General features: G+C 48.9%; 9 protein-coding genes across 13 annotated transcripts in view; 2 read left to right on the top strand and 7 right to left on the bottom strand.

The window, feature by feature from the left end:
- Positions 1-8055: 8055 nt before the first annotated feature.
- GIMAP8 (GTPase, IMAP family member 8) lies at positions 8056-22494 on the bottom strand. Its single transcript, XM_049769409.1, has 5 exons — positions 22374-22494; positions 19007-19631; positions 15290-15335; positions 11838-12446; positions 8056-8924 (listed from the first exon to the last, which is right to left on the bottom strand). Exons 1-5 carry the CDS (start codon positions 22439-22441, stop codon positions 8173-8175), a joined length of 2100 nt encoding a protein of 699 aa, XP_049625366.1. The 5' UTR covers positions 22442-22494; the 3' UTR covers positions 8056-8172.
- Positions 22495-36799: 14305 nt separating this feature from the next.
- On the bottom strand, positions 36800-37500 carry LOC126003218 (zinc finger protein with KRAB and SCAN domains 1). Its single transcript, XM_049769428.1, has one exon. It carries the CDS (start codon positions 37476-37478, stop codon positions 36867-36869), a length of 612 nt encoding a protein of 203 aa, XP_049625385.1. The 5' UTR covers positions 37479-37500; the 3' UTR covers positions 36800-36866.
- A 9174-nt stretch (positions 37501-46674) lies between these two features.
- Positions 46675-52765, bottom strand: ZNF775 (zinc finger protein 775). Its single transcript, XM_049769421.1, has 3 exons — positions 52712-52765; positions 49334-49407; positions 46675-48373 (listed from the first exon to the last, which is right to left on the bottom strand). The coding sequence occupies exons 2-3, from the start codon at positions 49362-49364 to the stop codon at positions 46833-46835; spliced, it is 1572 nt and encodes a 523-aa protein (XP_049625378.1). The 5' UTR covers positions 49365-49407; positions 52712-52765; the 3' UTR covers positions 46675-46832.
- Positions 52766-56478: 3713 nt separating this feature from the next.
- REPIN1 (replication initiator 1) lies at positions 56479-61063 on the bottom strand. Of its 3 annotated transcripts, XM_049769415.1 has the most exons (3): positions 60936-61063; positions 60108-60305; positions 56479-59098 (listed from the first exon to the last, which is right to left on the bottom strand). In XM_049769415.1, the coding sequence occupies exons 2-3, from the start codon at positions 60262-60264 to the stop codon at positions 57381-57383; spliced, it is 1875 nt and encodes a 624-aa protein (XP_049625372.1). In that variant the 5' UTR covers positions 60265-60305; positions 60936-61063; the 3' UTR covers positions 56479-57380. The 3 variants fall into 3 exon arrangements, with proteins under 3 accessions (XP_049625372.1, XP_049625374.1, XP_049625373.1); XM_049769417.1 differs by lacking the exon at positions 60108-60305 and having other exon boundaries at positions 60936-61057; XM_049769416.1 differs by lacking the exon at positions 60936-61063 and having other exon boundaries at positions 60030-60244.
- Positions 61064-68691: 7628 nt separating this feature from the next.
- RARRES2 (retinoic acid receptor responder 2) lies at positions 68692-71820 on the top strand. Its single transcript, XM_049779256.1, has 5 exons — positions 68692-68807; positions 69476-69712; positions 69815-69919; positions 71272-71367; positions 71704-71820. Exons 2-5 carry the CDS (start codon positions 69539-69541, stop codon positions 71818-71820), a joined length of 492 nt encoding a protein of 163 aa, XP_049635213.1. The 5' UTR covers positions 68692-68807; positions 69476-69538.
- Positions 71821-72223: 403 nt separating this feature from the next.
- LRRC61 (leucine rich repeat containing 61) lies at positions 72224-78746 on the bottom strand. 2 transcript variants are annotated; one of them, XM_049769424.1, is made up of 2 exons: positions 78648-78746; positions 72224-73361 (listed from the first exon to the last, which is right to left on the bottom strand). In XM_049769424.1, the coding sequence occupies exon 2, from the start codon at positions 73268-73270 to the stop codon at positions 72485-72487; it is 786 nt and encodes a 261-aa protein (XP_049625381.1). In that variant the 5' UTR covers positions 73271-73361; positions 78648-78746; the 3' UTR covers positions 72224-72484. The 2 variants fall into 2 exon arrangements, with proteins under 2 accessions (XP_049625381.1, XP_049625382.1); XM_049769425.1 differs by having other exon boundaries at positions 78644-78732.
- A 7665-nt stretch (positions 78747-86411) lies between these two features.
- ATP6V0E2 (ATPase H+ transporting V0 subunit e2) lies at positions 86412-89728 on the bottom strand. Its single transcript, XM_049769430.1, has 4 exons — positions 89590-89728; positions 88474-88521; positions 87319-87429; positions 86412-87004 (listed from the first exon to the last, which is right to left on the bottom strand). Exons 1-3 carry the CDS (start codon positions 89691-89693, stop codon positions 87336-87338), a joined length of 246 nt encoding a protein of 81 aa, XP_049625387.1. The 5' UTR covers positions 89694-89728; the 3' UTR covers positions 86412-87004; positions 87319-87335.
- A 22755-nt stretch (positions 89729-112483) lies between these two features.
- Positions 112484-119579, top strand: ZNF467 (zinc finger protein 467). 2 transcript variants are annotated; one of them, XM_049769418.1, is made up of 5 exons: positions 112484-112612; positions 113008-113079; positions 113432-113551; positions 114039-114152; positions 117994-119579. In XM_049769418.1, exons 2-5 carry the CDS (start codon positions 113046-113048, stop codon positions 119481-119483), a joined length of 1758 nt encoding a protein of 585 aa, XP_049625375.1. In that variant the 5' UTR covers positions 112484-112612; positions 113008-113045; the 3' UTR covers positions 119484-119579. The 2 variants fall into 2 exon arrangements, with proteins under 2 accessions (XP_049625375.1, XP_049625376.1); XM_049769419.1 differs by lacking the exon at positions 112484-112612 and having other exon boundaries at positions 112991-113079.
- Positions 119580-127348: 7769 nt separating this feature from the next.
- KRBA1 (KRAB-A domain containing 1) overlaps positions 127349-139293 on the bottom strand; it is a 13723-nt gene continuing 1778 nt past the window's right edge. Inside the window, exons 2-16 of the mRNA XM_049780407.1 lie at positions 136328-136454; positions 136080-136184; positions 135589-135705; positions 134512-134634; positions 134260-134427; positions 133174-133479; positions 132638-132811; positions 132279-132449; positions 131879-132046; positions 130661-130813; positions 130238-130417; positions 129412-129804; positions 128969-129142; positions 128495-128656; positions 127349-128407 (exon numbers count right to left, since the gene is read on the bottom strand). Coding sequence (XP_049636364.1) covers positions 127566-128407; positions 128495-128656; positions 128969-129142; positions 129412-129804; positions 130238-130417; positions 130661-130813; positions 131879-132046; positions 132279-132449; positions 132638-132811; positions 133174-133479; positions 134260-134427; positions 134512-134634; positions 135589-135705; positions 136080-136184; positions 136328-136454 — 3363 coding nt within the window. The 3' untranslated portion in view covers positions 127349-127565. The remainder of the gene's footprint in view (positions 128408-128494; positions 128657-128968; positions 129143-129411; positions 129805-130237; positions 130418-130660; positions 130814-131878; positions 132047-132278; positions 132450-132637; positions 132812-133173; positions 133480-134259; positions 134428-134511; positions 134635-135588; positions 135706-136079; positions 136185-136327; positions 136455-139293) is intronic.

A 139293-nucleotide genomic window follows, 5' to 3' on the forward strand; every position in this document is an offset into this window, starting at 1 on the left:
ACACCCCAAGACTCATCTTAGTCACAATAATGAAAACCACAGATAGAAATAGAATACTATAAGCAGCAAGATCTAAAAGTAGAGTTTCTTAAACATATAAATGAATATATGACATAAAATTTGGCAGATTCTAAAACCCCACTGGCACTACGGTACATGTACTTTTTTGGCACTAGTGGAATTTAGGTGCTTACAAAACATCTGAAAGACATGGGAATCAGGAAAAAGATGGATATTAAAAGAAATTAAATAGAGCAAGCTCTTCAGTGTCAATGGATGGTATTTCAGGCCAAAATGTGCAGTGAATTAGACCTGTACAACTCAACCCTTTTATAAGCTGCTCTCTGGGAGAACAACAGATCAAAGACCACATCAAAGGAAACTCCTACCAAGCCTGGTACTGAGGACTTAGATCTTAATTCTCCACATGAAATGCTGAGGTCTCTTTTTCACTCACTGACAGTCACCTCAGTCTCTCCATGTGTCTCTTTCTGAGACACTATCCTGAGAGAAACCTTTCTCATAGATAAGAACCATCACTCTGATAGAGCAGCTGCCAGGTGCTGGAAGGGTAGTGGGTGTTCGGGGCTTCAGATCAGAGAGCACAGTCCTCTGGGATGGACTCTGCTTCCTCGATGTGTCTTGTGTTTTCTCTGTGTCTTGTGGTTTCTGATCACAGATGAGAAAATTATTTTACGTGATTGGAGAAAACACCAGAACCATGGTATTCAAAGGGTACTATTGGCCTCATAACAAAGTGAAAATGAAAGAATGTCAGGCAGGATATGGGTGGGGAGGAAGTAAAATGGCTAAGCTGTACTTATTAAGAGGAGAGTGCAGGAAACAGAATAAGGAGCAGTTTCTTCCTGTGGAACAAACAGGATGAGGTTTTCATGAGTGAGGGAAGAAAAGCTGCCATCAAAGGTCACACAGAGACCCCTCTAAAGCTCACTTTTTTGTCTCAGTTTTTGTTTGGGGCCACACCTCACCATGCTCAAGACTTACCCCTGTATCTGTACTCAGGGACTCTCCTGGCAGTGCTCAGGGGGGCATACATGGTGCTAGGGAGGCAACAATTAGGACAGTTGCCTTAAATCCTGTACTGTCTGTCCAGTCCTCCAACTCACTTGATTTCCACTGTTCTGTTTTGAGCTCTGAAGAGGTAGAGAGTGATGAGTCAGTTAATCGGAAAACCATCCAAGAAGACCTCAGTAAAGATACCCACATACTCATTGAATCACTGAAAGCCTGATCATTAAAAGCATGATTATGGGCTTCAGAATTCATTATTGGGTTGTGCTTTGCTCCTTTCAAGTCCATGAAAATGTGGAAGTCATAAAAAAAGAATAAAAGAAATAAAAGAAAATGTAGAAGTCAGCAGGCATAAGGCATTGATTGCTCTACCCTTCTCAGTTCATTTTACACTGGGGCCAACTCAGCAGCCCTGCTGACTATCTCTGACCTCTCTCCCCCTCCACCAAATTTCCTTAAGGCAGCTCTAATCAATAGCAATAACACTCTGGGTAGGGCATTTGCATTGCATGTGACCAACCTAGATTCTTTTTTTTTAATTTTTTTATTTTTAATTATGAGAACAAAGATGCAAAGAAAGAGGACAAGTGGAAGGACAAGTGGAGGACAGTGGAAGGACAATCATTCATAACATAATTCTCAGAAGTCCCCTTGCTGATATCTTAACTTTGAAATTTCAGCCAAAGAACATTAAGATAAATAAGACAGAATCCATGTACAATTACTTTGTCCCTCAAGTCCCCAGATTGTAACACATTATAATATTTCTTAACAGCACACAAGGCAATCTAAAGCCATAAAACTTACGTAACTCCTTAAACATTAGAGGCATAGTATTTTTTTACATTTCCATGTACGTGCATATTAGCTTAAGTTAACCTCAAATTTTAAGTGGGTTCTTTTTAAGGATTAGAGTCAAAGGAGCACAGTAAAAATGGTGTTAGAGTGGCAATTGTTGTTTGCATAGGCCCACCAAAATATGAGGGACATGGAAAGGAATAACCTTGGCCTAAATACAAAGAGATCCGACCCCTGAAGTTTCCTGACACAAGACCAACTCTAGGCTCCAGGCAAGCTAGATCGTCCATTCCAAGACATTGTCTGTAGTGCCAACACACTTTTATTTTTCACACAGTCTGTTGTTGGTATCATGTTTCTGTATTAAAGATCCTGGAATCTGCATATCCTACATTGAAGTCAGGATGTTGAGCGTCCTCTCATTTCACCTCACAATCAAAGGGCAATGCAGGGAGCCCTGTCCTGTAAGCAGGTCGTTGTTGTTGTTAAGTTTTCTCGGTGTTAAGGGAAGTCTCTTTTGAGCAGGTCGATGTCTGAGCAGTGTAGGCTCTTCCGAGGTAGAGGATTGCTTCCAGGTGATGTTATAGACAAGCCTGGACGTTTCATGGATGGCTTCAGTGGTGAATGGAAAAAATGCCCTTTCTTCAGAGGCAACCTAGATTCTAACCCTGGCATCCCAGATGATCCTGCCAGGAATAATTTCTGAGCTCAGAGTCAGGAACAACCTCTGAGAGCCACTTGGGTGTTGCCTCCCCCCCAAAAAAAAACCCATAAACATTTTAAATGATCATATGGTATATATGTTACAGAAATCTGACCAAGAAACAGGCAACACCTAGACTTATAAGGGAAGCAACCCAGTATTATTACACATATGTACTGGACACTGACTATAATGGCCAAGTCACAATAGCAATTTACAACAACATATATTATATGAGTTATATTCAGGATTTGTGGATATGATTTTTATCCAATATAAATAAAAGTTGCTAATTTAATAAATGCATAGTACAATAAGTGATTGATGGGCCAGTACAGACGATGCCATGCGGCACCTGCCCTATTTCTGCCTTGGCCAGGTGGTGTGGGGATTCAGCTAGGGCTCCAAGCTTCCATACGATCCAGCTATACCACTCCTAGGAATATACCTGAGGAACACAAAAATACAATACAAAAATCCCTTCCTTACACCTATATTCATTGCAGCACTATTTACAATAGCCAGACTCTGGAAACAACCAAGTCACTAGTTTGAGATGAAAACTGTTCTCATGGTAAATTACTAGAATGTATGTATCTGGATAACATGTTATTGAATAGAGAAGACATATGAAAGTAAATTAATAGATAATAGTTTATTATAAATCTAAGAGGAATAATTGAAAACTGCACTTTTGATGTTTTGGCATTAACATATTATTACAAACCTGAAGAATAATAATTTTCTTAAAAAAAGAGAATATTGAGTAAAAGTTGCCAATAAATAAAATGACTAATTTTAGCAGCCAGTGGGAACCAAGTTATTCAATATTTGCTTTTTCATAATTGTGTTGTGGTAAAAATAGGGATGATGTGAAATATTTATTACTTAAATATTTTAGAGTGGGGCTGGAGAGATAGCATGGAGGTATGACATTTGCCTTGCATGCAGAAGGTTGGTGATTCGAATCCTAGCATCCCATATGGTCCCCTGAGCCTGCCAGGAGTGATTTCTGAGCATAGAGCCAGGAGTAACTCCAGAGCACGGTCGGGTGTGACCCAAAAAACAAAAATAAATAAATAAATAGTTTAGGGTACAGTATAATATTATTAACTATAAAGAAATCTTCCAAATTTTTCACCTTGTGGAAGAAAACTCTACTCATCAAAAAGCAACATTACCCACTTCCTCTCCTGGGATCCATCATTTCACTATTTCTATTATTTCACTACTGTATATGATGATGTATTTGAAATCCTACAGTTTTTGTCTTGCAATGATTGTCTTGATTCACTTAGCATAGTCTTCAAAGTTCACAATATAGGGGCCGGAGAGATAACATGGAGGTAAGGCATTTGCCTTTCATGCAGAAGGTCATTGGTTCAAATCCCAGTATCCCATATGGTCCCCCATGCCTGCCAGAAGTGATTTCTGAGTGTGGAGCCAGGAGTAACCCCTGAGCACTGCCGGGTGTGACACAAAAACAAACAAACAAAAGAGTTCACAATATAGTGTGGTGTATGAATCACGATTTACTTCCTTAATAGCCAAATAAGATTCAAATATTACTAAGTATATTAATTATATTAAATAATATTTGTATATAATATATGCATTTGCGTTATCCACTCATCTGTGAATACTCTTTTAAGTTTCTACCTCTTGGTCATTGTAATCAATATGAAACAAGAAATACAAGAGAGCAAATATTTCTCTGAGATTTTGATTTTGGTTCCCATTTTGATTTTCATGATGACTACATAGAAAAGCACTCATCTACTCCTATATATCCCTTCAACAACAGTGTCTTTCCATGTACAAAAGTAGCTTGGCAGGGGGCTGGAGCAGTGGCACAGTAATAGGGCGCTTGCCTTGCAAGCAGCTAACCTATGATGGACCGTGGTTCAATCCTCCTGGCTTCCCATATGGCCCCCCAAGCCAGGAATGATTTCTGAGCACATAGCCAGGAGTAACCCCTGAGCATCACCAGGTGTGGCCCCACCAAAAAAGTGTCTTAGGATTCTTGTGGGATCCAAGAAAGAAACTGTGAAAACCCAATGTACTTCAAAATTGAGGGAATCAAATCGAAATGTCAGATTCACACCCAGGAAGGTGATTTGAAAACTGTGCTCTTGCTACAGATTCAAAAACTTCTCAGTATCCCTGAGCTTAGTGGCAGACCCAAATAATAGAATCAAATACAAAGATATCTGGGATGTTTCTCACTCACTTCTTTGTTGGGGAGTAAGCATACAAACTTTGCATCAATCTACAGTTCCAAAAGACCCCTGAAGTGTTCTATACACTAGTTCCAGTCCCTTTTGGCCATAGTCTAAAGCATCTGGGAAATACTAACTTTAAAAATTCATTCAAGGAGCTTTCCTTGCATGCAGCAGACCCTGATTCAATCTCTGGCACCCCATATGGTCCCTCAGGAGTGATCCCTGAGCTCAGAGTTAGAGTAAAAATGAGCACAGTCAGGTGTGACCCAAAACAAAATTAACAATATCATATCACTTATCTGTAATACCTAAATAAATCTAACTCAGCAGAACATAGAAAAATTATTGTCATGGGTTGGAAAGTGGGGAAAAAAAGAAATAAAAGTCAAAGGTTACAAACACCTAGTTATTAAAAAGAAAAAAAAAAACTTCTGAGGATTGAGTGGAAAATAATCACATAATGGGAAGGCACTTGCTTTGCATTTAGATAACTAACCAGGATTTGTTCTCTGACATTGCAATGGTTCCTAAACACTAACAGGAGTGATTCTTAGGCATAGAGCCAGGGGTAAATCATGATTTAGCTGGAGAAGGAAAGAAAAAAAAAGAGGGAAGGAAGGAAGGAAGGAAGGAAGGAAGGAAGGAAGGAAGGAAGGAAGGAAGGAAGGAAGGAAGGAAGGAAGGAAGGAAGGAAGGAAGGAAGGAAGGAAGGAAGGAAGGAAGGAAGGAAGGAAGGAAGGAAGGAAGGAAGGAAGGAAGGAAGGAAGGAAGGAAACTGAGCACAGCAGACCTACCTTCTGCCTAATGAGGGGCTTCACTATTGGAGTCTTGGCTCCAAACTCCCTTTTGGATTTGTACATGCTTCACATCTGAGGGTCTCCCTACCCAACCCCTCTTTCCATTTGCATCATTATGTCAGCATCACAGTTTGGATTTTTCCTGAACAAATCTACTTCTCTCTTTTGTCCTAAATAGGCTTTATTTCCCCCCCTCACTAGTTCCACCCATTCCTTAAGCCTCTTACATTCTTTCTCTGCATATACTTTGTTTGTTTGTTTGTTTGTTTGTTTTCTTTTGCTGAACCATACACACAGCAATATGCAGGACTTACTCCTCTCTCTAAACTCAGGGACCATAGGGGGTTACAGAAATCAAACACAGGTCAGTCACATGCAAGGCAATTGTCCAATTGTACTATTGCTCCAACCCCCTACATATACTTCTTTTAGATTATCTTCTAGAAGAATGTATGGATGTTAAGTCTTATCTAGGAGAAGATGCCACATTGTTTAGATCATTTCTCCCCCAACCTCACACAGCTTCCATTGTTCCCCTGAAATTTGTTTCTGTCTCAAACAAGAAATCAAAATGTGTTCTTGTCAAAACCACTGGGGTTTGCTCCTATTTTAAACATGAGGGAATATCTAATAAGAGACACATAATGTGTATCCCCTTAGTCTTCTCATGTGTCCGCTTTAACACTCTAACTTTTATCAGTCCTTGCTGTAGTGAAATGCTCAGAGTGGAAGATTCCTGACCTGGCTTAATCCTAGTCAAGTCAAGGCTGACAACTAAGAAACAAGACCCCTCACCTGAATCAAGGTGTCTAAAAAACTCCATTGTCTTCCTATGGAGACATACTCTTCCCCCAAATCAAAACTAAATTAGGAAGCAGGAAGACATGAACTCATAGCACCATTCCTCTTTATTTTTTTCATTCAACTAAATTTGTACATACACTCCATAAGTTATTATATGAAAGGTTTACAAAAGGACTAATATAACAATACGTATTCTTATAAATGGGTTAACCATGAAGGAAATGTGACACTTTCCCTAGAAAGAAGTAGCTGGCATAAGTCCTGTTCTTAAATCGCATGTAAAGTGTTCACATGGAAAATACCTTCCACTACTTTTTGGGAGAAGATTCCAAGAGTCTATCTTCCATATCCCCACCTTGAGCAGCTCTAGGTACAATCTGCTCAGCCAAGGGCAGAACACCAATATCTGGGTTTCATATGAAGGCTGCTCACCAATGAAGCTGTGGCAGAGACACAGGATGGAACACTAGTGCCAACCAAACCTTAACAACCTAGTCCTGGGCATCTTTACATGAGACACAATAAGCTCTTAATGAGATAAAGCATTATTATTCGAGTTCTCAGACTCTTAATCTAGCTTCTGATTCTCAGGGATTAAAAAAAAAAAAAAAGATAACAGCTCAAAAAAGATTTAATTTACTTTTTCCCAGTAGGCATCTAGACTAACATTTAGAATTTTTTGCATATAGATATCTAATCTTGACAAGTTTTACCATATTCTGATTTTTTTTCTAGTCTGTTTCACTGTGGCAATGAGCAATAAAAATCTTCTGAGTTTTTACAGCTTTCTTTTTTTTTTTCTTTTTTTTTTTTTGGTTTTTGGTTTTTGGTCCACACCCAGCGTTGCTCGGGGGTTACTCCTGGCTGTCTGCTCAGAAATAGCTCCTGGCAGGCACGGGGGACCATATGGGACACCGGGATTCGAACCAATCACCTTTGGTCCTTGGTCCTGGATCGGCTGCTTGCAAAGCAAACGCCGCTGTGCTATCTCTCCAGCCCGATTTCTTTTTTCTTAACAACAACAAAAAAAGAGCTAACTGGAGCCCACTTTCCACTCAGGCTTGAAATGAGAGCAGCCAGCTCAGAACCAGGTCTGCCCAAGACCAGTGGACTGGCTAATTGCCCTCAGCAACAGGATGCCTACATGAGTTTAACTTCTTCAAGCTATCATTCTGAGGAGTTAGAAGAACATGGGCCAAATCTCAACTATCTGGTTCCCCTAGTTCTATTTCTTGTCCTCTGACCCATGCTGACTTCTGCTAGGCCATGATGTCTCCTGACTTCAATCTGTCCACATAGCTGTTGTGATTCTTGTAGTGCTCCTCATGACAAACTCTTGATCTTTGTTTATGAAACTATGATTGAGATGTAGTGGAGTAAGGGGGGGGGGGGAACGAGAGTATAAATATCATAAGGACAGTGGTGGAAGGTCTTGGGCACTTTGGTATTGGTGAGATGCAATAGTTGTATACAGCAAAACCATAACTATTAACACTACTATAACTATGTTACATAAACTATAGTAAAAATTAAAAGTTAGCTCTAAATGATTTCTAAAAACTCAAGAGAAAAATCCATTTCTCACTAATCCTAAAGTTTATCATTTCAGGCAAGACTCTATGTATCAAATACTGAAAAGTAAAAAACAATTAAAAATTTATCACTTAAAAAAATTAAAAGTTCAAGCCAGAGAGATAGTACAGGGAATAAGACACTTGCCTTGCATGCAGGCAATTGAGCTGGTTTGGTTCCCAGTACCACTTATGATTCCCTGAGTAATTCCTAGTGCTCAATGGACCATACGTGATGCATGAGATCAAACTTGTTTGGTCTTTTGCAAGCCAGATTTAATCCCTGTTCTCTGTTTCTGGCACTTCTCTGATGGGGAACTTATAAAATTGTTTAGCATCTGTTTGTATTTGGACTTTTCCTGGGCATGTTGTTTCATTATTTGTCTGACCTCATTGAAAGTTTTGGGATATCCATGCCCTCCTTGTTCTTTTATCAGTTTATTGGCCTTTTCCAAAAGAGATTTCACCTGCGTTTTCCCAGCCGGGCCTGATTCTCTATTATTGAATGCACAAACTCGATATCCACACTCTTTAACTGTCATCTTAAGAGCTTTGTTGTCTGTGAGTTGGATATAATTTTCAATATTCTCCTCCTCTAGGTCTTCCTTCCGAGTAAATAGCACAATTGTGTATCTCTTAACTTCCTTTCCAAAGATGGTCTCTAATTGCACCAAAACATTTTGCTCCTTTTGAGTGAACCTTCCCAGCTGAAACACCAGGACAAATACAATCCTGTTCCCTTCACAGCAGGACAAACAGCGTTGAACTTCTATCTCTAGCTGAAATGGATTCTCTAATTCGCTAGGTACCGTGAGGAAAGAGGGTGTGTCCACAACCACCACGTCCTGCTCCCCCAACTTCTCCTTGCTGCTCTGGCACATCTTAGTAACTGACTGAGCACTGAGCTGTGAAATGAATTCTGGCCTCCCAAGAATAGTGTTCCCAGTTGCGCTCTTTCCAGCACCACTGCTCCCCACAAGAACAAGGCTCAGGGTATCTGTGGAAAGGAAAGAGGGGAAAATTAATGACCTTGGATTGACCTGAGTACCATCTCCACAGGTTTTTCACAAAACATAGCACAAATATAGATACAGATATAGATATAAATATAACAATGTTTATTAACTCAAAGCAGGACTTGGTACCCAGTCCCTATCCAATGGTAATTCTGACAGGGCATTGAATCTGTTATGCTCCAATTCTTTTTTTGTTTGTTTGTTTTTTGTTTTGTTTTTTGGGTCATAGCTGGCAGCATTCAGGAGTTACTCCTGGCTCTGTGCTCAGAAGTCGATCCAGGCAGACTTGGGGGACCATATGGGATGCTGGGATTCAAACCGGGGTCTGTCCCGTGTTGGCCGTGTGCAAGGCAAATGCCTTACCTCTGTGCTATCCCTCCGGCCCCTATGCTCCAATTCTTGAATCTTCTCTGACTTCTAGCACTCTGTGAGTGCACAGGCATTGCCATTTTTCTCCTACTCAGCCAAGCCTAGTCTATATATTTCACCTCTGTCTTCTGTTCCTCTTATGACTTTGTCTTCCTATATAGCCAACTAAAGCAAAATCACCTTGTTGTATTTGAAAAAAAAATATTCCTTTACTTTTCATGAAAAAAGCAATTAAATTACATACACTGTCAATGGATTGTCACTTCCTTCAGCATATTCATACTAGCATGCATTTCTTGCTGAAACCCAGTTTAGAGTCCAGGAGGTAACACAGGAGTGAGAGGATGCACCTGACAATGGTCTGATTCCCGGCACAACATGACCCCTAAGCATCCAGCATCACCAGATGCACCCTGAGTACTGCCAGAGTGGATGTGATATTCCTTAGCACAGCAAGAACTGAGCAACATCATATCCTTAGGTTTTACACTGAACTTCAGACATGGTTGGCCAAGAATATCTAAGAGTGGCACCTCTTGAAAACCACTTGGAAGGCAAGAAAGCACTTTAAATTTAATTGTGTTTTCATAGTGAGTAAAAAGCTATTTTGTGAGCTTTATAAATGATATCCACTAACTCAGTTCTGTATGGTATTCCTGGAGAATAAATGTTTCTGTAAATTAAATTTTAGATGTAGAGATCTTGTATACATAACATGTATAATGGGAGTGGGATCACTTATGCCTTCATGTTTGTTTCGTGATCTGTCTCCTCCATTAGATTTTCCTATGTATCTCCTCAGTTACAAATCCTTTGCCAAGTTACTAATATCCACTTCAATGCAAAAAGGAGGAAAGTCCACCCTGTGTTTTCCCTTTCAGGGGAAATTTCTAAATATCTTATACTAAAACCTATAATTTTAGTTATTCTTACAGGGAAATATGGAGACTGGTCCTCTGACATCTTCACATTTTTTGTGTGCTTCAGTCTCTGCTTCCAAACCTTCAGAAACATGATTCTCAAGTACCTCTGTCATGTGACCTCAACTCCTATTGCCATTATCTAGAACCCTCCTTCTCCATGTCAGGGGTCTCAAACTTGAGGCCTGCAGGTCATTTGCAACCCTCCATACAATATTTTGTGGCCCTGCCCTAGAGGAATCTTTTTTTGTTTTGTTTTGTTTTAGTTGTTTGGGTCACACCCCCCAATGTTCAAGGCTTACTACTGACTTTGCACTCAAGGATCACCCGACTTTGCCTCCTGTGGTCCCCAGGTAATGAGTTTGAGACCCCTGTAAGATTATTCCTTTTGTTTCCTACAAATGGTGTAATCCTACTACTTTGATTCAAATTGCTACTGTACTCTCTAGAATATCTTCCAACTTTCTGCATAGACATTCGTACCCTACCCATACTCCAGACACCACTGCAAGTTGGGTTTTCTACACAAAGGCTTTACTCACTTTCCCACGTGTCTATTTTTAAAAGGCACTTTGTGTAGAACATAACAAGTCATGTTGACAATATGTTAAAGTGTCTCAGACCCAAGAAACCAAGAGAAATCCCTTTCTCATCTGCTTCTAACATTCTCATGTGACTAAGGGAAAGGGATGAGCAATTCTGATTTGAACAAGCCTCAGACTGAGTGGACAGAACATATAACAAGGAATATGCAAGGAATCCTGCTTAAGCAGTAGATAAGGTTGATAGTGTGACTGAGATTCCAAAACCCATCTAGTACCAGGTAGGCTCCACTCATCATGAGTATTCAAGATATCTGTATTTATTAAATCAAAGTGCCCCCACTCTTCAGCATAAAAAAAGAATATAAAGCATACAAAGAGTAATAAAAAGGGATAGAGAAAGGGGGAGAAGGAAAGAGAATAAGAACTAGAGATTGAGGTCAATTCCTTCTCTCAAGAACTTTATACCCAGCTTTGAGCTTTGGTGGGATAAGAGATTCTTTTGTTTGTTGGTCAGTTGGTTTTGTTTTATTTTGATTTAGTTTAGTTTTTGGTTTGTGGGTCACACCCAAAAATGCTCAGGCTTTAATCCTGGCTCTGTGCTCAGGACTGATTCCTGGCAATGCTTGGGAAACCATATGGGGTGCTGGAGATTAAATCCCAATTGACCATATGTAGGGCAAACACCCTAACCACTGTACCTCTGACCTCTGGGATAGGGTTCTTGAAAGGATTAAAGACCAAGTCAGGGGCCAGAGCAGTGTACAATATGTAGGGTGCTTGCCTTTCATGTGCCAGCCCAGGTTTGAACTCCAGCATTCCATATGGCTCCATGAATACTGTCAGGAGTGATTCCTGAGGGCAAAGCCAGGAGTAACCCTTGAGCATTACGAGGTGTGGCTTCAAAATAAAAAAAATAATAATAATAAAAAATAAGTCAGGTCGCTGTGTGCAGTGCAGACATAAAACTTAAGCAAAATCTGAGACTAAGCACATTTTCTGTGACTCTTATTATAATCTGCTTTTTAAAGAACATAGAAAAGATTTTCTGTATATCTTTTACCTTTCTTTACTAGGGTACACAGCTTATTCCCATTCTTCTTTGTCAAGATCACAATATTTTGCAGGACTTGATCCACCTGACTTTTCTCCTCCTCTCCTACTGCTTTGAAGTTAGAGAGACTGTGTCGATTTTTACACTTTGTGAAGAGACTATTGGGGTTATTTTCAATTTCTAATATTTCTCTATTTAGGCGTCTATCTTCTTCCCTGGTAAAGAGAATGAGCATGTGCTCAAAAAAATTGTTTCCAAAATTTCTTTGAATAATGTTTAGCACCTCTTCGTCTCTTTCAGAGAATGAGCCCTGGGGAATCACCATCAGGAAGACATGGAGGCCTGGAGAGGTGTAATCTTGAAGCTCTGAATGAAAGTTCTCAGAAGGTGAGATGTGTGGAGTATCAATGAACATAAGTATTCTCCTTCTCCAGACTCTACTTTTAGTCATGAATGTCTTAGTCACAGGCTTTTCACTGAATCCAGTTTCAAAACCCCACTTCCCCAGAAGGCGATTTCCAACTGTACTTTTTCCAACTCCATGCTTTCCCACCAGCAGGATCCTCAGTTCTGACATTTCCTCACTTTTGGTGGACTGCAGCTGCATATTCTCTGGTCCTATGGAACAAAAAAGGACAGATTCAAGTCTCTACTTTGAGTTGAATATGGAGATGAGGACAGGAGTTGGTCCTCATTTTTGTCCACTTTTATAGACAATTGGTAACAAGACCGAATCCATAAGCTCTGTCCTGATTAGAAGCTACCAGCAAGTGTAAACCAAGGGAGGGTCACAGACAAATGCAGAAGTGCATAAAAAGTGTGCAATTTCCCAGAAAAGTGACCATATTAAAGTTGGAGAGAAGCATGTAGCCAACCATGATTTGATACCTGGCACTTCCTATGATGCCTCAAACACAGCTAAGAGTGATCCATCCACATAGAACCAGGAGTATGCTCTGAACACAATTGGATGTGGTAAACAGAAAAAAAACAACAACAACAACTATAAATCCACCTCCTGTTCTAATCACTTCACCCAGGAACCATGGTCAATACCAGATCAATGAGTTAAACAAATAATGAAGATAACAGCTCAGGGCATTTTCCCTGAGTCTGGGCTCTGTGATGAGGGTTTTTGTCTCAAGGTCTAAACAACAAGGCTAGGGGAGGAAATGGACATACGTTTAAAGTATTTAAATATTATAAAAATCAGTTCATATAAGCCCACATCCTACAAAAATGTCACCCTCACTCTGAGGCACACAAAGGTTCTCCAAGGTACTCTATTGCCTCCTTGCCAGTAGCCAACAAATCCAATTCTACTCAATAACAACTTTGTATATGGAAGGTGTGACTGAAGGGAATTGACAGAACTTTATGCATTGCATACTGACAGAATGTGAGAGTGCTCATATTTCTAATTATTCATCTGTAAAATGAGAATAATTGGTAATACCAACTTCCTTATCAGGGTTATTGTGAAGACTGGTTTTTGTTGGGTTTTTGGTTGTTTTGTTGGTTTTTTGTTTGTTTGTTTGTTTATTTTGGGACCACACCTGGCTATTCTCAGGAGTTACTCCTGGATCTGTGCTCAGAAATTGCTCTTGGCAGGCTTAGGGGACCAAATGGAATGCCAGGAATCAAACCCAGGTCAGTCACATGCAAGGCAAACACCGCTGTACTGTCACTTCAGTCCCACAACTGGGGTGATTTCTGCATAAGAAATAAAGATATTTCTGCTTTAGTGTGAGTAAGGTAATTCCATGAACTTAAATGCCAAAGAAAGAGAACAAGCAAAAATTCATCATGGGCTATTTGGATCAAAGTAAGACTTCTTATAATGGATGAAGACTGTATTTTATATATTCTAAATATTATATGACATCATTATATGATAACCTATTGATTTATATATTTAATTTCTCAACACCTAATGTCAGCTTATTGTTATCATTATTATCATTAAGATTATAAATTTGGGGCCAGTGCGGTGGCGCTAGAGGTAAGATGTCTGCCTTGCCAGCGCTAGCCTAGGCGTCCCATATGGTCCCCCAAGCCAGGAGTGACTTCTGAGCGCATAGCCAGGAGTAACCCCTGAGTGTCACCGGGTGTGGCCCAAAAACAAACAAAAAAAAGATTATAACTTTATTAAAAGTTAAAATTATGGGGCTGGAGAGATAGCATGGAGGTAAGGCGTTTGCCTTTCATGCAGAAGATTCATGGTTCAAATCCCGGCGTCCCATATGGTCCCCCGTGCCTGCCAGGAGCGATTTCTGAGTATAGAGCCAGGAGTAACCCCTGAGCACTGCCGGGTGTGACCCAAAAACCAAAAAAAAAAAAAAAAAAGTTAAAATTATGACTTTTATTCATAAGCTCAGAGACTTTGTCTATTGTATTCACTGTTGAATATTTAGTTCTTACATAGGACCAATCCTATAAATTACCTAAGAGTTTATCAGTGATGGGATAGTCATATTAGTTGTGTGTGCCCATATTTGGACCCAACTCCATCTATGAAACAAAATGAGATAGACACATGCATAGTTCACTGCACAGAAAGTGCCATTTATGGTTATCATTATATGAGTATTGGGTTCTACAAGCCAGAGTTACCCATAAAGAAATTATTTATGTTGTTTTTTTTTTCAGCAATAGTCAAAAAGTAGATCATGATTAATCAAGAGCCAGGAAGAAGAGGTTGAGGAGGTCCAAGTCCATAACAAGTCACAGAAAGTCCAGGATTACCACACTACATCCTTTGGTGGAGCTGTATGTTAAAAGTTTCTTGGGACCAGAAGCTTCAGCAGCCACAGCCAAGTCCCACAGCCACCACCATGTCAGTTCATCATCCCAGCTTCACAGATCCTGGAATTCCTGAACACCTCCAAAGTTTTCAATATTGACATCCCAATAGGAACTCACCAAATTAGATGTGAAAGTAGCTTGGGGCCACCAATGCGTCAATAAACAAAACCAATAACAGAGAATTCTCAACTAGCAACAGACAGCTTAGTAAATCTCCAGACAATGACTCAATGACCTCATTGTGAGCTATAACAATTTTCACAAATTTTCTCTTAATGAAGTCTATTCAGTAATTCCATTACCATTTAGTTGTAAGAAACAATATAAATTATTCCCAAGGAGGCAGACTTGAGGGAGTGTGGAAAACTGAGGACAATAGTAGAGGGAATATTGCATTGGTGGTGTGATTGGAGTTGAAACATCAAATGCAAAATAAATAAAAATGAAATCTTCATTATAAGTAACTTTGTAAACCACAGTGTTTAAATAAAAATTTTTTTTATTTTAAAAGTCTCCTGGGGAACAGTCTCTGAGCCTGATCTGAGCTAGGTCTTCAGAGAACATTTCTGTCTTGACTAATCCACACTATTTTCCACTTTGTTGCATAATCCATTCAAATAAACACAAATTGAGCTCAAAATATTTAAATATCTTACCATGTGAACCATCACTCCTTTGCGATGTCACTTCATTAACAATATCCTATAACATAAGGAGAGAAATTACACACAGATCTAAATTTTCATCTTTATGCTAAGCAAATAAGTTGATATAGTGAAGTGGAGCATATCATTCACAGCAATTTGATGATCAGAACATAGTCCGTTCATTGCCCTAACATGTTCCTAATTGATCTTTCTAGCCCTACCAAGAACAACAGTCAAGGCTAAAATCAACCACTATCTAGAGTCTACTGTCTAGATTATACCATAGGAGACTCTATTCCAGGGGTCCTCAGACTACAGCTCACCAAAAGTAGGCCTATAATTCCCATTGAAATACCAGGTAGGTTTGTTGATTTAACTTTACTTGTTCTTTATTTTAAATACTGTATTACATAAAATAAATCCCAATGTTGTGAAATTAACCCACATGCCTTATTTCCACCTTCAGATGGACGAGTCCGAAGAAGTAGGGTAGCTGTGAAGAATTAATAAACCAAGCCAGGGGCTGGAGTGATAGCACAGTGGGAGGGCATTTGCCTTGCACACAGTAGACCCAGGACGGACCCAGATTCATTCCCCAGCATCCCATATGGTCCCCCAAGCCTGCCAGCAGTAATTTCTGAGAGCAGATCCAGGAGTAACCCCTGAGCAATGCCGGGTGTGGCAAAATAAAATAAAATAAAATAAAAAATTAAACCAAGCCAAAAGGAGAGAATCATGGAGTCAGTGGCTTCTTCTTCATGATCTCTCTGAATGTCAAGCCAAACTGACTTTTCTTTATTCTCCCAGTAAAATTCCACCAGTCAGGGGAAGGTAGAGTGAGATTCAGGTGGGCTTTTACATATGAAAGGAAATCAGGAAGTTGGGGAACTGCCTTTGTTCTGGATTAATAGCTGGGTGTCATCTTAGAGTATCTGTTCCCATTTTGTTTTTACACTTCAAAATAAGATATGTGTAGTGTGCATAGAAAATTTTTTTAAACTACAGTCCAGCTCTCCAACAGTCTGAGGGACAGTGAACTGGCCCCTGCTTAAAAAATTTGAGGACCCCTGCTTTAGTCCCTCTAGTTGCTCACCAGTACTGGGCTGTAAAACCTGTTCCCCACATGCTATTCTCTGGGGGTGGGGGAAGCTTCTCTGTTCTGCACCTGGCTGAGCTCTGGGGAGCAACTCCCTTCCTCCTCAAAAGTTTTGAGATCCCAAAGCATTTCATGTAATAGTCTCTATTTCTTTGTCGTGGCTTCTATTTCTTCTCATGGCTCTTTTTGTTGGAAATGGAGAGACAAGGAGGGGCTCTCAGCTCATTCATCTTTCTCCAGATATAATATGTAGCTCTACCTCTTCCACAAAGGACAAGTATAAGACACAATGGGGAATGAAAGACACACATTTTCTATCCTCAGGGAGGTTTGGATGGACACAGTGTTCCACCATCCCAGTATCCTGATGTGACACGATCAGGTTGTGGAGCATGTGGGAAGGAAGCTCATTCCAGGATACACCAAGGAAGGACTCCCTGAAAATGTTTTCAAATGATCAGCAGGCAGATAAATAAAAGCAGATTTGGGACAAGTTGGATTAGAAGAAGGGAAAGTGGAGGATAAAAACCGTGCAAGTTTCAAACTCTAGCATGACAGTGATATGAATCCAAGGACTAAAGGTAAGAAAGAGCAAGGAAACCATCACCGAGAGAACAAGATAGAAGGTGAGCAATCAGGCAAGTTAGTCAGCAGACTGAACCTGAGCTACAAGTCATTGACACATTTTAATCAAGAGGATGTCAAGCTTTTGGTCACTATAGGAAACTCACTCTCTGACCCTCCTTATTCCTCCCCACTGACATCCTTGTTCATGGACTTCAAGGAAAAACACTGATCATAACAAAGAGACACCTCGGTTCTCAGAGATAAATAAGAGCAGAGAAAAGTTCTCAGGAATAGGATAGTAGGATCTCTTTTTTTGCATGTAACCAAATCAGGTTAGATTCCTAACATTGCATATGGTCTCCAAGCACCACCAGAATTTGATTCCTGAGTGCAAAGCCAGAAGTAACCCCTAAGCATCACCAAGTGCTGCCCGCCCCCCCCAAAAAAAAAGTAACACAGTCTTAAGCTTCTGTGTCAACATCTGCGTCTCAGAACCAAGAGTTGTGAAGACTTGTATAGTTATGGTTGTGCCTGGAACTTTTTTTTTTTTTTTTTTTTTTTTTTTTTTTTGGTTTTTGGGCCATACCTGATGACGCTCAGGGGTTACTCCTGGCTATGCGCTCAGAAGTCACTCCTGGCTTGGGGGACCATATGGGACACCGGGGGATCGAACTGCGGTCCGTCCGAGGCTACCGCAGGCAAGGCAGGCACCTTACCTTTAGCGCCACCGCCCGGCCCCTAGTGCCTGGAACTTAATAGATGCTTCATAAACACTGATTTTCCTCTTCCTTTTGGGCATCAGATTAATTCATTCTAAGAAGTCTCACTTCGATAAAAGCAGCCCATGATGAATTTTTACTTATTTCTCTTTTTTTGGCATTTAAGTTCATAGAATTTCCTATACCAACGTTCACACTAAAGCAGAAATATCTTTATTTCTCTTGCATAAATCACCCCAATTGTGGGACTGGAGTAATAGCATAGCACTTTACATGCAGCCAACCTGAGTTTGATCCCTGGCATGCCATATGGTCCCCTAAGCCTGTCAGAAGCAATTTCTGAGCACAGAGCCAGGAGTAACCCCTGAGCACCACTAGGTGTGGCAAACACACACACACACACACACACACACACACACACACACACACACACCAGAAATCACCTCCAACTGAAAAGTAAGCTCCTCAAAAAGTCTGCATTTGTGCTTAGCTGTAACTGCCTTTTCCATTCCACTTAAACACTGAATTAACTAACCAGTCAAAAGGACAAGTGAAGGAGGAGTGATTAGAAGGTTGCTGGTAAAATAGAAAGGACAAGAAAAGAACCTGGCAGGACCAGATGGTGACAGTAAAAAAAAAAAGAAAAGTGCCAGGCACATTGATCATATGAGACTTGACTTTGTGGCTATTGGAGGTGAGCAGACAGTGATTCTAAAGCTGACATATTGGTTTAGGTTGGAAGAAAATGAATAGCACAACCCTTTCCTGAGCTGAGAGGAAAAGTCAAGTCTTACAGATTCAAGACAAATGATCAAAAGTTTTGAATGTCAAGTTTGAGCTCCCCTAAGAGAATCAATTGGAGATGCCCAGTAAACTTGTTTAAAGAGTCAGAACTAAAGGAGAAACCTGGACTGGAGTCACTAATACATAGGGGTTTTGCCGATAGATGAGCCTCAAAATGGGCTCCCTAAGGGGAGAGAAGTGAGGAAGATTGGGATCCAACCTAAAGATGCCAACTTTCAGAGTCAATTAGAAGAAGATTCAGGAATTTCTAGGGTCTCAGAAATAGAAGTCAGAGGACAAGAACAGATCATTTAATTGAAGCTAAGGGAAAATAGAGCTGATGAGCTAGCCATAAATAGATTATACCTTGCCAATTAAGTCCAAAGGGAGAATATTTAGAGGAAGCAACTTACCGTGCTTCATCTTTCCAGATGGGTAAGTCTCCCCTAAACAAAACCTATGTCCCATTATACAAGGCAAGATTTCATTTATTTGTGCCTCTATTGTCCCAGCAGCTCTAGCATCATAGTGATACTTGGAGACATTAGCATGAGTTCTTACCTGACCTCTCCTGTATTCATTTTTGAAATGCAAACAATAGGGTCCCCCATTCTCATCTACCAACTGCTGTATCTTGCAGAGTAGTTCTGCCACCTGATTGTCGCGCTCTTCTTCAGATGCCTTGTTGTCGAAAGTACAATATCGTCCTCCAAAGTTCTGAACCAATTCCTTTAGACACTGATTGCTTTCAATGTAATCTTGCAGAGAGTCTTCCCCCAAGTCATCCTTCCGAGTGAAGACAATAATGCTATGCCTCCTAGTTTCCTGTCCAAATATCTCCTCAATGCCTTTGATGGTTTCTTTGTCCTCGTCCTTGAAATGGCCAATGGGGATGATCAGAAGGAAGGCATGGAGACCGGGAGCAGAGAGTGCTACACAGCATTCAAGGTGGTGACGCTTGTCCTCAGCACCAATTCTTGAGGAGTAAAGGTCAGGGGTGTCAATGACCACAACCTCAGTCCCCTTCACAGTTCCACTCTTTCTCTGGCACTCTTTCGTGGTCATCTGCTCCTCACTCAGTTTGGACTCAAACACCCTTTCACCAAGAATGGTGTTTCCAGTGGCACTTTTTCCTGCACCATGTTTACCAAGAAGTAGAAGCCTTAGTTCCAGTCCCTGGTTGCTTCTGGTGGGGAGGGAAAGGGGGCAACACATCAATATTCCATTCACATGCAGAGTAAAGAGAGGAGCAGCAGGCAAGTAACTTTTCTGTGACTCCAATTTTCCTTAGGGGTGTGGGTTCCTGAAGTACTGAGTGCCATACAGACTGGGAACTCTTATGCGCTCTTGCTCTGAAATAAACTCATAGGTTCTCTGGTTCTTTAAAGATTTTGTTTCATCATTAGCAACCACAAAAAGTTGTAGATCAGTGTTTTTCACACTTTTCCCAACTCTGGCCCCCTTGATTCAACCTTGTTTCCTATCAGTAATGGCCCATCCTATCAATTTTCTGTTGTGGTTCCCCATTTATAAGACTTTTTTTAACCTGTGACCATCTTTGAATATCCTAGAGTCCCCTAAGGGGGTGGCCAGGTCATATAGTCCCTGACTGAGAAATGTGTTTTGGACAGTAAAAACCATGGCAAACAGTAGGAAAAGTGACTAAGTTGAAGGAAATACATTTAATCGTAAGGTCAAATGTTAAAAATACAGATTCCTGGCATACAACCTAGACCTACCAGATCAAAATTACATATAGTCCCCAAGCATTGCCAGAAATGGGCTCTGAATACCATCCAGTGTGGCCCCCCCAAAAAAAAGTATAAATATTTTCAGATTGGTTTTTTTCTACACAGGATTCCCCTCACTATTACAAAACTAATTTCTTTTCTCCCCTCCAAGTAGCCAAAACTTATTTTGGCTAAAATTCTATGAACTTAAAGAAATATAATCTACAATCAGTCATAGGTCTTGGCAAAAACCTTAGCAAACCTATCCCCCACATTCTACCCTTTAACCAAAGACCCTGGGGGGGGCACATTGATTATATCTACATATCACACTTGTTATAGTTATGAATTGAAAATGCCATATAAAGGCTACTTGGAATTAATTTGCAGTGTCCTGTAACCATGAGCCTCGCCCCAAGGAAACCTCACTGAGTTCTGCACCTCCCTATCTTCATACTCTCTTCACACAACTGTCCTCTGGCTTTGTTCATGTGTCTATTCTTCATTTCACTCTGCACCCTAGAGATCACACACACACACACACACACACAGTTTCATGTTCTTAGATTCTAATCCTGTGCCTGGCATATCACAGATACCAAGTGAGTGGTGATTAATAAATAGCTCTTAGGGGAGTTGTGCAAGAGGGAAGAAAGCATCTCTTAGACTTGGAGAGAGAAACTCGAGTGGCCCTAAATGAAGAGTGAAACAGGGGGGAAAATTGCCTTCATAAAGTATGCTAAGCCAATGAAGTAGGAGTGTAAGACTGCTAGATAAGAAAATGAAAGAAAACAGAAATTCTAGCAGATCTAAAAAGAATTTATTTTCCAAGCAAAGCAACATTGATTTACATCTTTCCTCTCATAGTGGGAAATCAATGAATGAGTCTGCTCACAACCCAGAAAAGCAGAAAACACACTGGATCATTCTCTGTCTCCTCTCTGTGTGTGTCTCTGTCTCCATCTGTTTCTATCTCTGTCTCTGTCTCTCTCTGTCTCTCCTGTTAGACACTGTGGTTTGCAACACTATTACTAAATGGTTATCATGCATATGACTTTACTTCCTTTACACCCAGTTCTTGTCCAGCATGATCGTTTCTGACTGTTACTGTCACAAAGGTTCCTTCTCTGCGTTCAACCCCGGGCACCCTATCTCCGAAGCCTGCCAAGAGCCAGGAATAAGAACTGAGAACTTCCAGGTGTGATCAAACTCACCCCAAAAACAAAACAAAAGAACATATGGGGACCAGAAAGATAGTACAGTGGGCAGTGCGCTAGCCTTGCAAACAGCAGACATGGGTTTGTTTGATCTTCAACACCCCATTTTGACCCCAAAGCACTGTCAGAAGTGATTGCTGCACACAGAGCAGGAGTAAGCCCTGAGCACTGCCAGGTGTGCCCCCCCCCAAAAAAAAAAACAAACAAAACCAAAGCCCTGTGAAAATACTTGCAGGAGGTATTTTGGGTTTTATTTTCCTTCCTTAAATAGCTCCTCTCTCTCTCTCTCTCTCTCTCTCTCTCTCTCTCTCTCTCTCTCTCTCTCTCTCTCTCTCTCTCTTCTCTCTGTCTCTCTTTGTCTCTGTCTCTCAGTGTCTTTATAGGGGGAGAGAGGGAGAGAGGGAGAGAGGGAGGGAGGGAGAGAGAGAGAGAGAGGAGAGAGAGAGAGAGAGAGAGAGAGAGAGAGAGAGAGAGAGAGAGAGAGAGAGAGAGAGAGAGAGAGAGAAACGGATTGTCTCCATAGTATAGGCAGCAAAAGTTTCTGAGAATATTATATCACCAGAGCTTCAGAATGTGAAAATTGCTCCCACCCCAGGGCCAGCTCAGATCGCAGTAAAAAAAAAAGGGGGGGGGGTCAGGGAAGCTCCGGGGCAAGTCTGGGGGACTGGGGGGGGGTGCGGAAATGGGGGGATGGGGGCAAGTCTGGGGGACGAAAGGGGGGGGAAGGAATGGGGTGGAGATGGGGGTGTGGGTGGAGACTCACCCAGTGCACACAGGGTACCAAAGGAACAGGACCCCCCCCCCACCTCCAGCTCTCCACTGACCCAAGACCTCAGCCCTGGGGATCTAAGCACCCACAGGACAGGAAACAAGTAAGCAGGTTTCCCCTGCTCCCTCCCCGCATTCCTGCTTTCTCAGAGCCTCACAATCCAGAGCTGGGTTTGAAGCCCCTGAAATCCAGCCCTTAGCAAATCCCCCTACCTGGATGTTGCGCCCTGGCCCTTGGCAACATCCGGATCCCCGCAAGGGCCCAGCTTTCCCCTCTTCATCGCAGCTGCGCCCTGGTCAGTTAGTTCCGAGCTGCAGCTATAGGGCAGGGCGAGTCTGGAGCTTCCTCAAAGAGCTTCGGAGTCTCCCTGCGGTTCCTGAAACGGCAGCAGCCTCACGCATTCGTTCTGAGAGGTGCTGGTCGTAGGGCAGGACATGAACCCTTTGGGGTTCAGCAAACTACTATGCTCTCACCTTCTCTCCAGCTGCAGTAAGAGGAAAAGTGGGTTTCTAATATTGAAACTCTCCAAAAAGAAGGGCACTTCTCTCCAAGAAGCAATTGAAAGAGAAATGGAACGGGGAAGTAGAGAGGCTGTTGGGAACATTAGGATTCAGAATTGGGGTGGGGGATGTTAGGACTCAGAACTTTGGAGGTTGGGGACTGACTTCAAAACGGCAGGGCAGCTGGATTTCACCCCCACGAGAATATCTCAAAAGACTTAATGGGGAAGCCTGTATTTCCTTTATATGTTTAATACCTCAATAACAATCCCTCCTTGTCTGTATATTCCCAAATTTTTTTTGGGGGGGTCACACCTGGCAGTGCTCAGGGGTTACTTCTGGCTGTCTGCTCAGAAATAGCTCCTGGCAGGCACGGGGACCATATGGGACACCGGGATTCGAACCAACCACCTTTGGTCCTGGATCAGCTGCTTGCAAGGCAAACGCCGCTGTGCTATCTCTCCGGGCCCATATATTCCCAAATTTAAGGTAGCCCTTTAAACACCTTTTTTCTTTTATTCCTTTTTTTTATTCCTTTTTATTTATTTCTTTTATTATATATTCATAGATTGTTTTTCTTTCTCTTTAACTTCTCTTTCACCTGTTTTGGTTCTGCTTGGTACAAAAACATACAAGAAAAAGTCTTGCCTGGAATGAAAGCTCAGGTCAAAACCAGGGCAAAAAGATTCTTTAGCCTGACAGGTACACCAGAATCTGTCACCAGCAATATATGCACCAGCAATATAATATGGCATCATTCCTTTTTTGCAAAGGCATACTAAAAAGGGGGAGGGGATTTTATGTATAGAAACAAGCTCTTATCTACTAGAGATAAGAACCCATATATCTTATAATACAAGAGCGCCTCCCAATCTGAACATGTGTCATGTGGACCCAACTTAGACTCCATGTGACCTGGCAGTGACCGTCCAATCCTGTGACCTAGACCTCAGACATAGACCTGACACAGTTCTCTGCAATAGCACCAGGAACTAAACTCCCCCTGGGAAATTCCTAATACCTCTCTAGCACTAACTCGTGCCAGTTTTGATATGACATCCTGACAAAAAGGAAACGGCAATAACTTGATCTAAAAGCAGAACGTCCTAACAGTAAGATGAAATCAGAAAACACGTCACCCTTTGACCTATGCAAAAACCAAGAATACCAACTATTGAAGACTGGCATTGACAGCCAAGACTGGGCAGTACTTACCCTGGGACCAATATAAAAGACCTTAGCCTAGGCTTCAGCCTAGGATCTGTACAAAAACCAAGATCTCCAGTCCCAGACTGTGACAACTGCAATGGAATATAACTTCTGGAATCATAGGATCTGTGCAAAAACCAAGACCACCAATTATAAAAGACTGATTACAACAACAGTGATGAAACAGAACTTTAAAGAAAGACTATTGCTAGGCTTTGTCCTATGACCTGTGTAAATTCCAAGATCTCGAGTTAGAGAGGCCTGATTATAGCATCCACAACTGAGCTGAAAGATGCCTGGCACCATAAAAAGACCTTGCGTGTGAAAAAGAGTGTGTACTGAGCCTGCAGTGGTTCTCATGACAGTATACTTCAAGGGCAGAGAAACCCTTAGGTTTCTCTTAGGCCATGGGAATTCCCTTTCTAAATTCCCCAATACTTACTATGCCTTTGCAAAGAAGAAACAGAAGAAGGAGTAGAAGGAGGAGAAGGAGAAGGAGAGGAGAAGGATATGAAGGAGGAGGAGGAGGAGGAGGAGGAGGAGGAGAAGAAGAAGAAGAAGAAGAAGAAGAAGAAGAAGAAGAAGAAGAAGAAGAAGAAGAAGAAGAAGAAGAAGAAGAAGAAGAAGAAGAAGAAGAAGAAGAAGAAGAAGAAGAAGAGCACAAATCTTTTTATGTAGTTGCTGGTTGGGGTTTTTTGACTGTTTTTTCTTGTTGTTTTTGGGTTTTTTGGGGGGGTCTGTTTTTCATAGTTGCTGGCTTTGGTTTTTTTTTTGTTTGTCCTTTTTGGGGGGTTGTTTGTTTTTCTTTTTGATTTTTGTATTTTTGTTGTTATTGCTTTGTTATTTTTGGTTTTTTGTTTTGTTTGTTTTGTTACCTTTTCCTTCTTTTTTCCCTTTCCTCTTCTAAATTGATAGTTATAACACTTAGAGGTACTCCTCCTAGTGTTTTTTTTTTCTTTTCCTTTTTCTTTTCCTATATCTCCAACAGAACCACATTACTTGAATCATCTTGTTCAGCCTCATAAATTGAAGGGGGGAAATGGATGATACCAGGTCCAGACACTTGTATGAACATTTAGTAGAAATAAAAAATGATCAGAGCTGAACATCAAACCCAAAGTTAATGACAACAGAATCTATACCCAATCTACAGCAAGCTGTACTAGTGGGAACCAGTTACACTAGTATTCTTTGGGGTAAAGGAGGGACATATGAGATGCATGCTGGGAACAGGGATGGAGGGAGGACAACACTGGTGGGGGATGCCCCTGATTCATTGTCACTATGTACCTTAAATATTACTGTGAAAGATTTGAAATTCATTTCGGCCACAATAAAAATGAATCAAAACTGGAGCAGGAGAGATAGCATGGAGATAAGGCATTTGCCTTTCATGCAGAAGGAGGGTAGTTCGAATCCCGGCATCCATATGGTCCCCTGTGCCCACCGGGGGCGATTTCTGAGCATTGAGCCAGGAGTAACCCCTGAGCACTGCTGGGTGTGACCCAAAAACAAAACAAAAAAAATAATAATCAAAACAAAACCTGCAAGGCAGGGTTTGCTTTCTTCAAACAGACACATCCCCCCAGAAGTATTTTCCTAAAATTCAAACCTGAGCAACTCCTCCACCCCAATGTTTCTCCCCACTTGAGCCAAGGGCATGCTTCACTTTGAGGCTTCCAAATAGCTCAAAAAATGAACTTCCTTTTGGAAAGATAATCGTGTCCATTATTTCAGCCACAGGAGGAAGATCAGCACCAGGCAAGTCTTTTATATTATCCTCTTCCTGGGTGAATAAAGCCTCGGTACATGGATGTGGCCTTTTCCTCCATTCCTATATGTCTCCTCTACATATCTCCAATTTGTAAGTGCCTAATTCAGCATAGTCAAGTGCATCTACTTGGTGGTACAGGAGTTCCAGATCTTTCCATCCTGCAAACCAGAGGCCTTTTAGCCCTTCCTGCCTTTTCCCTTCCCCCGACATCTATTTCCTGTTTTCTTTCTCACTGTGGTGACTTCCGTTGCTTCTTCTGGAGCCAGATCATGGTGGTCACCATGTCACAGTCTGTTTTCATTGGCCTGGTGTCCTGGCATTCCCTCTGTGTGAGGACACTTCTCCTCTGAGTACTGAGACGTCCATTCCATGAACTAGGGCTCACTGTATTATGCAAGCAGTAGGGTGGTCCTTGAAATGTCTGGAGTTGTACTGAGCTTTCTCAAGGCCCCTATGGGGATGGGTGAGCTAAGGGACACCCTAAGAGGATTCTAAGTACATCTCTGTCCCGATGAACCTACTCTGCTCTGGGCCTATCTGCCAGCCTAGATTTGGACCCAGGGTGCAAGGTTTCCCCTGGGGAACAGGCAAGTGACCAAGGGGAAATGTCCAGCCCTCACCCTTCAAAGAGCAAGTCACAGAGCAAGTGAAGCTGAGCAGAAAGAACCCCCATCAAGGTCAGTATAATCCCCACCCCCCCACGAACACACACACACACACCTACACCCTCAGAGTGAAGATCAGGTCAAGGAAGTAATAGGACCCACAGGGAATTATTTTCCCAGACTGTTAAAACTTTAAATTGAGTTAGAAAAAGCTCCTGGTTCTTCAACCGAAAATGTATTTATTATAGAGAACAAAATCTGGAAGTTAAACCAAAGTTTCAAATAAATCCTCGAGATCTCGGCTGGCTGATGTTTCCCAGAATTGACCGTTTTGCAAAATGATCTCTACGCTTTTGCAGAATCATGTCTATGTAGATCTGGAAGTGCTCCTTGGTCCCCACACATTTCATGGGACTTTTCTGCCCCCTTGTGACAGAAGCTTATGACAAAAGGCTGCCAAACTACTAGTTCTGCAGCTGCCTCTCTGGGGACCCAGAGGCCCAGAGACCTAGAGTGGAGTGAATAGGCGGCAATGAACAGTGAAGCTGGTTGGGGGTCAGAGCTCGGGGAGCAAAGCCCCTGTGCTTTGTCCAACTCCTGCAAAGTCAGCCGGGTGGGGTAGGTACAAAGAGCAATGAAATCATGAAATTTGCAGGAACTTGGTTAGAACTGGAAGATACCGTGCTGGGTAGAAAAAGGACACACTGAGTGACTTCACTTCTCTGTGATATAAAAAATAATAATAATAATTGCATTAGGAAATAATGTAGCAAGGAGAGAATGCCTAGGTCTTAACCCCAGAGCCTAGGGAGGAAAAAGACAGAGACGGTAAGAAATCAAGGCAGGGGGCTGGAGAGATAGCATGGAGGTAAGGCGTTTGCCTTTCATGCAGGAGGTCATCGGTTCGAATCCCGGCGTCCCATATGGTCCTCCCATGCCTGCCAGGAGCAATTTCTGAGCCTGGAGCCAGGAATAACCCCTGAGCACTACCAGGTGTGACCCAAAAACCACAAAAAAAAAAAAAAAAAAAAGAAATCAAGGCAGGAAAGAAAAAGGTGAGAAAAGGAAGTAAGGAAACAGGGGTCTGGGCATCGGTTATGCTGGGGAGGAGGGAGAGTGGTATAGCTATCAATCCAACACAGAGACTCAATAACACTGAAAATATGAGATCTATGCTGAAACCACCAAAGGGGCAGGTTCCTTGGAAGGTAGGAGATGAGAGAGTATGGAAACACCTGTGATGGGAGTTGACACTGGTGGTGGGATTGGTGTTGAAATATTACATGCCTAAAACTCAATTATCAATAAGTTTTGTAAACCACAGTTCTTTCATTGAATTTTAGAAGATTTTTAAACAGACAAGGGTGCAAACAGGAACTGACCCTAAACAGGCCCTTCTCAAAAAACAGGACAAGGCATTTATAAGGTCATGTGCAGGAAAAGGCTGCACCCCAAGGTTTATGCCTGCAATAAAAGCACCCCCAGAGACTGAAGTCCACAGCTATATATAGATTGTGGGGAGCAGCTTGTACTTGTGAGGTCAGGCTGGAGCAGGAGGTGGTGAAATGGGCTCATCAGATAGCCAGAAATAAAGAGAAGAACTTTGAGGACCCTGACTTGGAAACAGAGAACAGATCTGGAAAGTACTGGGGAGAGGTGAGAGCAATTAGGGCCCATGAAGACCTGCCCAGGCTTCCACTAACCCCTACTCAAGAAGAGAGTGTTTCTGATTCCCAACGAGTTTAGTGTTTCCCTTAAGAAATGGAAAATGTGGGGTTGGAGCAGTGGCACAAGTGGTAGGGCGTTTGTCTTGCACATGCTAGCCTAGGAAGAACTGTGGTTCAATACCCCGGCATCTCATATGGTCCCCCCAAGCCAGGAGCGATTTCTGTTCGCATAGCCAGGAGTAACCCCTGAGTGTCATGGGTGTGGCCCAAAAAGCAAAAAGAGAGAAAGAAAGGAAGGAAGGAAGGAAGGAAGGAAGGAAGGAAGGAAGGAAGGAAGGAAGGAAGAAAGAAAGAAAGAAAGAAAGAAAGAAAGAAAGAAAGAAAGAAAGAAAGAAAGAAAGAAAGAAAGAAAGAAAAGAAAGAAAGAAAGAAAGAAAGAAGAAAGAAAGAAAGAAAGAAAGAAAGAAAGAAAGAAAGAAAGAAAGAAAGAAAGAAAGAAAGAAAGAAAGAAAGAAAGAAAGAAAGAAAGAAAGAAAGAAAGAAAGAAAGAAAGAAAGGAGGGAGGGAGGAAGGAGAGAAAGAGAGAAGGAAGGAAGGAAGGAAGGAAGGAAGGAAGGAAGGAAGGAAGGAAGGAAGGAGGGAAAGAGAGATGGAAGGAAGGAAGGAGAGAAAGAGAGAAGGAAGGAAAAAAGGAAGGAAGGAAGGAAGGAAGGAAGGAAGGAAGGAAGGAAGGAAGGAAGGAAGGAAGGAAGGAAGGAAGGAAGGAAGGAAGGAAGGAAGGAAGGAAGGAAGGAAGATGGAAAATGTATTGGGGCCCGAGCGCTAGTACAGCAGGCGAGATGCTTGCCTTGCACAGAGCTGGCCTGGGGTCAATCTCTGGCACCCCATGTGGTCCCCAAATCACCACCAAGAACCTAGAGTAAAGCCCTGAGTATCAAAGAAAGTGGACCAAAGCATCAGCAACAACAACAAAAAGGAAATGTGTTGGGCCAGAGAAATAGCACAGCGGTGTTTGCCTTGTAAGCAACCAACCCAGGACCTAAGGTGGTTGGTTCGAATCCCGGTGTCCCATATGGTCCCCCGTGCCTGCCTGGAGCTATTTCTGAGCAGATAGCCAGGAGTAACCCCTGAGCACAGCTGGGTGTGACCCAAAAAAAAAAAAAAAAAGGAAATGTGTCTGTTATTACCTGGGCAGATGGTGGTAACATCTCTTTGGAAAATTCTCTTTGGAAAAACACTGTTTCCTTTTAATTTCCTCTTTAAACTCAAGCAAGAGCGCACAACATATTTCACTATTAAATGCTCTTGGTATGCATTTCCGAAAGGGACAATTCACTTTACAACTTTGTTTTGTTCACTCACTCCAATAGAGAACTCTGAAAAAGCCTCCTGGTCCCTACTCATACTTAAACAATTATCCTCTAATTACAAAGACCAGATCTGACTTGCACATTCTCTTCTCAATCTGGCCAGCCAGAAACATGACTCCTTTCAAGCACAATTCATTCCGCGTCAGTCCACTAAATGTGCAGCAGAGGGCGCGTCGCTCCCACAGCATAAGACACGAAAGTGACTCTCAGCAAGCAGCTTCAGGGAACCAAAGACACCTAAAAGCATTGCATTCACAGAATGCAAACACACAGAGGGAAAGAGCGAACTTTTACAATGCCCCCAAAAGATCTCAAAAGATCTATTTCTCTCTTTGATGCTACAAGCAGAATGCCTAGGGCTCATGCTTTTACACACTAGGAAAATGTCAAAGTCTATTTCTATTCAAAAATAACTAAAGAACACTGAAATATGAAATGAAGTAAAGTTAAGTTGATGTCTACAAAAAGCCACATACCAAATTAGCTAACTGTTCAATATGATCTAAAAAATATTTTATCATCATTGAAAGAAATAATAGGGCCCGGAGAGATAGCACAGCGGCGTTTGCCTTGCAAGCAGCCGATCCAGGACCAAAGGTGGTTGGTTCGAATCCCGGTGTCCCATATGGTCCCCCAGGCCTGCCAGGAGCTATTTCTGAGCAGACAGCCTGGAGTAACCCCTGAGCATCGCCGGGTGTGACCCAAAAAAAAAAAAAAGAAAAAAAAAGAAAGAAATAATAGATTATACTTCCTCTCTTGAAAATGTTCCTGAATATACTCCAATTAATGGGAATTTTGAAGACAGGACCTGCTTATGCAGCAAACATTTACTCAGCAGCTAAAGTGAATTGGGAAATCTTCTGGCCAGTAATAGAGTGGCCTGCCTGGAAGCTTACTTTAAACAGGGAGATGGATGATAAACAAGAGAACAATGAATAAAGAGCACTGCAGAGCAAGAAACTGAAGTGGAGAACTGATTGAAAGAGAGAGGAGACATTTGGAGAAGGACTCTGCCTGGGAGGACAGTGACCTTGGTGAGAAAAAGCTCTGGAAAATGTCCTGGATATTCCAGGCAGCAGGAACATAGCCAAGAATGTGGATTTTAGGGGAGAGCTTGTCTTACATGCAGCTGCAGCTGTCTTGGGTTCGATCTGGGGTGTAACCCTTTCCCCAACTTTCTGTTTCCCTAACGTCTTCTTTTGATATGTAAAAGTCCACCTGGATTACAGGGCCTTCCCCCACCTTGATGGGTGGGTTTCTGGATAGAAAAGAAAAAGTGGGCTGGAGAAAAACAAAATTACCTGGTAAATAGGCAGCATTGGAGTAGGAGATATTGAGTACAGCAGATAGGCAGCACATGGCAGAACAAGGCCATGAAGAATAAAGCAAGCTGACGCTGGTGAATATCTTTTCTGACTGCTTGGTATAATATTTCTCAGCCACTACCCTGTTTCATCAGACACGTTGGCTAAGGGGTTATAAACACAGTACCTGGAGTAGCCTCTCCCAACTCGTGAACTTTATATTTTATATGTATTTTCTACCTTTGGGCACCTCATCTGGTCCCCAAAGCCCCCCAGTGATCCCTGAGCACAATCCAGGAGTATAAGCCCTGACTGAGCACAGTTGGGTATGTATATCTCTTCCTCCCACAAAGTATGAGTTTTAGGGAATGTGAAGGAAGAGGATGTTGCATGGTTTTTGTTTTTTGAGTTTGATTTGGAGGATTACTTACGTTGTGAGAACACAGCACTGTGCTTAGGACTTATTCTTTACTCCTGTCCTGAGATCATTCCTGGGGTGCTGAGGAGACCTTATGCAGTGTCCTGGATTGAACTTGAGTTAGCCATGTTGCAAGGCAAGTGCCTTACCAGGAATATTAACTCTTCAGTCCAAGGTTTGGACTTTGAATCACAAATAGTTTGAATTTTAGTAAATGTTTTGACCTATAGAGATGATTTTTCTTATTGGTCAGTTGCAGTGATCTGTTTTCATCACAGATTTTTTTTTTGATGTTGAGACATCCTGATTGTTACGCAGTGAAATCTTTCTGGCCCTGCATACTGAAGCCTACTTATGCAGTTCATTTGCTAAAGCTATTTTGGATGTTTGCAATTATATTTTAAAATATAGTCTGTTGACTATTTTCCTCCTTTATGCCATCGTGGCCTGATTTTGGTTTTTATTTTTCTGGCCTCAGTCAATGAATGTGGAGGTGCTTCCCCCACTTTCTATCTGAAGCTTATGTGTACCTTAAAGTTTTGCTCTCCAATCATGTTTGACAAACCTTCCTCAGGAAAGGTTATCTGTACTTCCTGTTTTCATTAGTTTGATTATATTTGATTCTGTTTGTCTTTCAGTAGTTTGTGTTTGCCTGGAAATTTACCCACTTCATATAAATGAAAACCACAGTAAATCATATTCTTTTCTTTACCCAAAATCTGTCTATAACCTTTTAGCCTTTTGTTTATTTCTAACTTTATTTATATGGGACCTCTCTGTTTTTATCAAAGATTTTTCCATTTCATTTATTTATTTGTTGGGGGTTTTTTGTTTGTTTTTTGGGGGGGGGCCACACCAGGTGGTGCTCAGGGGTCACTCTGGCTATGCACTCAGAAATCGCTCCTGGCTTGGGGGACCATGTGGGACGCTGGGGGATCGATCCGTGGTCCGTCCTATATTAGTGTGTGCAAAGCAAACGCCCTACTGCTTGTTGAGATTTTTTTGTTTTTGTTTTTGTTTTGTTTTGTTTTTTTGAGGAGTCACACACAGCAGTGCTCAGGGCTTACCTCTGACTCTTCACTCAGGGACCACTTTTGTGAAGTTTAGGGCACTATTTATGGTGCTGAGGATCAAATCCAAGTCAGCCAATATGTAAAGAAAATGCCTTATCCATTTTCCTATCTCTTCAGCCCTATTTTATTCATCTTTAAACAAAAAGATTTTGATTTTACTAAATCCCTCTAACATAATTTTGCTTTCTATTTGTGCATGCAATGTTCCAGCCTCTACCAGAATGTCCATTGCCCCCACCATTGTCTCACAGTCCCCTCTTCACCCCCATCAACAACCAATACCCTCTTAGCCTTGGATACTCATTAATTTTTCTCTTCATTTTTTCCTCCTTTTGAAATGTTATGTTAGCCCTTTCCCTATTTTATGTCCGTTTGTTTGTTTGTTTGTTTGGGAGGTACATTTGGCACTGCTCAAGGGTTACTCCTAGCTCTGCATGCAGAATTATTCCTGGCAGGTTTGGGGGACCATATGTGATGCTGGGGATCAAACTCAGGTCAACCACTTGTAATGAAAATGCCCTTGCCCTGTACTATCACTCTAATCCCCATCCCTAATTTTTAAGTTGAACTTTTTCTTTTCAAAAGTCTCCTATTTTTTTGTTCTTCTTATTGTCAGTTATGGGGGAGGAGGCACTCTCAATTATGTCAAGGATCAAACCCAGAGCCTCACATATGCTTGGTCTGAGTTTCAACACTTGAACTATATCTCTGGCTCTGTATCCTGTACTAATAAATGTATTTAAGGCTGAATGTTCTAACACTGCATTAATTGCAACTCACAGCTTGAAATATGATTCAAGTTAATGAATTTGGTCATTCATTCATTCATGGAAATTCTAGCCTTTCCCTTATAATTGTCTCTGGTCATCTCTGAATCAAAAGTAAGTGTGTGTTTTATATCCTTGCATATAGCTTTCCTGTGCTCCATTGTTTAGTGATGTCTGAAGGCCTTAAATTGGTTCACACAGCAGATCAATGGAGTTTTAAGGTAGCCTGCTAAATGTAATTGTGGTATCCACTCTTGTTTCTAGTTTTCATATACTCAAAGATCTCTGATTCTTTAAACTTTACTAAAAACATGCTACAGTAATGGACAAGAAAAGGAGACATCCCAAGCTAAGGGATGCCTGAGTCCCAATCCCAGCACTCCCCAGAGCTAGAAGCCATGAAAGACCAACCTTCAAGGCCTGTGACTTTCTGCTGCATGTCCGATAGCCACTGGCCACTACAATGGCTCAATCACCCTATGGCCACCGCCCTCTCCACTGAAACCCAAATGACCACTCATACCAGCTGCTGTAGACAGAATATTTATTCCATTGACCAGCTCTGGAAGGTTCCTTCACCCACAGGCACAGCCACCCTGGGTGACTGCCCATTGTGACTATGGCAGGTGTTGTCTCATAGCTGACTGCTCCCACAGGGGACCACATGCCCTCTGCCATCCACACTGAACCTCAGCATGCCACCACTTCCAGTCTGGATCCTTTGGTCCAGCAGAAAATATTTCCTGAGAGTTCAGAGTCCTCCATGCCTGACCCTCAGGAGACAGGACAGGCCCTCAAGCTCCAGAGCTCACAGGCCCTAGTCAGAGGGAACTGAGTTAAAACATGGCCAGCTCCTGAGACCTGAGACAGGTCCCTGCAGTAACAGTATGTGTTGAAGGAGAGAGCCAATCCAGGACAGAGGAGGAAGGAGATGAGTTTACAAGGGAGACAGAAGACACGCTGACATCACTGAGAAGGGGTACGCTGAGTGGACATATGTCATTTCACTCTGAGGCACATAGAAGATTGCCACCAAGGGTTGGACTACATCACAGATAGAACAAGTTGGGCCCAGATCTCTGCTATGGCCATAACCCAACAACTCTCCTTCCTATAGACTCCATTTCTTTTTTTGGTTTTTGGGCCACACCCAGTGATGCTCAGGGGTTACCCCTGGCTATGCACTCAGAAATTGTTCCTGGCTTGGTAGACCACATGGAACACCTGGGAATCGAACTGCAGTCTATCCTAGGCTAACACAGGCAAGGCAGACACCTTACTGCTTGCACCACCACTCCGGCCCCCACAGATTCTATTTCTTTTTGTTTGTTTGTTTTTGGGCCACACCTGGCTGTCTGCTCAGAAATAGCTCCTGGCAGGCATGGGGGACCATATGGGACACCGGGATTCGAACCAACCATCTTTGGTCCTGGATCGGCTGCTTGCAAGGCAAATGCCACTGTACTATCTTTCCGGGCCCACAGATTCTATTTCTAATGATCACTCCTGTCCCCCAAAGATTCTGGGGAGCAGACAAGTGCCCTGGGCTCTGGGCTAATATATGTTGCTTCAAGCTGGGTCTTCCCTGCCTCACTCACACCTCTGGGCTGGGAACAGGCAGAAACCCTGCCCAGCACCCACATCCTATCAAAATAGAGGCACATATGCAGGGCCTGGCTTTTGGGACCCTGATTCTCTCCTGGAATACTCATACAGTCCTTCCCTTCCACCTGCCCCAGGAAATCCACAGCTACACCAGTACACCAGGACTCCCCATGCCACCCCACATGTTGGCACTCCAAGCCAGAGGTAACTATGCTAAGCTCAGTGAAAGGAGCAGCCAGGAGGTCCAGGCGGACAGGCTGTATCTACTGCCCTTCTGTCCCCTAGAATCTGTGATTCCTGGCCTGGGAAGGAGAGCAGGCAGGCAGGAGAGATGCTCCTGTACTTTAGGGGGTCCATGATGGGGCTCTGTGCCAGGCGAGATAGCCAGACTGGACTCCACCTGCAGTGCCAGAGCAGCATTAGAATCACTTGCTAAGACTACTGAGTTTCTGTGAGTTTTTGTTTTCCTGGGGAGAAGTTTCCAGCACCTCTGTCAGAGTTTCAAAGGGCTCCATATAACCCCAGTGCTAAGAGTCATGGTTAGTGATATACGTGGAGGTGACTCCCCCTTTTCCTGGTCCTCTGGGATAGGACTTCCTATTTCTTCAGGTTCTTCTCAGATATGAACTACCACAAGTCCTGGAGCTTTTCCAAGAGGTGTCTTCAATCTTGAGCTCCATGGGGTCCCCTCGGTCATCACATCCGGCACCTCCTGGATCACAAGGTGCTTCTCATCCTGCATCTGTCCAGAAAAATAGGAGACCAGAATCAAGGTTGGGGAAACTGTAGGAGTCAGTCAGCTGTGGGATGCTTGTCAGGAGCCACAACTCCACCAAACACTTAGGAAGACCCTTTATAAAGTTCAGGATATTTTGGTGATTGGCTCCAGAACTCCCAGACCCTGGAATCATCCCAATCCCTACTGCAGAGCTGGGGGTGAGAGACACTGTTCCCCAGGAGGGATCAGAACCTCTGCTCTCAGAGGCAGAGGCAGACAGGAAGCCAGGGCTATGAGCTGGCCCCTCTCCCAGCTCCACATCTTTCTCTCCCCCCACCCACAGAGGGTGCCATGCCTCCTCTAGAGTCACCCCTCCTCAGTTCTCCCTAGCCTATCCCTGGCCACAAGTGCCTAAGAATAGATGACTGAATAGAGAACTCTGCTACATATGCATGGTAGAATATGACTCAGCCATAAAAAGATAATGTCATGCAATTTAGATATCATGCAATTTGGATGGACCTGGACAGTATTATGCTGAGTGAAATTAGACAGAGGAAGAGAGACTGACACAAAATAATCTCTCTCAAATGAGGAATATAAAGAAATAGAATAACTAATGCCCAAAGGCAATGGAAATAAAGAATGGGAGAGCTTGTTTTCACAGGAAACATGCCACTTGAGGGGACTGGGCAACAGGACCCCGAGGGGGGCAGTGACTATGGTGGAGGGGAGCATTCACCAGTAGGAGGTGCTGAAAGTGATAGTGTCATGTATGATAGCCTCTCAGCAACAGGACTGTAAATCACAATGCAGAAATGTACTAAAGAAAACAAAAGCCGGAGTGATAGCATGGAGGTAAGGCCTTTCATGTAGAAGGACGGTGGTTCGAATCCCAGCACAGGGGACATGCCAGGGGGGATTTCTGAGTATAGAGCCAGGAGTAACTCCTAAGAACTGCCGGGTGTGACCCAAAAACCAACCGACCAACCAACAAACAAAATAAATAAAACAAAAGTGGGAGCCGGAGTGATAGCGCAGCGGTAGGGCGTTTGCCTTGAACACGGCTGATCCAGGACGGACCTTGGTTTGATCCCAGGCATCCCATATGGTCCCCCAAGCGAGGAGTGATTTCTGAGCGTATAGCCAGGAGTAAACCCCAGAACGTCACCGGGTGTGGCCCAAAAATCACAACAAAAGTGCCTCTCATAGAAGCAGACTGATGAGTGGCAAATGGATAAGTGAGTGGGGGTGGGAGGGCCACTGGTGGATGGATCAGTGTAGAAACATATGCCTGAAACCCAATCATGAATAACTGTCATTTCACGGTGCCAAAAAGTAATTCAAATTTTAAAAAGGAAATGCTGGAATTAGAAGAATTTGGGGCACCAAGGGTGTGTCTGGGGGATAAGGGTGCAAGGTATGGAGGCGGGGGTGGGAAGTTCCAGGTGCTTCACTCTGATCCTCTGGGAATGAAGATGCTGGACACACTAAGAACCCAGCTCTCACCTGCTCTAATTATGGGGGCCCCTGAACAGCCTATGGGCAGCAGGAGGGTCCCGGGACGGGAAGAGAGGAGGCAGCCCACTTCTTCAAGATGCCAAGGCAGTCATCCAGATCTCGGGGATCCTCTCGAGAAAGGAATCCACTGGGGCCAGGACACACAGCTGCAGGCCAGGAGGCAGCCAGGACACATCAGAGCACGCGGCCTAGATGGGCCGCTTGGCCGTCGGGCGCATGGCCGTGGCTGCGCTGGTGGGTCTTGAGGTAGCCCTCACGCGCGAAGCTCTTGCCACAGCGGGCGCAGAAGTAGGGGCGCTGCTCCCCGAAGACGCCCGGGCGCCGGGGATGGGGTGCGGGCATGCGCGCGTGCGTGCGCTGGTGGTTGAGCAGAAAGCGGGCCTCTCGGAAGCAGCGCCCGCACTGCGCGCACTGGTGCGGCTTCTCCCCGCTGTGGATGCGCTGGTGCGTGAGCAGGTTCTGCTTGAGGCTGAAGCAGCGGCCGCACTCAGGGCAGGGGAAGGGCCGCTCGCCCGTGTGTGTGCGCTGGTGCACCTCCAGGTTGTGCTTCACGTTGAAGGCCTTGCCACACTCTGGGCACACGAAGGCAGCCGCGCGGCCTGTCCCCGCGTGCGCCTTCTGGTGACGCACGAGGCTGGGCTGCTGCGAGAAGGTCTGGCTGCACAGTGGGCAGCGGTAGGGCTGCTCCTCCGCCGGGTGGTGGATGACCAGGCCCAGTTCGTCCCCCAGGCCCTCCTCCCCGTCCCCTGCAGGGGACCCGCCCCCGGAGGACACCAGCTCAGTCATCGGCACGGCCAGCTACAATCACCAGTCTCTGGAGAGGCAGAAGCAGAGAGAAGGTGGAGAGAGGGGGTAAGGAGAGGATGGGATCTGCAGATCACTCAACCAGTCCCAGCACTGGCCCCTATGTGATACCTCTTTCTCCTCCACTTCAGCCCTGCCTCTCCTTCAGGATCATCTCAAGTGCCATCTCTTCCTAGAAGCCTTCCACGATTCTATCAGCGCTTCACTTTCCTACCCCCTAGCCATCTATCTGTCCTAATTCTGTGCCCCTGACTCACAGCACGGCAAGTGGGTCAAGTCATCCCCTTAGGGACAATGCTGCCCTCTCTTTGGTCACCAATACCAAGCCCTTGGCCTCCCGTACACACATGCACTCCGATGCACACAGCCCGAACTAAATGCCTGAGAGTCAACTTCAGGGGCACCTAGGACTTGGTCTAAGTTATTTTGCAGTGGGAAATTTCTCTCTTTCACCAGATGCTCAAGGACAGGCTGAGGGAGGTGCAGCAGGGAGAGGGGAGAAGAGCAGGGTCACCATAAAAGATGCTTTTGCAAAACTTGAAAGAAAGCAAACCAAACCCTATCATCTTGAAAGTAGACTCTATTAAACATTAAAGGCCATTTTCTTTATTGATCAAAATGAGTTGTGTCTGGGGAGGGTGTATCAGCCCCCAACCAGAATGAGCAGCTCCTCAGCTTTCGATCTCTTAGTGATCCCAGGGCCCACCAAGTAAGAAACTAGTGATCTACAGAGGAGCTTTCCCTCGGAGCACTGGATTTCTTAAATAAATAGCTCTGTAGTCTTCAGACAGCCCTGGGATAAGGACTATGAGCTCTGAACTCCCACTTCACAGATGAGGAAACTGAAGCTGTAGAAAGTCATCACACTTGTCCAGGACTAGTCAGAGTGCTAAAGACTCTTCTTTGGGTACCAGCTGTTCAACACATAACCTAGCCTCAGACCACACACACACACACACACACACACACACACACACACACACACATCACCAACAACACCCCACCACCTCAGAGTCTCCCAGTCCCTGAAGGGTCACCCACCCAAAAGTCTCTGCTCCTGGGCCCGGAGAGATAGCACAGCGGCGTTTGCTTTGCAAGCAGCCGATTCAGGACCAAAGGTGGTTGGCTGGAATCCCGGTGTCCCATATGGTCCCCCGTGCCTGCCAGGAGCTATTTCTGAGCAGGCAGACAGAAGTAACCCCTGAGCACTGCCGGGTATGGCCCAAAAACCAAAAAAAAAAAAAAAAAAAAAGTCTCTGCTCCTGAGCACTGAGCTGCCCTGTAACCCATTCCCCACCCCACCCCCCGGGGCCACCAACTAGTTGTCCCCCAAGCTCAAGGCTGGCTGCTCCCCAGCCTGGATGAATGCCACATGCAGGAGTGAAGTCAGACACCTCCCTCCAACCTCCACTCACACTCTCAATACTGGAGAGAGGATAAGTCCCACTCACACAGAAGGTCCCCACGGGCCACCTTTCCGAATCTGCACTGACATTTGCCAAAACACATCCTCCTCATTTTTTGCAGCTTCACCCGCCGAGCACAGTCTCGCCCCACCCAGAAGGTCCACGGCGTCCTTCTCTCTCCCCCACTTTCCTTCATTTCACCCCCCTACTCACAGCCCTGGCTGCTCCCTTTCTTTCCTCCGAGACCTCCAACAGAGAGATTCTTTCCGAGTCTAGGGACTGTGCTACCCCATGCCAAGACGGTACCGCAGAGGCCTCTTGCGCCCCTGCACCCCTGTACAGCCGCTCCGTCCCAGACAACTGCATGCGTCCAAAGAGCCAGCCCCACCTACCCGGCCCCCACCAACAGCTCCCCCAATTCCAGAAGCTCGGAAGACCCTGGAGAAATATGGTAAACTGCAATGGCCACCCCACCTCCTTAGGAAAATACCTAGGCCTGCCGAGGATACCCCCTCGGAAAGGAATGTGACCCCCGGGGAGACCACGCCAGGCTGTAAAAATACGCAATTGAGTCGCGGCGCTCCCCCAATCTCTGCAGCCACTTGCGCGGCTATCGGCAAATACGGTAGCGCCCGTAGTGACTGGCCCCGCCGGGGCCGGCTCGATAATTACGGTAAAGGCCCGCTGCGGCCCCAGCCTAGGCCCAGCCTGGACTCAACGCGGAGCCGCCTCCGTCTCCTCCGCAGCGCCGCAGTCGCCAACTTCGCTGCATATACACGCACTGCAGCAGCCCCGTGAGGCTGGGAGGTCTAATTCTCCTGCAATCCGGCTGGCGTGCAGAGAGGGCGGCTGGAAAGCCAAGCTCGGGGGGGTCGGGAAAGGAAAATGGGCCCAGATCCATCCATCAGCCTAGCTCCCCTGGTCCCCCCAGATTACAACCATTCATTCCCCGTGCAAAGGTTCCCCGACTCCCCCTGAGCAGTTTGAGCCTCTTCTGCACGTTTTCTTTTTTTCTTTTTTTTTTTTTTTTCTTTTGGTTTTTGGGCCACACCCGGCGATGCACAGGGGTTACTCCTGGCTGTCTGCTCAGAAATAGCTCCTGGCAGGCACGGGGACCATATGGGACACCGGGATTTGAACCAACCACCTTGGGTCCTGGATCGGCTGCTTGCAAGGCGAACACCGCTGTGCTATCTCTCCGGGCCCTCTTCTGCACGTTTCCACTGCACCCCTGAGGCAGGATCTCACCAAACAGGTTCACAAACGACCCCCTAAAAAGTGCGGGATGGGGTGAAAGTGGGGCGCTGGAGGGGTCAAGTCTTTGCAAGCAGGGGCAATGTGGGTGGAAGGTGGGGGAGGTCAAGTAGGTTCCCAGCAGGATCACCCACCCACTACCGACGCCTTCAGACTGGGTGCAATCTGAACACTAGAGCGACACCCCCCCTCCCCAATTTAGAGCTAAACTTATTTCGATGTAGCCCAAGCCACCCTGTAAAAGAGCCACTTCTAACAACCAGGGAAAGCTGTGGGTGTGCACGGCGCTGGATTCGCTTTCAGCCCTGGTTTAATTATAGCGCTCATCTCCACATTATTTCGGTATTTATAGAGTTCTTTCCCACTATTATGGGGTGAAACGCCTCCCAATAACTCCGCGCCCTCAGGCTGGACAACATGATTAGCCCGTGTTATAGATGGGAACAGAATAGAAAGTGGGCAGTGAAGGGCTTCTTCCAGCCCCCAGCTTCAATGGCCTGAGCCCAGAACCAAAATCCAGCTCATTGACCCCCCCAGCTCCCTGCTGGACCCACACCCAGAAGCTGGGGTCATGATCCCGCTTCGCCCTTGGAATTTGTCCCAGCTGAGAGACTCCTCCTTTGAGTTCACTTTTGGAGATATAGAAACTTCTACAATTACTTTTTAGAAAGTACTGGAGGCTCCCCCAGCCTTTTCCTGGGGATCTTTTTAGCTGCAAGAGGCATGTCACGGCCCCCAGGGGCTTGCTGGCTGTTGGGAGACCTCACCCTAATGGGAAGCTCTGGCACACGGAACCCCCACCCAGCTTCCCAGGAGCCGCTGCATCCCTGCAGAACAGGAAACTGAAAAATGCTGGTGAGGTCCAGGGGGGCTCCCTTATTTCACCCCAACCCTGAGACAGCCTACCTGCGATTCCCAATCCTTCTGTGGAGCCCTCTGTCCTGGGAAAATCTCCTGGGGTCACTTCAGCCCCTCTCAGATCCTCATCCTTACGTTCCTAGGGTGCTTCCCAGGTAGATGGAACTTTTTGTTCAACAAGCCAAAGAGGTTGTGGGGAGGGCAAATCAGAAGAAGCCAAGATGGCGACGCATGGAATGACACAGACACCTTGCCCTTCACTGAGCCCCACACCCCTTCCAGGTGCCATGCCCCCAGCACTCCATACACTGTCACCTGCCAGAGCCAACTGCTTCCCCTCTCTTGCAAAGAAATGGGGACACTTGGAAGGTGACCAGGGCTTTTGACCAGAGTCTGGCCAGAGATCAATCATCTCACTGAGGAGTCACCCACATTTTTAGCAGCAGTATCTAGGTAAGCTGCACCAAAATAGAACATAGAGTGTGTGTGTGGGGGGGGGGGGGTTTAGAGCTCTTTATTAATCCTCCATCTCAGGGCTCAAATAGTGGAGGCCTGAGCACCCCTGTTCTCTGCCTTGGCAGGATTTCTGCTGAGTCACCTAGCTTCTCGGCTTTTTGTGCACACACAGATGCATAGCCACACAGAAGGAAACACAAATATACATAGACAGAGAAACATAGAGATGCTCAGAGAGAAACAGATAACACTGAAACACAATCAGAGATACAGTCATACACACACAGAAATAGACAAATATACACAGGAAAAGATGCTCAGAGACACACTGAAACACACACAGACATATAAAAATAAGCACAGAGAAACATACAAATGCTCAGACACATCCATTGGAACACTCAGTCACACACATGTATGCGCGTGCAAACACACACATCATCACCATGGCCTGGTCTCCCTTCCCTGGGGCCTTGTACCTAAAAGCTCCAACAAAATGCACTTCTGTATGTGGTACCACTTCAGTCACTTACAGCTGTGCTCCTTCCCTCCCCTGTCCCAGGCCTGGAGCTGCTCACCTGATACCAAACACCCCAGAAAATAGCCTATCCGTGGTGCCCCATGTGTTCACCTTATCCAAGCTCTGCCCAGGATCCTACATCATACCCTGGGGATGCCCTGGATGCCGGAGTAAATACTTCCTTGGATAGCTGAAACCACTGACCCTGGAATATACTGATAAGGCCTCAGCCTTCCCTTGGGCTGCATTTCCAGTCATCCTCCTGCTCCTCCCACTGCCTGCAATGGTGCTCCCTAACACCCCACCAATACTGGCATCTCACTGGGAGGGTGGGCTGCCTTCTCTACATTGCTCTCCCTTGCCTCCATCTCACAGTCATTGCTAAATGAATGAATGAAACCATGTGAGTTTGAGAGTGCCAAATGACAGCCCCCAGCTGGCAACACCATTGGCCCAACTATAGCTAGGAGAGCTGAGTGGACACTGGAGGGCCCTGGAGATATGAGGCTAAGGTGGCAAGATCTGATGTGCTCTAAAATTCTCTTTACTTCATGTTCAAATCCCAGATGCTACCAGGCTTTTTATTTGAGGGCGGTCAACTCCTGGTGGTAATTCAGGGAACATACGTGATACTGATGGAGCTTGGGTCGGCTACATGCAAGGCAAGTGCCCTCGCTGCTATCTCTCTGGGCCCCTCAGCCAGGCTCTTCAGCAGGGTTAGTTCAGGGGGTGGTTACAAGTTCACCCCATATTATTGCAAAAGGATTACAGTCGCTGAAGGCTCAGTGATGGTTAACATCTATTAGCAATAGTTTTAATTAAGGCATGTACATCTCTTAAAATTAATGCTATCAGACACTTAGTATGTCAGGGAAATATAGCTTTTATAGGCACCAGAGATCAAAGGTTCATGTGGCCCACTTTCTCATGGTATTCTCCTTTCTAGGCTGGTCTGGAAATGTTTCACAACCTGTATGGGGTGTGCTTATAATTCCAGTGGGGGAATAGGTGCAGAAACCACTTTTCTCTTTCCTTAAAACAACTTCCCCTTTTGCAAAGGCTGTGTAAAATAGTCACATGGGGAGTTTGTCAAGTGCTGGTAACAGAACGAGCACTGAGTATTTGCTGTATGCATTTGTGCACATCACATATACGGCCCCACTACTGCAGTGGCAAGACCAGAGCTTCACCCCAGAATTACCTGATTCTGCCCAGTACCGCCACAAAAACTCTCCAAATTGGGGGAGGCTATGCAGAGACATTTCTAATTTCTTGTCAATAGGAAAAAAATAGTAGTTTTAACTCTGCACCAATCTAATAGCCATGACCAGCAACTCAAGTCTAATGATAATCAAATTACATTTCATGAAGTTCTAGCCTCTAACCCATTTCAGAACCAGTGGATCCTGTGGGACATTGGAAGTTTGGCTGGGCCTCACTCCCTCGAGATTGGTGAAATGCAGATGGTCTCTTTTCTTCTTTTTGGTTTTAGGTCTATACCTGCTCAGGCTCACTCCCAAGGGTGTTCTGGGAACTCTGTGATCCAAGTTTGAATTTGAATCTTTGCAGCGCAAAGCCTGTGCTCCAACCTTTGAGCCAGTTCCATATCTAGGCCCCAGGAGAGTCTATTCAATCCAAGAACCTCCTTTTGGGACCATTTCTGTCCTCCCTGCTGTCTCCTGTAAGAGTATTATTTGGGGGCTGGAGAGATAGCATGGAGGTAGGACATTTGCCTTGCATGCAGGAGGACAGTGGTTTGATTCCCGGCATCCCATATGGTCCCCTGAGGCTGCCAGGAGCAATTTCTGAGCAGAAAGCCAGGAGTAACCCCTGAGCACTGCTGAGTGTGACCCAAAAACCAAAAAAAAAAAAGAGTATTATTTTGTTTGGTTTTGTTTATTTCAGGTACACACTAGGCTGAGCTCAGGACTTAATCTTGGCTCTGAGCTCAGGGAATCACTTTTGACGGGGCTAGTGAGATCAAATAGGATGGTCAAGCTTGAATCCTAGCAGTCATATGCAAGGCAAGCGCCCTACCGCTGTACCGCCTGACTCAAGTAAAAGCATTGTGGTCACATAGTCAAGGATATTGCTTTGCCAATACCAAATCACTGAGAAAGAAAAAGGATTCTCAGAAGCATCACACACTCTCTCTGTGCATCTCCATGAAGCCTTTGAGTACCATTGTCCCCCAGAAGCAGGGCTGGGGCAAGGAGCACCCTCACGCTAGCCACCTTGGCAACTGACTCATTCATATGCTGGCAAATGATTCATACATATGCTGTCTGCCACAAACATTTTCTGAGGACAAAGTAGGTCATTTTCCTTACCTGCCAATCTGCTTTTAACAAAGTTATAGGAATGAGACAGCTGATCCCACCCAGTTCACTGGACCTATGTGTCCCCTCTAACACTGGCCTGCACCTTGTCATGGACAAGTGTTCTGAGAGCTTTCTGTCCCCAGCTCAGAGCACCTCAGGCTGGGAACTTCTGCTCCCTTGAATTTTTATGGCATGCCTCTCCCTAAACAATCTCTGGTCTAGTTTTATGATTTGTAAAATAAACAGGAGGGGTCAGAAAGATAATAAAGGGGTGTCCTAGGAAAGGCAGAAAGATGTTTACCTGGCACAGAGCTGACCCTGGTTCGAATCCTCAGCACAACATATGGTATTTTCTCTGAGTACTACCAGGAATAATCCCTGAACATATGTATATGCATCCATGTAATGAGCACCATTAAGTGTGGTCCAAAAGCCAAAACAAACAATAAAAATTAGGGCCAAGTTAAGGCACTTGCTTTGCATGCTACTGAACCTGGTTATATCCCAAATTTCATGTGGTTCCTTAACCATTAGCAGGAGTGAGCCCAAGCACAAGTGAGGAGTGTCCAAGCATCGCCAGATTCACAATAAAATTAATGGAAATTAAAGCAAAGTTGTCCATGCCAGGCCCTCACTGGAGAAACCTGGGGGAGGTGGGAGTATAGGGTGCAGCAGTCTTAGGCTAAGGGCAGACCAGGACCTGCTGCCAATTTGCAACCTGACCTGGTGAACACTGTCTACACCCTGTTCCTCTGGATCTGATGTCCAGGTCAAATGTTCCAGACAGGTGCATCAGATGACCTGTGAGGAAACCAGAAAACCAGTCCAGAGTTGTTGGTACAAACTGAAAAATGTTAGAATAAATTTCCATGAGCTTCTCAAGAGTCTTCTATGAGAGGTTGGAGAGATGGGACAATGGGTAGGGCTCTTGCCTTGCATGCTGTCAACCAGGTTTAGATACCTTACATCCCAATGGTCCCCTGACAACCACAGCCAGGAGTAATTCCTGAGTGCAGAGCTATAGGAGTAACCTGAGCATTGAAAGGTTTTGCCTCTCCCCCACCTCACACACACACACACAACCTGAATGGTACTGGGCTACCAGGTAAGCCAGATCGACTGTCTCCAGTTTTGGAAAATATTACAACTGTCCTAGCTCCTGTCAGATGAAGAGGATTGTACAAAACCTTAAGCGGGGAGTGCAGAGTCTGGGTTAGAGAAGAAAGTGCCTCTCAAGTTCTGCAGTCAAGGTACACAAAGTCATACTACGGCCGCCATTTCCTTCCTACCTCATGATCCAGCTGAAGCACCCCACCCCATCCCTCTCTTTGTAGTTCCTCTCTTCTGTGGGATCACACTACCTAAGCAAGGGTATCAAACTCGCGGCCTGTGGGCCATTTGTGGCCCTCCGTTCAACATTTTGTGGCCCTGCCCTAGAGGAATCTTCTTTTTGTTTTGTTTTGTTTAAGTTGTTTGGGTCACAACCCCCAATGTTCAAGGCTTACTACTGACTTTGCACTCAAGGATCACCCTGACTTTGCCTCCTGCGGCCCCCAGGTAAATTGAGTTTGAGACCCCTGATAAGGTCTGGGCCCTCAGTCATTACCAGGATACTTCACTGTGGAAGGTCCCTGGGAGTGGCTTTGAGAGTAACAGGATCTGAAGAGGAAGAAGTGAGAAGAGACCAAAATGTTTTAGAGAGGAAAGAATGACCAGCAGAGTTCTAGCAAGAATACCACCCAGTGGGGCCTTTCCTGCTTGGTCTCAGCACTCACGGAGCTCAGAGAGACACCATACAGCCAATTCTGGTTTGATCTCGGCATCCTATGATTCCCCGGGCACCCCTGTGCGGCACCAGGTGTGGCCCCAAAACAAAAACAAACAGAAAAAAAGGACAAGGAGATGACAAGAGTCAGTCCTTCATTGTCTCCATAATACCCTCAGGACAGGAACCCAACCACTGTTATCAGTCTATGACAGCACCCCATGGCAGGGACCCCAACCCCTAACACAGACCCTCTACATCACAGGTCCCCACCGAGGCATGTCCTGGCAGTGAGCCCAAGGAACATTCCTTCCTTCCTAGAGTCTATCTATGCTCAGAGACTGCCATAGCCAGGAAGTGCTCCTGGGCCCCGCTTTCCTCCATCCATAGCACCACTGAATCATGGGATTCTTCCACTGGGTATGACTGGACAGGCCAGAGGTGCTTTCAATAGCCCCCTAACGTGTCCCAGCCTGGGATCCCAGTTGAGGATGCCACAGGTCCGGGACACATGTAGGATTGGATGCAAGGCAGATTGGGTGTAGGCCCGTGGCCCAGCCCACCTCTCAGGGGACTCCTAAGCCCTTGTGCTATTCCCAGTGGGGAAAATTCTGTTCTCTGGTCCTGAGGGACCTTGAGGAAAACACCTTTTGCTGGAGCCTTACTGGGGACCCAGGTCTATGACTATGGCCAGTTCCCCACGTGTACCCACAAATATCTCTCCACCCCACCCCAGTCTGCGGGGATCCAGGAGCATTAAAGCGCCTCTTCGTCCTTGGTGCTGGGCGTGGGAGCGAGTGCCCCCCGGTGCACACGCTGATGCTTGAGCAGATGCTGCTTCTGGCTGAAGCCGCGGCCGCAGGCAGCACATAGGTAGGGCCGCTCGCCGGTGTGGTTGCGCTGGTGCCTGGTAAGGTTGGGTTTCTGGCTGAAGCGGCGGCCACACTCGGGGCATGGGTAGGGCCGCTCGCCCGTGTGAATGCGCTGATGGATGGTGAGCGCCGACCACCAGGAGAAGCTCTTACCACACTCGTTGCAGATGAACTGGCGCGGTTCACCTAAGCCAGCCGGTGCCCGGCCCCATAGCATATCCGTGGGGCCCCGGGCACGCACGGGACTGTGCTGTGGGGATTGACCCGCAGGGATGGCAGTGGGTGTCAGAGTGGGCTCAGAGTCCAGATTAGCAGGCCCAGACCCGGAGAGCTCTGCGGCGGCAGCATGGGCGCGCAGGTGGGCCCGTAGCGCCGCGCGGCTGGGGCAGCTCTGGCCGCAGCTGGTGCAATGTGCGGCTTGGGCACCGGGCAGGTGTGTGCGTTGGTGCTTGAGCAGATGCTGCTTCTGGCGGAAGCTGCGCCCACAGTACGTGCAGGGGTGCGGCCGCTCGCCCGTATGGTTGCGCAGGTGCCGGGTGAGGTTGGGCTTCTGGCTAAAGCGGCGACCACACTCTGGGCACGGGTAGGGCCTCTCGCCGGTGTGAATGCGTTGGTGGATGTTCAGCGACGACCACCACGAGAAGCTCTTGCCACACTCGTTGCAGATGAACTGGCGCTGCTCGCCCAGTCCTGCGGCACCACCAGTGGCAGAAGCACTGGCAGCGGTAGGGTGGGCTCCGGGCGGCCGCCACCAGCCCTGGCAGAGTCCCAGCCAGGCCCAGTCTGCACGGCCCCGTGGAGGCGCAGGGCGCGAGCGGCAACGCAGGAGCTGCTGCAAGCCGGCACGGTCACGGGCATGTGCACGCAGGTGTACTCGCAATCCCACCTGGTGACGGAAGCAGCGCTGGCACTCCGGGCAGGCATGAGTGGCAGGCCGCGCGTGGGTCTTCTGGTGCTTAAGCAGGTGCTGCTTTTGACTGAAGCGCCGCGCACATTCTGGGCAGCAGAAGGGCCGCTCGCCGGTGTGGTGGCGCTGGTGGCGTGCCAGGTTGGGCTTCTGGCTGAAACTCTTGCCGCACTTGGCACATCGGTAAGGCTTCTCCCCCGTGTGCGTGCGCTGGTGGATTTTCAGCGACGACCACCAGCTGAAGCGCTTCCCGCAGTCCAGGCACGCGAAGTGGCCCTCGCCAGCCGGGAGGGCTGCCCGCCCGGCCGGCGCCCCAGCCTGCTCAGCTGGAGGGGTCCATCTGGACTCCCCGGGTTCCTCCTGCCCTCCCAGAGTCCGTGGCTTGCTCAGGTTTTGGCAGGGCAGGAGGCCCCGATGCTGTTGGAAAATATTCTCCTTATCCCTCTCGGCCAGAGGCACTGGCATGGGCACCGGCCATTCCACCTTCTCCTGCTTGATCTTCATCGTAGGCCCAGCTCCTGCAAAGGCAAAGGAACAGTCGCTCTCAGCTCTTGGACATGAGGTTCAAAGGAGAATAGGGCATGGGGGTGTAAGGAGGCTGAAAGGGGAAGAAAAAGGAAGGCAGACTGTCCTCCTCCCAGATGCTGTATCAATGGAATTCTCCCACTGGGGCAGGGTGGGGGCAGAAAATGAACTGACCTAAAACATCGCAATCATCCCTTTCTTATTACATTTTGGGACATACCTCGAGATAATCAGGAATTACTCCTGGGGGGGGGGGGTGCTCAGGGGACCATATGGGATGCTGGGAATCAAACACAGGTCAGGCCCCAGGGCTGGGCCCCAGGGCTCCTCCAGAAGCTGCTTCAGGAAGAAAATTCCTCTTCTCACATCTCACTGGGATTCCACAGTGAATCTCATTAAGATAAAGTGGCCTTTCTCCTTCCACTGGGAATCCTTGACAGGAGCTTCACTGATTACAGCAGCATCAGCTGCACCAGAGCCATGTTCTAAAAAGGCTGCCAGGACACAGGGGTGGGCAGTGAGCTAGACTGGGCAGTGAGTGACTATCTCCCAGATCACAGGTTCCAAGCAGTCCAAAAACAGTGACTTCTGCACTACTAAAACTGGGGCACTTCATCCCCTTCTGTTGGATCTGGAATGATTCTCCAATGCAAGTTGAGGTTCTGGAGTCAGGGGGATATGAAACATTCAGTCAGGGGGAGGTTCTGAAGGCAGGCACTGGCCTTGTGGCTGCCTTGTGACCAGGCTGGCAAGTCATCAGCAGGGCTTTGTCATCTATTTTAGTGTCCCTGGTCTTATTCTCAGTTCCCTTCTTTTACCTGCCTTTCAGAGTCTGGTCCTCACACTGAAATTCTGCAGCCACAGCTCAGAACAAGGCAGAGGCTCAGGCTTAGACTCCCATCTGAGACCTGGAGGAACTAGCAGGTTAGCTTCATCTCTCTATCCTCTCTTACCTGTATTGGCGCCAACCAGGCCGCTGTCCATGGCAGGGGCACCTCCCACAGCATTCGCCCCACAGCTCCCAGTTCTGACAGGAGAGATGAGAACAAAGGAGAGAGTTGGCTCAGAGACAAGGAGTTTCCTATTCCAATTTCCTATTCCCCCCCACCCCAAGACCCCAACCCCTAAGGATCTTCTCTCTCCAAAGCCTCACTGGCAATGTGCTTCCATGAGTGAGAAATACCCTAGACATCCCCACAGAGCCCCAAGTCAAGCCCTGAGGTGCCCTGTCCCCAGCTGGGTCTATGGAAAGCAGAAGTTGGGGCCTGCAGGGCTCAGACTCAGGGCACTGTCCCATTCTCCGCCACAAGTTGGGCCAGGACACAGTTGATGTGAGCCCCGTGGGTAGACAGACCACACAGACTGTGGCAAGGATGGGGGTTGGGGGAAGCAGTGGCAGGTAACAAAGAGATTTGGTATTAAAGAGACTCAGGCATGGAGAAAGGCACAAGTAGGGCAAGGAACAAGGCCCAGGGCAGAGGCAGGCAGGGCACATCCATGCACCCTATCCTTTGCTAAACCCAAGATCCTTCTAGCCCTCACCCTCTCCACACAGTCCTGGGACTCCCAAGTCCTCATCCACTCTCTCTCAGCCCACCAATGGCAGGAAAGCCAGAACTGCCCCACCTTCATGCTCCACTGCAAGGGCACAGACACTGGCCACATACTGGCCCACCAGGAGCTGAGGTATAACAGTTCCCAAGCCCTGAGCCAAGGCCCCATTCCCCCCACTCAGTCTCCTGAGTGTGTGACCCAGAAGGACGTGCAGACCAGGTATCAATGGGCACTTCACAAAGCAACGACAAGGGGCACCAACCTGGGCTCCAGCCTATTACTAGCACATGCAGGCCCAGGAGCCCAGGAGCATCACCCCTATAGCCCAGCACCAGGCTCCCTATACCCTCTAAACAACTTGCAAATCTCCCCAACAGTGCAGTCCTAAGACTAGGGACACAGGAGGGGATTAGCAAGAGAGGGCCAAACCAGTATCCCACAGAAAGACCAGGCCTAGGACACTGGGTCTGGATTTGCTTCTGATCAGCCATATGACCCCAGGAAAGCAATTTTCTTTCATACAACAAGACAGTGTTTTTTCCCAGCAAAGTGGTCAGTGCCACTCAGGAAACTGTTTACAAGGTGCCAGGCTGGTCTTTCAGGGGTCACTGCTGCTGAATTTCAGGGGACCTGGTAGGGAGCCTCTCTCAGATCAATCACTTGCTCACTGAAGCTCTGTTCTGATCTCTCACACTGGCCCCTCACAAGCATGCATGTCCCTTATGCTGGCACCCTCCCCAAGCTCTTTCAGGTCCATCTCCCTTTGGAGAAGGAACATTTGCATTTCACCACCCATGTCTAGGACACAGGAGCCTGCCAGGGCTGGAGATCTCCACTGGCCTTACCTTGGAAACTGTGGAAGAATCCACAGTTCAGCTGACAAACAGCCCAGCTATGTCCCTGGAGCTTAGCAAGGGTATGAGGAAGATAATGCCCAGGGGTGACATCCAGACTAGGGGTTTCCTCCCAGTAGATACCCCTACCCTCAGAAACCTTGGCTTAACTTAACCCTAGGGGGACAAATCTACCACTCAGGCCTTTTTCTTCACACTCAGTACTTTGCCCTAGACATCCCAGTCCCTGAGGAGTATTTTTGGTGGAGGAATGGGGAAGTTCTCAAAAGTTCTACTAATCTGGATCAATAGTAGCAACAGATCAGCATGTAAAGTATTTCCCTTAAATGTGCCTAACCCTGGTTTGATTCTCAGTATTCCCATATAGTCCCCCAAGCCTACCAAAAGTGATCCCTAAACAAGAGCCAGGAGTAAGCCCTGAGCATCACTCTCCCCATACCCAATGTTCCAACAATCTATCCAGAGCTCTAATCTTCCTAAATTTACAAGTCGAACATGTTAACTACTTTGCATGAAATACTTCAGTGGGTCCCTAACAACTTTCATGTTGAGCTAAAAATATCTCTTAGCAAGATGGTTTAAAGCCCAACCTTTGCTCGTGTGTTTGAGCAGGGCCCCTGCACCACCCAGATGCAGTTTCTGACCTTGCCTCCTCCCACTTCCATACTCCAGGGACCAGTCCTGAGATACTCTAAACAGAATCAGGAGTTGCTTTGACCAGAAGGCCTTTATTAGTACCCTAGACTCCATCAGGGGTCCGTCTGATCACTAACCTGTGCCATCTATACCCTATAATAATTTGTCTCAGCAAGACTGTAAACATCTTAAGCTACAATATTTCTCTCTCCCAGAACCCACAGGCTGTAGCCAACCACTTGTAAACATTTTAAGAAAGATTTAAACCCGGGGCCAAGAGAGATAGCACAGCGGTAGAGCGTTTGCCTTGCATGTGGCTGACCTTGGAAGGGACCCGGTTCAATTCCAGGCATCCCATATGGTCCCCCAGCCTGCCAGGGGCGATTTCTCAGGAGTAACCCCTGAGCGTCTCGCTGGGTGTGATCCAAAAACCAATCAAACGATCAATAAAGTTAAAAAGATTTATTCCAATCCCTAAGAGATTGGAAGCAGAGAATCACAGAACTTTAGGAATGAATTGAATCAAACCCCCTGTATTCTCTTCCTCTCACAGATGAACACAGAAACCCTTCCCACTATACCCACTATATATATATATATATACACACACACACACACACACACACACACACACACACACACACACACATATATATATATGTAAGGGTGGAGCCTGGACACACACACACACACACACACACACACACACACACCACACACTTTCCAACTTGTGGGCTCCCCATCCTTAACCCAATTCATTTACTCTTTTATTAAGCACCTACTATCTGCACACACCTTCCAACGTGTGGTCTCCCCTTTCATTGCTTCCGCCCCCCATCCTTAACCTCACTCATTGCATCTTTTATTAAGCACCTACTCTCTGGCACTGGGGCGAGCACTGGGGTTATTGCCTTCCAGAATCTCAAGTGTTTCGGGGAGACTAACACAAGCCCCAGAACATCCCGAACACGGGGGTGGGGGTACAGACAGCAGCAGCGTGTCCTCACGGGGCAATGCACTCCCAGCTCACCTCCCAGTTCCTCCCATCCCCACTCTCCCAGCACCATCCAAGTCTCCATCCCGGCTCCTCCCCTATGGGGCCATAGATGGAGCTGGCAGCCAGGCAGGGGGCTCAGGGTACACCGAAGCCCCCCAGGCCGCCCAGCGCCAGAGGCTGGGTGGATGCAGCCCGGGAGGACTGGGGCGGGCGTTGGCCCCACTGCACGGTCCATGCCCCGCTCGGCCCCTCCCCGCCCAGATTCGGAGGGAGGGGACGGGAATAAATACCTTGACTTTGAGGCTAAGGTTATACGGGAACTGCACCCCGGGGCGACTTGGGCACAGGGCTCCCGGGCCCCGCCAGTCCCGGGGCAGGAGGGGCGGGACTGAGGTTCTGATTGGATGGAGCGCCTGGCCGTCCCTGGGGCCTCTCCGCTGTCTGATTGGCTGTCCCCCTCAGATGACCTGCCCGGACCTATAGGCGAAGCTCACGGGGCGGCCCCTTTGTTCTCCTGAGCCAATCGCCGGGGTGGGCGGGCTGACCTCGCCTCCCTGGGGGCCCTCCGAGGGGGGCCGGGGTCGGTGGAGAGGAGGAGCGTGCGGCCTAGCCTCTTAGCGACCCCTGGAAACCAGCCAGGCCTTGGCTGATGCCTTGCTGATGCTCTGACGCTCACACTCGCCTGTGCATTAGACATTGGGCGCTTTAGCATCTCAGATGCTCAAGTAAAGAGGATTTAGCTTCTCTACACGGTTCAGAAACTGCCCTCCACCCTTGCTTCTCTAAGGTTCCCAGTGGGTACTTGGGAAAGGGACACCTGCCACCTGCCCGCCCTGCCCTCTCTGCACATAATCGAACCAGGGTGCAAGGCAAGCAAGCGCGCCCCAGCTGCTTCACTTTATCACCTGCTCCAACCCTCATTCTTTCCTGTTGAGGAAACAGTTGCCTGGTGGTCCAACATCTTAGGTAGAGTTCACTAAAGTGAAATGATCTGCCAAATCCATCCAGGTGTTGTTCTCCAGAACTTTTGGAAAGAGAATTTTCTCATCTACCCATCCGGAATTGGAAGGAATACCCCTCTCCTTGACATCCCTCACAGTTTATTCTCAAAGTAGTCATCGACTACTTTGGGAGGATTCTCTCAGAGCCTCTCAGACACTGCCTTTGAGACCTGAGGCTGAGGGAAGCAGAAGATGCCGCCTACAAAGTTTATTTACAAACCTGCTGAACTTTTTCCATAGGCCCCGCTGCTATTTAACTTCCTAATTGTAGAGGCTGGCGACCAAGATTTCCCTGGGCAGTTTCTATTTAAGATATTTAGTCATGGGTTGGTTTATTTAGTCATTTAGTTGGCTGGTTACATATATCACTGGGGTTTTATAGAATCCAGAGAAGTATTTGCAAAGTGTAAAACCCTACAACAGTAACTAGAGAGATGGTTCAAAAGTAAAGTGTCTTGCATGCACAAGGCCCCAAGTTTGATCCCCAGCATCACCGGGCCCCTTCAGCACTACAGGGTATGACCCTAGTGGCCTGACACCACTGGCATTTCTCCCCCACCCTTGCCAAAAAAAAAAAAAAAAAAACCATTATGATATCTACACCAGGAACAAGCATTGCAAGGTCACTCAGTAGAGAATCTCATTCATTTTCATTTTCGAGCACCCAGTGAGACTCAACATATGACAAGATATTCTAGCTTCCTGGTTCCAGATCTGCCATTGAACTACAAAGCCATCTCCACTCTGCTCCCTTTTCCTCCTCCCACAGTGAAGAAATGATTCTGCCACACATTTCATGACCAAGGGCCAGTGTGGGTGAGAGAAAGAAAGCATATCTGGGATCCTATTTCTATTAAATAAAACAAAAAGAGCAGGCTGAGGTGAGGAGGAAGATCATATTATCTGTTTGCAAAGGCAATTTCTGGAAGGATGTCCTGAAATTCTCCATGGTATAAAGGGGGACTGTCATCAGAAATAAAGCATTTCTGCACTCTAAAAAACGTAATTAAAAAAAACTAATAAACCCTTCGTTCCCTCGGGGAACCTTCTGTGAAAAGCCCTGAAACTTCAGCCTGTAAAGCTCTTCACTCCAACTGACAGAATAGTACTCAAGCCCCCCGCAAACTGGGTCTAGGAAGGAATCATGGGCAAGTTCACTGTGTTCCTGCTCATCATCCCCTTTCCCCACCTCCAAAAGCAGGGGTCTCAAACTCAATTTACCTGGGGGCCGCAGGAGGCAAAGTCGGGGTGATCCTTGAGTGCAAGGTCAGTAGTAAGCCTTGAACATTGGGGGATGTGACCCAAACTAAAACAAAACAAAACAAAAAAAGATTCCTCTAGGGCAGGGCCACAAAATGTTGTATGGAGGGCCGCAAACGGCCCACGGACCATGAGTTTGAGACCCCTGTCCAAAAGGTCTTCCAATGTTTTCCCTGAACTTTTCCACCCAAAAGCAGTGATCAACAGAAGACCCCCACAAAGGACCAGACCATTTCCTTTCTAAGTGCTGAGCTTCATTTCCTCACCCTTGTCCTTTAATTCAACTCCCCAATACAAAGTGAGATTGCCAACTACCTGTCGCTGGCTCCCGACACAGCATTTCCAGATATCTGCTTACTTTTCTGCCCCCCAAAAGAAAAAGAAAGCTGACATTAGTCCCCTTTCCTTGAATCTCTGCACTCCTTAAAAAGATGTGAAGCTTTCTTGAGACAATGCTACACACAGGCTTTGAAAAACAATGTACCATCAATACACAGCTTTTTAAATGACTCCCCCAAGACTCATAAATCAACAGAAAACTTTGAAGCTATTACTTTCATCCTATTCTTCAAGCCCTACCTACGTCTCTATTCAGTGCCTGATTCATGTACACAATCCATACTCGACTTCAGTCTCTTACAAAAGATTGGTCTGAACTTTGTGTTTCCATCACAACATCAAGTCTCCCTAAGCATTTAAAATGGTTTTTAGCAAGGAACAGTGCATTCCATTCACCCAATAGACACACAATAATGGGGTTGTAGTGGAGGCTATGATGATGGTAGTGGAAGGGTGTGTGCTGGAGGCAGTATTTCAGTGGCCATGATGGTGGTGGAGGTGATGATGATTTGGTGGTGGTGGTTAAAGTGATCGAGCCAGGCTAGGTCTAAAACTCAGATAAAAAACACTTAGAACAAGTGTTTTCTTCTGCACATAGGTTAAGTACCTACCAAACACCAGGATTATCTGAGATCTTTTCAGTGACCTTTTACATTTGCAAGTCACATGAATAAAGTGAGATGATTATTATGCACTGCCTATTCCCAAGAACCTATGAAGAAATTACTAAAACTAGGAACTAGAGGATAGTACAGGGAATAGGGCCCTTGCCTTGCACATAATCAACCCATATGGTGATTCTCTGGATCCCACAACCCTTCCAGGAGTGATGCCTGAGCACAGAGACTGAAGTAAACTCTGAACACCATCAAATGTACAACCTCCCCCCCCACAAAAAAAAAAAAAGAAATTACTAAGGCAGGCAGGGAAATGACTGAAAGCTGTCAAAAATAGATACTATGATTGATATGAACAACCAGTGCAGGGAGCATGAACAGGAAGCTGTGGGGAACCTGAGTAAGCAAGCCAGAAGGGCTAGCCTGGCAGGAGAGTCAGATGAGTCCTTTGACTATTAGCACTGCTCAATAGTCTGACCTGATCCCACTAAATGATGAAGCCCTATTCCTGGATGTCCCTAGCATCCATGCAAATGATGAGAGGTAGAGGCAGGGCATAGAAGAGCTCAAGTAGGGACACAGCCTGTTACCAAGCATTCCTCCTCTTGATAGTAGGGGATACACTACTAGACCCTGTCCAACCCTATACTTGAACAACTGATAGGGCACACAGCCAACCTGAGTCAATCCCTCATATGGTCACTCAAGTCAGACAGGAGTAATTCCTGAGCACAGATTCAGGACTAACCCCTGAGCATCATTGGGTGTGGCCCCCCAAAAAACAAAACCAAACCCAAACCCCCACACTCCCCAGAAGAAAGAACACTTCTCAGCCTCCAATTCTAAAACCGAATCTTTATTCTCTAGTTCAAAAAGGAGGGTAAGTGGTGGCAGTTTCGTTCTAAAGAACAGAACAAGGCCCAACAAGTAGAAATTAGAGGACAGCAGATTTCATTCATTACGAGGAAGATTTTTCTAACAATTAGAATTACCCTACAACAGAATTACCCTACAACCGCTCAAAGCAGGTGGGGCCTCCCTGTCACCCGATGCTCAAGCAGACTGGGAAATGCTGAGAAGGAAACTTAATCCCTTGCCTGCCCAACCCCTGCCCGTTCCTGCCCACTCACAGTCCTTCCTACAAGGTGCTGAGTTCTAGGAAGAGTGTAGGAGGTGTGGCCACTAATAGCCAATGGTTACTCTTGGGGTGGGGCAGCTAAAGCAAGTCTGACCAATGGGGGAAAGGCCTCTGGGGAGGCCATGGGGAGCCACTAACTGGAGTCGCATAGTCTCCTGGTCTAGGAAGGGATTTGGTGGCACAAGTCAGAGGAGCTCAACTTGGCCTCGCAGTGTTGAAGAAGGCCCAAGGTGCTGCCAGCAAGGCCAAGAGGCTCTCCTGGGCGGATCCCATGGGCCACCCTGGCACAGTGGGTCACTAAGCACTGCAGCACATACTACAGAGGGGACTCCTAGGACAGACGTTAAGGCGTTTTCACCAGAGGGCCAGGACCCAGCCATTCCTCTGCGGGATGGCTCTAAAGGGCTTACACAGAGCTGCTAATGCTACTTTTCAGACCGAATCTCTCAGCAAAAAGCTGGAGATTGGACAACGGGGTGCCCCCACCTGGGCCCAGCTCCCTTCCCTGCCTCTCCCGAGCTAGCTAGTCATCCTTGGGCGACACCAGTCACCGGGTCCCCAAAGCGACAGCGACAGCCCACTCGGTGCCAACGCCCCTGAGTGCTCAAACATCGTGCTTCCTCTGGTGCGCCAAGAGCTTCTCCTCGTCGTCGAAGGTCTGACCGCAGATGGCACAGCAGAAGGCGCCATCCCGAATGTGGCTCTTGCGGTGGGTGATGAGGTTGGATTTCTGGCTGAAGCTGCGGTCACAGTCGGGGCAGGCGTAGGGCCGCTCGCCCGTGTGGATGCGCCGATGGGACACCAGGTTGGACTTCTGGCTAAAGGCTTTGCCACAGTCGGGGCACACGTAGGGCTTCTCGCCCGTGTGGATGCGCCGGTGCGCGGCCAGGTAGGGCTTGTGGCGAAAAGCCTTGCCGCAGTCCGGGCACACGAAGGGCCGCTCGGGAGCGTGGTCGCGCCGGTGCGCGGCCAGGTGGCTGCCCTGCGAGAACCGGCGGCCACACTGGTCGCAAGCGAAGGGTCGCTCCCCCGAGTGCACGCGCGAGTGTGCCACCAGGTGCGTCTTCTTGCCAAAGGTCTTGCCACACTCGGGGCACGGGAAGGGCCGCTCGCCACTGTGCTGCCGCTGGTGCGCTTGCAGAAAACGCTCCAGCCGGAACGCGCGGCCACAATGCTCGCAGCTGTACAGAGGCGGCGGGGGCGCGGCCTGCTGGTACTGGGGTGCCCGAACCGGGTCCAGGGCGGGCAGCAGTAGCGCCTCCGGGCTGGGCTCTCCAGCTAGGAACTCGAGAGAGCCCCCCGCAGCAACCACGGCAGCAGCGGGCAGCTGGGGGCTCCCAGAGCCCGGAGCACCCGCAACCGCCCCTTCGGATCGCTTGTGAATCTTGCTGTGCGACAGCAGATTGGGTTTGTGCCGAAAGCGGCGGCCGCACTCGGTGCACGGGTAGGGCTTCTCGCCGGTGTGGATGCGCCTGTGCGAGGTCAGATAGGGCTTGTTGGTGAAGCGCTTCCCGCATTCGGGGCACTGGTGCGGGCGCTCACCTGTGTGCACGCGGCGGTGCGCGATCAGGTTGGGCTTGTGGCGAAAGCGCTTGCCGCAGCAGGTGCATTGGAAGGGCCGATCCACCGCATCACCGCCAGGCCGGGGTGCTGTCACCGCCGGCCGGCCCCGGGGCCGCGGCCCCAGAGCCTTGGCTGCTGACTCCTCCAGGGCCTCGGCGACGTGGACGCGCTTGTGAGCCACCAGCTGGTCCCACTGCGCAAAGCTCCGTCCACAATTGCCGCAGATGAAGGGCCGGGCCTCCGGCGCGCGCGGTGGGTGGCAGCGCCTCAGATGGGCTCGCAGTTGCTTTGAGCGCCAGAAGCGGCTGTCACACTCGGGACAGGCCAAGGGCCGCTTGGCGGCCGAGTGAGCCCGCAGGTGCAGGACCAAGGCTACCCAGCCCCTGAAGCTCTGCCCGCAGAGGTGGCAGGTAAAGCCCAGGTCTGGGGTGGCCGTGGCGTGAACCTGGATGTGCAGTGCCAAGAAGGGGGCGTGGCGAAAGCGGCGACCACACTGTGGGCAAGGCAAGGGTAGCCGGGCCTGGCAGTGACGGGCGTGTAGCAACAGAGCCACCCAACCAGGGAAACGCCTTCGACAGTGGGCACAGCGATGGGTCCCGCCTGGGGTCTGGCTGCCCGGGGCCACCGAAGGGCCCTGCAACAACCTTAACCCACTGGAATTTTGCTCCAGGGTCTGCAGCGACTGTCCTGAGAGTCGGTGTTGGACCTGGCCCATGGCCAAGGGGCCCCTACAGCGTTGTTCCAGCATGGGTTCTTTTCCTGGGGGCAGAAAAGCACAGTCACTTGGGATGCCCCAATCCTGCCACCACCACCACCACCCCACTTCACTCTTGTCACAGGAATTCACTCTTCACTTGGAGTTAGGTCTCTGATTCAGAGCTCCTGAGCAGATTCGGGTTCTCCCCCCACCTTCACCCCCATGTGTCTTCTGGCCTTTCTCAGACTACTTTGGAGGCCAGACCTGGCTTGGCATAGAGCAAATGGGCCAGTATTTCTCTTCAGTGTTTCATTTCTGCCTTGTGCTCACCAGAAAGCTCACCGCCTCTCCTGACAGTGTTAGGCATTTACACGTTTACACACACACACACATCCCAGCCTCCCTACTGCTCCCTTCCTGCAGCCACATCTAAGCTTCACACAAGTTTTTGGAAAGTAAACTCCTTCTTTGACAGAAGACCCAAAGGTGCTGGTATTTGGTCAAGAGGGCACAGGAAGCCCCTCGTCCCCCACTTCAGGACCATCTTCTGGATGGCACTCCTGCTTCTGGAACACAGTTTAAAGAACTCAGGGGAAATTTTTCTGTAGCATCTATAGCTTGTTTCTATCATCCTCTCCTCTGACGGTGCTAACTTCTCAGGGCTGGAGGTGGGGGGAAACTTCCACCTCCCTAAACCTCTCTCAGTGTAAAAGCAAGAGTGGGGAAACAGCCCTTCTAGGGAGCATGCATGTACCTTAGCACATTAGCCAGGCCTGTCCAAATGCCGCCCTCCACCCACACAGTAGGGTTTCTTGGGTTGATAGCACTAAGATAAAAGAAAAAAAGAGACATGATCCCTGCCTCATATTCAGCTCTAGGGAGGGAGCCCAGAATCCAACAGGAGGAGGGTATATGTGGGGAGAGGTGTGGGGGGTTGATGGCAGAAGCTCTGGACACTCCCCAACCCCCTTGGAGAGTTGCAAAGGAGCGCACAGTAAATCCTGGTCTGAGAAGGGACCTTCTCTCACAGATGCCTGAGGCTGGGGGACCCAGCAAAGGGGCCCATGGTACCCTGCAGACTGTAGGGCCAGAGGCAAGGCCGTGTCCAGCTCCTCTTGGGGTCGGTCCTGGGGATGCTTTGGTGGCTGTAGCTCTGGCTTCTGCCCACACTCTGATAATTCCCAGAAGTCAGAGAAAACTGCAGCAGTAAGGACACCCCTACCCCCATGGCAGATCTCAGACCTCTGGCTGCGGGGCGGCCGGCCTCACCTGCCGGGAGAGGAGAGAGAACATGGTAAGGCATGTGTGTAGCTCCTTCCCTGACCCACCACCCCCAGAGCTAGCCAGCCAGGCAGATACCCCCCTTCCCATTATAGAGGCCTTAATGAATATCGTGGAAGTGCGGAGTGCGTTTAGAGATTACTTCCTTCGGGGATAAGGTCACGGGCACCGAGTTCCATACTGATAACCAAAGGGCGGCCTATAGGCAGCCATTCCAGAGCCTCTGCTCCCCTTCGCCCTTCTCCGACCTTCCGGAATTCTAGGTCCCTGACCACCCAGGGACTGCGCAGGAGGGCTTGGGCGCCCGGGGCCTCGCTCGGTAGCCCCAGATGCGCCCCAGATGGCCAAGGGTCGCGGCGCCCACACACACCCCTTTGAGACTCGCGCGTGTCCATCGGTGCACGTTCACGCTCCCCCCCCCAAGAAGGGCCCTTTTGGGGTCCCCACTGAGCGCACAGCTCACCGAGCCTATGCGCAGGTGCGCGGGCTCGCAAACCCCCCTTCCAAAGGCAGGTCCAAGGCACCCCCCAACTCCGCACAGTCGGTCACGCGCCCCGCAAGCCGAGCGCCACCGCCACAGCCCCGGGGGGCCCCCCGCGCGCCCTGCCCGGGACCAACCTCTCCGGCGGGGCGCGCGGGGGCGCGGGGCGCGTCCATGAGGCCAGAGCGCCGGGGCCCGAGTAGCCGGCCCGCCGCGGCGACAGCAGCAGGTTCGGGTTCACGGTGCCAGGCCCGGCCCCGGCCCCCCCGTCCTTGCCAGCGCCACGTGACTACAGGAGCTGCCGAGGGTCAGTCCCGGGCCGCGGCCGGAGATGGGGTGTGCGCGCGGGGGGGCCCCCACTTGCTCCTGCGCCCTCTCGCGGGCCCCGCCGGGGCCTGGACTGGCCGGCCGCTCGGATGATGGGGAGGCGGGTGTGAGCCCCCCACTCCCTCCGTTGCCATGACGACCCACCCCCATCTGATCGGGGCTAGGGCCATCCTTTGTCCCTCCGGAGGACACATGGCCCCAGGCGACCGCGAGGCCGCTTGCAGGTGTCGACATGCGGCTGGCCCATTCCCCGCTGGCTTCTCAAGCTTGGGAACCAACCATATAGCCACCCCGGTGGCCCCCCACATTTTGGAGGGCTGGGTAGGGGGGACATGCCCGCGGGGCCCCCCAGTGTCTTGCAGGCTGGTGTGCATATTGCAAGGAACAGGGAAAGCCCCCCCCCCAATACAAGGGGTTTTGGGAAAGAGGTGTCAGGAGGCGTTCAACATGGGACCACAGCAAGGAGACGTGCAGTCTGTAGGCCGGTGGTGGCCCTGGCGCTGACTCACCAAGGAGCAGGTGGCTGGGGTTTTCCCAAGGGAGTGACGACTCCTGGCTACTCCCTACACCGCCTGGCGCCTGTACTTCAACGCTCTTCAACCGACTTTTTTTTGAGAATAGTTTTCCCAAAGCGGCTGAAAACAAATCTGTTGTGTAACTGAGATAGCGAATATTTTAAACATCGCTCATGCTTTTTTTTTTTTTTCCTACCTCATAGAGTCCGTGCCATTGGATCCGTACTTGTTCTCTGTTTCACTGTGCCTGTGTCACCTTAACTGGCCACTGTGTCTTCTGCCATTTCCATCCAACAATGTTTTCATGCAACAATGAGTTTCGTGTAATTCTTTTTCTTTTAAGTTTTTTTTTCTCCCCCATATATCCTTTGCCTTCATAAGGAACTGATTCTTTTTGTTTTGTTTTGTTAGGGGGGCTGCTTGGTTACTCCTGGCTCTGCACTCAGGAATACTGGTGATGCTCTGGGGTGATGCTCCGAGGACTATATAGGATGCCAAGGAATGAACTCAAGATGACCACATGCAAGGCAAATGCCCTCCCCTCTGTTCTATCATTCCTACCCACAAGCAAAACTTTTCAAACTGACGAAAGAGGGACTGTGGTTGGGGCGGGAGCTTAAGGTGCTTGAAACCCAGATTCTTGCCTTGCTCAGAACTCGGGGAATAATGCAGCCTGCCAGTCGTGCTGACACTATCCTCTGTGTCTTGAGAACAATTTAGGGCTTTGACTCCAGAACTTCAGAGTGAAGATGGATGTTGTCACTAATGTTTGGTTTGTAGTTGATCAGGAAGTAGTTTTCAAGGAGAGGAACCCAAAGCTGAATGTGGTGATGAGGACTCAGGGGAATCCATCATGCACTCTGAGTTCTACTCCAGACAGGGGCCCACAGTCCAGCATATCAGCAGGAGAAACAGGCTGATGTGAATCCCATCCATATTAGGATTTGACTGACCATAAATTCCAACATGGGAACCAACCATATAGCCACCCCGGTGGCCCCCAACATTTTGGAGGACTGGGTAGGGGGGACATGCCCGCGGGGTCTGAGACCAGCCTGGTCGCACCCCAGTGTCTTGCAGGCTGGTGTGCATATTGCAAGGAACAGGGAAAGCCCCCCAATACAAGGGGTTTTTGGAAAGAGGTGTCAGGAGGCGTTCAACATGGGACCACAGCAAGGAGACGTGCAGTCCATGGGGAGTATATCTGCACATTCAAGGAAAGTGGGGGTTATATCCTGTGTTAAGGATGGAGACCAGGCCTAGGACACCAAGCAGGAGGAAGGGATGATTTCAGAGTACAAAACTTTGACTCTGGAAGATTGCCCTGCCTAGAAAGGTGTTTCTCGGATAAAAAGATTCTGGGAATGTCTTTAAATCTTAGTGATCATATTTTTCAAAGCTATGGAAAAGGTTTATTCTCAGGCTTCCGGTCCTGGATTGGCCTGTGTTACAACACAGGCATTGAGGAAAGCCAGTCTGAAACATTTGGGGATAAACATCAATGCCTTCATCATAGTCTTTTATCCGGGTCATTATTCTAAGAATGCAGGCAATTGAGGCCCCGGTCAGACTCACATACTTGGAGGCAGAGGTACCCCGTTCTCTACTATGTGCTAATTTGGACCTCAAAGCAAACATTGGAGAAAAGTGGCCTCAAATTATCATGGTGTCTGCATTAAGGACAAAAAGCTCTCCCTCTACTGTATTCTGCTATCCCGTGTGTGTGTGTGTGTGTGTGTGTGTGTGTGTGTGTGTGTGTGTGTGTGTGTGGTCCTCCAGCTCACAGTGGAAATGAAGCCCCAATCCTAAAACCAGAAGTCCAAGCATAGGTGTGGCCCTGTGTGACATTCCTCAGCTGCTCTCCTTAGCTCCAGAATCTATGACACCAATAACACAGATTAGGATTTATCTATATGACCTCATTGTGTCTGAATCACCTCTTTGAAGTCTGTATCTCAAAAAAATTGCATCCCCCACTTTCAAGTCCCCCTCTCCATATACATCACATTCTAATATGGAGGAGTTAAGCATCCTAGAACTATAATCTCAAAACAGATGACATATCAAACAAAACAAATGCATTATTGATATTTTACGTAGACCGTATGGACCAGATATTTCACAATGTCTTAACAATCTCATGTGCACAGTGCTTTTTTTTATTTTTATTATTTATTTATTTATTGTTTGGTTTTTGAGGCCACACCCGTTTGATGCTCAGGGGTTACTCCTGGCTAAACCCTCAGAAATTGGCCCTGGCTTGGGGGGACTATATGGGACGCCGGGGGATCGAACCGCAGTCCTTCCTTGGCTAGCGCTTGCAAGGCAGACACCTTACATCTAGCGCCACCTCACCGGCCCCACACAGTGCTTTTTAATCTCAGAAACTGCAAGACTGTGGGGAACTGCTGCTGCTTTTAGCACTAGTTTCTCCCCCAATCCCAGCCCCAGCCCTAGCCTAAGGACAGTAAAGGATTTACATTCATGGGCAGAAAGAAGGTAGCAGATTCCACATAATATGTTTCACTAGAAGGCAGGTAGAACTGACTGAGCACATTCTCACAGAAAGTCCGAGATGCAGCCTGTGAGCCTGAGAAGGTACCTGGAGCAGGGCCCAGATGTCATATGAACAAGCTACCTACCAGCTCTGCCAAGTGAACACTTGCCTGTACAGAAATGGGCTCAAGGGAGGTCAATGACCAGGATGGAAGTAGAAGGGCAAGGTCAGCATTTCCATGGAATGGTGGGGCTCAGCTCCTGACCTCATGCAGTGCCCAGACCACAAATAGCCCAATTCTCCTCACAGGCTAAAGCTTAGGGATCCCTTCTTTGGAAAAATCATAAAAACCTACTGAAAATATTGATCTTTGGATTCATTCAGACAAAAGGGCTGGGACAATACACCTCAGAGGCTGACAAAGCTCTGAGTTCACAGATAAACTTCCCAGTTGGAGGGGCTATCTCCAACTGCAGACCAAACCTCAAAATGAAACCAGGGGAAAAAACAAAACCTTTTAAAAATAAAAGATATGCTGGTTCTGCAAAGATGGACCAAAGATGTTGGAGTTTATGCTCTGCACATAGGATCCCAGGTTTGATCCTGGCACTAGATGAGCCTCCACCTCATCTAGCCCCCAAGCATTGCCAACTATGCCCCCCAAAGAAAGAGAAAAATAAATATAATTTTATACTTATAGGATTCTATATTTTAAATAAATGATTCATAATAATATAAAAGTTTAATTTCATAAATGTATTGATTTAATTTAAATGCTTAGAAGATACGGTTAAGAAAACCTTTCATGGGGCCCGGAGAGATAGCACAGTGGCGTTTGCCTTGCAAGCAGCCAATCCAGGACCAAAGGTGGTTGGTTCGAATCCCGGTGTCCCATATGGTCCCCCGTGCCTGCCAGGAGCTATTTCTGAGCAGACAGCCAGGAGTAACCCCTGAGCACCGCCGGGTGTGGCCCAAAAACCAAAAAAAAAAAAAAGAAAGAAAAAAGAAAACTTTTCACATACTGGAGACATCGCATAAAAGACTAGACTATACTTAGGTACTTTCTGCACATGATCCCAGAGCCCTACCAGGAGCAACCCTATGCACCAAGCTAAGAGCAGCCCCTGAACACCACTGTGTATTGCTCAAAAACAAATAGACCTCATGCAATGCAGCAAACTAGAAAGTTATTTTCTGGGGCCAGAGCAACAGTACAGCAGGAAGGGCACTTACCTTGCAGTGGCTATCCCACATGCAAGGGCTTCAATCCTGGCATCTCATATGGTCTCCTGAACATTGATTGCCAGGTGTGGCCCCAAAACAACAAAAAGAAAAGAAAAGAAAAGAAAAGAAAAGAAAAGAAAAGAAAAGAAAAGAAAGAGGGAGGGAGGGAGGGAGGGAGGAAGGAAGGAAGGAAGGAAGGAAGGAAGGAAGGAAGGAAGGAAGGAAGGAAGGAAGGAAGGAAGGAAGGAAGGAAGGAAGGAAAAAGAAGAGTCTAGGCTTTTGTGAGGATATGTTGATACTTTACACCTGATGTGAAGTTCTTCTTTGGGGGGGCACACCTGGCAGTGCTCAGGGGTTACTACTGGCTCTGAGATCAGAAATTGCTCCTGACACGCATAGTGGACCATATAGGATGCCGAGGATTGAATCCAGGTCAGTCCCTAGGTCATCTACATGCATGGCAAATGCCCTACCATTGTGCTATCACTCCTGCCCTGATGTGAAGTTCTTGTGGCTGAGAAATTAGAATTTGTCAGACCAAGGATAGGTTCCTGTTGTCGCTTCATCCCACCATCTGTGGCATATTGGAAATACCTAAATTAACCTCTTTCTTTTGGAGAGTGGCCTATACCTGGTGGTGCTGTTACTTCTGGCAGTGCTCAGGAGAGCAGATAGAATGCTGGGGATTGAACCCAGGTTGGCAGCATGCAAGGCACCTGAGCTCACCTTTCTGATGAGACTGCTGGTGTCACAACCATAGCTAAGATTAAACAACACCCATTTGTGAGACTGAAAATTTAGAGGGAAGGAGTGATAGTGTAGTGGGTAGGGCATTCACCATGCATGCAGCTGAGTGGGATTAGATCCCTGGCATCACCTGTGGTCTCCCAAGCACTGCCAGGAGCAATTCCTGAGTGCAGAGCCAGAAGTAACTCCTGAGCACTGCTGGGTGTAAACCTCCTCAAAAAAAAAATTTAAAAAATAGAAGACAATAGATTGTAGTGGCATTGGTTTTTGCCAAGACTCATTTTACTCTAAAACCAAGAAATTCTTGCAACAAATGGATGCTAATCAACTATTCAGTGATGAATGATAAAAAAAAATGTTTGTGTGGGGCCCGGAGAGATAGCACAGTGGCGTTTGCCTTGCAAGCAGCCGATCCAGGACCAAAGGTGATTGATTCGAATCCCAGTGTCCCATATGGTCCCTGTGCCTGCCAGGAGCTATTTCTGAGCAGACAGCCAGGAGTAACCCCTGAGCACCGCCGGGTGTGACCCAAAAACCAAAAAAAAAAAAAAAAAAAAAAAAAAAAGTTTTTGTGTTTGTGTATTGGGGCCGGGGAAGCAAAACAACAGAAGGTAGGGTGCCTTGCACATGGTTTGATTCCTGGCATATTATATCCTGAATCCTATCAGGAGTAATCCCTGAGCACTTCTGGGTGTGGCCCCAAAACAAACAGAAAACAAACAAACAAAAAAAAAAAAACAAGAAAAATTAGAACAAAAAGGAACTAAAACAACATAACAAAAACCACTCTGAGACTCTGAAAAGTGGTGGTGGTCAGACGGAAATGACAAAAGGTTCGTGGAAAGACTGAACAAAAGGGGTCAGTGTGAGGGTGATGGACATTTGGGGAGACTAGCATATGCCAAGGGGAAGTATTCACAAGATTTAAGTAGTGCTACAAACTAAGGACACATCAAAACAATTTTCTTTACTGTTCTTTCACATGAAACCATGAATAAAATTCAATTGTTAGAATTTTACAGTTTCTTATGTGAATCATATGCAAGATATTTTAATAATAATAGAATGGCTTCAGTTGTTTAAAAAACAACTTCTATGAAAAAAAACGAGGACTTCTTTGTGGAAATGGATATATGCAGTTGCTTTGAAATTGATGCAATATTGTGGAAATTTATGTTGATTGTGTAGAGTTGACACAAGATTAGTGAATTTACTTAGCTTGGACAGAGGTCATTGTGAAACTGGCATGCCTTTGCATCCAAAGTCGAAGATCAATTCTTCTGAAAAACACAAACTAATTATGCCCATGGGGTTGCACATTTGAAGGAAATTGTTCACAGCTTTGTAAAAGCTTAAAAAGTAATTGAAAAGTTCTTCGAAGACATTTACAAGGATTTGGCTCTTTGTGTCTTCATTTTCCACTGTCCTGCCAGGGAGACCATCAACCAGAATCCAGGAGATCACAGGTGGGGCTTCACATGGAAGAGCCCACAAATGAGCATTCTCCCCTGTGTGTGCTGCCACTGAGGTCCCCAACTATCTGGGGTGTCCAAAACACATGTCCTGGGGTTGTGGAGAATCTGACTGCCCATGTGACTCCCAAGGGCCAGTCAGGGTTTGGGTTACATGGTTTCAGGCCAGGGTCCCTGAACAAAAAGTGTAATCACTGCTCCTGTAGGTCTTTGGATTCCACTGTGATGTGACTTCTCAAAAGCGTCACATTCAGCACTCAGTGACCAAGGACAACAGCCAGGTGGGCTCCCTCTCTGCTCCCTCCCAGGTGCACCCACACACAGGGAAAAGTGTCGCTTTAGGGAGGTGTCATCTGGGCATGTCTGTCTCTCTGCCCAGTGCTCAGGGAATAGCTGTCGTGACTCAGGGTGAGAGATGGGAACCAGATGCTAATCGAAGATAGCTAATCCAGATACCAAAACCAGGGACTTCCCAACAGTAGAGTAAGGCAGTTCTCAGCTTTGGAGGGGTCAGAACAAAGGAGAGAGAGCCACGGAACTTCCTAAATCTATTTTTGTTTATTTAACCCTCACTTTGGAAGCCCAGTAGGACATGATCTGGGGACTGGAAAGCTAGAATCAGGTCTGTACACTTTGTTGCGGTGCCGGCTCCAGCCACTCAATGTTTTCTCAGGAACCACAGGGGCTGGTTTGTGCTGCATGGGGCTTCCCCAGGAATTCCCCCCCCCCCCCAATCTGCTATACCCAAATGCCCAGCATCCTTGGGAGACTCCAAATCTGTCCCTTCAAGCAGGGGTAAGCAGGTAAGCAGGTAGAAAACTTGACATTTGAAAAGGGCTGAGGTTTGCGGCCTCCAGGTCTCTAGAAGAATTCCCCTTCAGGGACAAGGGAGTCCACCAATCCTCTCTGCTCTGAGGGGTCTGAACTCCCTGAAATGAATCTCTGATCCCACCGCTATGTCTGGTGACTTCCAAGATCCCCTGGAGCTACACACAGAGAACAGAAAGGTGGCAGGGTCAGGCCAGAGGTAAGGTCAGGGTCACAGGGCTGGACTGAGGGGGTGGCACTGCAGCTGGAAGGCCAGTCTGAGTCTGGGGAGGAGCCTAGAGCACAGGCAGGAGGGGCGGTGCAGAAAATGAGGCCCCCCTGCTGGGTGGGGCTGGGAAGAGACAAACTGTGTCCAGAGTAGCAGCTGAAAGAGGGAGAGACCCAGAGCTCCTGAAAGAGGTGAGGAGGGCAGAGGGGTGCAACGGCTGCTGAGATGCCTTGATTGTAATGTCTGTGACTCCCCGAGTGTTGCCTCCCTGGGACCCCAGGATGGATTGGGGCAGGAATCAGAAAGAAGAGTGTCAGTTGGAGTGTGGAGAACCCAGAAAAAACAGAACAGTATCAGGGAGCCTGAGAGTGGGGGGCAGGCTGGGCAGAGGGCAAAGATGACCACCATTTCTAGGGTGCAGACTGGGCAGGGAGGGAGGTAGCCCAGCATAGTGAGGGTTAAGCATCCTTGGGTCCCACCCTACTGGGTCCCTCCCTGTGTTTATTTTTTCCCCAAATGTCCAGCCTCTGCCTGGCCCCTCCTCATTGGGCTCTGGGGTTTTGGGGGAGAGCCAGAGGTTGGACCTGGAAGCCAGCAGACTTGGAGTTCCAGAAGGAAGAAGCCCAGAGCCCAGAGTGAAGCTCTGGTGTGGTGGGCAGGAGGGGTCTGTGATTCAGAGGGAAGAGAATGTGCTAGAAAAAGGAGGCAGGGTTGACAGAGCTCTCCTGCTGTGGATGATGGAGGAGAGTGCAGCCCTGCACGTCTCAGACACAGGCCTACAGCAGAGGGAGGACAGAAGGGAGCCTGGGCAACTGGGCACAACAGAAAAGCCACCCTGGACTCCCACACCTTTGTGCAGGCCCCATCAGCAACAGGAGGAGTCGGCTCCCTGCAGGCTGCTGGGCAGTGGCCTGAGGTGACCATGTGGCAACAGCTGTTCCCCCTCGCCCTGTGTGTGGCCACAGCAGTCTGGGCCCAGATCCAGCTGCCCAACATTGAGCATCAAGGCCTGCAGGTGGCCCTAGAGGAGTTCCACAAGCACCCGCCTGTGCAGTGGGCCTTCCATGAGACGGGAGTGATCAATGCCAGCCACCTGGTGAGGGGTGCAGCCTTCGGAACACCCAAGGGAAAAGGGACAGGGTACAAAAGAACTGGCTCTGGCCAATCAATGGGCTTTTGTCCATCTGTCTGTCCACAGACCTTCCCTAATGGAACTTTCGTGAGGCTTGAATTTAAGCTCCAGCAAACCAACTGCCGGAAGAAGGACTGGAAGTCAACAGAGTGCAAAGTCAAACCCAATGGGGTGAGTGAAGGCATGTGTGTGCATGTACATGTGTGCCAGGTGTATGTTGTGTATATGCATGTTATATGCAACATTATATGCACTGTGTATGTTATATGCACTAATATGCACTGTGTGTTTTAGTAATGTGTATACTCACGTGCCATGTTGGGTATATGGGCGCTGCATTATATGAATGCATACTGCATGATATATACATGCATATATATGTCACATGTGTACTTGCATGGTATCTGCATTGTGTTACAAAAGTGTGTGTGATGTTATATGTACACATAACTATTGCATTATATGGATGCACATGTGTGGATATAATGCCATGTGTTGCACTTCTGGGTGCATGTACATGTGTGTACATTGTTTGCAGGAGGCAGAGACAGAAACGGGGTGCACACTTGGTCATAGTGTGCTGGTCACAGACAGGCAGGAAGGGGAATGGGCAGTTCTAGAATCCAGGTCCAGGAACTACGGGCTCCTGCCCCACAATGTAGTCCAGCTCTTAGCCTTCAGGCACAGAGAAAAAGCCCAGGGAATGGCATCTGACACCCAGGCTTGGTGGATCCCTGTCTTCATGGGGTAGGAGAGGTGCTCATTCCAATCAGACTTGACTGTGGGGCACTGGGGGCAGCCAGCGGCCACCATTCGGGGCTGTGATGTCCCAGGTCTCCTCCTCCATCAGCTAATGTCTGCAAAGGAGCAGATTGTGGTTTCTGAGCCATCAGTGCCAGGCCCTTTGTGCTCACATCAGTTCTTACAAGAAAAGGAAAATGACTGTCATATATGATAAGAGGCTCTGATGGATGTCAGGAGGGGAGATGCACACACAGACAGACATGCACATACACACCAACACGCCATGGTTCAGAGGCCAGAAAGATGGCTCAAGTGGCAGAGCACATGGCTTGCATGCATGGGGTCCAATTTTCCACCCCAGACCTCTAGCCCCAGCAGCATTGAATGGGTCTCTGGGAGTTGTGGGGGCTCCCTGAATCCAGCACTCAGAATCCATCAGGCCCGAGCATCACCAGGACTGATCGTGAACCCCCAAACTTCTGGGTGTGGCCCCTATAAGTAATTAGTCCAAGGTGCAGGGCAGTAAGACAGCAATACCCCATCTGGTTCCCTGTGCCTTTCAGGAGTGATTCCTGAGTGTAGAGCCAAAAGGAAGCCCTGAGCACTACAAAGTGTGGCTCCCAAAACAACAATGTGATCAGTCCAGTCACTGAATATGAAATGCGGTGTGGGTCCCTGGTTGAGGGAGTACTGAGATTGAGACCTCTAACACTGTCCATGTCCTGAGTTCTACCCCCCCAGTTTCCATCCTCCCCCCTCTGCCCGTGTCCCCTCCCCAGAGGAAGCGAATGTGCCTGGCCTGCATCAAACTGGACTTCGAGGGGACAGTCATGAGCCGGATAGTACACTGCCCTATGCAAACGCAAATCAAGCAGGTAAGCAGGCAATGGACAAACAGGATGCAGAGACAGGTAGAAGATGAGTCTGGGGAGGTTGGATGGAGGAGGATGGAGGCTGGAGGCTAACCCCTAAAGCCTATGAAGAGTCAAGAGACCCCTCATAGATATCTATGTGACTGGCTCGAGAGACTACTGGCTCCTATGGGCCTGTTGGCGCTGCTTTGAGAGGCCTTATTCTGGGGGTCAAAGCCTCTGGGAGGCCTTGCTTTGGAAAGACACACTGCCTCTGGGAGGGGTCCTGCACGTGTGGGGCCTGCCTCTGAGGCAGGTTTTCTGTGGACACCACCTGTATCTGAACACCGGTGCTGGCAGGAGTACAAAGAGCACCTGAAAGCACAGTGCAAGAAGGTGGAGCGGTTCGGCGAGGACCCTCACAGCTTCAATTTCCCTGGCTCCGTAGCCTTCTTTAAGGCCAGGCCACCCCAATGAGCTATGGTAGGTGAGGGTGGGAGGCGAGGAGGGCCTGGGACAGTCTCAAAGCCTCACACCCAGCACTGAGTCCGGGTCTTTCTCTCTCTCCAGCACTGCATCCATCTGCGGGACAGCTGCAGGAGAGGTCATGGGAGGGGGGGGAGGGACCCTCAGTGCCCTTCCTTACCCAAAGCCCCTGAGGACACCAACCCTTCACAGCCTGAGCTAATAAAGTTGCTTCCCTCCACCTAGCTTCGCCTTCTCCTTTCCCACCACGGCTGGAGTCACTGCACTTCACCCCACCCTCCTCACACAGGATGCTAGGCCAATCGGTTCAAAAGGCTGCCCCAGTGGGAGGAAGAGTCGGCAGGCCTGGTGTGCTCCCTCCCCAAGGGGGTATGCCTACGCATGGTGAAATGACATGGATGAGCACAGAGAAAACAAGCTCTGGGGACATGAAATGGGGAAAACGACAAAGGGTCCCTGTCCTCTCCTAGGACCAGCTATCAACCCTAGAGAGATGCAACCACCCTTCCCGAGGCACAAGCTGAGAGACAGAGTACATGAGGAGCTGGGAACCCTGGTGGCGTGTGTGCGCATGCCTGTGTGTCTATGTGTGTCTGTATGAGTGAGGGGCTGCTCCTGAGGCAGGGACGAAGCACCAGTGAAGATCAGGGCACCTTCAGAAGACGAATGAGGAAGGAGCGTCCTTGGAGCTCAGCACACACTGGGCCTGACCTAGGAGGTCCTGGGCCTGCCGGTCCAGGTCATGACACTCCTGCAGTGTGGCCTGGAACTGCCGACATGCCTCCTCCAGAATGGAGCTGCTCCGGCTGGGCCAGGTTTCCCAATATCCGGGATCCACCCAGGGATGGACTGTAGCAGCTGGGGCCACATTAGGGCTAGGGCTGCTGGGGCCCAGAGAGCTGTCCAGATCTTGGCACAGCTGGTAGAAATCACTGCCTCGGCCGTTTACGCGCTGCCCGTCGATGACCTTGAGACGGGGGAGCAGCTTGAGGACAGCAGTGCCATAGGTTGGGGTGGCGCACAGCGGGTTGCTGAGCCGAGCCAATGGGTCCCGCAGCCTCAGGTCCTGGAGGTCCGGCAGCCCAGCCAGGCACTGTAGCTGCCCAGGAGTGGCCAGCAGGTTGCCAGCCACATTAAGCCTCTGCAGACTCTCACAGGCGGCCAGTGGCTCCAGCCCACTTAGCCGGTTGTCAGCCAAGTTGAGCACGGCCAACTGGTGAAGGCAGGCAAGTGGGCCCAGCTGTGTAAGCACATTCCCTGACAGGTCCAGCCACTCAAGACCCAGGCACTCGCCCAGGCAGCCCAGATCCACCAGGCCCAGGCCCCGCAGCCTCAGCAGCAGGATGGAGTCCAGTGCAAACTCGCCGGAGTGTGCCTTCAGCATCTGTGGTGTTACCCGCACTCGGTCGTCCTCGCCTGCCTTCTCGCCTGCTGGCTCCATGGTACAAGGCGGGGATGGCCCAAAACCACTCTATCACCTTGGGAAGGTCAGTCAACATCTGCCTGTCTCTGTGACACACGCATTTTGGGGCCTGGGGAGAGACAAGGACAGTGAGCACTGCACAGGAGCCATGGAGACCCAGTACCCAGTTCACCTGCACAGTGGCCTGGCCAGGGGCAGGAGCGGACTAGCCGCAGTCCCTTACCCCAGGGCCCAGGCTGAAGACCAAGCCCAGTAGTGGCCATTCATCTCCCTCCCCAAATCCACACTGAGGTCAAAAGCTCCTGCTCTGCCTTCCCAGCCACCATATATGACAATCAAGACTTTTCTTTACAAGGCTATCCCTGAGCTGTGGTTCCTCCAGGCAGCACATCCAGAAAGGCGGCTAGGGCCCAGTTGGACCTGTTCTCACTCATATGTATCTTGTGGGGCTTGTGGGTTATTATGGGGGAGTGAGTCAGGAACACCTGGCAGTACTCAAGGCTTATTCCTGGTTCTGTGCTGAGGAATCACTTATGATGCAGTCAGAGGAACATATGGATTACTGGGAATTGAACCCAAGTTGGCCCACATACAAGGCAAATGCCTGCCTCACAGTACTATTGTTCAGGCCCCTCTGGCTCTAATTTTAAGAGGTTTGTGTTTGTGATGCTAACCTCCAAAGAACTCCAGAGACCTCCCCTCCCCTCCCCATTCCTCCCTTCCTTTCCGACAAGCAGAAGCCACAGTGCCTCAGTCTCACTTTTTCTTATTTTTCCCCCTTCCACCCCCTTTTTCCCCTTTCCCCCCTCACCATTTCCCCTCAGAGGCATTTTCCCAAAGGAAAAAAAAAGAAAAAAAGAATTCCAGAGACACCAGCCAGCATCTAACCTGGGTTAGATCTGGGTTTCACCTTCACTTACCAAGGAATTGAATGTCAGGGACAGAATGGTAGTCATGGGGAGTATATGAACGCCAGACCCACCCATGTCCTCCAAACCATGGATATTTCCTGCTAGCCATCACCCATCCTGCATGCCTACTGCCAACAACCACTTCACACCCCTGCTACCCATTAAACACCCACTAGGCTTCTGCTTCAAGGATGTGAGGGGAAGTGACAGGAGTTGTGACCAGCCTCTCCATCAGGAATAGGAGCTGCTGTGTCCCATCTGAACCCTGTCTGAGCGGGAATCCCCACTTCTTTTCCAGCCCCCTTCAGCTGATTCTAATGGGTTTGTCTCTTGCAGAAGGCAGGCATCTCTGAGGGTAGAGCTCCCTCTAGGTGTGGAGACATGGTAAACAGGAGGAGCCCCCAGGACCCTCTACACCTTGCCAGACATGCTCTTTCCATGGGGTGAGGCAGGGAACACCAGCACAAGAAACCTGCCACCACAGCAGTAGAAAGAGTATGTGAGGTAGGGGGGTTGGGCTTACTCACATGAATGATGCAAGCGGACCAGTGGGGGTGGGAATGGGGAGATACATCTACAAAAAGGGTCCTTGTGCACTACTGCCCATGGAAACAGTCATGTGCAAGCTCTCAGAAAAACAACAGAGGTATCTAAGGTGCTGAAACACAATTGCAATGGCCACAGATACCAACCCAGGAATATGAGAGCAGGCAGGAGTCCCAGGGTGAGAACCAAGTCCATGATAAGGGTCCCAGACTAAAATGAGCCCAAACCGTAGTAAAAGCAGTTTTTTCCTGAGAGGTTAAAAGTAATTCTTCAGGCAGGTTAAAAGGTTAGGTACTTTTCCACTAAATTAGCTAAAGATTCCACTCTGAGCCAAGGTGGATGGAGTTAACTCAGAAATAAAACCATAGAAGGAATGCAGTGATGGCAAGACTCTCCCTTTTCTGTTAGAATAGACGCAGGGGTCCTCAAACTTTTTAAACAGGGGGCCAGTTCACTGTCCTCAGACCATTGGAAGGTCTGACTATAGTAAAAACAAAACTTATGAATGAATTCTTATGCACACTGCATATATCTTATTTTGCAATGAAGAAACAAAACAGATACAAATACAATATGTGGCCCGCGGGCCATAGTTTGAGGACCACTGGGAGGAACTAGATGGGTTTAGAATGTTCCACCTGATAAGGCCCCCAAAACAACCAAAATTGAGCCAGATGAGTCAGACATAAGTTGAAACATCAATGCTTCAGAAATAATGTGATTTGTGTGCACACAATCATATATGTGATGAAAGTTATAGAACAATCATGTATGCTATAAAGGTTGAACAGCTTGTATTAACCAATGAAATGCTTATGCTTGTGAAGTCTATATAACTGGCTAAGATTTTGATTTGGGGTCCTTGTCAAGATTCCTTGGTTGAATGACTCTGGACCTCGACTAGCCCTTTTGCACCTTGCATTATCAGAGGTGGTCTTTGACTCTGTCCCGACATGGGTGTCAACTGGAACTCTAATACCAGGGGACCCTTTAGGCCTGTGTCTACTAAAGATCCAGGAACAAGTCAAGGACCCAGTGCATGGCAGTGGGAAAGGGCCCATCTCCACAAACGGTGGAACAGCACTCAGCATCAGAAAAGACTAAAGTCACCAGAAGGGAAAGTCCCGGAGCATAGCTGAGGCCCTCCACTATCCCAGCACTAAACTATCAAGCTTGCAACACTGGGCCACATAACACAGGGAGTGGCTGCGGGCCCCTAAGCGTGGCATTGGAAGCCCTTGCTTAAAAAAAAATACAAAGAGAATGAACTGAGGGACCAGAGCAATAGTATAGCAGATGGGATACTTGCCTTGTTGAGGCCAACCTGGATTAAATTCCAACACCACATATGGTTCTCAAGCACCGCCAGGGGTGATCCCTGAGTGCAGAGCCAGAAGTTATCCCTGCACATCACTGGGTTTGGCCCCAAAATACTGGGTGCAGGGGAGAAGGAAAGATGCAGCCTTAAATGGCTCAAGATTCCCTCACCCTTGAAGGGTGTAGTTCTGAGGTGAGCATGAGTCAGAGCACATGGCAACATGCCAGCCTATGGAGGGGGACACAGACCTCTTTCAGACTGGATCTGTCTCCAGGGCAGCACATTGTGAGGCTGACTATGGTTATGAGCCCGATGTGTGGAGAGGCTAAGGGTCCCATTGGCCTTGGGAGGGAGTTGGGTAGGAGTTAGGAGGCCTTGGGCGGTCTGCCTAGGGGAGTCCACAGTGGATGCCCCAGGAACCATCAGTAGCCTTTCAAGTGGATTTTTGAGATGCAGAGAAGTCACAGTGACCACCCATGTACCCCCACAGTGTTGGAGGAGGAAAAGCAAGTGGTGAGGGGACACACAGATTCAAGCTGTTCCACCCCAAAGTGATACCTAATAGGATCACATCACCTCTAGCACAAGTGGGCAAATGAGACTGAGACCATCACCCAAGGTGGGTCATACAGGGATGATTGTGAATCAGCACCCGAGGTGAGTCCACAAGGATGACTGAGACCCAGCACCTGGAGCTGATTACAGAAATGTGAACAGCTTTTCTGGTCCCCGGTACCACTGGCATCCAGGACTGGAGCTGTATCTTGCACCCCATTAGCAGAATCTTGTCCTACCCCAACAAGCCTGGAGCAGTCAATGCTTTGTTGCAGGAGCTGTGACAATCAAGACCATCTACAGCCTTGGTTGGTCCTCTAATAATTGACCCTATTCCCTGCCCAGGCCCAGCTTCCCCTCCTCTTCCTCCCTTCCCTATCACAGGCTCCTCAGTAGCCTCCATCTGGCTGTGGGGTAACTTGAAGCAACAGGTTCTGACTATGGAGAGAAGCCTTCTGGTGTTTAAACCAGGGCCAGATATTCCCATTTCCCAATTTGGGGCTAAAGAACAGATAATGAGTGTGAAGATTCTGGCAGGTAATTCTCTGAACCGTGCATCACTTGTGTTATGTCAGGAAGAGACAAAGGAACAGGTCAGACCTCAAACGCATCTGTTGAGGGAGATCATGAAACCTGAGAACTGCCTGCCTGCAGCAAAGACAAGGACAGGTCATCTGAGCAATAAGCAGAGGGGCCAGGCTCGAGTCCCCATCATGCCACACCAACCAGCAAACACAATCTTCTTGTCAAATCTTTATTCACACTGAGACGCTGCTATAAGGTGAGATAAAAATAGCCTCCCTTGGGACCAGAATGATAGCACAGCGGTAAGGTTTTTGCAGTGCACTGACCTAGGACGGACCGAGATTCGATCCCTGACACCCCATATGATTCCCCAAGCCAGGAGCGATTTCTGAGTGCATAGCCAGGAGTAATTCCTGAGCGTCACTGGGTGTGGCCCAAAAACCAAGAAAAAAAAAAGCCTCCCTCTGTCCTCAGCAGAGAGGACTATGTCTGAGCATACACAAGGGTGGTCTCTAGTCTGGGCTCCTTGTTTTACTCCTACCCATTCTTGGCCATTTCTGAATGAGCTTATGACTTGGTCAAAGTAATGGCATCTGGGGTTTCTCCCCTGTGGGGATCAGGTGTCCACCTCACTGCCACAGGGAGCCAAAATGATGACCAGTTCTTGAGATGTGTGTGTGTGTGTGTGTGTGTGTGTGTGTGTGTGTGTGTGTATCCCAAGGTATTAAAGGGATACTCATACGGGCAGGAGAGATAGCATGGAGGCAGGGCGTTTGCCTAGCATGCTGAAGGATGGTGGTTCGAAACCTGGCATCCCATATGGTCCCCTGAGCCTGCCAGGGGCGATTTCTGAGCGTAGAGCTGGGAGTAACCCCTGAGTACTGCCCATAAACCAAAAAAAAAAAAAAAAAAAAGTCACTGCATCTCTGCTCTAGGAAAGCGATGTGGTAGGATGTGGGAATGTGGGATTAGGGAATGAGGGTGGATAGGAACTCTGGCTCTACAGGGGCAAGTGGTGGGACCTCAGTCATTATGACAGGGTGAACATGGCAGCTTTCAGAGGTGCTGTCATTGGGCAGAAGAAACCCAAAGTTCCCAAGTGCAGTGAGGATCCACCCCTCTCACCTGCTGAACGGGGGACACAAGCTAACATTCCATCCCCATTCCAGGGGCTTCATCACCTGCCGGGCCTACTTAGTTCTGAGCTTCTCATTCATTCATTCCCCTCACTTGTGAAGCTAGAAAAAATAAAAAAAAAGGTGAAGAAGGATGCCCTAGCTGCTTGCACCCCTTAATTGGGTGATATTTTCAAAGGCAAGCCCTGTGATGGATGACATGCAAAGAACGCATAAGAAATGCGATTGCAGGATCTGCTTTCCATTAAGGAAGCAGAAGAGGGAGCACCGAGCCATGGGTGGGGATCGTGCTGCTGGAGTGCTCGGGGTTCCCTTGTCTACACCCCCACAGAGCCAGGCCCCGGGGGCAGCTGTAGATCGGGCAGCAGCAGCCCAGCCGCCGCGTGGTCCATACGCTGACCTACCGTTAGGACTCGGATGCTGCCGGTTTCCCGATGACGCCGCCGCGGAAGGCCGAGGAGGCCAGGAGCATCTCCCAGCCGAAGCCACTTCCAGTCTCCGCATCCTTCCGCCTCGCCCGCGTTTCCATGGTAGCGGTAGCTACCTAGTACGCATGTGCGCGCGGTCTACTTCCTGTTGTTACGCGATTGGCTAGGAGGGGGGGGCTCTGCAGAATGCGCATGCGCCGGCTGCCGGCCGGAAGTGTCCGACTGTACTGTCTCCTCGGTGGAAGTGGCGATATTTTCTGTGCAGGGCGTTGGTGTTTTGGTTCCGCAGCTTTGCAAAGGGTCTGTGCTCCCGTGCTTCCAGGTTTTAGGTGGCTTCTTCCTCCTCCTCCACCGGCTTATTCCTAAGAGACTTTTTTCTCTTTTTTTTTTTTTTTTTTTTTTTTTTTTTGCCCGGGCGCTCTACTCATAGGGAGCCTGGTGGGAGCAATTGCTACCAAGAAGTGTGGATGAAAGGGACCATATTGACCATCGCAGTGTAAATTTCAGGGTAATTTCAGTGTAAATTTCAGGGTCTTTCTTCGCCCTGCAGGCTCACTCCGCATTTCAGGGAGAATCAAATAATCAAAGCTCTGTGAAACATTGTGTGCCCCCCCCCTTTTTTAAATCAAAACTGAAACGAGTCTCAAAGGTTAAAAAAGCAAAGCAGCTAGTCTGGGACTTGTTTGGATCTTATGACAACTCTAGAGAGCAACACTGTTTTGGTTTTGACCAAATCTTACATATTCCTTGATTCTCCTGATTAGGACTCCCACCGTGTGGACTGGAAGGATCTGGCTAGTGATAACTGCAATGGAGTCCCCTTTACCAACTTATCTCCCACCACCACCACCATCACCATAAAGTGTCTCTCATTTCCATTGATCATCCATGTTCTTTGTGTGTTTCTAAATGGTTCATGCATATAGTCTCCTTTATTAATATGCATAATTTTTCCTAGAGAGCTCCTAAATATATGTATGAAAGATAACAAGGTCCTAACTTCTTCACAAGGCCAGGTCCACTCTTACCCTTTCTGAAGCTTGATCTACATCTGTGCTGACCAGACTCCCCACGTGTTGTTTTTTGTCATTAAATACATATAGAGTTCACTCGGTCTGTGCTCTTCTCCTGGTTACTTAGGAAGCTATTGGTTTGCAACCCAAAGTTCCAGACCAGGCTTCTTTAAACCTGTGACTCTCCAGAAATATGGACTCAACTGCCTACACCATTCATGGGTCGTCTGCGGAAACTTCCCAGGATCCTGCAACTTTTGCAGAAATTTTAATCAAGAACCTTAGAACTTTGACTCTGACCTCAAAAACCAAGCCCTCTTCACTTCCATTGGATTATTCATCTTCGCAGTAGGAATAAGACTGGTAGCAAGACAGTAACAAGTCCGGGTTCAGCGTGGTCTGGAGGTGGAAGGGCATGTGAACACTGCTGACTGCAGAGAAATCTGAAGGACCAGATGCTGTGGTTCAGAAGAAGATACCTGCGCCAGTTGTATTTGGGAGAAACACAGCAAAAGGAAGCAGAGAATAGAACAAGAACAAAAGCTTTTCACTGTACCTGTAGTTACTGCAAGTACCATCGACAGCTTCCTGAGGAGTCCAACAATGAAAATAATGATGCGGAATCCAGTTAGCCATAATCCTTATTCCTGTGCTGTTCTGTCTTAATAGTAATTTTAGGATCGATATCCAGGAGCTTGGGAAAGCTCTACTCCAAGAGACAGACAGCTGACAATATTTTGGTTACCTATAGATTCTATGATGTCTTTGACTTTTTCTTTTGGGAGTACTTTGCTAGGAAAATGTGCTTGGTGGTGTTCAGAGGAAACCATGAGCTATTGAGGAATGAACCCTAGGTCTACGCCATAGCACTGTCCTGGCTCTGCTTTTTTTTTTTTTTTTTTTTCTTGTATCTTATTTTGATGGACACACCTAGCTGGAGGTGAGCTAGATAAAGGATCTCTCTTGGCATGGGGGATCATATGGAGTGCCAGAGGTCCACCTGGGTTGGTCATGCAGAGCAAGGATTTCTTTTTCTAAGTAGATTCTCATAACTTAGAATAAATCTATATGACTTACATTCTGAGTAACTTCAATATACTTTTTAGATGTTCTTAATGTCGTTTTCGTGGGTATTGGTTGAGGGCCACACTTAGCAGTTCATAGGGCAATTCCAAGATTGGTATTTTGGGGTCACTCCTTCAGTCCTCAGAGGATTGTTTATGGTGCTGGTGATCAGGCATGCATCTCCATGTACCTCAGTCCATTGAGCTCTTTTCAGCCCTGAATATACTTAAGTTCCAATTTTTAAAAATTTGGAGGGGAGGGCCCGGAGAGATAGCACAGCGGCGTTTGCATTGCAAGCAGCCGATTCAGGACCAAAGGTGGTTGGTTCAAATCCCGGTGTCCCATATGGTCCCCCGTGCCTGCCAGGAGCTATTTCTGAGCAGACAGCCAGGAGTGACCCCTGAGCACTGCCGGGTGTGACCCAAAAACCAAAAAAAAAAAAATTTGGAGGGGGGCTACCTACGCCTCTGCCCTGGGCTTACTCCTAGCTCTACACTCAGGAATCATTTCTAGCATGTTTGGAGACCATGTGGGATGCCAAGGATTGAACCCGGATTCAAGATCCATTTTGTGTTGTAATCCTAAGCATCACTCACAAGTCACGAGCCTTGACCTGGATGGTTTCTTGATTTCTTTCTTTTTATTTTTTTCTCCCCTTGGTTTTTGTTTGTTTGTTTGTTTGTTTGTTTGTTTTGGTTTTTGGGCCACACTCGGCAATGTTCAGGGGTTACTCCTGGCTGTCTGCTCAGAAATAGCTCCTGGCAAGCACAGGGGACCATATGGGACACCGGGATTCGAACCAACCACCTTTGGTCCTGGATTGGCTGCTTGCAAGGCAAACACCACTGTGCTATCTCTCTGGGCCCTCCCCTTGGCTTTTGTTTTGTTCCCTGGGGCAACACCCAGCTCTGCAGTCAAGCAGTGTTCAGGGGAACCTTAAGGGATGTCAGAGATTTAGTCCAGGTCAGCTTATGTACAAATGCTATACTATCTCTCTGACCAACCCTGGGTACTTTGAAAAGCTTCACCCAGATGAAGCAAGTGTAGGTAGAACGTTGGATGCTTTGCTGAACCATCAATAACAGCATACCATAACACATGAATCTTTTTACTTCCAATGTCTTTTATTTTAATGTTTGCATTTTTAGTAGAGTTAACATGTATATAGAGATTCTTATTAAAGTTTTGATAAATTGGAGCACCTTAAAAAACTAAAGACTTTTAGATACAACTATCCCTATATTTTGAGGTGGCACTGAAAACACTTCACAGTATCTCAGAGTTATACTCCTACCATCCAGTGATGCTTGAGTATACCCTGAGAAGATGCAAGATTCGCTGAACTGACTCCATCTTACTGAACTTCTGACCTTTATAAACTATGTGCTGACTGGCTGAAACTAGAACTCCACTTACACAGACTTCCCCCTGAACTGCACATATTTTTCTCTCTCTCCCTGGTAACCAAGGCCAATTTGACTAAGAGCCAGTGCACTTAAGAACATGTAATCTATAACCAATTCTCATTGGTTTTGCAATCCTAGCTTTCTCCCTCCCATCTTATTTCTTCTAAAAACCCCTGCACAGACCACATAAGAATACAATTGGGCTTCTACCCAAATCCTTTATTTCTGTCTTTCAAATCTAAGATACTCCCCCCCCAATAAAACCTTATATTGCCATTGTTTCTTCACAGACAGTATATGAAAACTGGGGGCAGCTGGAAGCCAGCTGGTGAGTGTGGAATTGTTCCAAGTCCAGGGAAATATGTGTTGACACTGACAAGCAGCTTAGTTTTAATTTCTGCTAAGAACATAGAGGGTTGGAGTGATAGCACTGCAAGTATGGCATTTACCTTGCATGATTTAACCCAGGTTTGATCCCCATCTCATATGGTCTCCTGAGCCTATCAGGAATGATTTCTGAGTGCAGTCAGGAGTAATCCCTGAGTATGGTGTCTGGTGTGGCCCAGAAAAAATAAAGAACATAGCTAGTGGTAAGGTTATGCCATAATTTTAACTTGCTCGTTGGTTATGAGTGATGTGAGCTATCTCTTCATGTTCAAATGCCATTGCTAATCTTTGGTGAATTGTGTCTGTGTTCTATGCCCACTTATATGTGTATCTTTTTCTCCTTTGTTTTGTTACCCTGGGCATTTTAGAACTAGGATGTCTATTCTAGTGCCTCCCTGCTCTCTTGGGCACTGTGCTTTGAGAAGACACTCTACTTACACATAAAGTGTTGAGGATCAAACACAGTCACCCAAAAGCAAAGCAAATGCCTCCCCCACTGTATCATCTCTCCAGTCCAGCACCTGCATTTCTGCCATTACAGATCATTCCTATTTGAAGTACAGCATTCTACCCTAAAAAAAAATAATTTTGTGTTCCCAGAGTCTGGCATCAGTATTGGGTCAAAACTATCCAGAGGAGCTAGGGAGATACCCAATGGACTGAACATCTGATTTGCATGCAGTTCATTCCTGTGACCTATGTACACTGTTGAAAGTGAGCAGTGAGTTGAGAGCCACCCCTGAACACCACTAGGTATGTTAAAAAATAAACATAAAATTAAAATCAATGGGGTCGGAGTGGTGGCACAGAGCAGTAAGGTGTCTGCCTTGCCGGCACTAGTCTAGGACGGACCACGGTTAAATCCCCTGGCATCCCATATGGTCCCCCAAGCCAGGAGCAATTTCTGAGTGCATAGCCAGGAGTAACTCCTGAGCATTACCGGGTGTGGCCCCCAAAACCAAAAATAAATAAACACAAAAGAACCATGTAGGAGCTGAAGTGATAGTGCAGTGAGTAGGGTGCTAGTCTTGCACGCGGTTTGACTGGATTCAAGCCCCAGATCTCATATGGTATGCTGAGCACAGCCAAGAGTAATTATTGAGTGCAGAGCCAGGACTAAGCCCTGAGCATCACCACTTGTAGCCCCAAACTCAAAAACAATCAAAAGAACCACCTAGAGGGGGCCCTTTTTTTTTTTTTTTTTTTTTTGGTTTTTGGTTTTTGGGCCACACCCGTTTGATGCTCAGGGGTTACTCCTGCCTATGTGCTCAGAAATTGCTCCTGGCTTGGGGGGACCACATGGGACGCCGGGGGATCGAATCGAGGTCCATCCTTGCCTAGCGCTTGCAAGGCAGACACCTTACCTCTAGTGCCACCTTCCCGGCCCCTGAGGGGGCCCTTCTTGGTCCTGATTCCTGCAAGCTTGTTTTGTTCCAAGTAGCTCTTTGGAGGTTCGAAGCAAGGTGAGTGGCCTGTTAACTTGACAGTGGCCATCCACCCTCCTTCTGGTTTACAGATGTAGTGAAACTGAGAGCTTGGTCTCAAGGCTTACAAGAATATGCTGGCTCACAGGTGGGGCTAAACACAGGAAGAGCCCCAAACACTCTCACACTTCAAATGCCTTTGTTGCTAATGCTCATGCTTCTCTTCAGAGCATTCCGAATTTAATGGGGCTGGCCCCAGGGTCTTCCTGGGCAGGGCTGGCCCTGTCACCTGCAGGATCCACAATGTGTGTGCGTAACAACCAGGCCAGTAGGGTCCCTGTTTAGGGCAAAGGTCCAGATATTTGGTGGGCCCAGAGATGGGATTGTTGGGAAGCTTGAAATTTGGACTCCAGGGGCCCTTGGCAAATCACTCAGCCAACATGAGCCATGATTGGACATTATATCCATGGAGGCCATTTCTTCCAGCCTCTGGGATAACAACTAAAAGCCTCACTTAGGGTTAGAGAGATATTCCTGGGGGGTAGGGCACTTGCCTTGCATGTGGCTGACCCAGGTTTACTTCCCTGGACCCTATATGGTCCCCCAGGTACCTCCAGCAGTGATTCTTGAGCGAAGAGATAGGGCTAACCTTTGAGAATTGCTGAACATGGCAATAAATAAATAAGTAAATAAATAAATAATAAAGCCTCACTCTAAGCTCTAAAGTAGGTCCACGAGCCCAGATTTGCTTTGGTATGTGCGCGCTGTCCCTGCCCTCTGCTGGCCGGCTGCTGGGAATGCAGCTCCCGGCTCTTCAATCCAGTGATGTGACTCTTGGCTCCTGTGTTCTCTTACCTTCCCTCTGTTACCCGCAGGCTTTGCTGTGGGGCTCGCCTGGCCAATTGTAGAATTTGAGGGCATACCCTTTAGTTGTGGGCTCACACACAGGGACTGCAGTGTGACTGGAACTCACTTGCAACTCTGAGCCCTCAAAATCCAAGCATGGGGCTCATGGGGGTCCTTCAGGGGACTGAACCCTCACTTGCACTGAGGCAAGTTAGCCACTAACTGTACCACACACACCCCCTACACATATAAACTGGTTCTTCTCCTGATTGTATTGGACTTCCCCATAGCCTTCATGTGCCCTGGACACATCTTACAGGATATCCGTTCAGGCAGGACTCCCTTGCTCCTGCCAACCTCATACCCTCAGTGAGTGAGATCTTCTTTGCCTACCCACCTGTGAAAACTGCCAGTGAGGTGGCTATACTCTGCTCATTATCACCTCTACCCCATCCCGGAGAAACAAGGCCCCTGGGGCCCTCAATTAATGCTGATGACCCTAACTCTCCAGGCCACATACATCCATCTACTTGGTCCTTCCCACATGCCCCCTCCTCAGGTCTCCCAGCTATGAGATGGGGGTGTGTGTGGTGTCCAGGTTTCCTCCCTGCCTCATGGCCAACACTGAGTGGAAGCTCTTTGGTTCTTCCTTTCTAATCACTAACACACACACACACACACACACACACACACACACACACACACACACTTCATCTGTGTTCTTAAAACTACCATATCCTGTAGAGATCATTCTGAAGATTCAAAAGGGTCAATCTGGGTTCCTCCCCAGCCTTCAGGCCCTCAGGGGTCTCCCCCTACTCCCTGGCCTGGGTGTACCCTGTCCCAGGGAGGGGTGTGGCTCACAAATGTGGTGGCCCTATGGTTCAAGAATGAGGCAGATGCAGAGATGCTAGGAACCTGCTTTATTATACAGCCAAAGAGGAGCTGTGTGTGAGAGGCAGCCGGGCATCCTTAGCCTCATCTTCATCCTGCACTGGGCAATTCCAGACAGCAAGCGTAGGTGCAGTTCTGTGCCCACATCCCAGAGCCACATCTAGGACCCTACCCACCCCCATCTACCCATGGAGGAAATGGGGTGGAGTGGGTGGGAAGGGGCAGTCCTCAGCAAACTTGACCTCAGTGTCCATTTGCCTCCAAATAGTCATCAGCCCCCTCAAGAAGAGCTTCAGCTGGCAGGATGGGGCTGGGGAAGGACTGAGTGTCAGTGGGAAACTTCCAATATGAGCTGAGCAACAGGCCAGGGAAGTGGGTTAGGAGCCCCATGAGATAAACACAGCTGGGGTCAGCCAAGGATCCACCCTGGGTATAGAGCCAGCCATCCCCATCAGCACTGGGACCCCAGACTCCTGGAAGGAGTACAATCATGATTGGTGTCCTTGGGCTCCCCCTTACCTGAACCACAGCCCAGCCTGCTCCCACACATGACAGGATTGATTGCTCTACCATCTGCATTGCCATCTCTTGAGTGCCACAACTCAGGGGCCCTTGCATGAACAGTGAGGGGCTCAGGAACATCCTACACACACAACCCCCATAGCAAAAGAGGCCCAATATAGGTACCTGCAAGTTTGTATCTAGGGACGGGCAAGGGGGAGTGGATTATTTATCTATAGGGTGGAAACTGGTGTTCTAGAGCTTCCTGAAAATACCCACAAGAATGAGGAACCAGGATGGGCATACCATGCAGTTCAAAAACTGTCAGGATGACCCTCTGCTCAGGTTCCTCTTTGAAAGTTCCTATGTCAGAGTGGGGAAGAAGGGGAGATTGGACAAGCCAGAGTGGAACTGGGAATGGACTTTCCTGCCAACCCGTTGCTCCCCCCCATGTTTCACATGAGGAAATTAAGGAGGCCCCCATGTGGAGGCTCATGGTTGGGGGGGTGGTCATACAACAGGCAAGAGCAGCCCTGGCAGTGATACCTGGCTCAGAGCTTCTGGGATACCCACCCCTTCTCTCCATGTAAAGGTAGACCCCTCCCCAGACCCAGGTCAGGGGTGCACAATGGGAGTTTGGGGACTGAGCCTCAACCAGGTGATCTGGGGAAGAGTGGACCTTGGAGAAGTCAGAGGGATAGGGACAAGGGGTGCAGGAGACAGAGGGTCAGGACCAGCTTCAGGGGGGGGCCACAGAAACATCAGGGACCAGATGAGTGAGGCCAGACCGTCGGAACCTGAGGAACACATCCAGGAGATGGTTAGTACAAGTGTAGAGGGGCTCTCCCTGTGGCCCCTTCCCAGGGAGCCTCTTGGCCCTGCCTCTACCCAAAGATTTCCCATTGCTATTTCTCCACCCAGGGATGGCTCTGTACCCCTAAACCACCTCCATATTCTACAAACTGAATGATGTGGGGCAACAAGAAACCCCAGTTTCCCCTCATGTCCAGCAAGTGCTCTGCCTAGTGAATGTCTGGATTCCAACACTGGTGGTGGCCCTGCTCACCCTCTCTTCCCACCGTGGGCCTCTTCTTCCAGGTCTCTTCGGTACCTGGACTGTTGGTGTGCTCACTCCCAGAGGAAGCGCACATACCAGATGGTCTCATTCTTAAGCTGTGGTCCAAACAGAGGGTTCAGCTGAGCCAGGATAGTGATGAGCCAGCTGTTGGAGACAAAGCCTTGTAAGGCATAGAGACATATGACAGATGGACAGAAGCCTTTGCATAGGCTCTCCCATAGCCCACACAGCCTGGGGTCTGGGTACAGGGTCCCAGGTGCCAGCTGGTCTGTGGGCTGGTGTAGAGAAATTTAGCTTTGCATTTTTAGTTGGTAAATTTCTGAGACCCTGAATTGGAGCAGACTGGCTTAAAGTCATCCCTCACTGTGCCCCCAGATAGTGCTAGTCTGGAGGAGCACACCTCAGAATCATCCTTTCAGACAGAAGATGAAGGAACAACTGTAGCACGAGAGCTCATCTCTCAGCCACACGGGGGCATGACAGGGAGTGTCCCCATGACACTGAGTGCTCTGGACCTTGGCAGACAAGCACTGGGGAGAGTAGGGGGTGCTGTCTCAGTCATTATGACCAAGTTCACCTAAAGGGAGGGACACAACTTCTTATGTCTCCAGTACTGGAACCAGCAGGTTAGCCTTTGCCACCCATCATTAGTGTTTCCGTTTCTCTGTGGGTACCATGTGGCCTTCTTCAATGTACTTGCCCACCTGTAAGCCATGAGTGTGTGTGGATGCATGTACATACATTCATAGATACTTGTGAGCATGCATTATTATTATTCATACACATGAATGCATGTGTGTGTATACATGCACATGTGGCCTCCTTTCCCTTCCCTGAATGCAGATCTCCTGTTTGTAACAATCCCACCTCCTGTGTCCTGGTCATCCTCTGTACTGAGCCTCTTTGAGCCTCTCACCCAGCCCCTCTAAGCCCCAGCCCAGGAAGGGGTTGGGAAAGTTCTGCCAAGTCCCAAAAGGCAGAGAAACAGCGCTTAGAGACGGTTTTGCTCTATTAAATCCCAAACAACCTCCATGGTTTGACCATTTGAAGACTCATTGTGATGGTCATCAAGTTGTGCTTTCTGTCAATAGGACAGAGGACAATGTGAGAATGAGACAGAGTTCATAGTCAGCGTGTGAGATTCAGGACCTGGGGAAGAGAGAAGTGGAAGGAGCGAGGGATACTTACAACAAGTAGCAGCAGACAGCAGTGGCTACCAGCATGGTGATAATCACGCTGCAACAGAAAATGCGTCAGGTCAGGGCCATGGAAGCTACCCCCTGCAGAGACCGACCAAGGCCAGAGGAAGCTTCTGGAGTCACCCCACTTTCTACTGGCCTGAGCACAAGGGACAAAGTTCTACTTGAATGGGATTGTAAAACGGAAAATGAGAGTATGGCTTCCTACTGTGACTTTACATCCAAATTCCACTCCAAATCCTATCCTATCCTTCCACTCCACTATCAACCCTCAAGTCCTCCATTCTGGGGGGCCTGTTGCAGAAAAAACAGAAGGAGAGCTGCAGCCCATGGCTGTTTCTGGGAGTAAAAATGCTGAGCCCAGAGCAAAAGCTCAAGGAAGGGACAATCAGAAAACTAGAGAGCCAAGAGGAGCTAGTGACCCTGCTGTCCAGCGCTGGAGACAGAAGCAAGTCAGCAACACAATTGCGGCTGGATGTGGGCTCAGGTAACTGGGCAGACATATCCGGCTGTCCTGGAAGAGCAGAGAGAAGATCCCTCAGAGTAAAGGGCCAGGCACCCCATACCCACCAGGCTCGAAATCTCCTCTGCCAGCTCATCTAATCCTCATATGACTCAGGCATCTCCCACCTGGAAAAATTCATCAGGGGGAGGATCACTTCCTAAGTGGATCATGGGGAGAGGGTGGTGGCGTGGAGCAGAAAATCTGTTAAGGAGCCTTCCCAAGCCAGAGCCAAGCCAAAGTGAATCCAACTGGCTGTGTGGGCCAAGCAAGAAGAGTGAGGTACAAGCTGTGTCCCGGTGGTGAACCTCACAGTACCCTCTAACGCGGACGTCTCTACCACCCCACCCAGAGTAAGGAGAAACTGAGGCCTGTCATTTGCCCAAGAACTCAGCTGGTGTCAGCGAGCAAACGCTGGAGAGTTTTGCTGCTTTGCAAGAGGGAGCCCCTCAGCTCTCCACCGCAAATGCATCTCATCTCCCTGCTCACTTGCAGGCTCAGGGCTGGTGACTGCACTGAGGGTGGGATTGCCCAACGAGCCCATTTGGGCTGGCAGCGGGGCGGCGGGATCCGCAGGGAGAAGGAGCTGCAGGAGCCTCTTACCCGCGGTTGGGGCCTTTGGGCACGAACCAGGGCCCAGCGAGGCCAATGATGCCCCAGAATGTCGTGAAGATGATGACCGGGAGCGCGAAGGAATGAGCTGTCATGGCGAGTCGCGAGGTGCAAGGCCACGACCAGGGTAGATGCAAAGCGCAGAAGGTTGGAGCGGTGATGCTCCGGGCACGCGCAGATGCACCGCGGCGGAAGCTCGGGAGCACCAGGTACCAGCGGTTGATGCTCGGGTTGCAGGTGTCTGGCCTTGCGCATGCGCAGAAGGGCTGAGTCGCGGAGACGAACGCTGGGCGGGCCCAACCGCGCAGGCGCGGAGGGGAGGGTGGACTCGGAGGAATCAGCCACAGAGAGCTCTGATCTGCTTCTTCAAAGTAAGTTCGAATTTTGGAGGAGACAGAGGACAGAGGCCTATATGCAGAGCGGCCACAAAGAGCTCCAATCAGCTTCTCCAAAGTTCGAATTCGGAGGAAACAGGATAGAGGCCTGTATGCAGATAGATCATTTTATTTGGAGAGCAAAGGGCTGCAAGACCTTTTGAGGGAGGCGAGGTCACCCTCAAGAGCCTTTAGCTCTTAAGACAATCATATTGAGGCACTGAACTAGAAATAGCACCCTTGAGCTCATCCTGATCCTAGAGACTGAAGCAGGAGGTGCAGCTCTGGAGAAACTGGATACTGACTTGGTCAGTGCATCAGTGCTGGACCAGGATCTGTGTCAGTAGACCCTGGGAAGTAGGGGTGGGGCACAGCACAACCACTCTGGATCAGCAGCTTCAGGCCTGAGGCCACACTCGCCTTGCCCCCCCCCCCCAGTTGCAATGCACCAGCTGTCTAAACACCGGTTTGAACGAGTGCCTCCCCTGACTACTGGCCCTTGCAGTAGGACTGCAAGAGCCATCTAACCTGGTGGACAAACCTAGAGACCTTTTTTGACTCTTTTTAATGATTTCCAGTAATTCAAGGGAGCAGAGTCTGACTTCTATGGATGTGACTACCTGATTCTCATTTACCCACTTTCCCATGCCCCGCAGCAATAATAGCTCGCCCCGGAATCTACAGCTATGCCTGACTCCATAGTCCTACTGCTGTTCCACCTCCCAATCCATTTTTGTGAAAGATTTCCCAGCCACCTGGGCATTCCTCCTTCCCTCAGCATGGAAGCTCATTTCTCTGGTTCTCAGAACCTCCTGCCTTTCTTAGTTGCCCTTCTCCATCGCTCCTTCTCCCCATATTATTACATAGAAGTATGATTACATACAAACACATTGGTCATTCATAAACATACACAGTATCTGTTTCTATGTACTAAGAATATATGGAAAGCCTCAGATAGAAAATGCATGTTCTGTTGTCAAGAAAAATCAGCAGGAAAGTGGCAGGCATCTGTAATATAAATGCATCATAGAAATTGTGCCTAGGGTGTGGGGAGAGAAGTGGGTGGTGATTTCCAGGGGCAAAACAGATAGTGTCAGGCCTCAAGAATATGGATTTTGGGAGGGGGAGTTGGACCACACAGAGAGGTGCTCAGGAATTACTCCGGGTGGGGATCATATGGATGGTGAGGATCAAACCTAGGTCTTCTGGGTACAAGATAAGCACCCTACCCACTGTTCTATCACTCTGGTACTAGGGATGTGGATTTTACACACTTACTCTATGCTTTACTCATATCTAAGGTGAGACTAGGTAGTGTTCTCTGTACCCACACATTAGACCAGGGGTGGCGAACTTGCGGCTCTCGAGCCGCATGCGGTTCCCGGCCAAAATGAATGCGTCTCTGCCTCTTCTCATAATTTTGTATACTGTGGCTCTTTGCCAAGTTTGGATTTTTGTTCTGCTGCTTCTGAGGAGGGACCTCTGAGGAGAGATCTCCGAGCGTGTCCCCCCGTCTCCCATCCCTCGGAAACAACTGCACGGGCCAGCGAGCGGGGGGACCCGTGTGTCACATATTGTGTCACATCTGGCCATTAGTTCTGAGTGTGGAGGACGCAGCATACCCTCACCATCACTGCAGGATTTTTACCCTCACTCAAAATGGCAAAATGCAATATGTGTTTCATATATTATTGTTAAAATTATACGCTTTTGTGTGAGTGTTTGTCTGTTTTGGCAGGTCACTGCGTGGTGTGGCTCTCTGACTCTCACAGTTTAAAATTTTGGCTCTTTGTGTCAAACTTGTTCGCCACCCCTGCATTAGACTTTTATGAACCATTCATTCCAAAGACAACTTCTCACATGCTATGAAATGGGGTTGCTCCAGTGTTTAGCTGGAGCTACATCAGAGCAAATCAACCACCTATAGAAACGTGAGAACTGTGGATAGTGTTGAGGGCTGGCAAAGAAGTAAACAGGATCATGAGAATGTAACTAACAGAAATCAGTCTTTGATCTCAATTCATCATGCTGCCAGTGACGAGAGACCACACACCCAATTCAATGGGCCAAGAATGTCTTTACTTAATAAGCATCCCAAAGGATCCAAAAGAAACACCCATGCCAGTCTCCAACTCTCTTGGCTTGAAGCCCTTAAAAAAGACCCGTTAGGGGGCCGGGCGGTGGCGCTAAAGGTAAGGTGCCTGCCTTACCTGCGCTAGCCTAGGACGGACCGTGGTTCGATCCCCCGGCGTCCCATATGGTCCCCCAAGCCAGGAGCGACTTCTGAGCGCATAGCCAGGAGTAACCCCTGAGCGTCACCGGGTGTGGTCCAAAAACCAAAAAAAAAAAAAAAAAAGACCCGTTAGGGGCCGGAGAGATAGCATGGAGGTAAGGCATTTGCCTTTTATGCAGAAGGACGGTGGTTCAAATCCTGGCATCCCATATGGTCCGCTGTGCCTGCCAGTGGCGATTTCTGAGCATAGAGCTAGGAGTAACCCCTGAGTGCTGCCAGGTGTGACCGGCAAAACAAAAACAAACAAAAAAATGACCCTTTAAAAGCACCAGGTCTTCCACGCAGGCTGTCACTCTCATATGGATATATGGCCTCAGACACTGGTGCTCTTTTTCCAACTTGATGAGTCATTCCCTCTTCTAGGTAAGAATACTGAGGCCCTCAGTATTTTTTGTAATGTTTTTGGCCACACCCAACATCGTTTTGAGATGATGTTATCAAGATATCAATATATTAAGATTCAGGAAAGCTGATTGTGTAAATCAGGATGAGCTAAAAACGAAAGTTGGAGGGGCTAGAGCAACAGCATAGTGGGTAAGGCGTTTGCCTTGCATGCAGCCAATGACATCTTATATGTCCTTCCTAAGCACTGTAAGAGTAATTCCTGAGTGCAGACCCAGGAGTAAGCCCTGAGTACCGCTGAGTGTAACACCCCCCCCCTCCCAAATCTTTAAAGTTGGAAGGCGATGTGAGAAAGCCTCAAGTTCTCCTTCTGTCCTTTTCAGGCAGGTGATGCAGCCAGGTCACAGCCCTTATCCAATGTGCCCCAAGGCTGCACAGCAGCTTGCGAAAGAATAGCAACTGGCCACAGGAAAACACATAAACAGAGTCATAAGATTAGCAGGTGTATGTAGGAATAGCTTCAGAGATGGGTGTGAATGCATGCAGGGATGTCTTTAAGGGTGTGGCTTTAAGAATTTAAAATGAGGTTTAAGCTGGTGGACATTATGGGCAAATTGACACTTTAGTTGGATTAGTCCTCATCTAGAAATACAGGATGAAAAGACGAAGAGGAGATCAGATTCTATAAATATACATTCACTCTTTTCTTGTCTTCAGTTAAGGTATAAAGCTCAAGTAATAATGTTCACAGATATTATTCAATTTATAATACACATGGGTATAATAACTATTACCATTAATGCACAAATAATGGTGGCCAGAGCAATAGCACAGCCGGTAGGGTGTTTGCCTGGCAAACAATCCCTTCCCAGGCAGGCCTTCCTCAAGCCAGTAAAGGACCATATTCACCCCATCATTGCTTCCAGGCTACCCTCTACCCTAGCGGCCTGGACTGAGGATGACACCGCCCTCTCCTGGAAGTCCCGGGAAGGAGCTGGAACTCCTGGAGCGGCAGCAGCAGGGACCAACGTCGCACCGCTAGACACGCTTTACGGCAGTAAAGCCGCAGCGCATTACGGGAAGTGTAGTTCGGCTTGGCCCGCCCCTCTCCAGGCTGCTATTGGCTCCCGGAATTAGAAATTCTGATTGGATGCGTTGGCTACTAGGTAACGTCTCCCACAATGCTCTCTTGCATCCTGCAGTTAAGGAAAAGCACTCGGATTGGGCAATGGCTTCTTGTTCTTAGTTCTCTCACCTTTATTAGAAAAGTGTCGATCCTGAAGGTTCTAGACCCGTTTAATCAAAGGGGGGACACTACTTTCATTGATTCATTCATTCAGAAAACAAAATTGGTTGCCTGCCTGGACCCAGCATTTATTCAAGGTTCGAGAATTTTTAAAGTTGATTGAAATAAAAATCATGCCTTTGGGGATCAAATAATATACAACTGGGAAGTTATTTTCCTTGCACGCAGCTGACCCATGATCGATCCCCAGCATCCTGTATGATCCCCTGAGCACCGTCAAGAATGATTCCTGAATGCAGAGCCAGGTGTAAGTAACCCCTGAGCATGCAGGATGTGGCCCAAAAGAAACAAAATTATGCCCTCAAAGAACTCATAGGAATTAGTCCAGGAAGAAAGGTGATAAAAGTGATAACATGCGGCGAAAGAGGGGTAAAACCAATATATTATTTATTGCCTTTGAATGATGAGTGAAGGATGTTCTTTCGAAGTGGTTCAAATTGGACTTAAAACAGGTAAGAGTGAGCCAGGTAAAAGAGAAGAGACATGTCCCCCAGCCATTCATATGTTGAAACTCTCACTCCATTTCAAGTGCGTGTCATGAAGGGATCCTAAAAATTCTTTTAGGAAGAGAAGCAGAGAGTTTGCTCTCCCCTCCCACATGAAAAGCCTTCAGAAAGGAGAGGAAGCCAGGAAGAGTTCTACATCACCAATCAGGCATGCGACCCAACTTCCAGCATTCTGGCTGTAATAAAAGTAATTACGTGGCTTAGTCAACCTGTCCTATGGCATTTCATATGGCAGCCCATACCAAGGAAGTAAAAGAAAAGGTTAGGACAGGCAACTGGCCACAGGAAACCACATAAATAGAGGCATATGATTAGCAAGTATATGTAGGAATGGCTTCAGAGATGGGTGTGAATGTGTGCAGGGATGTCTTTAAGGGTGTGGCTTTAAGAATTTGAAACGAGGTTTAAGCTGGTGGACATTATGGGCAAATTGACACTTTAGTTGGATTAGTCCTCATCTAGAAATACAGAGTGAAGAGACTGGAAGAGAAGATCAGATCCTATAAATATATATTCACTCTTTTCTTGTCTTCAGTTAAGGTATAAAACTCAAGTAATGATGTTCACAGGTATTCAAAAATACACATTGGATATATACACACATATAATATAGACACATATAATGCACATGGATATAATAAGTATAACCATTAAAGCACAAATAATGGGGGCCAGAGCAATAGCACAGCGGGTAGGGTGTTTACCCGGTACAAGGTTGACCCTGACTCAATCCCCTGTATCTGATATGGTCCCCTGAGCCTGCCAGGAGTAACTTCTGAGCACAGAGCCAGGAGTAAACCCTGAGTGCACCACCAGGTGTGGGCCAAGAAACAAACAAAAGAAAAATACAAATAATGTTCAGGAATCTGAAGTATATAACTGGATGTATTTTTATATATGTTCCATGTAGCCAACACTATATCAGGTATAGAAAATTTTCAGCAGCACTGTCCAGAGCTCTACTGTGAGCCTCTCAGTATGAACAGAGGAAAAAAACTACAGAAAATAAAGAAACAATATTATAAAACAGGAGAAAGCAGGGCCATTATTGATGGCCATCTGGGATGAGAAAATTGTTCTGTTTCTAGAACTGAGTTGTCATGACCTAAGGTGGTTTACTTTATAATTATTTATTAATTTATGCATTTCTCTATAAATAATAGATAACAGTACAATTATGTGCATGCATTCTATGTACAATTATGCTAATCTATGTGTTTTAGGAACATAGCTCAGTGGTCAGGCCACATGATTTTCATACACCAGACAGGAGGCTGAATCCCATCACCATCTTCCCCCACCTCCCAACACCACTGGCTCTTGTGATCCCCAACATGGCAGGGCCTGAGGTTGCTCTAAACCACCTGACTATGTTGGCTAACATCATTGAAAGTGGTCCTTTGGTTTTCCTAAGCCCAGCTTCAGAGACCTACTCAAAACCTAAATTAACTAATAAAATAAAACATTTTATGTAACTTTTTGTTAATATTCATGGCCACATGGAAAGCACAACTCTTGGGTTCTCACCCATAGGGAGTTCACAAGTGATCATTTTTGACTAGGCGACCCATTATTCCTGCTATACATGTGCTTCTGATCCCTGAACTGTATTCCTGACACCCTGAATGGTTATTTTGGTGGGCCACACCTAGTGGGGCTCAGAGATTACCCCTAGTTCTGCATTCAGGAATCTCTCTCAGTAGTGCTCAGGGGATGCTGGGTATTGAATCCAGTGAGTAGCATGCAAGGCAAGCAGTTTATCCATTGTACTATTTCTCTGCCCCTATTTTTCAATAAAAGAAATTATAGTTAGTGTTGAGAAATACTGGAATAGGGCCCTGCAATAGCAGGGCATTTACCTTGTATGCACCAGACTCAGATCTAATTTCCAGTACCCCCATATGGCCCCCTGAGCACCACTAGGAGTAATTCCCGAGTGCAGGGCTAGGAGTAACCCCTGAGCATCGCTGGCTAAGGCGAGAGAAAGAAAAAGGAAGGAAGGAAGGAAGGAAGGAAGGAAGGAAGGAAGGAAGGAAGGAAGGAAGGAAGGAAGGAAGGAAGGAAGGAAGGAAGGAGCAATGGCGCAGCTGTAGGGCAATTTGCCTCGCACTGGCTGACCCATGGTGGATCATGGTTCGATCCCCTGGCGTCCTATATGGTCCCCCAAGCCAGGAGCGATTTCTGAGCACATAGCCAGGAGTAGCCCCTGAGCGTCACTGGGTGTGGTCCAAAAATCAAAAAGAGAGAGAAGGAAGGAAGGAAGGAAGGAAGGAAGGAAGGGAGGGAGGGAGGGAGGGAGGGAGGGAGGGAGGGAGGGAGGGAGGGAGGGAGGGAGGGAGGGGGAAAGAAAGAAAGAAAGAAAGAAAGAAAGAAAGAAAGAAAGAAGGAAGGAAGGAAGGAAGGAAGGAAGGAAGGAAGGAAGGAAGGAAGGAAGGAAGGAAGGAAGGAAGGAAGGAAGGAAGGAAGGAAAAGAAAGAAAGAAAGAAAGAAAGAAAGAAAGAAAGAAAGAAAGAAAGAAAGAAAGAAAGAAAGAAAAGAAAGAAGAGAAAGAAAGAGAAAGAAAGAAAAAAGAAAGGAGAGAAAGAGAGGAAGGAAGAAGGAAAGAAGGAAGACTCCAGCCACCCCGACTTTACATTCACTCTAACATGCCCTACTATTGTCCACCTCCAGCCCTTTGCACATACTTTTTTCACTTTACTGTGATTTTTCTTATCCTTCCATCTTCAGGGGTCTCAAACTCAATTTACCTGTGGGCCGCAGAAGGAAAAGTCAGGGTGATCCTTGAGTGCAAAGTCAGTAGGAAGCCTTGAAAATGGGGGGGGGGGGGGGTGACCCAAACAACTAAAATGAAAAAAAAAAAAAAGATTCCTCTAGGGCAGGGCCACAAAATGTTGTACAGAGGGCCGTTGTGGCCCACGGGCCACAAGTTTGAGACCCCTAATCTAGATACATCTTATTGTTCAATCTTGACTTTACATGATATCTCCTCCAAGAAGTCCTCCCTAATGATCTTATCATCCACATATACCCACCCCACTTCCCAAAGCATCTGGCCTGTTATATCTCACATATCATCTCAGTTATTGCATTATTATGATCTGAAATCAATCTACCTGGTGATAAGTTGTTTATTATCTACACACACCTCACATGAATATGTGAGGGCAGAGCCCTTATCTGTTTTCTTTCCACTTGTAGTCACAGGGAGCACACATGGGACTGGAGCAGAGCTGAAGCTTCCTCAACATGTATTCCATAAGTAAATGAATGACTGATTGATTTCCATTTCCTTACACTCTAATCTTGTACACATCACATCCAATAAATTTTTATTGTATTAACAAATGGATATAGAATGTGCCAGAAGACCTAAACAACTTCAAATCTATCATGATCCAGGCATGTGGTTTATCTTCACTCCATCAACAACTTTTCCTGACTCATTTGAAAGATTGCAAAAGGAATGTCTGTTCTATTTAAAGAAGTTCCTGATTGTCTGGCTATTTCTTTTCACAAAAAGGATTTCAAACATCATATAAAACTATGGGTCCATTTCACCAGATTTAAAAAAAAAAATCAGACTCAAAAGAGGGAAAAGGACTCAACCCAATTATTGTGTGTCAAAAGAACAAGATATCTCATAAACATGATATCTCATAAATCCACCACAAATACCACTGAGGTACAGTCTGTCATGAAAGCCACCTCGATGCCTCTGTAGAGCACCTAAGAATAATAAAACAAGCATAGTAGTCACTGAAAAAAGAAGAAAAAGAGAAACTACACCTGTCCAGTGGGGCCCGACTGGGAAAAATTATGAGTGCTGCCTGTGTGTGTCTGTCTACTGTCCTCTTGCGTGAACCTCTTGGAAGTGGGCCGAAAAGAGACTCCAGAAGAGCACGGCTGCATTCGCTATGCAGCCGTGCGCCTTTCTAAGGAAAGAACACCATCGCAACAAGAAGAAAAAAATCACACTAAGAACTGTGCTGGATTACTGAAGCCCAGCATTTCTCTCCGGACTGTCTTCTCTGCTGCGTGCTCGGGACTAAGATTTGATCCTGTGTGAGGCTTCACCCACAGAGGACTCCTCTCCCTTGGAGGCAAGTCGGCCCATCTAGAAAGGGCGGAGCCACAGGAGTGTGGCTGCCTGCATCATTTAGCCAATGAATACCACAACAACACGTAGAAAAACCCACAATACAAGTGTGACAATGGGGAAACAACGCAGGCCAGCATCAGACATAGAGAATGAAAATGACAATTCTGATGACCAGATAATGACCAACCAACTAATCAACCTCTCAGATAAGGACTTTAGACTAGCAATAAGGAAGATGCTCAACGAACTCAAAGAAACCATGGATTGAGTTGAACAGAACAATAATAAGAACCAAGAAAATATGAAGACAGAAATCACAAAACTCAAAACTGAAATAACATGTCAACTAACAGGCCTGAAAAAGTCAGTAAACAAAGTGAATGACAAAATGGATAAGTTCTGGGACAGAGTATCAGAAGCTGAGAATAGACTTGGTGCTGTGGAAGATGAGATAAATAACAATTCCATACAACGGGAGAGATTGGAAAAAAAAACTTACAGCAAATGAACAGACAATGGAAAAATTAGTCAAAGAATGGGAACAGATGAAAATAGAAGTCTATGATAAGATCAACAGAAACAACTTAAGAATCATTGGAGTCCCAGAGACCCAGGAAGAAAATTTCCAGGAAGAATCAACGGTCAAGAACATCATTAAAGAGAAACTTCCAGAGCTAAAGAATATATGTGATCAAATCCTGCATGCTCGAAGAGTACCAACCAAAAGAGACCCCAGAAAAACTACCCCAAGACACATCCTAGTCACAATGACGAATCCCACAGATAGAGACAGAATTCTGAAAACAGCAAGATCAAAAGGGGAAATCACATTCAAGCAAGCTTCCCTGAGATTTACAGCAGACCTGTCACCAGAAACACTCAATGCCAGAAAGCAGTGGTGGGATATTGTGACAAGACTGAATGAAATGAATGCTTCACCTAGAATACTGTACCCAGCAAAACTCACTTTCCGGTTTGATGGAAGAATACATGGTTTCACAGACAAAAAACAGCTCAGAAACTTTACAGACTCAAAACCAGTCTTAAGAGAAAAACTGAAAGATCTAATTTAAGACAAGACTAACCAAAAGACACACCAAATGTCGATATAAAGATGGCATTAAATCCCAGGACAATTCTTTCTCTCAACATCAATGGACTAAATGCACCAGTTAAGAGACACAGAGTGGCTAAATGGATCAAAAACTCAATCCAACCTTCTGCTGCCTACAAGAAACGCACCTGAATAGCCAGAACAAACATAGACTCAAAATAAAAGGCTGAAGAAAAATTATCCAAGCAAACAACACCCATAAAAAAGCTAGAGTGGCCATACTAATATCAGATAATGCAAACTTTATACTCAGAAAAGTTGTAAGGGACAAAGATGGACATTTTATATTAATCAAGGGGTATGTAGAGCAGGAAGAAATAACTCTCCTAAACATATATGCACCGAATGAGGGGCCAGCAAAATATTTAACAAAACTGTTGACAAATCTGAAAAATAATATCAATAACAACACAATAATTGTGGGGGACCTCAACACGGCTTTGTCAACACTGAATAGGTCAACCAGACTGAAACCCAACAAGAATATACTAGACCTGAAAAGAGAAATGGAAGAAAGAGGCCTAGTGGATATATATAGGACACTCCATCCCCAGAAACCTGGATACACATTCTTCTCCAATGTACATGGGTCATTCTCCAGGATAGACTACATGTTGGCACATAAAACATACCTCCAAAATATCAAGAGGATAGAAATTTTGCAGACTACCTTTGCTGACCACAAGGCTCTGAAATTATTTGTGAATTCCAAAGGAACTCAGAAGAAAAACTTTAACACCTGGAAGTTAAACAGCCTCATACTGAATAACCAGTGGGTCCGAGATGAAATCAATGAGGAAATCAATAGGTTCCTGGAAACAAATGACAATAAAGACACAAACTATCAGAACTTATGGGCACAGCAAAAGCAGTACTGAGAGGAAAATTTATAGCTTTGCAAGCACATGTCAGGAAGGAAGAAGGAGCTTAACTGAGTAGCTTAATGACACAGCTAATAGAACTAGAAAGTGCTCAACAAAAGGACCAAAAAATAGGGAGGCAGAAGTAAATAACAAAGCTGAGAGCAGAAATCAACGAAGTGGAAACCCAAAAAACAATCTGAAAGATCAACGAAAGCAGAAGTTGGTTCTTTGAAAAAATAAACAAGATTGATAGACCACTGGCAAACCTAACAAAGAAAGAGAGAGAAACTTGATAACTCGTATTAGGAATGAAAAAGGAGAGATCACTACTGATATGACAGAGATTCAAAGGGTAATCAGAAACTACTTTGAGAAACTCTATGCCACTAAAAATGAGAACCTGGAAGAAATGGATAAATTCTTGGACTCTTATAATCTTCCACGGTTGAAGGAAGAGGATGTAGCATATCTAAACACCCCCATCACTATTGATGAAATTAAAACGGTAATCAAATGTCTGCCCAAAAACAAAAGCCCAGGCCGAAATGGATTCACTAATGAATTCTTTTAAACTTTCTGAGAGGAACTACTACCAATTCTGGCAAGACTCTTTCATGAAATTGAACAAACGGAAACACTTCCAAATAGCTTTTATGAAGCCAACATCACCTTGATACCTAAACCAGACAGAGATGCTACGAAAAAAGAAAATTACAGACCAATATCGCTGATGAATACAGATGCAAAGATCCTCAACAAAATCCTGGCAAATAGGATTCAATGCCTCATTAAGAAGATCATCCACTACGATCAAGTAGATTTCATCCCAGGAATGCAAGGATGGTTTAATATCCGTAAATCTATCAACATAATAAACAACATCAACAACAAGAAAAATAAAAACCACATGATCATATCAATAGATGCAGAGAAAGCATTTGATAAGGTCCAACACCCATTCTTGATCAAAACTCTCAGCAAGATGGGAATGGAAGGAACCTTTCTCAATATAGTTAAGGCCATCTATCACAAGCCAGTGGCAAATATTATCCTCAATGGAGACAAACTAAAAGCCTTCCCTCTAAATTCTGGCACAAGACAAGGCTGTCCTCTCTCACCACTCCTATTCAAAATAGCACTGGAAGTACTCGCTATAGCGATTAGGCAAGAAAAAGATATCAAGGGAATCCAGATAGGAAAGGAAGAACTCAAGCTCTCACTGTTTGCAGATGACATGATACTCTACTTAGAAAACCCTGAAGACTCTACCAAAAAGCTTCTAGAAACAATAGACTCATATAGCAAGGTGGCAGGCTACAAAATTAACACACAAAAATCAATGGCCTTTCTATACACCAATAGTAATAAGGAAGAAATGGACATTAAGAAAACAACCCCATTCACAATAGTGCCACACAAACTCAAATATCTTGGAATCAACTTGACTAAAAATGTGAAGGACCTATACAAAGAAAACTATAAAACTCTGCTCCAAGAAATAAGAGGACACACGGAAATGGAAACACAGACCCTGCTCATGGATTGGCAGGATTAACATAATCAAAATGGCAATACTCCCCAAGGCATTATACAGATTTAATGCTATCCCTCTAAAGATACCCATGACATTCTTCAAAGAAGTGGATCAGGCACTTTTGAAATTCGTTTGGAACAATAAACACCCTAGAATAGCTAAAGCAATCATTGGGAAAAAGAATATGGGAGGAATTACTTTCCCCAACTTTAAACTTTACTACAAAACAATAGTTATCAAAACAGCATGGTATTGGAATAAGGATAGGACCTCAGATCAATGGAATAGGCTTGAATACTCAGAAAATGTTCCCCAGACATACAATCACCTAATGTTTGATAAAGGAGCAAGAAATCCTAAATGGAGCAAAGAAAGCCTCTTCAACAAGTGGTGTTGGCAGAACTGACTAGCTACTTGCAAAAAAAATTGAACTTAGACCCCCAGCTAACATCATGTACGAAGGTAAAATCCAAATGGATTAAAGACCTCGATATCAGACCCAAAACCATAAGATATATAAAACAACACATAGGCAAAACACTCCAGGATATTGAGACTACAGGCATATTCAAGGAGGAAACTGCACTCTCCAAGCAAGTGAAAGCAGAGCTTAACAGATGGGAATATATTAAGCTGAGAAGCTTCTGCACCTCAAAGGAAATAGTGCCCAGGATACAAGAGCCACCCACTGAGTGGGAGAAACTATTCACCCAATACCCATCAAATAAGGGGCTAATCTCCAAAATATACAAGGCACTGACAGAACTTTACAAGAAGAAAACATCTAATCCCATCAAAAAATGGGGAGAAGAAATGGACAGACACTTTGACAAAGAAGAAATACAAATGGCCAAAAGACACATGAAAAAATGCTCCACATCACTAATCATCAGGGAGATGCAAATCAAAACAACTATGAGGTACCACCTCACACCACAGAGAATGGCACACATCACAAAGAATAAGAATAAACAGTGTTGGCGGGGATGTGGAGAGAAAGGAACTCTTATCCACTGCTGGTGGGAATGCCGTCTAGTTCAACCTTTATGGAAAGCGATATGGAGATTCCTTCAAAAACTGGAAATCGAGCTCCCATACGTTCCAGCTATACCACTCCTAGGAATATACCCTAGGAACACAAAAATACAATACAAAACCCCCTTCCTTACACCTATATCCATTGCAGCACTATTTACCATAGCAAGACTCTGGAAACAACCAAGATGTCCTTCAACAGACGAATGGCTAAAGAAACTGTGATACATATACATAATGGAATATTATGCAGCTGTCAGGAGAGATGAAGTCATGAAATTTTCCTATACATGGATGTACATGGAATCTATTATGCTGAGTGAAATAAGTCAGAGAGAGAGAGAAAAACACAGGTTGGTCTCACTCATGTATGGGTTTTAAGAAAAATGAAAGACATTCTTGCAATAATAATTTTCAGACACAAAAGAGAAAAGAGCTGGAAGTTACAGCTCACCTCAGGAAGCTCACCACAAAGAGTGATGAGTTTAGTTAGAAAAATAACTACATTTTGAACTGTCCTAATAATGAGAATATGTAAGGGAAATGGAAAGCCTGTCTAGAGTACAGGCGGGGGTCGGGTGGGGAGGAGGGAGATTTGGGACATTGGTGATGGGAACGTTGCACTGGTGATGGGTGGTGTTCTTTACATGACTGAAACCCAAACACAATCATGTATGTAATCAAGGTGTTTAAATAAAATATATAAAAAAAGAAGGAAGAAAGGAAGGAAGGAAGGAAGGAAGGAAGGAAGGAAGGAAGGAAGGAAGGAAGGAAGGAAGGAAGGAAAAGGAAGGAAGGAAAAGGAAGGAAGGAAGGAAGGAAGGAAGGAAGGAAGGAAGGAAGGAAGGAAGGAAGGAAGGAAGGAAGGAAGGAAGGAAGGAAAAGGAAGGGAAGAAAGAAACTGTAACATTTGGGGCTGGGAAGGTAGCGCTAGAAGTAAGGTGTCTTGCCTTGCAAGTGCTACCGTAGGACGGACCGCGGTTCAATCCCCCGGCGTCCCATAGGGTCCCCCCAAGCCAGGAGCGACTTCTGAGCGCATAGCCAGGAGTAACCCCTGAGCATCAAACGGTGTGGCCCGAAAAACCAAAAAAAAAAAAGAAAAGAAAAGAAAAAAACCGAAACTGTAGCATTTACATATTTGGAGTGGGAATAGAAAAAGGTGCCACTACTTAAAAGAATTGGAAAGGATCTTAAAAATGTTTAACATATGGGGCTGGAGAGATAGAATAGTGGTAGGGCGTTTGCCTTGCAAGCGGCCGACCCAAGACCAACAGTGGTTCGAATCCCGGCATCCCAGATGGTCCTGGTGCCTGCCAGGAGCAATTCTGAGTACAGAGCCAGGAGTAACCCCTGAGCGCTGCTGGGTGTGACCCCAAAACCAAAAAAAAAAAAAGTTCATAAACTCACCATGTGACCTAGTAATTTCACTCCTAGATATGCATTCAAGAAAACTAAAATGCATCCACACCAAGATCGGTACAATAATATTCATAGCAGTTGCAACGCATGGCCTACCTGTGTTCCATCCCCAGTATCAACTCTACTCCCCAGGAGTTGATTCCTAAGCACAGAGCCAGGAGTAACCCTTGAACAATTTTGGGTGTGGCAAAAAATAAAGTAACTCCTCCATATTCATCAGTCCAAGATGCCATCCCTGCAGGGCTCCCGTCCACATCACTCAAGCCATGGTGGTGGGCACAAGGCCAGTGCCCATGCACCAGGCTGTAGGGACCCCCTGGCGGCTGTGAAAGAGGCGACGCCCGTCGCACTGCCCACAGCACCCGCTTTCAGGGCATGCCCTGTGGGCAGCAGAGGAGCAAGAGCAAGTGGTATCTTTGTAGAGTTCCCAGAGGGGAAACCGATAGAAGAGGGGATCACTGAGACCCTGGGGGCTCCAGGCAGAAGGACTCCGGAGAGGGACAGTATGCAACAGTTGGACGGGGAGGCCAGGCACAGAAACTCTAGGTTACTGAAGTCTCCTTCTGCCTGATCCTGGAGTCAGAAGAGAGGATGGCAACTTGGCAACCCCCAAGGGCTGAAATCTGAGAGATGGCCCCCTGAGCCATTGGTCAGTATGCTGTCAATTGAGGGGGGAGGCTGCTGTGTACTGCCTGGCACAGTCCTGGGTGGAGCTGGGCAAGGTGGAGCACAGGGCCTCATGCCAGCCCTGGAGTCTGCTGCCCACAGGTTTCCACACACTAAACAAAAAGGCCTGCTCCCCACCCTGATGGGAAAGACAACCCACCTACCCCCAACACTCAGGCACCCAGCTTTGCTTCTCTGTGTCTTGTTATAATCAAACAGGGGAGCCTTGGAAAGGCCTGCCTCTGAGATGATGCAGTAGAGCCTGTCTTTTCCCAGAGAAAGGATTGGGGGCTGGGAATAGCTTATCTCTACTCAGGGGAAGGGGACCCAATGCTGACCCTCCTGCTCCTTACCTAGTAATAGCATGCTTCGAAGGACAGTGCAGCAGCAGCTAACATGCATGCTGGGCTTCCTCTGCACACTTAGGGGTGGGGAAGCTCCTAATCCCTGAGCACCTCCATACACCTGCCAGCAAGTGGGGTTCTTTCTGGCCAGGGGACCCTAACTAGTATCCTGGGAAATAGCCAGATGACCCATAAGTGCTTCAAAGCCCCATTGTCATGTGAGTCCATTAGTACAGACATTTGGGATTGGTGGGGGGCAGCAAAGTGTCAATTGTGGTAGGGGTCAGGGAAGTGAGGTCACTGGATAATTAGCAACACCTCGAGAGATACTCCCCACAGTAGGGGCTTCAGGCTGGCAGCCTGGGCATTGGGGGACATCAGAGTTCAGAAAGACCCAGCTCTACTATTGGGTAGGTGTGGAGTAAAAAGGAAGGGTCTCACCTCTGTCAGGGAGATGCAAGGAATTCCGAAAGGTGGCAGCTCATACCAGCAGCCCTGTCTAGCTCCACAACACAAAATTGTCAGGGTGTAGGTCGAGGGTCAGTGCTGGCCCACTCTCTCTACCCAGACCTCCTCACTGGCAGGCTGCCTGCATAGTACCTGAGCACTGGGGTCCTGAGAGGGTTTAAAATGTAGTGACAGGCCAGGGAGACAAATGGGAGGGTAGATGTAGGAGCCCACTTCGATCCCCTGAACCAATAGTGTGGCCTGTGCATTGGACCATCTGCTGTATTTCCAAGTGCACACAGAACTTGTCCACCTCAACTCTGATCCCATCAGCACAAATGTCTCACTAGCATCACACACACACACACACACACACACACACACACACACACACAGAGCACTGGGACCGGAGAGAAAATAATACAGCGGGTAGGATACTTGCTTTGCACCCAGTGAACCCAAGTGTGATCTTCAAGTTTGATCACTGGTGTCTTATTTCCTAAGCCTATCAGTAGTGATTCCTAAGTACAGAGCCAGGAATAACCCCTTAGCAGTGCTTGGTGTGTCCCAAAAGCAAAAACAGAAAAAGCACCCCCCCCCCACACACTCCTTTCTAGGCTGTACTGGTGGTCACTGCTGCTCTGAGAAGGAAAGACCTTGGTCCTGATCACAGAGAGGGCCAGAGGTCACAGAATGGGGGAGGGGATAAAATGAATGACCTCCTGGCACCCCTGCATTTTTTTTTTTTGGTTTTTGGGCCACACCCCGCAGTGCTCAGGGGTTACTCATGGCTGTCTGCTCAGAAATAGCTCCTGGCAGGCACGGGGGACCATATGGGACCTGGGATTCGAACCAACCACCTTTGGTCCTGGATCGGCTGCTTGCAAGGCAAACACCGCTGTGCTATCTCTCCGGCCCGTCCCCCTGAATTTTTAAAAGTCTCTTCACACTAGGGGCTTCAGGGGGGAAATAGGCTTGGGAGTACCCAAGCAATTGTCCCTTATTCTGCTTTCTGAACCTCCCACACACACACACACACATACTCCTGAAGGGAGATGTGGCAGGTGGAGAGGAAAAAGAGGCATACTCAGAGAACTTGACTGCAGCTCCTTCCCCACAAGCCTGCCACCTCCAGGAACCACAAATAAACCTGGTCTGCCCAGACCCAGGGCGCAGTGAATTCCATGCAACAGGCTAGGTTTCAGAGATATAGGTGGCCCAGGGAGGCAGAAGGGAGATAACTTAGTATCAACCCAGCCCCAGCCCCACTTGGTCACCCCACTCTCTGAAGGGCAATTTTGTGGGGTTGCCCTTCCTGAGACCAAGCAAAGTTAAAGCTACATGGAGGTTCGGAATGGTTGGGGGATAGGGCAGATCGGGAACAGGAACCAGTGCTGCATTATAGTTTATTATTGAGCATCTTTTCGTTGTTGTAAATGTCTTTATTGTTTTTAGTTTTTGGGTCACACATAGTGGTGCTTAGATTTAGTCCTGGCTCTATGCTCAGGGATCACTGTTGGTGGGTTTGGGGGACTAGGTGCCAGGGATCAAATCCAGGTTAGACTTGTGCAAGACAAGCACCTTACCTACTGTGCTATCTCTCCGGCCCCCTGGTTTTTGAATCACACTTGGCTACTCTCCTAAGTAGCTCTGGAGTTGCTCCTGCAGATGCTGGGGGGTGGAGGGAAGGGGAATACAGTGCTGGGGATGAAACCTGAACCATTCATATGCAAAGCCATATTCTGGCAGGTTCGCCTTCTCCCTGGCCTCTTCTTCCTATCTGGGATAGCTCCTGATAGGCTCAGGGAACCACATATAAAGCTGGGGATGGAAATGGTTTGGACACATGCAAGTGCTTTAATCTCTCTGTATTATCTATCTCCAGTCTTATCTCTGCCCTTTTTGGGGTTGCTCAGGGCTTATTCCTGGCTGTGTTCAGGGATCACTGATGCTTTCTGGATGCATGTAAGGAAAATGCCCTAAGTACTGTACTGGCTTTCCCATCTTTGCCTTTCTTTTTAGTTTGTTTTTGGGCCATATCCTATGGTGCTCTTGGCTCCACGCTCATAAATTGCTCCTGGCAGGCTTGAGGGACTATGTGGGATGAAGGGGAATCGAATCCAGGTCCACCATGTGCAAGGCAAATGCCCTACCCACTATCTTAATAGCTCCAGCATCATCTCTGCTTTCTTAAACTCACACAACTAAGTCCCAACACTTTCTTCTCCAGGTTGTCTCTCTTCAAAATGCCCAAGTGTCCTCCATTCTCAGGACGCTGGGCAGAGCTGGATCTTGCCTCACTCACTTGTAGGTGAAGAGAATCTACTGCCCCTCTAGGGAAGGTCCATCTGTCTGCCCCAGGATTGGGGGAGGCTGGTGAGATGCTGTGTCCTCCCACTGTTGGGTTGCTTCCTCCACCAGGATGATCTCTGTCCACCCATACCAACTGTGGGGATAACAGCTGCTGTCACTGTGCCCTCTGTGGTAAGCAGGGGTGACTCAGAACCACAGCCCCAGGGAGTTCATGTATGAAGGGGTAGAAGAGAGAAGCATGGGGAGAGGTCCTCAAAGAGTCATGGTTTAGGAAGAGGATCTTTATTTTGTCTGGGGACCACACCAGGCTGTGCTCAGGGATTATTCCTGGCTCTGCACTCAGGAATCTCTCCTGGCAGAATCAGGAAACTGTGTGATCATATCTGTGTCAGCTGTGTATAGAAAGTGTCCTACTTGTTGTACTATTGCTCTGGCTCTGGCAATGAGGCTTAAAGGTGCCAAGGGGGACTGCTGGCCCTTTAGCTCAATTCCAGACCCTTCCAAATCAGAAGAATAGCAGCTACCGAGCTTACCTTCAGGATGTGGGAGAATGTGATTGTGAGTGTGGGGGCGGCACTGCCATGGCAGGTGAACACACAGTATAGCCCTGAGTCCAAGGCCACTGAGGCCCAAGGGAATGAGGTTTATCTCAGCCAGGTACAGGGGCCCAGCTGCCTAGAGCAGATTAGACCAGCTCAATCTGCTCTGAGGAAGCCGGCTGGTATGTAGTGAATGCACATACAATTTCTCCAAGATTCTGGGTCGATGTCCTCTGCACAGACGCCAGCTCCTCCCCAAACTTCAAAAGGACACAGGGGTAAGAACTGGGAACACCAGGATTGCATATTTACCATGTTCTAAAGATAGTTTCATAACTTACTGGATTGTGCAGGGGTGCCTTGTTGCTGCACAAGGGCTGCCTTTCCATGTCAAATGATTTTTACTTAAAGTTCAGGAGCCTGGGGCTGGAAAGATAGCACGGAGGTAGGGCATTTGCCTTACATCCAGAAGGACAGTTGTTCGAATCCCGGCATTCCATATGGTCCCCTGTGCCTGCCAAGGGCGATTTCTGAGCGCAGAGTCAGGAGTGACCCCTGAGCACTAAAGGGTGTGACCCAAAAACCAAAATAAATAAATAAATAAATAAATAAATAAATAAAGTTCAGGAGACTGAGAGTGAGTACACATAGGTACTTGTCTTGTATACTGCCGACCTGAATTTGATATGGGTTCCCCATCCTCCCTAGAGTGATCCCTGAGCATTAAACCCCCCAGCACAGAAAGGTGTGATTCAAAAAATACCGCCTAAATTTTGGTGGGGTCACACACTCAGCGGTGCTCAGGATTTACTCCGGGTGCTGACTCAAGAATTACTCCTGGCAAGGCTAGAGTGGTAGCACAGCGATAGGGTTCCATTCCTGGCATCCCATGCTCCACCCCACCCCAGCCTGCCAGGAGCAATTTCTAAGCTCAGAGCCAAGAGTAACTCCTAAGCACCAATGGGTGTGGCCCCAAAACAAAACAAAACAAAAGAATTACTCCTGGATGTCAGGAATTGAAAACCCAGGTTGGTCATGCACAAGGCAAACTCACTACCAAGCCACGCCACAATTGTTTTAAATAACAAAATAAAATAAAGTTCTAGCCTTGGAATCAGCCTTGTTCATCCTCCCTATTTCCTGCTTCTATGGGGAAGTGAGGGCCAGTGAACAGAAATGAGGGGTCAGTGGATTGACCCTGGGGTGCACAAAGAGTCCCCTTTCCTCTGTGTGATCTGACCTACTGGAACTGGTCATGGGTGGCCAGCTGGATCCACTGACCAGAGATCCTTAAGTTTCCAGGCATTTGGGGGCTCATACCAGGAAGCCTGAATCTGCACAGAGGGATCTCAGGGGGAGAGGGAGGGAGGGAGGGAGGGAGGTCTGGGGTGGGAATTACAGGAGCACCCTGAGTACTTCCTGGTCACCAGCTGCAGAAAGGCCAATGGATGCAGTTGGGGCCTCCAACTGTCCTTGAGGCCTCACACCTGAGTCCCACCAACTGTAACAGCCCTAAATCTAGGCCTGCACCTCACAGCCCTAAGCCCCACACCCCACACCCAGGTGTGGAAACTGGTTGCAGGCAGGTATTTCTTTGCTGCTGCCCCGTAGGTGATCCCAGGTTTAAGTGGGCCCTAGAGAGCCTACAGTCCAGGGAAGGGCCCCAGGCAGGATTCAGGGTGCAGACAAAGTCTCTCCTAATCTCTGCACATACAAGCCTGGTCAGTAAAACCTGGCACCAGGTTCCAGGGTTGGGGGGCAGGGGAGGCTGTGAGAAGTCCATTCATAGCAGATGATCCCATTCACACCCTTTCCTGGAGCCCAGAGCCATTGGGGGACCTTCTGGTCTGGACACTGTGTGTTGAAGGTGACTGCTGTGTGACAGCTTCTTGGTCCCCAGTCACCTCCGCCTTTGGGGGTGTGTGAGTATGGAATATGGGCTACTCATAAGTCCAGGGGTGATTCTCACATAGCCACACCAGAACTCACTAGTCGACAGGGGAGAGAATATCAAGTCCCCTGTGTAAGGGGGAGGAATATGCGACGCGTGGAGTGGCGGGAGACATACCTGCCACATTTTCGAGTAAGTAGAAAGAAGGAACTTCCAGAAGGCTGTAGTAGCAAGGGACCGAAAGCCCCAAAGAAACCTCCTAAGGCTAGGGGTCCAAGTGGGACCCACACACAGGGATGCCCCCCCCACTCCACTGTGTCCCTCCACCCCCCCCACTCGCAATTTCGACTTGGTGGGCGTGCAGGGACCCCGACACCGCTCCTCCCGCCTCCCGCCCCCGGAATGCAGCTGCAGACTTGGGGGGCTCAGATACCATCTCCCAGGGGGATGGTGCGGGTCTCCAAGATCGGGTGCGCAGCGCGCGCGGGAGGGAGACGTCGGATAAGGCGAGTGAGGGGGCACCCCCGCTCCCTCCCTCCAGGCGCCCCCTCCCCAGCACCTCCGCCCCGCGCTCCACCTATCCCCGGCTCCTCCCTTGGCGCCGGCCCGCACCCGCCCTCGCGCGCCGGAGCCCTCTCTCCCGGCCTCCCTTTCCTCCTCCACCACCCCTTCCCCGCCAGGCTCCCCTCCCTCCCTCCCTTCGCTCCCCCAGCACCCACTTCCCGGCCCGCCGCTGCCCACCACCTAGGGCGCCCCTCCACCCGTCCGTCCGGGACCCTCGGCTCGCAGCTTCCCTCTGCGCTCCCCGCCAAGTTTGGAGCTGTCAGCGCGTCGGTCCCTCCGTCCCCAGAACCCCAACAGCGACGCCATTGCCAGCGGCGCCCATCCGGCAGGAGGAGGGGGCCCGGGGTCCCTGGGAGCGCGGCGTTGGGGACCCCCCTGGCCAGGCCGCAGGGGAGGGTCTCAAAGGGGCGCCCTGCAGAGGGGACCTTTGCGCGCGCGCTGCGCCCTGCTGCGCCCACCTCCCGATCGCCTCGACAGGTGACAGCCCGGGCGTTGGGGAGGGAAGGACGGGGAGGGAGGGAGGGAGGGTCGCGCAGGGGGGAGGGGGAGAAGCATTGGGGGGCTGGGGGGGAAGGGGGGGTCCCAGGAGATGGAACCCGAGCCCGGAGGGGACAGGTGAGCCCCAGGACGAGGGAGGGGGCCGGACCCATCCACCCACCTAACCAGGAGTAGGGTGGGAGTGCGGAGGGAGAGGGTAAGGGGGAGAGGGAGGGTAAAAGGGGGAGGGTAAGGGAGTAGCATTACCCTCCCCCCCAGCTGTTGCCCCCCCCAGCACCACCCAGGCGCAGCTGGGGGTGCAAGAGCGGTGGGGGCGGGGAGATCTGGGGCCCCGGAAGGGAAGGGAAGGGAAGGGAAGGGAGGCGGCGGGGAGGGGAAGGAAGGAGCGAGCAAGAGGGGGGCGGGAGGGATGGGGTGCCTGGAGCTCGAAAAGGGAGGGGAAGGGAAGGGAAGTGAGAGGGGGAGGGGGAGGGGAGGGCGGGGAGGGAGGAAGGAAGGAAGGAGGAGGGATGGAGCGGGGGAGGGGAAGGGAGCCGCCGCCTGGACTCTCTTGACAGCCCCGGCCTGGCTGGCGGGCGCAGGCCTTAGGGTCTGGGTCGGGGGGCAGTGGCCGCTGCTAGGGTCACCCAAGGGGGCGGGCCCGGGGCGGGCCAAGACTGCGGGGCGGAGGCCAGGAGAGGGGGAAGGGAGTCCCCGGGCGGGGGAGGGCGGGGAGAGCTGCCGGAGCCGCTTCCTGCCCACGGCGGGGGACCCTGGTTTGGGGCCCGACTGAGACTTCCACCTCCGCCCACCGGCTGGCTCCTGGTTCTGCGAGCCCCCACCGACCGTGGGAGGATTGGGATAGAACCCTGATGCCCCCCCGGAAAGGTTGGGGAGCCTGGGGACAGGCCTGGCCCTGAGCCACCTGCCTCAAAGGGCCCCAGATTCCCCAGAGCTGCAGAGCCACCTACCTCCTGCTTTCTGAAATCCACTTTCCTTCACTTCCTCACATGTGCCTGGGGACCGCATTTTGGGGACCGGTGGGTGTTGGGGGTTTGCGGCAGGTGGGAGTTGTCCTGAAGAGTTGGGGGTCAGATGGGAGCTGTGCTGAGGGGCTGGGGGGCAGGTAGGGGCTGTCTAAGGGTTGGGTGGGAGCTGTGGGGGAATTGTGAGCAGGTGGGAGCTGGGAGGGGGTGTTGGGGAGAGAGTGGGGGACGTCCTGGGATTTTGTGGAGGGTTCTGACCTAGGAGACTTTGAGCCCAAACTGTTGTTTCCCCTTTAGGGTCCCAGACTGTTTACCTAGAGGTGCCCTAGGCTGCCATGAGAGAGACCTTGGAGGCCTTCAGCTCTCTGGGTGAGTGGCAGATATGAAGGGTGGGGCACTGGAAGGGGGTACCTACTGCCCCCCCCACAGCTCACTCCACAGCTAAGTGTTCTCTGAGCCCAGTGTTCTCTTGAGGGCCGTGACCTTGAGGTTCCAGGTGGGCTGTGTACTGTTTTGTTCCTGCAGTGCCCAAGTTTCTTTTTTCTCCTGTACTTAACACAGGGGCTGACCTTGTCCCTGTCCAGGCCTCTAACGAGCCTGGAACCCCTATTCAGCTTGGCTACAGATCCTCCTGACATAACTGGATGCACAGCTGGGAAGGACAGAGAATCCCCTGAGTCCCCCTCTTTATGTTATCTGAACTCACCTTTTTCCTGGACAGGAGGATTCTCTGTGGGACCGCTGGAAATGGCGCCCCAAAGTGAGCCCGGGGAAAGACCCCACGGTGTTCAGGAGCAGGCCTCCCTGTTGGAAGGAGAGAGAGCACTGAGTGCACATTCTGGTGAGTGGTGGGTGTGGTTCAGGGAGGGCTTGGGCACCTGCCTTAGGCAGGTCAAGTTAAGCACCTGCTAATGTTGCAGCTATTCAGGCCTTTGGACTATCTCTATGAGAGAAAGAGGCTCCCCTACTTGTCCTGACTCTGCTGTTCTTGAGGCCAAGAGCACTATGGGGGTTGGGGTTTCCAGACCTTGGGAGAGTCCTGGTAAAATAGTAATGAGATTTGGGGAAGATATGAAGAGTGAGGACACAGCTGTGCAGACCCCTTCTCCAGAGCTGTGACAGCAAAGCCCTGACTGCTTTGGATAAGTCTCTTCTCCATGATTTGCCTTGGGAGTGACAGCCCTCCTCCCTAGGGCCCCTTCCCAAGGTGGGTTACATCCCCCACCCCAGTCTTACACATGTAGCCATAGCAGCTGCCCTGCAGGTAGGATATTTGGGGTTCCACAGCTGTCCCCGGAGTCCCTAACAATTTTCTCTTCTTTGCCCAGGACCCGAGGTCCCCCCTCCCAAGGAAGGCACCCCCACAGAAGAAGCCCAGGCTCCGTGCCAAGGAGCTCAGGCCTGTGGGCCTTGGAAAGCAGAGCCGATAAGCTCCTGCACTGGTGAGTCTCCCATATCCAGCCATTGCAGGGGCTCAGGGTGACAGCTCCAGATGTGAGGTAGCCATTCTAGGCCATTCTAGAATAAACCAAGCCTTGGGCACATCTGCCCAGGAAGGTTGATCCCCAGAGAAACAAAGGGACCACCCATCTCAACATCTGTTAGTGTCCCTCCCATCTCCCCAGCTAGGTCCATATTGTTGGGGGACTGTCTGAAGATCATCAGTGTTGAGCCTATGATTGGCTGCCTAGATTTGCTCCTGATCCCAAATCTTCACTCTTCATGGTCCTGTGTGCTCTAAATCGGTTGATCAAGCTGTTAATTCTCTCCACATTCCCACCCATCACTTCCTTCCACTCCCACTACTTTATCATCTTTTGCCTGAGTGACATCATTTATTCCATAAGGATGTATCCAGTGCCAGCTGTGGAGGAGGAGAGTGGAGAGGTGGGGTTTGGGGGATGTAGACCTAGACTTTTAGCCTTGTTCTATCTACACTTCCTCCCAGAGTTAGCTCAGCTATCTCATTCCTGGAGCTCCCTCTGCTCCCCCAGAACTGGAAGAAGTGACCCCCGTAACCCCCTGCTTGTGGAAGCTTTGCAACACTTTACCCACACTGCCATCCTAGAGTAGTCTTATAAGCAGGGAATATCACCTGCCTGCAAATCTAGCTGATACTAATTGCACTAGAACAAAGAATGAAAAGAATAACAATAAAAGTGTTGACAGGAAGCTCTAGATGCTTCTTTAGATTTACAATTAGTCCATTAAAGACTTGACTTGTTTGTTTTGTTTTATTGCCACACCAGTGATTCCCAGGGGTTTCTTCTGGCTCTCTACACTCAGGAATTATGCCTGGTGGTACTTTGGAGACCATATTGGATGTGGGGATTGAACCCGGCTCAGCTTCTGAGAGGCAAATGTCCTCCCCGCTGTACTATTGCCCAGGCCCTCTCCTTGTCGTTTTATACTGTATTTTGAGAGAGGCGTACACCTCAGCTCTGAAGCAGCTGAGAGAGCACAGTAGGCTGAAAAATGACTGAAACAGTGTGTTAGAAGAGATCAGGTTGGCGAAGAGGAAGGGTTTAATCCTGGGAGCTGTCAGAACCTTGGACTATGTTAGGAAGAGAGCCTCAGAGGCAGCTGGAATTTAGCTTATCCTGTAATAAGGAGCTATTGATGAGCAGCATGGCGAAGTGAAAATGAAGGCAGTATCACCGATGATCCTGAGTGTCGGAGAAACAAGGGGTTTCACTGTGCCCTTCAGAAGTTATGTACCTTTAGGTCGTTCCTGCCGTCATTGGCAGACAGGAAATGGGAATAGGAAATAGGAGCCTCTGATTCAAGATTCACAGACCAGAATCCCTGGGGGGTGGGGGGGGGGAGGTTAATAAAGACCAGATTCCCAGGTCCTGCTACCATAGATGTACTTTGTAAAAGCTCCTCCTAAGCTCATGGTTTAGGGCCATGGACTAGTCCCGCAATGGTGAACCTATGGCATGCGATTAAGATATGCGACGCGTGCTGTACAGTTTTTAGATACTAAAATCTTGTTATTAAGGTTTAATTGATATGCTGGCACTTTTGAGGAAATTTTTTGGTTTTGTGTGGCAATTTAGGCACTCAGGCTCAAAAAGGTTAGCCATCACTGGACTAGTCTGACCCTGACCAAGAAGCCAGCTAACAAGGATCTAAGGAAGGAAGCTATCCAAGGTCAAGGTCAAGTCCTGGCTGAGTGTATTCCAGGTCAGGATCCCAAGCTCCTTCTTCTGGGATGGGTCTCTGCAGTACCCAGAGGTCAGCTCCAGATGGCCCTCTCTGTATCTGCTAGTCTGGCCTGTGTGTGAGCTCCTGTAAAATCAACCTCCCCTTTCTTTTTTTTTTTTTTTTTTTTTGGTTTTTGGGCCACACCCGGCATTGCATTGCTCAGGGGTTACTCCTGGCTGTCTGCTTAGAAATAGCTCCTGGCAGGCACGGGGGACCATATGGGACACCGGGATTCGAACCAACCACCTTTGGTCCTGGATCAGCTGCTTGCAAGCCACTGTGCTATCTCTCTGGGCCCCAACCTCCCCTTTCTAAAGGGTGGCAGAGGGAGTTTCAAGACTGGAGAGGCAGGGAGCAAGGAAAGCATGGAAAGTCCCATGGAAGGTCCCAGAGTCTGCTGAAGAGAAGGAGACAGGAAACTCAGGTCACCCTGGGAGCATTGCCAATCTGAAGATGGGTCTGGGGGTCCAGAAAGGAGCCTGATATAGACAAGAGGATCGGCTTAGAGGTGAGGGTTAGGAAGGGAGAGAGGAGCGAGGGAGAATGAGAGAGAGGTCTGCCATGGTGGCAGGCTGGGCCAGAGTGATATGGAAACTGGGTACAGTGGTGGTGGGAAGTGTACATTGGTGAAGAGATGGCTGTTGGGCACTGTATGACTGAAACACAGTTAAAAAAGAGGGTTATGGGGCCAGAGTGGCTCAGTGGTAGGGCATTTGCCTTGCACGTGGCTGACCTAGGATGGACCACACAGTTCAATCACGGTGTCCTATATGGTTCCCCAAGCCAGGAGTGATTTCTGAGTGCAGAGCCAGGAGTAAACCCTGAGTGTCACTGGGTGTGGCCCAAAAACCAAAAGAAAGAAAGGAAGGAAGGAAGGAAGGAAGGAAGGAAGGAAGGAAGGAAGGAAGGAAGGAAGGAAGGAAGGAAGGAAGGAAGGAAGGGAAAAAAGAAAGAGGGCTATGCCAGGAGCAATTTCTGAGCACAGAACCAGGAGTAACCCCTGAGCGTTGCAGGGTACGGGCCAAAACCCCCTAAATAAATCAATAAATAAAATTGAAAAAATAGGAGAGGGCTAGAGGGGCTGGAGACATCGCACAGCGGTTGGGCATTTACCTTGCACTCAGCCAACCCGGATGGACCTGGGTTTAATTCCCAGCATCTCATGTGGTCCCCCAAGTCAGCCAGGAGCAATTTCTGAGCGAAGAGTCAGGAGTAAGTAACCTCAGAGCACTGCTGCCAGGTGTGTCCCAAAAACCTAAATAAATAAATAAATAAATAAATAAATAAATAAATAAAGGGCAATAATAAAAGGCAATAAAAGGTAGGGCACTTGCCTTACATGTAGCCCACCCAGGTTTGATTCCGGGCATCCCATATGGTCCCCTGAGCCGGCTATTAGTGATTACTAAATGCAGAGCCCAGAGTTACCAGAATATTACCAGATATGGCCCAATAAATACATAAATATAACATCAAATAAAATTTAAAAACAAAATAAACGTCTTCTGTTTTCCTGGCGACTGGAACCTGAGGACCCCAAGGTGTTATTTAGCAGCAGGAGGGAGAAGCCTCCAAGTTGGGAACCCAGGGGTTCAGGAAACCTCTGATCCAGGTCCTTAGAGCAGAAGTCAGACTAGAAAAGTCTAGAAGCTGGGGCTGGGCGGTGGCGCTGGAGGTAAGGTGCCTGCCTTACCTGCGCTAGCCTAGGAGACGGACCGCGGTTCGATCCCCTGGCGTCCCATATGGTCCCCCAAGCCAGGAGCGACTTCTGAGCGCATAGCCAGGAGTAACCCCTGAGCGTTACCGGGTGTGGCCCAAAAACCAAAAAAAAAAAAAAAAAAGAAAGAAAAGTCTAGAAGCAAAGGTCGCAGTGGCAGGAAACATAGTCTAGATAAACGGGGTTGTAAGGGGCTGAAGCCATAGAACAGCGGATAGGGTGTTTGCCTTGCACGCTACAGACCTGGTTTTGATCCTGGGCATTCCTTATGGTCCCTGGAGCCTGCTGGGAATGATTTCTGAGCGCTGCCGGGTGTTACCCAATCCCATCCGTAACCCTAACGGTCTCATCTATTACAGGGGATCAGTGGGTGATTCGCAAGGTGAAGGTGGAGGATGAGGAACAGGAGGCTGCTGAGGAGGTGGAGTGGCCGCGGCATCTGCCCTTGCTCCCTGGCCCTTTCCCCCAGCCAGACTTTGGCCCACTGGCCACCACTTATAAGCTGGAGCCTGAAGCCCCGGGGCCAGTGGCTGGTCTGGCGCTAGCTAGCTGGACTCCGACCTCGGAAAAGCCCTATGCTTGTGATGAGTGCGAGCGTCGCTTCCGAGACCAGCTGACCTTGCGGCTGCACCAGCGGCTGCACCGTGGAGAGGGCCCGTGTGCCTGCCCGGACTGTGGCCGGAGCTTCACCCAGCGCACACATATGCTGTTGCACCAGCGCAGCCACCGTGGGGAGAGGCCCTTCCCGTGCTCCGAGTGTGAGAAGCGCTTCAGCAAGAAGGCTCACCTGACCCGCCACCTCCGCACGCACACGGGCGAAAGGCCCTACCCGTGCGCCGAGTGCGGCAAGCGCTTCAGCCAAAAGATCCACCTGGGCTCGCACCAGAAGACGCACACGGGCGAGCGACCCTTCCCGTGCCCGGAGTGCGAGAAGCGCTTCCGTAAGAAGACGCACCTGATCCGCCACCAGCGCATCCATACGGGCGAGCGGCCTTACCAGTGTACCCAGTGTGCGCGCAGCTTTACGCACAAGCAGCACCTGCTGCGGCACCATCGGGTGCACGACGCCGCGGTGCGCTCCCCACGGCCCTCGGAGATGCCCGCCTTGCCCGGCTCCACCGTGCCACAGAACCCTCCTGGCCCGAAGCCTTTCATCTGCACTCAGTGTGGTCTGTGCTTTGACTGGAAGAACAACTTCGCCACACACCAGCAGCAGCATGGCAGCGAGGAGCAGCGCCCTTTTGGATGCAATGAGTGTACCTCTGCAGACCCTGCTGCTGCTGCTGCTGCCAACACTTTGACATCTCCAGATAGCCTGATGACAACGCCTTGTGCCCGGGCCTCTGAGCGCACCACCTGCTGCCCGGACTGCGGGCGCAGCTTTGCCCATGGGCAGCACCTGGCCCGCCACCGACGCACACACACGGGAGAACGACCCTTCGCCTGCGCGCAGTGTGGCCACCGCTTCGGCTCCAGGCCCAATCTGGTGGCGCACGCCAGGGCGCACAGTGGGGCCCGACCCTTCGCCTGTGCGCAATGTGGCCGCCGCTTCAGCCGCAAGTCGCACCTGGGCCGCCACCAAGCGGTGCACACCGGTAGCCGCCCACACTCCTGTGCCGTCTGCGCCCGCAGCTTCAGCTCTAAAACCAACCTGGTCCGCCACCAGGCGATTCACACGGGCTCTCGCCCTTTCTCCTGCTCTCTGTGCGGCAAGAGCTTCAGCCGAAAGACTCACCTGGTGCGTCACCAACGCATCCACACTGATGTAGAACATCAGGGCTCCGACGCTGCTCTCGAGGCCCCAGGCTGGCCCGCTCCCACTGTGGCGGCACCCCAGCTCTTCTTTTGAGCCGCGGCCTGCACCACAGCTGGCTATTCCCCTTCTCTCCGCTGGGGAAGAAGCAGAAAGGAGACCGGCTTTGACATCCCTGACAAAAAAAAAAAACAAAACAAAAAAACACTGAACACAAGGAGGCTCCCTCCCATAAAGAGAACCCAAAAACACGCTTTGGGGGAGTATGGTTGCCCCAGGAAGCGTGTTAGTGGAAGGAGGCAGTGAGTGCTTCTCTGTACTTTGTGTCCCATTACATATCACAACTGAAAGCTCTAGGATTGCTTGTGAGTTGGAAGAGGAAACCCTTGACTCTTGCCTTCCCTATCCCCCCTTCATCTGTGCGCCCCTTCCTCTCCTGTTCTCCATGAGGTTATTTGAGTGACTGGTGATGACCCCACCTAGATAAAATATAACAGGAGGGATATTGGGGGGGGGGGGAATATAACAGGAAAACCTGCCATGAAGCCTTCAAGACTGGGACTCAGGCATGAGTGGATGAAGCCCAATTAGACCCTCAAATCACTTGGTTTTCTTCCATTATAGGCCGATTAATGATTTTTTTTTGCCCATGTTTAAGGAGGCTACATTATTGATTCAATTCTACTTCCGGTTCAGAAACCAGACGTCCAAAGTTTACCCAGTTTATTTCATAGGTATTTCTGCTGGTGGGAAGGTGGCAGTGGGGAAGAGGAAAGGGGGCAGGATGCCCTTTATTGAGGTTCCTATGGGAAGCCCCCCCCCCCCCATGAGCCCATAAGGCTCAAGTGCTTCTGTCTGTCTCCAGTGATCTCCCTCAACCGCTGGGTCTAGACCCACATTCCCACCTGCCTGGCAGCTAACCCAGAATATTGGCACTTGCTTTTCCACTCAGCTTCTAGTAAGGTCTGATGGACCCTCAGTGCAGAAGTCTAGCTGCTTTCCTATCTAGGCAGTTAGGATGCTGGGTTGGACATGACAGGGAAGGCTGAAGGTTCAACCCCTCACCAGAGTCCTCACTTCCTCTCACCACTCCTGTAAGATTATGAGGATTTAAATTTCACTCAGGCACATGTACAAGCATGCATATGTGCACATACACCCAGCACTGCACCAGGCTCTGCCAGCCAGTTCCCTACCCTCAGGGAACATAGACATGGGGCTCAGGTAGGCCAGCACAGGGCTGGAGGAGGGTGTGGAAAGGGCATTGTTCCAAATTTAGGATGGTGGCGGGGTGGCTGGCCAGAAGAATATATGTGAGAAGACAGACGAGGGTGCTTGAAAATCCGGTGCTAGGATGTCCAAGTTCTGGCATGATTGGGGCTTCGTGAAAGGGCAGGGGCCGGTCTGGGCAGATTTGGAAGCTGGTTGGATGCAGGGTGGTGAGAACTGAGTCCTTGTATGTCAACATTGCAGGTGACAGTGATGATAAAGTGATGAAGACGGGTGGAGCTGAGAGACACTGGGCAACTGGAACACATCTGGTTGTCCTATGTGGGTAGGAGTCGGAGGAACTCATGAAGAGACTGTTGTCTGCTTATGGGACACCTGGCCCTGCAGGTCTTTCCCTGAGAAGGGGCCATGCAGTGGGGGGCCTATATTGTACCAAGGACAGTTTTGGTGCTGCCACATTGGTATTACCAGAAGGAAGGGGGCTGTTCAGGTGCAGTGCTCCAGAGATCTGTGGAGAAGGGTGGTCGAAGATCCATCAGCATATTTCTGAAGCTACAAGGTCATGGGTAGTTCTTCTCCACCCCAACTGACAAATTATGTGTGTGATGCTAAGATCAGATTCCTACAGGCCTTGGGGGTGCAGAACAGAGAGAAGCCTTAAGGATTGAGAGGACAGAAAGAAATCCTTCCTGCAAAGGAAATACAAAAGGCAAAAGAGTAGAGGGGAGACTTTCAGGAAGGAGGAAATAGTACCCAGGTAGAGGACACAGATATTGAATAGGGGAGATAGTCAAGACTGGATTTTGCTGCAAGATTGTTGACAATCTCAGGGAAAGTAGTTTGGGGATGGTGTGTTGGGGGGCACTGTACTATCTCTAGACCTGGCATTTTTTGTTTGTTTTGTTTGTGGGTCACCCAGCAGCACTCAGTGACACCTGATTCTACGCTCAGATATCGCTCCTGGCAGGCCAGGGGGACCATATAGGATGCCAGGATTCGAACCACCATCCTTCTGCATGCAAGGCAAATGCCCTACCTCCATGCTATCTCTCCCACCCCCTAGCCCTGGCATTTTATAAATTTTTACTGTCATTTTATTTTGAGCCTTCTAAGCAGTGCCCAGGAGTCCCAAGGGATACTCACACCAGTATTGGGACATGAGGTCGTGGGGATTGAGTTGATCGTGTCAAGAGCTTTCACGCATCACACATGTGTCCAGCCCTTTGAGCACCTTTCCATCCCAGCACATTACTTGAAATGTCACAAAGAAATCTGGACTTTCAGCTTTTGTGTATGTGTGTTTTAGCCACACCAGACTGTGCTATGGAGTTACTCCTGGCTCATAACTCAGGGGTCACTCCGGGTGTGGTTCAGGAATCATGGGGTGCTGAGGATAGAACCGGGGTCAGCTGTGTGCAAGACAAGTGCCCTCTCCACAGCACTATAGCTTCAGTGCCAGGACTTGCAGCTCTCTGGTGAAAAATGGAGGAAGACTAATCAGCCAACCTATGGCTGGTTTGAGCAGCCTCTTCAGACTGACAGGTATGGCCTCACCCCCTCCACTGACCCCATTTCCCCCTGTCTGGCCCTTCCCATTCCTTTGCTCTCCATCCAGAGTTAGCTGCTGGGCACCAAGCTACATCCAAAGGAATCTGGCCAATGTTGAAAATCAAACACACGAAAGCAACATTTACATTGGTTATACTCATGTTTTTATTTCTCTAAACATTCTGGAATTCCTGTGTAAAGAGCAGCTTTTGGATCCTGCTGTGCATTTGTGTGGTCTGCCAGGCAACAGATAGACATTTCCAGGAATTTACGTTCCTCTTCGGGTTGCCTCTACAAGGTGCATCTTTGTCTCTGGAGCTTGCTTGCAAATAGTTAGAAATCTTTTAGCGCAAGGATGGAGTAAGGTAAACAAAAGGGGGTCCTTCCACTGCAACATGCTTGGGAAGACAGATCTAGACACCTTTGTACCCCTCAACTCTGCTCGACACCCTGGATAAACATCTGTGACAACCATTTTGGGGAGGGGGTGGCACATGCATGTGAAAGTGCTCCGAGAAGCAGTTCTATAAATAGAAATGTTTTATTCATTACTTGATTTTTTTTTTCCTTCCCAGTCTTCCAAAAAGCCATGGCAGTAATGGGTATAGAGTGCCAAAGCAGACCCACTATGTAGGACTAGCAGAAGGGTGAAATGTACTACATTGGTCAGGAGCCCACATGTGGCTGGAGATGAAGCATCGGAGTCCATGAACAGATGATCTGGACACTGAATAGTCTATGGTTCCAAAGAGAGCAGAGGAAGTTGCAGGAGAGAGATGGGGGGCTTCCCAGGTGCTGACCAGAGAACCTGAAAATTTGTGGATCTGGTGGAAGAGTTAGAAGGACCCCAATGCTACCTTGCCCCCATATATCCCCTCATATCCTCATGTGAAGCAGAAGCTTCATGGTCCAAGCCCAAGGGATTGGGGAGATGTAGGTCTGGGAGCAAACACTAACACAGGAAATAATCCACACAAATAGAAGGGGATTGTAGAAGTCCAGGCAAATTTCACTACAAGCTTTCTACTCCCAACACTAAGGCCAGCAGGCAGGCAGCACAGTTGTAGAAAAACAAAACTGCAAAACTATTTCTCAATGAGACTGAAGGATTTTTTATTGGAAAGTGAAAGACCATAATACTGTAGTGGGGAACAAGTTAGGGTAAGGAACTAATCCAAAAGGTGCTTCAATCCAATGAGTGATAAGCATCAGAAAAGAAGAAGTATCCTGAATAGAATGAAGACCAGTTATTCCAACACTCCTGACCCTGTGTGGTTGCCCAGATCCTGCATTCTCAACTGTCACCACCCTCCAATCAGCTGTCTCTCCTTTCATAATCACTGTGAAACACTTGGTCTCCAACTAGGTTTTTTTTTTAATATGGTAAAATATACATAATATGACATTTACCATTTTGAAGTGTGTCATTCAGGGATAACCCTGTCACAGGTTTCTCTAAAACCTTTCTATCGTCTCAGAGACTCTGTTTCCAGTCTCCTTTATCTGGCACCTTTAGATTAGGATGCCATTAGTGTGTGAGAGGGAGAGGCAACAGGCCTGGAGGCTTCCTTGAATTGGTTGCTGGGAGAAAGTTGGATATTACGCAGGAATCCAAGCCTACCTCAGTTACCTCTTATGTACTTGTCCCATGGCATCTTTAAAATGAAGAGGAGAAAATAATAAGTAATATAGGTATATCTATAATATATAAATAATACATATAATATATATTTATATAAATGATATTTAACTCAATAATAAATAGGAGCCCAAAAAACAAGCTGTGCTCCCTGCAGGCCGCCCTGGTCAAGTCAGCACTGGCTAAGGCCTACTGTAATCTAGGCTTCTACTTGGAGAAAAACAGTAAATCTGCAGCTGTGCCTTCCAGTCTTCTCACAGGTTTGGCCTCCTCTAGAATTAATGTGGGCATGTAATCTAACGTGGCCATTACCAACGGGAGCAAACCAACGGGAGCAAACCCTCCCTGTGTCCTGCTTTCAGGTAACCAAAAAAAAAAAAAAAATTGTGAAAAATATCCTTAAAGTATCTTTAGCTAAAATCACCCATTCCTATGCTGAAGACTAATTCTTTGATTCTTTGTGTCAATTTTCTTTTCTTTCTTTTTTCTTTTTGTTTGTTTTGTTTGTTTTTGTGTCACACCCAGCATCGCTCAGGGGTTATTCCTGGCTCTATGCTCAGAAATCGCTCCTGGCAGACTTGGGGGACCATATGGTATGCTGGGATTCGAACCCCCATCCTTCTGCATGCAAGGCAAACACCCTTCCTCCATGCTATCTCTTCGGCCCTCTTTGTGTCAATTTTCTATTAATTTGATTTCACCACAGGGGCACCAAGTTTTATCAGCTTTCCTAAAGAATCAGCATTACTGGGGCCTGAGAGTGGTAACACAGCAGTAGGGTGTTTGCCTTGCATGCGACCAACCCGGGACAGACCTGGGTTTGATCCTCAGCATCCCATATGGTCTCCTGAGCCTGCCAGAAACGATTTCTGAGTGCAAAGCCAGGAGTAACCCCTGAGCACTGCCACCAGGTGTGGTTAAAAAAAAAAAGAATCAGCTCTTCACACATCCCGCCTTTGTTCTGAATTTCCTTTACTATCCTTGTTACTATCTAATAATAATAATAATAATAATAATAATAATAAATCTTTAATTTGTAAAGTTTGTAGTTGTAGTACTCTTACAGTTTAATTAAAATATTTCTGGTACAGGGGCTGGAGTAATAGTACAGCGATAGGGCTTCTGCCTTGTATGCAGCTGACATGGGTTTGATCCCTGGCATCCTATATGACCCCCCAAGCACCACCAGGAATGACCCCCCCCTAGCGCAGAGCCAGGAGTAACTCCTGAACACCACTGGGTGTGACCCCCCCAAAAAAATAACCCCAAAACTTACCTAGTACCCATTATGACTTTTTCATTCCCACTTTTTTAGGTTAGTCAACAGCATGACTAAAATAGAATTTTAAATATAAAAATTTCTAGGGCCAGGTAGTACAGTAGGCAGGGTGCTTGCCTTGCATGTGGCCAAATCGAGTTCGATCTCTGGCATCCCTATGGTCTCCGAAGCACCACCAGAAGCAACCTCTGAGCATCACTGGTGTGGCCCCAAAGTCAAAAAATTTTTTTCTGATTATTTTAAAATTTAAAAGCTAATGTCTAACCACACACCATGCCCTCTATATTTCAATACTTGAATGATCATACTCTTTATAATTTATTATTTGTTTAAGCTTGTTCATAGGCTTCATATATGCCCAGTAGATATGCTGGAGAAGCTGCTGATCCCATGTGGGTGCTCTTTACTGGATTCTTGCTCACATCCTTCTGAACCTCCCAACCTGGACTCTTACTGAGATGTGTCTCCCACATGTGACTGAAATTTCACTGCTTCTCCTTTTGGCTCTTTAAATTTTGAAGATATTGGAAGAAACTGGAATGAGAAAACATCATTTATCCCAAATGAGCCTCAGTTCCGGTGTGTCTCCAGCCATAGAGCAGCGATTTACAAAAGACTGTCATCAGGGATGTTAATTGGACTTAAGGACCCCATGTTCCCTGAACATGGCCAGGGGAGGAGGGACCTGACATTCCCAGGCAAGGAAAATCATACTGCAGGGGAGCCACATTGAAAAGATGGAAGGCAAGGGGGGAGAGCAGGAGGGAAACCGGGGACTTTGGTATGGGAAATGCACACTGGTGAAGTGTGTTGTACGTAGTATAAAACTCAATCCTGAACAATTTTGTAACTGTAGTGAATCTCATGTCAATTTAATTAAATAATTCATTTATAAATAAAAATTAAAAAAATGGAAGGACAGAAAGTAAGTGGGTTCTGAATTCTTCTTCAGCAGCAACCCAGTGTTACGGGGTCTTTAGCAGGAAGACTATAAGGTGTTGTCAGTAACATCACTCATAAGGAATCGGTGCCATGTGGGGTCCCTGACTTGAACTGGGACACCATGGTTCCTGTACCTCTCGTGCAGCCTTATATCTGGGGCCCCAGGGAGCTGGTGAAGCTGAGTTTTGAGTGTGAGAGTGATGCACTCAGTGGCCTGCCATTAGTTCTAGGGGTGGATCCCAGAGGCTTCATCCCAGAGCTGCGCCTCCTGCATGCACTCCTCCCCCAGACATGATGCCCCCTGCATGCACTTCAGCAGGGGGAGGTGGGCAACCAGAGCTCTTTCTGGGGTGGAGAGGGGTACAGAAGTGCAGATACTTTTTCATCGAGCAAGGAGTGGGTCCATCATCCTGATTGATACTTCCCACAGGTAGCATGCCCTCTAGATGGTCACAGCTGAGTGCACGGGGTCACTTCCGGTCTCCGTGGCCTGCACTGTAGCTCCTGCAGCCATCATGTCTACCTAGAGGCTGGTTCAGTCACATACTGCTCACACAACTCCATGAGCACGTCCCAAGACATGCCAGGGCTAATTCCAGACTCCAGACCCACACCCATCCAACACTTTCATGTCCAGTGTCATCCAGCTCCTTCCCAAGCCTGTGGTGACACCAATTACTGGATGTAATGGGATAGCTTACTCAGGCCCGAGGAGGCTCCTAGATCACCACCAGCACAGCTGACCCTGCAACTGGTGTCCTCTGTCAGTCTTTCCAGGGCTACTTCTAGTAGTTTCAGGCCCAGTAGACTTGGGGTAGGGCTCAGGGCTGGCAGGTGGGTTCCCATGAGCCACCAGCCGCCACCTGATGAGGGACCCCAGCTAACTTAACCCCCAGGAAACTGACTGTGGTCAAGTTCTTGGGCCAAAATGGACCTGGACTCAGAACAGCCCCTAACATGTCACAGATCAACTGTGCCCCCAAATTCATGCTGGGTGCCTGACTTTGACCAGGTCCCAATGTGTCCTTTTGAGGAACCATATAAGGATGTAGGGTTGTCTTACTCCAGTGGATCTGAGGGGAGTTTCATGGGAGGGACATTTGAATGATGGGTGCCCAGTGAGGTCATGGAAAGGAGTCAGAAAGACAGGATCACAGCCACCCAGCCACAACAACCAGCCCTAGATCACCTGGGAAACTTGGTCTAAGAGATGAATAGAAACTGATTGATGTATGGGCCAACCAGGATGCTTGTTTCCCATAGCTGGTGGGACCAGCAGGGCAGGAATTTGGGGCACAGGGGCAGCCGAAGAAATGAGGCTGATTGTTCTCTTTGTGACCAGCTTCTTTAATTGATGATGAGCCAACCAGGGGATCCAGTTCTGGGTCCCAAGGAAGCCCCGTTAGTGGCCGCCCCCCAGGACAGCACCAAGGGGGAATCTGAGGAACCTGAGCCCAAAGGCTCTCCAAGACGGCCTCCCTGAGATGATGGCAGCATCCTGGGGTGACCCGGCCCAGGTGTACCACCCCCACCCAACCCTTCATGGCCCAGATACTGGAAAGGTCCGACCAGAGCTGGGTGCAGGGGCCAAGCGACCCCGGGGTGGGTCCTCTGCAGCACCAAGAGGAGATAGGTGGGGAGTAGGGGCCCCCCACCTCAGGGCCCTGTGCTCTCCATTCCACAGTTCCACCTGTAGGGTTCTCTGGACTCCGGCCAGCAGACCGTTGGGGTTGGGGGCTGGGTGTGGGACTCGGGCCGGCACAGCTGTCAGTTCTATGTCTGGGCGGATCACGGGCGCAGACACTGGAGGGGTTGGGGTTGGGGTGTTCTGGGGTGCTCCTGTGTGTCCGAGAGGAGGGTGCACGGCACAGCTGTAAGTCGAAGGTAGAGGCTGCTGGGAAGTGTCCAAGATGGGCCCAGGAGAGTCTCCTGGTGATACAGCCGTGGGCAGCTGAGAGGTTGGGCGTAAACGGCTGACTATGGGCAGGCTCACGGTGTCTACGGCCCTGCTGCCTTCGGCTGGGCCCCGCAGCAACCTGGGTTTGGGCCGGGCAGGGCCCCGGTGTCTCCAGTAGGGCAGAGGCCGGTGTCCAGGGCTTGCTCCCCAGCGTGGCGCCCGTGGGGAGGCCCATGGCCATGACGCCTGAGTCTTGGGACCGGAGACCCGAGGCCGCCGCCCCAGACGGTCTACCTGTGTCCTTAGGGCGGCTACCTCCTGGGACAGGCCAGACAGGGCAGCTGCCAGCCGCTCCAGCTTTTCAGCAAGGGCAGCACCTAGGCCGCGGAGTTCCTGTTGCAGGGGGCCAGTGCACAGGCACGGTGGCTGGGCATGGGCAGTGGGTGCTGGTGAGCTTCCTGGAGGTGGCCTCCCAGTTGTACAGCCTGAAACCAGAGGGAGTGCCGGTGTTGGGTGTGTGAGGCGGGGCCTTCTCTGCAGTCTGCTCAAAGCCCCAGGTCAGCCCCACTCACCTACAGCAGTTGTCCCTTGGCGTGCAGGTCCCAGGCTCCCTGACTCTGCACTGGCCTCTGGCTTCCGGGATGGGGTCTCCGGGGCTGCCCCCAGAGGCTGACAGGGCCCCGGCTCTGGCCTTGTCTCCAGTCGAGGGGCAGCACAAGAGGCGCTAGCAGTCACTGACATAGAAGAGAGAAGTGGGCCTGAGTCTCCAGCCACCTCTCCCAGGAACTCTGATCCCCAAGGAGGGGCCTGGAGTCAGGTTCCTGCAGCCCCAAAACTGGCGCTGGGTACTGGAGAAGCAGGTGGGTGGACAAGGCCAGTCGCTCGGTCCTCAGTTCCAATGAGCCTGCTGGGGCTCAAAGCTGCTCCACAGGGCCTGGTGCTGTCTCAACCAAGTGTGGGGCGGAGAGTAGGACCAGGGGAGTGGGGCAGGTGGGTCTGCAGGGACTGAGGCAGGCCTGGGCTTGGGGGCATCCTCCCCACCTCACCTTTCCCAGTGCTGCTCATGGGGCTGGTACCCGCTTCTCTCCAAGATGCCTGGGTCTGGCTACCCGGTGATTCCCCTGCGGCTTCTGCCGTGTCCAGGGGACAAGTGTCCAGTTGTCCCAGTGGCAGACAGAGGCCCCCTGATGCCACCCTGTGGCCATCAAGTTTCCAGATCTCTGTGCAGATTTTGTATGTTAGTTATCTTACTCTTATACATACACACACACATACATGCATACACAAGTGCACATACATAAGTTCATGGCCTCTCTGGAGGGTAGTGGGCCTCCACTTGGTCCTTTCTGCCCCTAGCTTCCCCATGGAAAACTCAAACATCATAAGCACCCAGGACTTGCTGGGAACCCTGAGACCCATGTTTGTCTCTAGGGTGAGGAGGAACCCAACACCTGCGTCTCCTTGAGTCCCCTAGTCAAGTTGGGCTCACCTGCACTGAGTCGGCTGTGTTCTGTGGGTTCTGTAGCCCCTGGGTCTCCCATGGGACTGTGGCGGGCAGGGGATGGTAGGCCTGGTCCCTGGCCACTGGGCAGCCCTGCCCTGTCCGGGGTTCCCTGGAGCTGGGCTGAACTGGCAGGGCCTGGTGGAGCTCGCCTCCCACTCAGGTCTCCAAGTAGCAGCTCCCCCTGCAGGCGGGGCTGCCAGGGTACCAGCTCAGGCCGTGGCTCCTCCTCGGAGCTGCTGAAGCTGGAGCTGGAGCCGGAGCCAGGGCTGGGGCTGGGACTGGGGCCAGCCAGGCAGGCAAAACGCAGTGGCCTCCCTGGCAGGATCCCCTTCAGTGAGTTCTCCAGACAGCGGAGTGGGGATGGCTTGCTGGTCACTCCTGCAGAAGGATGGCATGGGAAGCGCCCGCCCATCAGCCCAAAGGAGATCCACCTGAGCAGGCAGTGCCAGAGCACTCAAGCCACACCCCCCAACCCCCCACCCAGGGCTCTGGGTACCCTCAAGTCCAGCCAGCTCTCCAGCCACTTTGGAGAGGCAGCAGGGAACCTTCTGCAAGTCTCTGGAAGCTCCTCAGAAGGAATGGAGATGGGCTGAAGCCAGCCCAGAATCAAGGTACACAGGAGACCTTTCTGATAGTCGGGCCCAGAAAGTTTTAGATCTCAGGAAGTCAAGGGTTGACTATGGGCCACGTGGATGGGTGTGCAAAAGAGTCTTCTGGGAAAACCCCACGACAACACAAATTCAGGTTTATAGTCCAGGGCTTCATGGGAGAGAAATGAGCCCAAAGCCAGGGAGGAGATCATGGGGCTCACCGTCTTGTGACCACCTCCATGGTGCCCGGGGCCCCCCAGGATCCTTGGTGTCTCGTGGGTAACAGGGTGGGCCACTGCTGGAGGTGAGTGTTGATGGACTGGCCGGTGCGAGGCTCTTGGGGGGCAAGGCTCCTACCCGCTGGGTGAGATGGGGGGACTCAACAGCCTCGCCCCTCGATCCTGCATCAATGAGAAGCCAAGAGACCTGTGAGCATGAAGCAAGCGTAAGGACAGGCAGAGAATGGTCTACTGGATTCCCAAGGACACCAACTCTGGGAATGGGTTTAAACAGCCCTGGTCTATAGTGCTCAAAGCCTCCCTTAGGTGGGATGTCCAGCTTTGCCTGCATTGGGAGAAGCAGAGGGTGGGGCCAGGGCACTGCAGAGTGTTCACAAATCTGATGCCCCAGGCAGTTCTTCTCACCTTCCTTGTCTGTGTTCCAGTTCCGGGGCTCTACTCGGCGAGGAGCCCTGTCACCTGCTGAGGACCAGCACCATGCAGGGCGAAATCGGGGTACAGGAATCTCGCGGAGACAGTTCTCCAGGCCCTGGAGTGGGCCTTTCCCCATGGGGCTCCCTGTGAAAACCCAATAGGTCTGGTTGGGTTTCCCCGAACTCAGGAAACTGTATCTACTGTCTGTGTCTGGCCAGGCCAGCAGCCAGCCCATCCTGGCTGGTCAGGTCACCAGTGCGTAGGATGGGACTGAACCCTCAGCTCTATCCAGCAATCTGGGACCCACAGGTCACTGAGAAAAACTAGAGGGCCCAGTGCAGGAGAGAACAGACTGTCCCTGGCTTGGTTCTTTCTAGACCAAGTGGCTGTTGGACAAGCCACATTGGACATCACTGAGCTTTGGGGAGTAAGGTTTCTGGGAGAGCTGGGCCAGAAGCTTCTAAGAAGCAGTGTAGCACCACCACTGCAGTCCCCATAGATACCATGCAGCTTCTGGAACAGGAATTGTTAGCCCCAGCAGGAAGTGTGACTTAAGCAGCTATGGCAAAGGGATCATGCCAAGTAGAGGGGCAGGAGGACAGCAGTGCATCCCCACTGCAGCTCTCCTGTTTTTAGAACAAATCCATGTCACATCCACTGGGGTGAGCAAGGGAATAGGTCTTGTAGGCAGGACAGTGGGGAGGTAGAACCCAGAGGCAGGTGGTTGAGCCATGTAGGATAGAACCCAAGGCCCACTCCTATCTTCCCTTTGATGACAGTAGGGTGAGGACAGCCTTGGCTGAATTCTAGATATTTCAGAGATACCAGGTGGGGAGATGTTGCTTCATGGGAGGGGCCTGCTAGAGTCAGCCCTATGGGATGGAGGGGATGGGAAAGCCCTATAGGATGGAACTGATGCGACTATCTGGCTGCCTCGGTGGAGGGATGGGGTACTGCAGATGTGACTTCCCAAGGACCCCAATCTGGAGTCTGGGAACTTCTTCCATACTGGCTGGAGCAAGGAGTGTGAAAGGCAATATGTCCTTGTGCCAGGAGATCCGACTCTGCCCTGCCCTTCTCAAGCCCACTGCAGACACAAATCTTTCAGATACACATTTGGAACCCAAGTCAACCTGGCTGTGGGAGAACACTCATCCCTCCATGCCAGCCCCATCCCTCCATGTCACCCCCACATTCTGGCCTGCTCACCTTTCCCTCCTGGGCACCCCTGGCTGCCCTCAGGGCTCTGGAAATCCAGGTCCCCATCAGTGCTGCTGGATGAGGAGAAGCTGGTGGGGGTCCCCAGGGGGCCCACAGGAAGTGCTGGACTATCCCTTGCACAACCCTGAAGGCCCAGAGCTGGTGGCAGGGTCACCTCTGCAGGGAGAGTGCAGCAGTGTGAGGAGAATACAGATGTACCCAGGGAACCGGCCTCGGGGGTATCCCTCCAAGTTCTCCCACTCAGATGGGTAACACCAGAGAAGCCAAGCTCCCAGAGAGCTGAAACCTCCTGTAGAAAGTTCTCTGGGAGCTGGAGATGAGACCCCCCCCCACCCCCGGGCTCGCATGCAAGGCCCATCCCTGACCGATGCCCAACTGGCCCGTCTACCTTCCCCACGTGTTCCTCGGGGCAGCAGCTCGGGTCTCGGAGACCCAGGGGCTCCTGGCGGGGGGCTCCGGAAGTGGGCGGCGGGCGGCTGGGGAGGTAACGAGCCGCTCAGGGGAATGCCCTTCAGACAGGCCTCCAGGGCTTCCAGGGGCGAGCTCGAGGCACTGCCGGCTGGGACAGGGGAGATGCCCTATCACCACCTCAGGCAGGTCCCCTGGCCTGGCCTGCCCCAGCCATCCCTCTGTGGACTTCACTCCACTCCCATTCCTAGTGGCAGGCATGGGGAGGGCGCGCCACATCATCAGGGGTGGGGGCTGAGGGAGAAATACAAACACCAGCTAGATCCCTGCAGTTCTCACCTTGCACGAGATCCCGACTGGACACATGGGGGCCCCCCGGGCTGCTGGTGGCCGAGGGGCTCTGTCTGCTGAGTCGACAGGATGTGGGCACCGGGGGACTTTGGGCCCAGCTATCCTCCACCTTAACCACTGAGAGCCCAGCTCCTGGAGGGGGCGCCAACGGGGGGCCAGGGCCTGTGGAAAGCCCCACCATAGGGTTCAGAGGGCCAGGATGTGGCATCCTAGGCCTCTAGGCTCAGGCCTCCCCCACCCCCCCCACCCCCGCAAAAGAGCCCTTCATATGCCCATGTGCCTGGGTTAGCTACATACCCGCCCAAAACCTGATTCTCCCAGGGCTCTGAGTGGGTGCATATCTGCTGTCCTGCCCACAGAAATGTGATGAGCAAGAATCCTTATCTGAGCCCCATAATGTGGGCCTTAGGAACAAAGTCCTGCTAGGGAGCCCCCTATCTTCCCTGCTTTCCCCTGGGGAATTTATGCCCTAAGGCCTGCCTGTTGGAAAGTGATGGGCAGGGACAGATGTCCACAGGGTCTACCTCTCAGATTCCTTCTCCAGGCCCCTGGCTCCTCAGGCAGCTGGGACCCCCCAGCAGCCGAGGAGTGGCTGTCCCGGGCCTCAGGCAGTTCTTTCAGACAGTTCAGCAGCCCCCGCAGGGGACAATCCCCAGATGTGGCCTCGGTCTTCACAACAGGAATAAGGAATGTGCTGCCACTGTGGGCTGGGGGTCCCGGACCCTCACGGCCAGGTGCAGGGGATGCAGCCGTGCGCGGAACGGGCAGCAGAGCAGGGGCCGGTGGGGGCTTCTCCGGGCTCCGACTGGACAAACTGGCCTGCAGGCGAACTGGACAAAGAAAAGGAGGAGGTGATACTTCTAGACTGTTCTGTTTTCTCATCTCATCTCATTCATTTTCTCTCTCTCCCGCTCCCCACCCTCCACCGAAGATTTACTTTATTTCTGGCTGCACTCAGGAATCACTCCTGCCCATGCTCAGGGGACCATATGGGATACCAAGGATTGGTATGTGCCTATTAGCTGTACAATCGTGCCAGCCCCCGAAACTGTTCTCTGGGCCCTAAACAGAGCTGGCTAAGACTGAGCATTCAACTGCCCAACTCCCCCGACAAAGAATATTAAGAGGCATGAGGCTGGAGCAATAGCACAGCATGTAGGGCATTTGCCTTGCACACGGCTCCTGGACTGACCTGGGTTCAATCCTTGACATCCCACATGGTTCCCCAGTCTGTCAGGAGTGAATTCTGAATGCAAAGCCAGAAGTAACTCCTGAATGCTATCATGTGTGGCCCAAAATCCAAAAAGAAAAAAGTAAGACTGAGGGGCAAAATCTCAGGAAACCACCAGAATCCATGGCTCCCAAACCCTACTGCCTGAACCCCACCCCCCAATTCTGCTCTGTGTTCCAGTAAACAGGACGAGACATTCAGCCTCTCTGTCCAGGGTAGATGAAGAGTCAGCAAATGCTCCCCAGGAGAGCCTTGGGGCTCCCCAAACCTGGCTCTGGTCCTCCTGTGCAGAAGCACCTTAATTTCCAAAAAAAAGTCTTCCAGGGAGCATTCGAGAATCTGTCACTGCAGCCTGACTCCCAGGTTCTCAGGGACTCACCTCCTCCAGAGGGGCTCCCGGACCCTGGCTCCAGCCGGGCCAACTTGGAGGGTACAAGGGGATGGGAGCTGAGGGCAGCTGTGGGTGGCGGGGGCGCTGGCACCAGGATCTCCTTCAAGCAGTTCATTAGGCCCTGCAGGGGGCTGCTCCCGGCCGACAGTGTAGCTCCTGGAACATAGTGGGGTTACCCCAGTGAAAACTGAAGGCTCTACGATGAGTCCACCCTCTCCTGGACAAGCAGCAGTCACTCACCTGCCCCTGGGCTCCAGGCCTCCTGCTTGAGGTGTATCTGGCCAGGGCTCAGGACAGGGCTGGGCACCCCGGCTGACACCGCTGCACCTTCCCTGTCCCGTGGCCATGCTGTGGCTCCAGCTTCTGTGGTGGGAGAGAGAGGATGATCCCCAGAGCTCCTTTGGGTCCCCATCCTGGTTTCCTTTGGGTGTCACTATAAGTTCCAAGATGGCTGACCCTGAACACAGTGTCTCCGAGACTCCAGGGCCAGTTCCAGCACGGCGCGCATCCCATTTCTCATGCACAGCGGGTACCCTATAAGCACAGGCTGAAGCAGGTTCTTCTCGGATCCCTGGGCTCACCCCCACCATTTGTAGTGTGGACATAAGGCAGGTTCAAACACATGCAGTTTGGAAATGTTCAATCCTCAGCCCCTTGTACTGCCTCCTCAGACCAGGGGCCAATGGTTCCTCCCAGACACACTGAGAAAGGGGCATACGAGCAGGAAATGGGCATGGGCTGGCCCCCAGCAGTCAACTCCTCTTGGGTTTCTACAACAGGCCAAGCCCTTGAGGGACTCCCATGCAGGAGATGGCAATGAGGGTGGGGCCTTGGCATGTGGGTGACACTGATAGGATGAGGGCTCTCCTGACCCTCAGTCCCAGGCAGGCTGCTGGACAAGGAGCTGCCACTGGGCATGACAGGCAGGCTGGGGAGGCCCTGAGAGGAAGGCAAGAGGCCTCTCCCAAGGTCATCTCGACAGCTGCAGGGGACAGGGCGGGGTGATGGGGCCTATGCAGCCCTCAGCCCTCGGCTATCCATCAATACCCACCATGACACCTACCCCCACCCCCATCAACCTCCCGAATGTCATGGAGAAAGCAGACATGGGGCTCATGTTGAGCCTAGGTCAGTGGGATCAGACTAGTGACCCCACTGGCTACAGTAGGTCCAGCGCCATGCGTGAGGAAGGGGATGGGCCAAGAAGACGAGACTCGGGAACCCAATGGACAAACCACGCACACATACCCCAGTGGGGACAGACCCATAGGGCTGAAAGCTAAATTTAGCTTGGGGCAGGACATAGAGGGGACTTACCCTCAGGATTTGCCTGCTCCTCACCCTCAGGGCTGACTCCCCCAAACAGGAACTCAGGAATCTCCTTCACTAGCTGCACCAGGGCACTGAGGGGCAGGTTGTGCTGGGGGGCACTTCCTGTGGGGAGGCCAAAGTGAACCCCACATTCACCTGGCATCTTAGCAAGGGTGAGCAAAGAGTCAGGCTGGAACAGGGACTCCAATATTGGTCCCTTTAAGAGGGGGTGCATAGGGACTCCTGTTTTCCCCCACCTGAGCTTCTCTTTGGCCCACCACCTCCCAGGGGGTCAAGATAAGACCTAACAATGATGTGGGGGACCCCAGTTCCTTTGAAACTATACCCTAGGTTCTATTGCATAGGGAGAAACAAAACGGTAGCGTGGGGAGCTTGGCTTAGTGGGGAGCACAGTGTCCTCTGGTGTAGGCATGGGCAGGTGGGAAGGAGGGAGGCCCCTTCCCCCGCATTTGGGGAGATCAGTCCAGAACACTCACCCATCGAAGGCTTCTGCCCCTCGTCTGGGCGTGGCTGGGCACCCCTGGCTCCTCCAGACTCCATGGGGGACAGGAAAGCAGAGAGAGGAGGCTGCTCAGACGTCCCTGGGAAAGAAGTGGGATATTCCTCACCAGTTAGGTTTCACACCTCTTCACCAGGCCCCACAACTCCCTGCCTGGACAGCACTAGGTTTTGAGACACCACCACCATCACTACCCTCTGAGCCCCAGGGCACCCAGAGCTTCACCCAAAGAGATGAGGGTCTCGTAGTTCTCTCGCATCACGTCCCGGTACAGCTCCCGCTGACCCTCGCCCAGGAGCCGCCACTCCTCAGGGGAGAAGCTCACAGCCAAGTCACCGAAAGCTATGGGCACCTGTGGGCAGAGGGGGGCAGAGGAGTGAGGGAGGTCTGCAGGGACCAGCAGGGAGAATCAGGGGCTCAGCTCAGTGCTCAGCTGTGGGGAAGCCAGGGAGGAACCTGTAGGAAGATGGACCAGTGAGGGCAACCAGCCAAGGCTTCTAGGACACAGAGGGAAGCAGGCCGGGATGCTGAGAGCTAGAGGCTTGCAGCACCTGGACCCCGATCAGTGTAGCCCTGGGGAAGCTGAGCACATAAGGCCTGCCCAGTGGGGCACCCCACAACACAGGCCCTAAAATGCAGGTCTCAGAGAAAGTCAGGCTTAACTCAACATCCCACAGCCCACCACCATGGAGTATGCAAGGAGCCAGCATAGACACAAAAACAGGTCCCTAATAATAAACAATGGGAACGAGGACAGAGGACACTACAGGGTACCCAGCAAGAGCATGGACAATGAGGATGGCCACACATTCCTCCCAGTCCCACTAGGGATCACAGTGGTTCCCACCCATGTCCAAGGGAGACAGTTGCCCTCAGGCTGGGCTGAATCTAGCCTTCCAGCCTTAAACTGACCTTCAGTTTGGGGTACTTACCATGTCACCCCCCCCCAATTCCCCATGAGCCCCTGCAGCACACAGTTCTAATTCTGGGCACAGAGGGGGGGGGTGTCCCTCTATGACACAGACCTGCCCCCATCCCTCACCTTCACCCTGAGGCCTCTAGGCTGGGGCTTCAAGAAGCAGCTGAGTTTCAAGAGCGCACCCCCTGGGGAGTGGAAGGCAGAGACATACTATGGGTTCCTAAGTTCTTCATCTTGCCTCAGGAGGATTCTCTAAAGCTTTCCGGCTGGAAGCTGACTATGCACAGAGGTAGAATCAGAAGGGCTCTCACAAGAAGAGTTGTGGCTGAGACATACAAAGAGTGAGAAATACTCAAGAAAATGCTCCCCAGAAAGTTGAGAACCTCTTGAGACCACCTGAGACCATTTCCGGTGGCCAGAGTGATAATACAGCAGGTAGGGAGTTCATCTTCACATGGGTTCAATCCTCAGCATCCCATATGGTCCCCTGAGCCCATATGGAGTAATTCTAAGTACAAATTCTGGATAATTTCTAAGCACAAAACCAGGAGTGACCCCTGAGCACTGCCAAAAACCCACAACAAAACAAAACAACAAAGTAATGATAGTCATCTGAGTCTCAAACAGTCACTGCAGCTTCCTGGCACTATTGACTCCCCATGACGGTCACTTTGACAGTTGCCACCATGAGTCACCATGAGCACCACCCCCAGCTGACCCAGCCAGGACATATGAGCATTGGGTCTGCCTGAGCCGGGGGCCTGAGGCCACAGAGAAGCCAGTGGTGTCTGTGGCCAATATATTCCCAGCCACACACATCCACAGTGAGCAGAGCCCCCCCCCAATATCTCCATGTACTCTCTGGAGGACCCCTTTTCCTTCTGGCTTTTAGGTGCCCGGGGGCTGAGATCCTTGTCTGTGTAAGTGTATGTGTGTGGGACTCACACCAGGAGAAGCGAATAGAGGGTGTCTCTGTGTGGTTTATGTCAATGTTTGCTTTAGTGCTATGCTCTGGGACCTGGGTCTATGCTAGGCTCTGGGGTGCCTGTGTGGTGATTTCACACGGAGACCCTAAGTCTCTTGTTGAAAGCATACACACTTGTCACAGGACACTTAGCAGAATGGAAATGCAGAGCCAGAGTAACCCCTGAGCACCACTGTGTATGACCCAAAACCAAACAAAACAAAAACAATAAAAAAAATAAACCCACATGGAGATGGTAATGAGGAATTGAGGGTGCAGACACAGCTCTGAGCAACTGCCTTGGACTCCACGGGGCACTCACACCTGTTGGATCTAGTTCTCAATGTCCTGAGCTCAGTTTCAAGTTCCCATGTTTCATTCTACCTTCCCAGGGCAGGGGCTAAGGAGCCACAGAGCAGAAGAGGGGGTGTGTGTGGCATCCACTACAGTCTAAGAGAGTTCAAGTTGGGCCCGGAGAGATAGCACAGCGGCATTTGCCTTGCAAGCAGCCTATCCAGGACCAAAGGTGGTTGGTTCGAATCCCGGCGTCCCATATGGTCCCCCGTGCCTGCCAGGAGCTATTTCTGAGCAGACAGCCAGGAGTAACCCCTGAGCACCGCCGGGTGTGGCCCAAAAACCAAAAAAAAAAAAAAAAAAGAGAGTTCAAGTTGCTCCCCTGCTCTTTAACCCCAATAGTGCCAAAGGGACCCTTATTATCCAGACCCTGTAATAAGGCCACTTCCCTGACCAGAGACATTAGATGACCTTTCCCAGTTTTTGTCTCAAGGAAACAAGCCAAGAAGTACCCTGGGTCACCCAAACTTTCCATGAGAGTATTAGAGTCAGAGTGCAGGGGCCTATGGAAAGGAGTGACTCCTGGGTTTCATAGTGTCTTCCCAGCAGGCTGGTGGTCTGTTAGCTCAGAAGAGATGCTAGTTCTGGCAGAGTTGCATGCAGTGTGGACAGACAGCTAGGGGTTAAGACCAGGGGCTCCAGCTGCAGTTATAACTATGAGGAAGAAAACAAGTATCGAACATCATATTGGCTAAAATCCTCATGGCCCAAAATGAAGATTTTTACAAACCCTCATGGTCTGTACAAGCCAGTTCAACAATCATAGTGTCATGTACCGCATCAAACACCTGAAGGTATTGCAGTCGGATCCCAGGTGGCTGGGAACACATCAGGTTAGCCACATTGGTGATCAGGTCCCTGGTCACAGGGGCCCACTCAGCTTGAAGCACCTTTGTGTACTAAAAACCAGAGACGAGCATCACAGGTCTGACTCAGGACTCAACAACTGCCACC

Source organism: Suncus etruscus, chromosome 1 (assembly GCF_024139225.1).
Source record: "Suncus etruscus isolate mSunEtr1 chromosome 1, mSunEtr1.pri.cur, whole genome shotgun sequence".
In the NCBI taxonomy this organism is placed as follows: Eukaryota; Metazoa; Chordata; class Mammalia; order Eulipotyphla; family Soricidae; genus Suncus; species Suncus etruscus.

Excerpts from the sequence above, each read along its gene's own strand:
- RARRES2 (XM_049779256.1), top strand. The coding sequence starts at position 69,539 with ATGTGGCAACAGCTGTTCCCCCTCGCCCTGTGTGTGGCCACAGCAGTC. Across the intron at positions 69,920-71,271 it reads GCAAAGTCAAACCCAATGGG|AGGAAGCGAATGTGCCTGGC; the intron begins GTGAGTGAAGGC and ends TCCCCTCCCCAG. Across the intron at positions 71,368-71,703 it reads TGCAAACGCAAATCAAGCAG|GAGTACAAAGAGCACCTGAA; the intron begins GTAAGCAGGCAA and ends CGGTGCTGGCAG.
- ZNF467 (XM_049769418.1), top strand. The coding sequence starts at position 113,046 with ATGAGAGAGACCTTGGAGGCCTTCAGCTCTCTGG. Across the intron at positions 113,552-114,038 it reads AGCACTGAGTGCACATTCTG|GACCCGAGGTCCCCCCTCCC; the intron begins GTGAGTGGTGGG and ends TTCTTTGCCCAG. Across the intron at positions 114,153-117,993 it reads GCCGATAAGCTCCTGCACTG|GGGATCAGTGGGTGATTCGC; the intron begins GTGAGTCTCCCA and ends CATCTATTACAG.
- LOC126003218 (XM_049769428.1), bottom strand. The coding sequence starts at position 37,478 with ATGACTGAGCTGGTGTCCTCCGGGGGCGGGTCCCCTGCAGGGGACGGG.
- REPIN1 (XM_049769415.1), bottom strand. The coding sequence starts at position 60,264 with ATGGGGGTAGGGGTGTCCTTACTGCTGCAGTTTTCTCTGACTTCTGGG. Across the intron at positions 59,099-60,107 it reads CTGGCCCTACAGTCTGCAGG|GAAAAGAACCCATGCTGGAA; the intron begins GTACCATGGGCC and ends TTCTGCCCCCAG.
- ZNF775 (XM_049769421.1), bottom strand. The coding sequence starts at position 49,364 with ATGGACAGCGGCCTGGTTGGCGCCAATACAG. Across the intron at positions 48,374-49,333 it reads CCTGGTTGGCGCCAATACAG|GAGCTGGGCCTACGATGAAG; the intron begins GTAAGAGAGGAT and ends TTGCCTTTGCAG.
- GIMAP8 (XM_049769409.1), bottom strand. The coding sequence starts at position 22,441 with ATGAAGAGGGGAAAGCTGGGCCCTTGCGGGGATCCGGATGTTGCCAAG. Across the intron at positions 15,336-19,006 it reads ATGAATACAGGAGAGGTCAG|GATATTGTTAATGAAGTGAC; the intron begins GTAAGAACTCAT and ends CTTATGTTATAG. Across the intron at positions 12,447-15,289 it reads AAGGAGTGATGGTTCACATG|GACCAGAGAATATGCAGCTG; the intron begins GTAAGATATTTA and ends TTTGTTCCATAG.
- LRRC61 (XM_049769424.1), bottom strand. The coding sequence starts at position 73,270 with ATGGAGCCAGCAGGCGAGAAGGCAGGCGAGGACGACCGAGTGCGGGTA.
- ATP6V0E2 (XM_049769430.1), bottom strand. The coding sequence starts at position 89,693 with ATGACAGCTCATTCCTTCGCGCTCCCGGTCATCATCTTCACGACATTC. Across the intron at positions 88,522-89,589 it reads CCCAAAGGCCCCAACCGCGG|CGTGATTATCACCATGCTGG; the intron begins GTAAGAGGCTCC and ends TTTCTGTTGCAG. Across the intron at positions 87,430-88,473 it reads GCTGTCTGCTGCTACTTGTT|CTGGCTCATCACTATCCTGG; the intron begins GTAAGTATCCCT and ends TGTCTCCAACAG.